The 116746-nt window shown below is 52.9% G+C and overlaps 13 protein-coding genes, 1 non-coding gene and 3 pseudogenes across 33 annotated transcripts in view; 9 read left to right on the top strand and 8 right to left on the bottom strand.

Annotated features, from left to right (window-relative positions):
* PKMYT1 (protein kinase, membrane associated tyrosine/threonine 1) overlaps nucleotides 1–3444 on the bottom strand; it is an 11287-nt gene extending 7843 nt beyond the window's left edge. For 2 of the 6 annotated variants that reach the window (XM_053554260.1, XM_053554261.1), the window contains exons 1-2: nucleotides 3184–3444; nucleotides 2523–2782 (exon numbers count right to left, since the gene is read on the bottom strand). In XM_053554260.1, coding sequence (XP_053410235.1) covers nucleotides 2523–2524 — 2 coding nt within the window. In that variant the 5' untranslated portion in view covers nucleotides 2525–2782; nucleotides 3184–3444. Of the gene's footprint in view, nucleotides 1–2522; nucleotides 2929–3183 lie in introns of those variants that run through there. The other 4 variants (XM_053554262.1, XM_053554263.1, XM_053554265.1 and 1 more) reach the window with 4 other exon arrangements.
* Nucleotides 3445–5884: 2440 nt separating this feature from the next.
* On the top strand, nucleotides 5885–17524 carry LOC128560808 (41 kDa spicule matrix protein-like). Its single transcript, XM_053554295.1, has 15 exons — nucleotides 5885–6138; nucleotides 11812–11841; nucleotides 11929–11958; nucleotides 12106–12138; nucleotides 12984–13043; nucleotides 14376–14408; nucleotides 14493–14552; nucleotides 14779–14814; nucleotides 15129–15158; nucleotides 15257–15289; nucleotides 15394–15447; nucleotides 16387–16416; nucleotides 16830–16859; nucleotides 16943–16975; nucleotides 17295–17524. Exons 6-15 carry the CDS (start codon nucleotides 14378–14380, stop codon nucleotides 17420–17422), a joined length of 465 nt encoding a protein of 154 aa, XP_053410270.1. The 5' UTR covers nucleotides 5885–6138; nucleotides 11812–11841; nucleotides 11929–11958; nucleotides 12106–12138; nucleotides 12984–13043; nucleotides 14376–14377; the 3' UTR covers nucleotides 17423–17524.
* Nucleotides 17525–17526: 2 nt separating this feature from the next.
* LOC128560799 (uncharacterized) lies at nucleotides 17527–22743 on the top strand. Of its 3 annotated transcripts, none has more exons than XM_053554276.1 (9): nucleotides 17527–17891; nucleotides 18036–19033; nucleotides 19323–19358; nucleotides 19639–19770; nucleotides 20052–20096; nucleotides 20417–20458; nucleotides 20608–20640; nucleotides 21758–21871; nucleotides 22567–22743. In XM_053554276.1, the coding sequence occupies exons 2-9, from the start codon at nucleotides 18652–18654 to the stop codon at nucleotides 22590–22592; spliced, it is 810 nt and encodes a 269-aa protein (XP_053410251.1). In that variant the 5' UTR covers nucleotides 17527–17891; nucleotides 18036–18651; the 3' UTR covers nucleotides 22593–22743. The 3 variants fall into 3 exon arrangements, with proteins under 3 accessions (XP_053410251.1, XP_053410252.1, XP_053410254.1); XM_053554277.1 differs by having other exon boundaries at nucleotides 18036–18068; XM_053554279.1 differs by having other exon boundaries at nucleotides 18036–18068; nucleotides 19679–19770.
* Nucleotides 22744–26214: 3471 nt separating this feature from the next.
* LOC128562057 (uncharacterized) lies at nucleotides 26215–33553 on the top strand. Its single transcript, XM_053556658.1, has 3 exons — nucleotides 26215–26223; nucleotides 28443–29250; nucleotides 32571–33553. Exons 1-2 carry the CDS (start codon nucleotides 26215–26217, stop codon nucleotides 29124–29126), a joined length of 693 nt encoding a protein of 230 aa, XP_053412633.1. The 3' UTR covers nucleotides 29127–29250; nucleotides 32571–33553.
* A 4231-nt stretch (nucleotides 33554–37784) lies between these two features.
* On the top strand, nucleotides 37785–38438 carry CLDN9 (claudin 9). Its single transcript, XM_053554280.1, has one exon. It carries the CDS (start codon nucleotides 37785–37787, stop codon nucleotides 38436–38438), a length of 654 nt encoding a protein of 217 aa, XP_053410255.1.
* A 1000-nt stretch (nucleotides 38439–39438) lies between these two features.
* CLDN6 (claudin 6) lies at nucleotides 39439–42785 on the bottom strand. Of its 2 annotated transcripts, none has more exons than XM_053554273.1 (2): nucleotides 42181–42785; nucleotides 39439–40690 (listed from the first exon to the last, which is right to left on the bottom strand). In XM_053554273.1, the coding sequence occupies exons 1-2, from the start codon at nucleotides 42231–42233 to the stop codon at nucleotides 40003–40005; spliced, it is 741 nt and encodes a 246-aa protein (XP_053410248.1). In that variant the 5' UTR covers nucleotides 42234–42785; the 3' UTR covers nucleotides 39439–40002. The 2 variants fall into 2 exon arrangements, with proteins under 2 accessions (XP_053410248.1, XP_053410249.1); XM_053554274.1 differs by having other exon boundaries at nucleotides 39439–40685; nucleotides 41631–42785.
* A 129-nt stretch (nucleotides 42786–42914) lies between these two features.
* TNFRSF12A (TNF receptor superfamily member 12A) lies at nucleotides 42915–44981 on the top strand. Its single transcript, XM_053554285.1, has 4 exons — nucleotides 42915–43073; nucleotides 43818–43922; nucleotides 44151–44285; nucleotides 44368–44981. The coding sequence occupies exons 1-4, from the start codon at nucleotides 42980–42982 to the stop codon at nucleotides 44421–44423; spliced, it is 390 nt and encodes a 129-aa protein (XP_053410260.1). The 5' UTR covers nucleotides 42915–42979; the 3' UTR covers nucleotides 44424–44981.
* A 236-nt stretch (nucleotides 44982–45217) lies between these two features.
* Nucleotides 45218–46949, bottom strand: HCFC1R1 (host cell factor C1 regulator 1). 6 transcript variants are annotated; one of them, XM_053554290.1, is made up of 4 exons: nucleotides 46747–46949; nucleotides 46409–46643; nucleotides 45823–45977; nucleotides 45218–45697 (listed from the first exon to the last, which is right to left on the bottom strand). In XM_053554290.1, exons 3-4 carry the CDS (start codon nucleotides 45912–45914, stop codon nucleotides 45454–45456), a joined length of 336 nt encoding a protein of 111 aa, XP_053410265.1. In that variant the 5' UTR covers nucleotides 45915–45977; nucleotides 46409–46643; nucleotides 46747–46949; the 3' UTR covers nucleotides 45218–45453. The 6 variants fall into 6 exon arrangements, with proteins under 6 accessions (XP_053410265.1, XP_053410263.1, XP_053410261.1 ...); XM_053554288.1 differs by lacking the exon at nucleotides 46747–46949 and adding an exon at nucleotides 46043–46099 and having other exon boundaries at nucleotides 45218–45589; nucleotides 45823–45951; nucleotides 46409–46637; XM_053554286.1 differs by lacking the exon at nucleotides 46747–46949 and adding an exon at nucleotides 46043–46099 and having other exon boundaries at nucleotides 45823–45951; nucleotides 46409–46637.
* On the top strand, nucleotides 46600–49522 carry THOC6 (THO complex subunit 6). Its single transcript, XM_053554272.1, has 14 exons — nucleotides 46600–46659; nucleotides 46903–46949; nucleotides 47498–47613; nucleotides 47723–47787; nucleotides 47876–47979; nucleotides 48059–48096; nucleotides 48180–48228; nucleotides 48322–48393; nucleotides 48479–48581; nucleotides 48667–48716; nucleotides 48798–48860; nucleotides 48960–49070; nucleotides 49152–49286; nucleotides 49368–49522. Exons 2-14 carry the CDS (start codon nucleotides 46911–46913, stop codon nucleotides 49446–49448), a joined length of 1026 nt encoding a protein of 341 aa, XP_053410247.1. The 5' UTR covers nucleotides 46600–46659; nucleotides 46903–46910; the 3' UTR covers nucleotides 49449–49522.
* Nucleotides 49523–49602: 80 nt separating this feature from the next.
* Nucleotides 49603–57847, bottom strand: BICDL2 (BICD family like cargo adaptor 2). 4 transcript variants are annotated; one of them, XM_053554240.1, is made up of 10 exons: nucleotides 57689–57801; nucleotides 55842–56137; nucleotides 53226–53438; nucleotides 52968–53084; nucleotides 52739–52885; nucleotides 51529–51720; nucleotides 50984–51130; nucleotides 50426–50556; nucleotides 50090–50210; nucleotides 49603–50007 (listed from the first exon to the last, which is right to left on the bottom strand). In XM_053554240.1, exons 2-10 carry the CDS (start codon nucleotides 56121–56123, stop codon nucleotides 49843–49845), a joined length of 1515 nt encoding a protein of 504 aa, XP_053410215.1. In that variant the 5' UTR covers nucleotides 56124–56137; nucleotides 57689–57801; the 3' UTR covers nucleotides 49603–49842. The 4 variants fall into 4 exon arrangements, with proteins under 4 accessions (XP_053410215.1, XP_053410217.1, XP_053410214.1 ...); XM_053554242.1 differs by having other exon boundaries at nucleotides 53226–53441; nucleotides 55842–56153; nucleotides 57689–57795; XM_053554239.1 differs by having other exon boundaries at nucleotides 49604–50007; nucleotides 53226–53441.
* A 6229-nt stretch (nucleotides 57848–64076) lies between these two features.
* MMP25 (matrix metallopeptidase 25) lies at nucleotides 64077–77838 on the top strand. Its single transcript, XM_053554259.1, is given in 13 exon segments — nucleotides 64077–64793; nucleotides 65183–65315; nucleotides 67583–67718; nucleotides 67827–68116; nucleotides 74875–75051; nucleotides 75151–75223; nucleotides 75382–75464; nucleotides 75730–75882; nucleotides 75960–75983; nucleotides 75986–76075; nucleotides 76078–76215; nucleotides 76372–76400; nucleotides 76402–77838. Coding segments are annotated over 13 exon segments (1683 nt in total). The 5' UTR covers nucleotides 64077–64679; the 3' UTR covers nucleotides 76645–77838.
* A 7923-nt stretch (nucleotides 77839–85761) lies between these two features.
* On the top strand, nucleotides 85762–87570 carry LOC128560812 (eukaryotic translation initiation factor 2 subunit 3, X-linked-like; annotated as a pseudogene). Its single transcript, XR_008373155.1, has 2 exons — nucleotides 85762–86962; nucleotides 87346–87570. The product of XR_008373155.1 is annotated as a eukaryotic translation initiation factor 2 subunit 3, X-linked-like (transcript).
* A 5081-nt stretch (nucleotides 87571–92651) lies between these two features.
* Nucleotides 92652–92756, bottom strand: LOC128563013 (uncharacterized; annotated as a pseudogene).
* Nucleotides 92757–92984: 228 nt separating this feature from the next.
* On the bottom strand, nucleotides 92985–93060 carry LOC128563012 (uncharacterized; annotated as a pseudogene).
* Nucleotides 93061–93562: 502 nt separating this feature from the next.
* On the top strand, nucleotides 93563–100881 carry IL32 (interleukin 32). 3 transcript variants are annotated; one of them, XM_053554281.1, is made up of 8 exons: nucleotides 93563–93610; nucleotides 93744–93787; nucleotides 98225–98263; nucleotides 98408–98470; nucleotides 99373–99399; nucleotides 99574–99600; nucleotides 99757–99816; nucleotides 100265–100880. In XM_053554281.1, the coding sequence occupies exons 2-8, from the start codon at nucleotides 93773–93775 to the stop codon at nucleotides 100622–100624; spliced, it is 591 nt and encodes a 196-aa protein (XP_053410256.1). In that variant the 5' UTR covers nucleotides 93563–93610; nucleotides 93744–93772; the 3' UTR covers nucleotides 100625–100880. The 3 variants fall into 3 exon arrangements, with proteins under 3 accessions (XP_053410256.1, XP_053410257.1, XP_053410258.1); XM_053554282.1 differs by having other exon boundaries at nucleotides 93569–93610; nucleotides 93747–93787; XM_053554283.1 differs by lacking the exons at nucleotides 93563–93610; nucleotides 93744–93787; nucleotides 98225–98263; nucleotides 98408–98470 and adding an exon at nucleotides 98490–98635 and having other exon boundaries at nucleotides 100265–100881.
* A 1284-nt stretch (nucleotides 100882–102165) lies between these two features.
* LOC128563022 (small nucleolar RNA SNORA12) lies at nucleotides 102166–102309 on the bottom strand. The gene has a single exon (XR_008373695.1). It is a non-coding gene; the product is annotated as a small nucleolar RNA SNORA12 (small nucleolar RNA).
* Nucleotides 102310–106489: 4180 nt separating this feature from the next.
* Nucleotides 106490–111318, bottom strand: ZSCAN10 (zinc finger and SCAN domain containing 10). The gene is made up of 5 exons (XM_053554298.1): nucleotides 110649–111318; nucleotides 110205–110472; nucleotides 109974–110038; nucleotides 109754–109808; nucleotides 106490–108292 (listed from the first exon to the last, which is right to left on the bottom strand). The coding sequence occupies exons 1-5, from the start codon at nucleotides 111042–111044 to the stop codon at nucleotides 106731–106733; spliced, it is 2346 nt and encodes a 781-aa protein (XP_053410273.1). The 5' UTR covers nucleotides 111045–111318; the 3' UTR covers nucleotides 106490–106730.
* Nucleotides 111319–116746: the final 5428 nt, after the last annotated feature.

Below are 116746 nucleotides of genomic sequence, written 5' to 3' on the forward strand. Positions count from 1 at the left end.
TAAAATAAGACTCTGTCTCTACCAAAAAAAAAGAAAGAAAAGAAAAATATTAGTCAGCAATAACTGAGCTGCACACCTATAATCGCATATAATCCCAGCTACTCAGGAGGCTGAGGCAGGAGGATTGCTTGAGCCCAGGAGTTTGAGGTTGCCATAAGCTAGATTAAAGCCACATCACAACTGGGCAAGAGAGCGAAATTCTGTCTAAAAAAGAAAACAAAACAAAACAAAAAATATAATAACTGAAATGAAAAAACTCACTATAGGGCTTCAACAGTAGATTTGAGCTGAAGAAATAGTAAGTGAACATTAGGACACATCAATAGAGGTTAATGCAGTCTTAAGAATAGAGCCTCAAGGCCAGGCTCAGTGGCTCAAGCCTGTAATCCTAGGACTCTGGGAGCCTGAGGCAGGTGGATTGCCCTGAGCTCAGAGTTTTACTTTGTCGCCCTTGGTAGAGTGCCATGGTCATAGCTCACATCAACCTCAAACTATTAGGCTCAAGCAATTCTCTTGCCTCAGCTTCCCAAGTAGCTGGGACTACAGGCACCCACCAGCATGCCCAGCTATTGTTAGAGATGAGGTCTTTCTCTGGCTCAGGGTGGTCTCAAACTTGTGAGCTCAGGCTATCTACCCACCTCATCTTCCCAGAGTGCTAGGATTATAGGCGTGAGCCACCATGCCCAGGAGAGAAAGGAAAAATATTTGAAGAAATAATGGCTGAAGGCCAGGAGAAGTAGCTCATGCTTGTACCCTAGCACTCTGGGAGGCCTAGGTAAGTGGATTGCCTGAGCTTACAGGTTCGAGACCAGACTGAGCCAGAGTGAGACCCTGTTTCTAAAAATAGCCAGCCATTGTGGCAGGTGCCTATAGTCCCAGCTACTTGGGAGGCTAAGGCAAGAGAATCACTTAAGCCCAAGAGTTTGGGGTTGCTGTGAGCTGTGACATCATAGCATTCTACTGAGGGCAACATAGTGACACTGACTCAAAAAAAAAAAAAACCTCCAGGGACAATAGTATATTTACATACAAAACTAATTTAGCAGTAAAATCTGACCTGAACTATTTTTCCCTCTTAATATAAATATTCATATATTTCTTGGTCGAGCGTGGTGGCTCGCATCTATAATTCTGGCACTCTGGGAGACCGAGGCAAGAGGAATGCATGAGCTCAGGAGTTCAGGATCAAGCTAAGCAAGAGCAAAACCCCATCTCTCTAAAAGTAGAAAAATTAGCCAGGCATTGTGGCATATGTCTGTAGTCCCAACTACTCAGGAGACTGAAGCAGAAGGATCACTTGAATCCAGGAAGTTGAGGCTGTAGTGAGCTATGATGACACCATGGCAGTCTAGCTAGGGCAACAGTGAGATGCTGTCTAAAAACAAAAAAAAAAAATTTAAGGCTTGGTGCCTGTAGCACAGCGGTTACCACGCCAGCCACATACACTGAGGCTGGCCGGTTTGAGCCCGGCCCGGGCCAGCTAAACACAATGGCAATTGCAACAAAAAATAGCCAGGCATTGTGGCAGGCACCTGTACTTCCAGATACTGGGGAGGCTGAGGCAAGAGAATTGCTTAAGCCCAAGAGTCAGAGGTTGCTGTGAGCTGTGACACCACAGCACTCTACTGAGGGCGACATAGTAAGACTATCTCAAATAAATAAATAAATAAATAAATATCCATCTATTTCTTGCCAGAAATGTAATGGTGTTTGATTACAGGATGATGTCCCAGACACACAAGTAGTGTTATAGGTTATATGCACCCTATTAGCTTTGTAAAATCTGAGACATTTTGAATTCTAAAACACATCTAGCACCAGGGTTTATGGACCTGGAATCTGATCTTGTCCAGAGTCTGGCATAAATGCAAACTGCCTATTATGATAAAGACTTCTCTGGGTAGAAGACTTTATAAATAATAAAAGTTAAATAGTCTTAACTTTATGATAAAGACTAAAGGAATACACAGTACTCCCCAGTGTCTGTAACTGGGTGTGGTAGGGCAGAGAGGGCGGCTGTATTGCTATAATTTTGTAATTGAAACAAAAACAAAGAAGCAAGTGAAGAGTCAGTTTCAAGAGGAAGTCACAATGTATCAAGAGATACCACAGCTAGAGGGGCATACATCAGAAAAAGCAGAGTAGTTATCTGAAGCATGGCTTCAGAGAGGGTGAGAAGGACCCTACCCAAGCCTGGCTGGAAGACCTCCTACATCCCAAGGGCCCTTTCCTCTGCCTCTATTTACCTCAAGAATCCCATTCCAGGGTTTCTCAAAGTGAGGAGCCAGGATGTCAGCATTCGCAGAGCACTGGTTAGAAGTATAGCCTCCCAGTTCAGCCCTGAACACTTGTCCCTGAATCATTTTTCTCTTGAGACAGGGTGTCGCTATGATGCCCAGGCTGATCTCGACCTTCTGGGCTCAAACAAGCCTCCCGCCTCAGCCTCCCCAGTAGCTGGGACTATAGGCACTCCTGCATCTTAAATCAGTTTCCAGCTGTCTCAATATCCCAATGTCACTTACATCCTAGCGCCTGGCCAACAACCTCAGGGATGGGTTGGGGTAGGTAGAAGGAACAGCGCCTGCCTCCCGGGTCAATCCAAGGTGGTCCAGAGCCGAGCCGAGGCCAGCCCGGGAGGCCTCCGCAGTTTCCAGGGGCTCAGCCTTCTCGCCTCACCCTTTCACTGGGCCGGACACAATCTGCTAACCTCGGTCTACCGCTAGATTCAGTTCCTCCTGGGCAGGGCCTTGGCCGAATTCACCTCCGCTGACGTGGGGAAATCCTGGCGAACAGAGTTGTGGAGACCGCTGTCACTGGGGGGCTGAGGTACGGAGGGCCTTGACGGAAAGCGGGCGGGGCTTTTCCAGAAAGGGGCAAGTAAAGCGGGGCAGCCCCTAGAGGAAAGGGGACTAGAAGATCGAGGACTGACACGTGGAAAGGGGACGCTGCGGGGGAGGGGCCTGAGAAGTGGGTGGGGCCGTCAGACAAGGCTGGAGGTGTCATCAAAGAGGCAAGGCCCGCGCTCGCCGGAGTGGGAGGGTCAGCCGCTGAGGGCTGGAGCGTGAGGGAAAGAGGGTGAGGTAGGGTCCGGAAAGGGCTGTCAGGAGCTGGGGGGCGGCTGGGTGGGGGAGGGGAAGGAAAGCTTGCCCCGCCCGAAAACCCTCTGGGCTGGGCTGGGCTCACCTGGGACTGGTAGGCGGGGCGCAGATCACCAAGGTCCCAAATCTCGGATCCGCGGAGGCCTTGGGAGCTGTCGAGGTGGCCAAGCAGGCTGGGCTCGGCCGTCGACCGCTCCGGACGCCCAGACTAAGGACCCTCGGGAGGGGGAACGGCCCGTGAACGCGCGCGGAGCCGGCTCGCGCCAAAAATTCCAAACCGGCCTCGAGGCCCCGCCCAGGAACACCTCCTATCCCTACCCCTCCTCAACTCAGCCTGTAAGAAGAGCTTAACCTTCCGGCTCCGCCCCTTACGTTCCTGCGTGCGCGCCACCGCTCCTCCCTCGCCTTGCAGTGGCCTTGCTCTCTCAATACGCACGCGTATAGCGCTATTGCCACTGCTCAGGTTAGGTCCAGCTACGCGCAGTGTCCTTGAGGCTAGGATGCTGCTCCAGGTCTGATGTTCACTTGGGTTGCTCCTGCCAGGTTTCTGGGATACCTACTGGCCTCTCGGCCCCAGTTCCAGCATCTACTATCCTTGCTGGGTTGGCTTAGTTTTCACATCCGTAAAAAGAACTGTTTTTTACTGTCCGGGGAGGCCTAGCCCCAGGGGGCGGTCACTGGAAGATAGGAAGACCCTGAGGCCTCCTGGGACCAGGCAGGCAGAGCGTTTTGGGCTGGCTGGCTTATTCTTATCACCAGCAGTGTACTACGCCAAGATTGCGGTGAAAGCCATGCGTCCAAGCTCTTGGCCCTCGAGTGAACAGCTTTGAGAGATAGAAAATGCTGCCTCCAGGAGGCCCTCCAGATAGGCAGGAGCCTATTTGTCCTGGCCTCTCCTGCTCGCTGCCTCCCTGCAAACAGGCTTCTAAGGCAGCTTTTCTACAGAGATTTGCCTTCAACTCAAATCCTCTTCATCTCCTTCCTAGCTGAACGACCTTGGGAATGCACAGGGCTTTTCTGACCTTCGGATTAGTCTCCTCTCCCATGGAAAAAGGAGCTGATGACGCTAGGATGAGTGCTTAGGAGGGGTACCCCACGCGCAGAGCAGAGAGAGCTGGGGATTGCATCTTCTTCGCGGTAAACCCAGTGAGAGGGGTCACACTTTCGGGCAGCCCACCCTGGAACGCTGACCATCTCGCCCGCACTTCCTCTGGCCTTATTTTTGCTGTTACACTGATCTCTCTCTCTCTCTCAAATTCTGTTAGTTTACTTGTTGGGCAGCTATCTCCTTGTAGCCCTAGAGTCAGTCCCCGAACATCCCACCACACACACACACACACACATGCCTCAGTCTTTGAAAGGTCATGGACTGCCAGGCTCCAGTGGTGGGCCTGCACCCTGCACGTAAACATTATCTCGTGAGCCCCAGAGACTTAGCAATGGCCAGGGCCCGGCATCCAGGTGCGGCCTGCAGCCAGCCTCCATGAATTATTCCTTGACATTAGCATACCTGGCAGCCATGCTGTGCTGTGGCAATGAACTAGACCTTGTTGACGACTCCAGACTCGTCCCCAGGAGGCCTAGGGCTCCAGCTGCCAGCCCATTTCCAGGACAGGCGCTCTTCCAACTGCCCATTTTTGAAAGTCTGATTCACAAAGATTAAAAATATATATTTAAAGTCCGAAACATACTCCCAGGACTGGGTGTGGTGTCTCATGCCTGTAATCCTAGCACTCTGGGAAGGTGGAGGCGGGTGGATTGCTTGAGCTCAGGAGTTCCAGACCAGCCTGAGCAACAGCAGGATGGTCTCTACTAAAAACAGAAAAACTAGTCTGCTTTGGATCTCTTGAGCCCAAGAGTTTGAGGTTCCTGTGAGTTATGACATCAGGGCCCTCTACCAGGGCAACAAAGTGAGATTCTCAAAAATAAATACACATGGCTTGGTGCTCATAGCACACTGGTTACAGCACCAGCCACATACACAGAAGTTGGTGGGTTTGAACCCGGCCTGGGGCCAGCTAACCAACAATGACAACTGCAACAAAAAATAGCCAGGGCATTGTGGCAGGCACCTGTAGTCCCAGTTACTTGCAAGGCTGAGGCAAGAGAATTGCTTAAGTTCAAGAATCTGAGGTTGTTGGGGCAGCGCCTGTGGCTCAGTCGGTAAGGCGCCAGCCCCATATACCGAGGGTGGCGGGTTCAAACCCGGCCCCGGCTGAACTGCAACCAAAAAATAGCTGGGCATTGTGGCGGGCGCCTGTAGTCCCAGCTACTCGGGAGGCTGAGGCAAGAGAATTGCTTAAGCCCAGGAGTTGGAGGTTGCTGTGAGCTGTGTGATGCCAGGGCACTCTACCGAGGGCCATAAAGTGAGACTCTGTCTCTACAAAAAAAAAAAAAAAAGAATCTGAGGTTGCTGTGAGCTGTGAGGCCACAGCACTGTACCAAGGGTGACATAGTGAGACTCTGTCTCAATAAATAAATAAATAAATACACAGACAAGTAAACATGCTTCCAGGCCACTCACACCTGTAATCCTAGCACTCTGGGAGGCTGAGACAGGAGGATTGCTTAAGGTAAGGAATTAGAGACCAATCTGAGCAAGAACAAGACCTTGTTTCTAATAAAAATAGAAAAATTAGGGGCAGCGCCTGTGGCTCAAGGAGTAGGGCACCGGTCCCATATGCCAGAGGTGGCGGGTTCAAACCTAGCCCTGGCCAAAATAAAAAATAAATAAATAAAAATAAAATAGAAAAATTAGCCAGGTGTGGTGGTCAGTGCCTGTAGTCCCAGCTACTTGGGAGGCTGAGATAGGAGAATGGCTTGAGCCCAGGAGTTTGAGGTGGCTAGGAGATAGGCTGATGTCACTGCTCTTAGCTGGGGCAACAGGGCGAGACTTTGTTGTGGAGGAAAGAAACAAAAAAGCTTCCAATGGAAATTTCACTGTATAAGGAAGGGCTGCAATATAAGTATGCAAGCAAGCGTCCAAGCTGTGCTGTTCGGGAATGAAGGCTGCGATCCTAACCTGCCACACAGTTTCCAGGTATGTAGACTGGGGATAATAATAGGTGCTTCTAGCTTGGCACCCATAGCGCAGTGCTTACGGTGCCAAACACATACACTGGAGCTGGCGGGTTTGAGCCCAGCCTGGGACTGCTAAACAACAATGACAACTACAATTAAAAAAAGAAAATAGCCAGGCATTTGTGGCGGGCACCTGTAGTCCCAGCTACTTGGGAGGCTGAGGCAAGAGAATCACTTAAGCTGAAGAGTTTGAGGTTGCTGTGAGCTGTGATGCCATAGGACTCTAGTGGGGGCCACAAAGTGAGACTCTGTCTCAAAAATAATAATAATAATAATAATAATAATAGGCTTGGCGCCTGTAGCACAGTAGTTGCATGGCATCAGCCACATACACTGCATACACTGAAGTTGGCAGGTTCAAACCCAGCCTGGGCCAGCTAACCAACAATGACAACTGCAACAAAAAATAGCCAGGCGTTGTGATGGGTACCTGTAGTCCCAGCTACTTGGGACGATGAGGCAAGAGAATCACTCGAGCCCAAGAATTTTTTATTTTTTTTTTTAGTTTGTTTTTTTTTTTTAGAGACAGAGTCTCACTTTGTCGCCTGGTGTCACAGCTCACAGCAACCTCAAACTCCTGGGCTTAGGCGATTCTCTTGCCTCAGCCATCTGAGTAGCTGGGACTATTTTTTGGTTGCAGTTATGCCAAGGCCGGGTTTGAACCCACCCTCGGTGTATGGGGCCGGAGCCCTGCCCACTGAGCCACAGGTGCCGCCCAAGCCCAAGAATTTGAGGTTGCTGTGGGCTGTGATGCCATGGCACTTTACCAAGGGCAACATAGTGAGACTCTGTCTCAAAAATAAATAAATGAATAATAGTAATAATAGGGGCTCCTGACTTGGAGGTATGAGTACTAAATGAGAAAATGCCCTTGAAGTGTTTAGTATATGGTAGAGCTCACAGTAGGGCCTTATCTGCTGTTTAGTAACAATAACTAGCCCCTCCTTGCCTATACATTGTTTTGCAGTTTTCAAACACCACAGCCTGGGCCAAAAAGAGGTCTCTGAAGGAGACTGGCCAGGACCACCTACCTACCCTGGCGTCACAGGGACAGAAGCCCCAGTCCACAGGGTTCAGCACCAAGGCACTTGGCGAAGGCTGTGTTTGGGCAGAATCCTCACTGCCCTAGTCCTAGCCCTGGACTCCTAGGGTCTCTCCTGCACGTCCAGGTGAGGACCATATGCGCCCCCATGTGTCCCATTGCAGCCACAACACCTTGGAGCACCCAAGGGCCCTGCCCTCTCTGGAGAAGTCACATTCACCCAGATGGGGTCACAAAAGGGATAAAGTGACTTAAAAGAAATGAGAAACGACCTCCAGAAGCTCAGATGTGGCCACTCTAATGAGACAGTGGGGATCGTGAAGGGTACTTGTGCGGAACTGGTTATTATTTTTTTTTGTAGAGGCAGGGTCTCGCCTTACTGCCCAAGCTGGTCTTGAACTCCTGGCCTCAAATGATGCTCCTGCCTTGGCCTCCCATAGGGTTGGAATGACAGGCATGAACCACCTGGCCCTGCGTTGGCATCATGTTCTGTTTCTTTTATTTATTTATTTATTTTTAATAATTTTTTTTTTTTTTTTTAGAGACAGAGTCTCACTTTATCACCCTCGGTAGAGTGCTGTGCCGTCACAGCTCACAGCAACCTCCAACTCCTGGGCCTAGGCAATTCTCTTGCCTCAGCCTCCCGAGTAGCTGGGACCACAGGTACCCACCACAATGCCCGGCTATCTTTTTGTTGCAGTTTGGCTGGGGCTGGGTTTGAACCCACCACCCTTGGTATATGGGGCCGGTGCCCTACTCACTGAACCACAGGCACTGCCCAATTTATTATTATTATTATTTTTTATTAAATCATAACTTTGTACATTGACGAATTTATGGGGTTCAGGATACTGCTTCGATATACAATGTGAAATACTCACATTGAACTAAGTAACACATCCATCATAATTATACTCATTCCTTAATAGTTTTGAAATGTACCATTGCATCATGCACATTAGGTGAGGTCCCCCCAAATACCCTCCCCTCTCTCTTCTCTTCCCTTCTACTTTCTGGACGATAGTTATGTTTTGCCATTCATATGAGGGTGTAGGTAATTATATACTGATTTCATAGTAGTATTGAGTACATTGGATACTTTTTTTCCCATTCTTGAGATACTTTACTAAGAAGAATATGTTCCAGTTCCATCCAGGTAAACATAAAAGATGTGAAATCTCCATATTTTTTTTCATGTTCTGTTTCTTGTCCTCGAGCCAGTCCCATGGTGTTTTCTTCATAGGTACAGTTGTCATATGGCACAGTCACATCTCATGTGAGCTTCTCTGTGTATGCTTATTTCATGATTGCATAGGTGTGGGTAAACTGATGAGAAGTTAATAGGGATCAACTTTGCCTCCGTGAAGTGTCTGGGGTGCCTGGAAGGTCCTGGAGGCCCCATGCTTGGATTTGGGCTGGAGAGCTACCCCAGAGGCCTTCAGCACAGCTATGAGTGTAGAAGATGCTGGCTCCACAGATGCCTGACTGCCCCTCCAGTTGTCCTGCCCAAATCCCCCCCTCACAGGTGGTACTGGTGTCAAGCAGCTGCCTGGGAGACCCAGGCCATGCCATTTTAAGCAACATATCCATCATCCCAGCTGCCACCCTCTTCTCAGCCCCCTGCCAAAGCCCCTCAAAGCTGCTCCTCTGTTCAGAGCTGGGCTGTGCCTCCTCAGGCCAGGGTGCCTATAGCCAAGGGTACGGCAGGTCAGGGCTCTGTCAGGGGGCCCTCCAGCCCTCAAGTGGTCCATGTGCTCCTGGGCAGGCCCTGCCTGAGTGGGGCTGGGGGTGAGCTGAGGGGACAGACTGTGCTGGGGGTGGGAGTGGTAGCATTGTAGCGGCTGGTCCTGAGCTGGCCCAGGGCCCTGGCCTGGCTGGCATTTTCTACAGGAAGTGGGCATAGCATCCCCTCTGACAGATGCCCATTCTGTGCCTCCCAGGTGGCCCCTCCTGGTCTCCCACCTGCCTCATTAGGGATAGCTTTCCAGGCACTCAGTGGGGTGAGCCATGTGTGTCTGTGTAGGGGACCTCAGCAGACATATTGGGCCCAGAGGGGTGTAACTAGGCCTGCTGCCATGGGTGGAGGGGTGGAGAGTACAGGATGGTGGTAGATCCCAGGCTTCTCAGAGTGCCTGGGCTCAGGTCTCAGCCCTACCACTCCAGAGTTACACAATCTGAGCCAAGTCCCTTGGCTCTCTCTGACTGTTTCCCTATCTGCAAATGAAGATAGATGTAGCTCCTTGGTCTGGGCCTTGTAATCCTAGCACTTTGGGAGGCCAAGGCGGGGGGTGGGGGGGTGGGGGGGTGGAGAGATTCTGAGGGTGGTCTATGAGCTGGGACAACCTGGCAATGGCGCTGTCGTCTGCTGGCCCCATAGGAGCTGTGGGCTTAACAGCCTCTCATCAAGGAGCTCCTGCTGCCCCTTTCTTACCACAGTCCTCTGCAGACCCCCAGCCTGCAGGGACTGCCTGGCTTGGCAAGCTGGACTCCTCATCCAGAGGCACCAGGAGGGGCTGGCTGGGCAGGGGACAAGCCAACAGACAGGCAGAGGGTGGGGCCTCCTAGACTAGGGGTCAGGGGCCAAGGCTAAGTCACTGCCATCCCTGCCAGCTCGGTAGGGTCAGGCTCTCAGGGGTGGTGGTTCCTGGTGTCCAGACCCCCACTTGTGGCATCTCCTAGGCCTCTCCTGTCCACTCCAAACTAACCTTGCTGCCAGGCCACCAGCACCTGGCCCTGGATCCAGGCTTTTCTGCCTACTTCCAGGCATGGAGAGCTGCTCCCAGCACCACTGAGTTCGCATCCTTAGCCAGCTCCTGCAGTCCACTCACCCATCCTGAGTGATGGCACCTCTAATCTGTCTACCAAAGTTAGAATTGGTGTTGTGATAGCTGAGGCCAAGCTGGGAGGGCCTCCTGTGAGGAGTGGGCCTAGGGCCTAGCCCTCAGGAAACAGCAAGGACTCTTGGAGAGGTTGAGCACGGGTGACCTGTCCCTGTGTGTCACCATCCCTCATGGAAAGAGGAGGGAAGAGGAGGAGGAAGGGATGACTCTGCACTTGGAGGCTCAGGCTCACTCTGGCAAGCCAATCCTTGGTTAGGGATGAAAGGCCTGTTTCAGCAAGGTCTGTGAGGTCTCAGGACATACCAGCGGGGAATAGCCTGGCTCTTCTTGTGGACACTACCAGCCTGTCAGACAGGATCTGATATACTGTCACCTCTGTCACCTACTGTCTGTAATATCCAGGGCCTCTGTACCCTTGAGCTGCCTGTTACATAGTAACTCATTCTAAACTCCCCTACCAGCCACACCCTCCTTTTGGCCCTAGCTCCCTGCTCTCCCCAGCTGTGTTTAGGTTGGGCCTAGAGTGCCCTCCTGCTCTTCACTGGGGGGATATCTGAGCCCTCTGGGCTTGATACCAGGGCTCCAGTCACTGACAAAGATGCAGAAGGCTAGGCAGGGGGTCTGTGCCAGCTGTCAGCACCCATGATGGATGAGGGGCCAGGCAGGGAGGGGCCAGACTCCTGCCAGAGGACACTGGGGGCCAACCGGCTATAGACACAGCCACTGCCAGTCACAGCTGGGGGCCTGGGTGAGCGCCCCCACCAAGCAAGCTGTTTAAAAGCCCAAAGAGTGTTGGTCTTCCCAGTCCACCTGGCACTATGGACACCTGGGCCTTCCCTGCAGCTCTTTTCTTCCTTTGCTTAACTCCTGAGAGCCTGCAAGGCGGTGAGGGACAGGGAGGGAGGGACTGCAGATCAGGTGGGACACTGGCCAGTTGCTGGGGTTCTGGGACAGGGAGGGCCAGGTGTGGGAAGCCTGAGCTGGACAGAGAATTTAGACTGGGAGGGTTTGGGGGAGCCAGGAGATAGATGCCGGGGGCCGCCACCACTCAGCCTCCTGGGCTCCCAACCCCAAGTCAATGCCCCTTGTGCCTCCATGTCCGCACCCCCACCTCTTGGCCTGGGGAATGGTACATGGCCCCTTTGGCACTGGGGCCAGGGAATGGGCTGGTCTCTCTACCCCAGGGGTCTGAGAGCCCTCTAATGGACAGCCCTGGATGTTCCCCAGCTCTGGATCTCCAAATGTGGGACCAGGGAAGCAGGAGCCCAGATACTTCACAGCCTTGGTAGTGTCGACACAGGCATGAGAACATCTGACCCACCTGGAGCTGGGTCCTGAAGGTGTGATAGGAGTGAGGCTATCTCTGGTAGCCAGAAGAGACAGGCCTAGGAGGGGGACAGGAGGGAAGAGACAAGATGAGGTGAGAGGGACTAGGGACCTCTAGGGTCTTGGGTGTGCCAGGAGGGGCTTCCTCCTGAGAATGATGCATCTGAGCTGCAGGAGAGATAGGTTGGAAGGAGGAAATTTCCAGAATGGGGAGGTGTGGGCTCTGTCTCCACTCCCCTGGGTATGGCCCAGACACCTTCCTCCAGACCCAGGGACCCTCCAGCCTCAGCTGTCCTTGGCATCGAACTGCTCACCTGCTCTGTCCTTGCCCCTGCTGTGACCAGTAGGGAAACAAAGACCCAGGGAAGAGGGGGAAGCTTTCTTTGCTCCCTCCTAAGTTTCCCTGCTTCTTCTGACCCCACAGGCTTGAGGAGCCCTGATGGCTACAGATCAGGTAAAGCTGGCTGAGGAGCAGGCAGGCTGGGGTACCCCAGTTCCCAGCCATCTGCCCCCCAGCTTCAACCTCTCACTTCCCCCACAGGCTATGGTCCCCCTGGTGGCCTGGGAGCAGGTAAGGGCTGGCACATCCGGGGACAGGCGATGAGATGAGTCCCATAGGCCTGCTGCTCAGAATGGCTGTGAGCCAGTTAGGGGGTTCTGGGGAGAGCCTGAGGGAGGGACTCCTGGGTCCACCACCTGCTCCCTGTGTCTCCTCCAGGCTTTGGAGGGGATGTGAAACCACAGAAGCCAGGTAAGTCCTGCCCTTATCCTAGTTTGCTCTGTCTCCCCATCTTTCCCTCACACCCCCACCTAGATCTTTCTCCACAGGATTCAGGAATGGGAATGGTCTGGGAACCCAGCCAGGTGAAGATGGTGGGGTCTGGGGGTGTCCTCTCCCTCCTCCCTCCCTGACCTCAGAGAGAAGAGACAGGATTGGTGAATGATTAGGGGGCATAGGATACTTTCAAGTTTGCTGGTATCTGGTTGGTGGGGGGTCCAGTCTCATACTCGTACCTCAGCTGGGACCCTAAACCTACCTAGCTCATCTGTCCCTCCCTCACAGGGCCCTCAGCTCAGAATGGCTACAGAGCAGAAAGGGGTGGGTAGGCAGGGGAGGGAGAGCTGGGAGCCAAGACTCCAGGGGTATCCATGGGACTGGAAACTCCCAAGATCCTCATCTGACCTCCTTCTCAGGCACGGGAGGGGGTGTGAGCCCCAGCAGCTAGATAACAGCCAGCTCATACCTGTCCCTGTCTCCCTTTGAAGGCTCAGTCCCCTCATTGCTCTCTCTGCCTCTGTTTTCCCTGAATGTGGAAGCAGGGGAACTAGGGCCTTCCCAGGGGTGGGAACCCAGCCAGGTGAGGACCAGGGAGGGCTAGAAAGGGGCACCATGCAGGAGTCAGGGAACTGGGGGAGGGCTTGGCTCGGGAGGTGGGGTCAGCCTGTCTCTCCCTAGGCCCTGGGTGTGGGCCTGAAACCTATGAAGCCAGGTAAGTGGAGGGCCCTGCCCTGCCTCTGCTTCATTCTATCCAGGCCCTTTCTCTGTTCCCCACCCCAACCCACCTCTTGGCTTATGGCCTTCACCTGTCTCCCCAGGATTTGAAAGTAGCAATGGCTTGGGAGCTGGAGTTCCTCCAGGGGCAGCAACCCTATCAGGTGAGAGGGGCTGCGGCAGGTGAGGAGAGCTGGGTTCTCGATTCTTATTTTATTTTATTTTTTTTTTTGAGACAGAGTCTCATTCAATCACCTGGGTAGAGTGCTGTGGCATCATAGCTCACAGCAACCTCAAACTCTTGGGCTCAAGGGATCCTCTCACCTCAGCCTCCTAAGAAGCTGGGACTTTACAGGCACCCTCCAAGACACCCAGCTAGTTTTTCTATTTTTAGTAGATACAGGGTCTTGCTCTTGCTCAGGCTGGTTTCAAACTCCTGAGCTCAGGTAACCCACCCACCTTGGCCTCCCAGAGTGCTAGGATTACAGGCAGGAGCCACCACACCTGACCAACCCTTATTCTCAGGGGAGGGGCTGGTTGGGGCCAATGTCACCCTTATTCTGTCTCTCCCCAGGCCTGGGAGGGGGAATGAAACCTCAGAAGCCAGGGAAAATGGGAGGACACTGCCCCTTGTCCTGCTCCTCTCCCCATGCTGTGTCCTGTTTCTGTCATACACAGCCCTCCCCCCTTGTAAGGGGGAGCCTTCAAAGGGAGACAGGGATAGGCATGAGCTGGCTCTCACCTGGCTGGCTCACACCCCCTCCCATGCCTGAGAAAGAGGTCAGATGCAGGTCTTGGGAGTCCCCAGTCCCATGGATACCCCTGGAGTCCAACGTGACCTAGGAAAAAATACGAACCAGATGAGAGGGGAACACACCACCTCAAAGGAGATGTGGAAAACTGCCAATCACCACATACCCCAAGTCATTAGAAATTTGCATTAGTCTCCTCTGGGTCAAAAAAAGCACTTTTCGGGTGGCACCTGTGGCTCAGTCGGTAGGGCGCCGGCCCCATATACCGAGGGTGGCGGGTTCAAACCCGGCCCCGGCTGAACTGCAACCAAAAAATAGCCGGGCGTTGTGGCGGGCGCCTGTAGTCCCAGCTACTCGGGAGGCTGAGGCAAGAGAATCACCTAAGCCCAGGAGTTGGAGGTTGCTGTGAGCTGTGTGAGGCCACGGCACTCTACCGAGGGCCATAAAGTGAGACTCTGTCTCTACAAAAAAAAAAAAAAAAGCACTTTTCTTAGAAAAATTTATCCCCTGCCTACCTATAGGATGTCCCTTCATTGGCCTCCTATGACTTGAGATGTGGTTTCAAGCCTAGGGAGAATCTTCTAGACTGGTCTCAGACCAGAGGTCCTGGGGTGGGGATACCATGGAAGGTGATTAGAGCTCTCTAGCCTCTGCCTTCCTCTAACCAGGAGCCAAGTCAGGGAGGGTGGGTTGGGAGCTGGGGCTCTAGGCTCCCATACTTGGTCTTGTCTCTCTCTGCCTTAGTCATGGGAAAGGCTGTGAAACCTCAAAAGCCAGGTAAGCCCTGCCCTGCCCCTCTGTCCTTGTCACTCCCATACATCTGGCCTGGCCTCCTCTTACTTCTTTCTGCTCAATCTCCAGGATTTGCCAATGGGAATGGCCTGGGAGCCTGGGCCTTCCTGGGAGTCAGAGCCCAGCCAGGTGAGGGCACTGGGCCAAGCTGGGGTTCCAGGAATGTAGGGGGAAGCTAAAGAGGTCAGGGATTTCTGATTTCTAGGACAATGGAGGATTGTTGTAGGGTTGGGGGGTGGACCTAGCTCAGCCTCTTTGGTTCTTCCCAGGTTTGGGAGAGGACAAGAAGCCTCTGTAGCCAGGTGAGACTAAGACCCTCCCACCCATCCCCTCATAAACTGCTTTTTCTCCTTAGGATATGGCAATGGAAATGGCCCAGGGACCCAGCCAGGTGAGGGTGGCAGCATCTGGGGCTGATGGGAGGAAGAAGTTAGGGTAATAGACCACAGCCTGTGTCCTAGCACGTAGCTCTTAGGGGTGCATTTATTCAACCACTCTCCCCTGAGCACCTGCTCCAAGCCAGGCCTCTGCTGGGCATTGAGGATCCCTGAACTGGACAAGGTAGCCATGCCTGACTCACAGGCTAAGAACCCAACATGCAGTTGCCAGCTATGGTCAGGACTGGGCAAGGATCCATGGGCAGGGGAGGGAGAAGGGGTTGGCCAGGCCCTAGCCTTATCCCAACTTCCAAATTTCCTCAAACAGGCCCCACAGGGCAAAAGGACTTTAGACCAGGTACAGAAGAGGTGGGGACAGAAGCGGGCATCCTAGGGCTGTATTTCTGGCAGGAGGCCCAGAGATGAGAGCCCCTCAACTGCTCATCTCTCCCCCAGGCTTTGGAGGGAGTGGAAAACCTCAGAAGCCAGGTAAGCCCTGCCCTTTCCCTGTTTTTCAGCCCACTACCTCTTTATCTGCCTGTGCTCCCCCAAGTTCCAGGTCTTTCCTCCTTCCTGGTATTATGTCTCCCCAGGATTTGGGAATGGGAATGGGCTAGGAACTGAGACCTTCCTGGGAACCCAGCCAGGTGAGCCCTGGAGTGGTGGGAGTGTGGGGGTCACTAGGGTTACTGATGTTGGGGCCCGGCCTGGTTGTGAGGGCAGAGAAGGGACCCAGGGGCTCATGGATAGTCTTTCCCTCCTCTTACCCAGACCTCAGAGGAGGACTAAAACCCCAGAATCCAGGTGAGCATCACCCTCTCACCCCCGACATGGTCTCACACAACGCTCATTCCACAAAGCAGTCGATGGGCCTGCAGTCCTGGTCTGGGCCAACCTGGTTCTGGAGGCAGGAGGGTTATAGAAGCTGCCCAGGCTGCCCCAAGAGCCTTGCCCTGTGCATTGTGGGAGTGAGCAGCCAGGCCTGCTGGGAGACTTGTAGGTGCTCAAACTAGGGCAAAGAGGGGACCAAAGAGGGCATAGACTCTAGAAATATCTGTTTGGACCCCAACATGGCAGGACCTAGTGCTTGGCAGCTCTGGTTGCTGAGGGAAAGGAACTTTTCCAGTGGGTTGACATGGTGGTGGTGGTGGCAACACCCAAGGACCCAGGCAGCTGAACATGGTGTCCAGGCCTCCAGGGGGTTGGACCCAAGAACAGAGGACTTGTTATAAAAGTCTGGGGACAGCCACTTGCCAGGGGTGAGCAGAAAGAAGAAACCCTGAAGAGGGCCTAAGAAGCCGTGCAGAGGAGAGGAAGGAGGCCCAGGGAGTGCAGGTCAGAGCAGGAGAGGTGCAGGGAGCAGTGTATCAAAGGCACATTACTGACCAAATGGCACCTCAGAGGCCAGCAGGGTACATGGGAAAGACATGTGGGACTACCTCCCTCAGGGCAGAAGTGAGGATGGGGATGTGAGGACAGGGTCAGCCCAAGCCTGCCTGCCCTATCCTCTCCTGGAGGGTGGCGGGAGGAGAGCTCAAGGGGCTAGACTGGGCGTTCTCCTTAGGCCCCTTTCTCTTCTTTCACAGGCACCACATCTCAAAATGGCTATGGACCAGGTAAGGGCAGGCCAGGGTTCTGAGGAGGCCAGAGGTGGGCCCTGGGCCTCTCACCTCCTCCTATCTATCCACCAGGCTATGGAGGACTCTTTCTGCCTTCCCCCAGCCCCTGAGCTTCCTTCCCCTCTCACCCCACCTCAATCTGTCCCCCAGGATTTGGGAACGAGAATGGGAATGGGAATGGGCTAGGAGCCCAGCCAGGTGAGACTGGTGGGATCTCAGGAGGTATGTTGTTCTGGGTGGGGAGATCCTCTCCTGGCCTCCCTCCCCAGGCCTTGGAGGAGCAGAGTTGACAGGGTGCTGGGAGGAAGCTTCCAGGATTCTGGGTTTCTGGCTTAGTCCAGTAGGGAGGACCTTCACCTTCACCTCATCTTGATCCCAAATCCCCCTACACCCTTTTCTTTTCCTCACAGTCTTGGCAGCCCTGAACAGATTTGTCCCAGGTAGGAGCAGGAATGGGAGGAGCTGGGGGAGACCTTAGGATGGGGCCCTGGAGTGGTTCACCTGCTTCCCATATCTTCTCCAGGCTTTGGAGGGGGCGTGAAACCCCATGAGCCAGGTGAGAGCTTCTCTGGTTCTGCCTCTCTGTCCATGGGCCCCTGAAGCCATAAGTATCTCCCTTGCCTCTCCCTTCCTCTGACCCTTTCTTTAGGATATGGGAAGGAGCTGGGAACTGGCGCCTTCCCTGTAGCAGGGTGGAGGGAATGGGGAGGGGACTGGGAGGACATAGTGAGGATCTGAGTTGTGAGGAGAATGTGGATCTGGGTGTGGCTTGCATCTGTGTCTCCCCTCAGGCCTGGGACAGGTAAAGCCTCCAAACCAGGTGGGGGACGCCCTCCCCACCCCTGACCCCCGGTGGCTTACACCTGTAATCCTAGCACTCTGGGAGGCCGAAGCGGGTGGATTGCTTGAGCTCCAAGTTCAAGAACAGCCTGAACAAAAGCAAGACCCCGTCTCTATTAAAAATAGAAAAACCCATGGGCGGCGCCTGTGGCTCAGTGAGTAGGGCGCCGGCCCCATATACCGAGGGTGGCGGGTTCAAACCCAGCCCCCACCAAACTGCAACAAAAAAATAGCCAGGCGTTGTGGCGGGCGGGCGCTTGTAGTCCCAGCTGCTCGGGAGGCTGAGGCAAGAGAATCACGTAAGCCCAAGAGCTGGAGGTTGCTGTGAGCTGTGTGACGCCACGGCACTCTACCGAGGGCAGTAAAGTGAGACTCTGTCTCTACAAAAAAAAAAAAAAGAAAAACCTGAGGCAAGAGGATTGCTTGAGCCTGAGTTGAAGGTTGCTGGGAGCTATGATGCTAGGGCCCTCTACCCAGGGTGACAGCTTGAGACTCTGTCTCAAAAAAAAGGAAGCCAGGTAGAGAAGAGAGACCCCAGCACCTCTGCTGCAGCCCCCACATACTACCCCTTACCCCCACCCCTATCTGCCCCCCAGGATATGGCAATGGAAATGGACTGGTAGCCCAGCCAGGTAAGGGCTGCTGGGCCTGGGTCCTGAGGTGTTGGGAGGTAGGGTGGGAGGAAGGTAACTGAGAAGACAGGGACCAGGAGGACAGAGGGCTGGGGGTAGGGGCAGGGCTGGAGTCAGTGTCAGCCTCTCTCTGTCTCTCTCCAGGCTTAGGATTGGGCACAAAGCCCCAGAAGCCAGGTGAGTCTGCCCTCTGCTCCCCCAAGCCTCTGAGCTCTCCTCCTTTCATTCATACCCCACCTGGACCTAGAAAGGGTGGCACCCAGGTGAGGTGGGTCTGGTCTGGCAGCTGCTCTTCCATCTGCTCACAGGCTTCCAGAATGGGCCCACATGAGCACAGGGGAGTGTCTGCAGGATACCTGGTTTCTAACTTGGTTCTAAAGGGGGACCACACTCTCTGCTTAGCCAGGGTCCCCAAGCCTCTGCTTACCCCTCCTTCCTTGACAGGCTCCCCTGGCTTCAGACCTATTGATATTGATTTGGGGGCAGGGAAGCTGGAGCTGTGGGAAGGAATGAAATGGGTCCTCCAGACCCCAATCAGATTCACTCACAGGCTCCTACAGCCTGGAAGAAGGTGGAATTGGCAACTGAATGGAGGTGGCAGGGGGCAGAGGGAGGTGCCTGGAGTTCAGGTCTCTTAGTCTTGAGGGCAGAGAAACAGCCCCAGTCCCCTTCTGCTCCTTAGCACCACCTGCCTCCACAGGCCCTCTGGTTCCCCTGGCCATGGGCCAGGTAAAGGAGGTTGGGGTGGGCATAGAGGCAGATGCCAGGGTTCTGGAGAAGAGGCCCTGCAGTGGGAGGCAGGATGGGTACCTCACCCCCACCCCTATCCCTCAGGCTTTGGAGAGGGCATGAAACCACACAAGCCAGGCGAGCCCTTTCTCTATATGCCCTCCCCAGTCTCTCTAGCCCTGTCTCCCCAGGGTACAGGAATGGGTTGGGAGCCAGAGCTTTCTCAGGTAAGGAAGCCCAGCCAGGTAGGGGAATCTGGGTAGGACCTGGGGGAGGGGAAGAGGCTAGGCACACCTTAGAATTGAGGGGGTCAGTGTTGGGTCCTGGGGAAGGGACAGGGTGGCATCTTCCTCTTAGTCATTCTCTGTACTCTTCTCCAGCCTTGGGAGGGGACCAGAAACCTCTAAAGCTGGGTGAGTTCACCCCTTCTCTCTTTCTGCATCACCCCAAGGTCTCCCTGCTTCAAGCTGGACACCCTCACACCCTGCTCTCCCCAAAGGGTATAGGCTGGGGCTCCCCACAGGTGATTGTGGAGGGCTCACTCCTCCTTGGGAGGGGCCAGTGGGGGTCTGAACTGACCTTTCTGCCCTCCCCAGGTCTGGAAGAGGGTATGAAGCCTTAGAAGCCAGGCCTCTGTGTTTCTGCACACTTCCTTCCAGACACCCTTGTCCCTACCCCTCACATTTCTGCTTTCCTCTCCAGGATATGGCAATGGAAACAGGCTGGGGGCCCAGCCAGGTAAGGGCACTGGGACAGAGGTAGGGGCCCAGGAGGAGGATGGGAAGGAGGTTGCTAGAAGGTGGAGGGGCTGGATGGACAAACATTGGGTACCCCATCACCTCTCTTATCCTGCAGCAGGCCAGAGCCCACAGAAGGTATGCTCTTTCTATCCTGGCAAATGTCCCCTTTGGATGCTAGGTTTGCCCTGGAATCCACCATAGGCCTCCTGGGCAGCATGTGTGAGGCTGGCCTGGAGCTCACTCTTCACTCCTCCCTTCCCTTCCTCCTCCTGGCTTAGGTCCCTGCAATGGGGGGGTCACTCCATTGCTCCTCCCCAGGCCTCTCACTCCAGGGGTCCCTTCAGATAAAGGAGGCAGCTGGGGCCTGAAATCCAAGCCCCCTCCCCCAATGCAGAATGGCCAGTTTCCAGGTGAGTGTAGAGTGGGGGTGTAGAGGTGTGGTGGGGGACAAACACCTGGTCCTAGGAGGGACTGAACCTGGCCCCCATGTGCCTGTCTGTCTTGTACTCTGACACTGAGGCCTAGAGAGAGGGTAGTGACTTGTCATACTGAGTCACCTGAGGGAAAGCCTGAATTCTGGCCCTGAGACCCCATGTGACCTCACTCTGCAGCTCCCTCTACCCATTGCCCCATGGCAGGCTACAGCCCTATCTGTGCTGGGCTCATGGCTGCCCCCTGACTTTCTTCCTAGCACTGATCCCAGCCATCCAGTGGGGAATGAAACCTCAGAAAGCAGGTATGAGTCTGTTTGCCCCCAGACCCTACATCCTAGAGGGCTGAATCTCAACTAGGTCTATCCTAGTGTCCCCATACCAGATCAGGGTCACTCTATCACCCTTGTTCCCTAGGCTGCCTCAACTGTTCAAGCACCCTAAGGCTAGGAAGTCTCTCCCTGAGTCTCAATCTGTATTGCTGTTTTATAAGCTTTCTTCTGGTTATGTTCCCTGTGATAGGAGAGTCCCTTCTTCCCTCTCAGAGTCCCTAAGGTCCATACTTGGTGCCCAAGGAGTCAGGGAAAGTTTGGGCCCTTCCCACTGACCTCCATACTTCTCACAGGGTACCAGCCTCCAAATGGCTACAGACAAGGAGCAGAGCTGGGTGAGGAGGCCCTTCCCTGGAGTTCTTCCCCCCTCCTTCCCTTCCTTCCTCTGCCCTTCTCTTCCCTTGGCCAGCCCAGGAAGAGGGGAGATAAAAGCTGCGGCTATCTCTGAATCCCCTTCTCTGACCCATAGTTTCCTCTCTTCCAGGTTTTGGTGGCAGCCTCAAGCCACAGAAAGTTGGTGAGTCCTCCTAGTCCCCTATCTTGGGCCTAAACTGGCATCTCCCTCCTGGTGAGCCCCTCTCTATTTCTGTTTCTGTTTCTTTCCTTATTCACCTAATGTATATTTGCATGACTCAGGTGAGGGTAGAGCAACTGACTGAAGCCAGGTAGAAAGGAAAGAGCAAGTGAGAAAGTTGCACAGAAGAGGAAGTCAGAGAAGGCTTCCTGGAGGTGGTGATAGGATGGTTGCCCAGTGGTTAGTTGATTAGGGGTAGTGGGGAGAGTGCTCTGGGCAGATGGAGAAGCCCAGGTAAGCCCAGGACTCCTTTCTAGGAGTCCACCTGAATCTCTGCATCTCTCCATGAGCTAGTCACCTGCCTCCCCAGGGTTGCCCCACCCAACTCCTTTCCAGTCTCACTCCTGCAGGTTCTGGTCATGGGAATGGTCTTCCTGCAGCCAGGGGTCTGGGGAGCTAGGCTCAGGGCTGTCCTGCCTCTGACTTCCTCTTTCCTCCTCCAGGGCTCCCTGGGGCTCACGGCTTTATGAATGCTGAGTCCGACCCAGGGGACAAAGTGCACTGAGGGGGGAATGGATGTCCTTAGGGTTTTGGCAGGAATACCTGTAATCTCTTGCAGGGCATGGGGAGGAAGGGCTTGTGTACCCTAAAGCAGCAGTTCTAGCTAAAGAAAACAGTAAGAAAGGACTGTTCGGGTGGCACCTGTGGCTCAGTCGGTAGGGTGCCAGCCCCATATACCGAGGGTGGCGGGTTCAAACCCGGCCCCAGCTGAACTGTAAAAACAAAACAAAACAAAACAAACAAACAAAAAAATAGCCGGGTATTGTGGCGGGCACTTGTAGTCCCAGCTACTTGGGAGGCTGAGGCAAGAGAATCGCTCAAGCCCAAGAGTTGGAGGTTGCTGTGAGCTATGTGATGCCATGGCACTCTACCTAGGGCCATAAAGTGAAACTCTGTCTCTACAAAAAAAAAAAAAAAAGAAAAGAAAGGACTGTTCAGGTAGATTATGAGGCCTGACTGTGCCAAGGGGACGAAGTGCAGTGGGTGGGGCTGAGGACTGGGGCCTCCAGACATTGGGCTTCAGGGTACAGGGGTGCCCACACCAGCTGTCTTCCCACAGGCCAGGCTGCTGTGCTTCAGGGCTCTTCCTGGCCAGGCCTCCAGGCTTGGGGGGCCAGCTTAAAGCTTGGATATGGGGCTAGAGGCAAATATGCAGAAGTTGGGAGCCAACCAGGTAATGGAGGGTGTGGATAAAAGTGGGGTGATGGTCAGGGAGGCTTCAGGGAGCCCTGGTCCCAGGCCCAACCCACAGCCTTTCAGAGGGGGGACAGCCCTCAAGACCAAGAGGGTGGGAGGGGGCCAGAGGGAATAGGCAGGAAACGATGTGGCTGGAGAAGTGGCTGGTAGAACTGGGCACCCTGAGTGCCAGCTGGACACTGAACTGAGATTGGAGGTGATGGAATTGGACCCAGTTGTCCCACCTTCCTTCCCTCTCCCTGGGACCCTATGAGCAGCTAAGGCCAGAACTGAGTCCTGGGCCCTTAGGAGAGTGCATGTCTCTCAGAGCCTGGTGCAAAGCTAAGTTGGGATGGTGACCCGGGTGCCTCTGGTCTGTCTGTGCCTTAGGGGGCCCTGAGCTGAAGATAGCTAGCAATAGTCAGCTGGGAAATGATTACAGAAGTAAGAGGGAGCCACAGTGACCCACATGCTCCGTGCCCAAAGGGCCACCATTGTCACCCCTCCAGTTGCACTGGGGGATGGCCCCCCTTGGGAGGGATAGCAGGCTCTCAGCCACCTGTAGGTGACTGCTAAGTGACTGACCTCAGAGATTAGAGGACCGGGGAAGGCTCAAATGCCCAGAAAGTGAGGAGGGGACAAGACCTCCCCCAGAGACCTGCCCTTCCTAGTCCCTGCTCTGTCTCTTCCCAGGCCACTGCCCTCTTGGAAAATGCTGAGCACTGTACTGGAGGCTGTCCCCTCCCTGTCCTAAGGGTTTCTGCATTGATGCCTGATCTGCTGGGCAGGAAAGGCCACATCCTTGGGATCCGACCCTGGTGCTGGCTGGCCCAGGGTCTCTTCCAGGCTAGAAGTATTAATAAAGGCTATGTGCTTCCTTGTTTCCCTCTGTGTGCCTTTTGGGAGGGTTGCATACAGGGGAGCGGAGTGGCATGAGCCTACAGTCACCATCCAGCACCTCATGCATTTATTGGACAAATGTCAATGTCCCTTATGTGTCAAGGACCACGTTCCAAATTGGAGAGACCATGAGAACAAAACAGAGTCAAGGCCTGCCCTTAGGGACAGGGCATTAGTTGGTCACTGCCTAGTGGAGGAGACCCACATCCAAGTTAGGAGACTTGTGCATGAAAGAAACCAGCTTATTATTGGTGCTTTAATTCAGACCCAGTTAATTAAAGTTATTCAAAAGCAATTTAAGGGCGGCGCCTGTGGCTCAGTCGGTAAGGCGCCGCCCCATATACCGAGGGTGGCGGGTTCAGACCCGGCCCCGGCCAAACTGCAACCAAAAAATAGCTGGGGCGTTGTGGCAGGCGCCTGTAGTCCCAGCTACTCGGGAGGCTGAGGCAAGAGAATTGCTTAAGCCCAGGAGTTGGAGGTTGCTGTGAGCTGTGTGATGCCATGGCACTCTACCGAGGGCGATAAAGTGAGACTCTGTCTCTACAAAAATAAATAAATAAATAAATAAGCAATTTATGTAACCGAAACATTTGTACCCTTGTAATAATCTAAAAAAAAAATTTTTTTAGGGTGGCGCCTGTGGCTCAAGGAGTAGGGCGCCAGTCCCATATGCCGGAGGTGGCGGGTTCAAACCCAGCCCCGGCCAAAAAACAAAAACCTTCTGACTTTAGGGCGGCGCTTGTGGTTCAGTGAGTAGGACGCCGGTCCCATATGCCAGTAGTGGTGGGTTCAAACCCAGCCCCGGCCAAAAACCACAAAAAAAAAAAAAAAAAAAATTTTTTTTTGAGACGGAATCTCACTATGTCACCCTAGTTAGAGTGCCGTGGCGTCACAGCTCACAGCAACCTCAAACTCTTGGGCTTAAGTGATTCTCTTGCCTCAGTCTCCCAAGTAGCTGGGACTATAGGCGCCCACCACAGCGCCCAGCTAATTTTGTTGTTGTTGTTGTTGTTTAGTTGTCATTGTTGTTTTAGCTGGCCTGCCTGGCTGCCTCAGTGTCTGTGACCAGGGTCCTACCCACTGAGCTATATACCCCGACTATTTTTTTGTTGCAGTTGTCATTGCTGTTTAGCTGGCCCAGGCCAGGTTCAAACCCACCAGCCTGGGTGTATGCAGAGGGTGCCCTACCCACTGAGCTATGGGCGCCACCCACCATTTAACTCTTTCAAACATCTTTATTTTTAATTAGAGTGTTCAGGCTCGGAGCCTGTGGCTCAAGTGGCTAAGGCGCCCGCCCCATATACAAAGGGTGGTGGGTTCAAACCCGGCCCTGGCCAAACTGCAAAAAAAAAAAAGAAAATATAGCCAGGGCTCAGCGCCTGTGGCTCAAGCGGCTAAGGCACCAGCCACATACACCTGAGCTGGCGGGTTAGAATCTGGCCCGGCCCGCCAAACAACAATGACGGCTGCAACCAAAAAATGGCCGGGTGTTGTGGCAGGTGCCGGTAGTCCCAGCTACTTGGGAGGCTGAGGCAGGAGAATCACGTGAACCCAGGAGTTGGAGATTGCTGTGAGCTGTAATGCCATAGCGCTCTACCCAGGGCTACAGTTGAGGCTCTGTCTCAAAAAAAAAAAAAAAAAAAAAAAAAAAAATATATATATATATATATATATATATATATATACAGTTGGGCGTTGTGGCGGGCGCCTGTGGTCCCAGCTACTCAGGAGACTGAGGCAAGAGAATCGCCTAAGCCCAGGAGTTAAAGGTTGCTGTGAGCTGTGACTCCACGGCACTCTGCCAAGGGTGATAAAGTGAGACTTTATTGTAAGACAAAAAAAGTCTACAGTTAAGACAAGGTTTAACAGTAGAGGGGTGGCAGAAACAGCTCGCCCTCTTTCAAACATCATAAAAAGCCAGTGACTAACCCTGTATCAATGTCAGTGCTACAACTGCTTCAATTGTTCATACCATGATCACAAATTTATTCGTGCATGGTGGCTCATGCCTGTAATTCTAGAACTCTGGGTTGGGCGGCACCTGTGGCTCAGTGAGTAGGGCTCCATTCCCATATACTGAAGGTGGCAGATTCGAACTCGGCTCCAGCCAAACTGAAGCAAAAAAATAGCCAGGCATTGTGGTGGGTGCCTGTAGGCCCAGCTACTCAGGAGGCTGAGGCAAGAGAATTGCCTAAGCCGAAGAGCAGAGGTTGCTGTGAGCTGTGACGCCATAGCACTCTACCGAGGGTGACAAAGTGAGACTCTGTCTCAAAAAAAAAAAAAAAAATTATCTGAGCATTGTGGTGGCCACCTGTAGTCCCAGCCACTGGGCAGGCTAAGGAAGGAGGATCATTTGAACCCAGGAGTCTGAGGTTGCTGCGAGCTAGGTTGATACCGTGGCACTCTAACCTGGGCAACAGAGTAAGACTCAGTCTGAAAAAATAAAAAAATTTACTCGGGCGGCGCCTGTGGCTCAGTGAGTAGGGCGCCAGCCCCATATGCCGAGGGTGGCGGGTTCAAACCCAGCCCCGGCCAAACTGCAACCAAAAAATAGCCGGGCGTTGTGGCGGGCGCCTGTAGTCCCAGCTGCTCGGGAGGCTGAGGCAAGAGAATCGTGTAAGCCCAAGAGTTAGAGGTTGCTGTGAGCCGTGTGACGCCACAGCACTCTACCCGAGGGCGGTACAGTGAGACTCTGTCTCTACAAAAAAAAAAAAAAAATTTACTCATAGGGTGGCGCCTGTGGCTCAAGGAGTAGGGCGCCGGTCCCATATGCACTCTACCCGAGGGCGGTACAGTGAGACTCTGTCTCTACAAAAAAAAAAAAAAAAATTTACTCATAGGGTGGCGCCTGTGGCTCAAGGAGTAGGGCGCCGGTCCCATATGCCGGAGGTGGTGGGTTCAAACCCAGCCCCGGCCAAAAAAAAAAAAAAAAATTTACTCATGCAGTAAGTGTGGAAGGTAATTAGTTTCCCAAGTTGGGTCCAGAACAAAAGTTGTGCAATTGGGAATTGCCCCATATTCTGAACTTTGACTTAGAGCCTGACCAGCCCCAGGACTTGCCTGAAATTTCTACCTTTTGAGCTAAGCTCTTCCAAACCCAGACTTCTTCTTGCAATTGGGTGAAGTTTTAACTGAAGAAGTTGAATAAACCTGATGGGATTTGACACCCTATGAAGTACTTAGTTAATTTTTTTTGTTTTTTTTTTGAGACAGAGGCTCAAGCTATTGCCCTGGGTAGAGTGCTGTAGCATCACAGCTCACAGCAACTTCCAACTTCTGGGTTTAAGCGATTCTCTTGCCTCAGCCTCCCAGGTAGCTGGGACTATAGGCACCAGCCACAATGCCTGGCTATTTTTTTGTTGCAGTTGTTTAGCTGGGCTGGGCCAGGTTTGAACCTGCCACCCTTGGTGTATATGGCTGGCGCTGTAACCACTGTGCTACATGTGCCAAGTCGGGGCCTGTGAAATTTCTTCACACCTAGTAATGTTCTAGTCCTAATAAGGAACTTTAATACAAATGACACATATGCTGTCACCAAACTTTTTTTTTTTTTTTGGCCAGGGCTAGGTTTGAACCCACCACCTCTGGCATATGGGGCCCGTGCCCTACTCCTTTGAGCCACAGGTGCCGCACCATTCTTTTTTTTGAGATAGAGTCTCACTTTTTCACTGGGTAGAGTGCCATGGCAGGAAATAAAGGCACCCAACATAGTGTGGCACCTGTGGCTCAGTGGGTTGGGTGCTGCCTCCATATACCGAGGTTGGAATCCGGCCCCTGCCAAATTGCAACAAAAAATAGCCGGGCGTTGTGGCAGGCACCTGTAGTCCCAGCTACTTAGGAGGCTGAGGCAAGAAAATTGCCTAAGCCCATGAGTTGGAGGTTGCTGTGAGCTGTGACACCACAGCACTCTACCAAGGACAATAAAGTGAGATTCTGTCTCTTAAAAAAAAGCGCCCTCCACAAGTCCAGCTTTTTTTTTTTTTTTTTTTTTTTTTTAAGAGACAGGGTCTCTAGCCAGTGCAGTGGCTCACGCTGGTAATCCTAGCACTCTGGGAGGCCGAGGCGGGTGGATTGCTTGAGCTCACAGGTTCAAGACCAGCCTGATCAGGAGCGAGACCCTGTCTCTACTAAAAATAGAAAAACTGGGGTGGCGCCTGTGGCTCAGTTAGTAGGGTGCCGGTCCCATATTCTGAGAGTTCGAACCTGGCCCCTGCCAAACTGCAACAACAACAACAAAAAATAGTCAGGCGTTGTACTGGATGCCTGTAGTCTCAGCTACTCGGGAGCCTGAGGGAAGAGAATCACTTAAGGCCAAGAGCTGGAGGTTGCTGTGAGTTGTGATGCCAGGGTACTCTACTAAGGGCAACAAAGTGAGACTGTCTCTAAAAATAAAAAAAAGAAAAACTGAGGCAAGATCTTTTGAGGCCTAATTGGAGGTTGCTGTGAGTTATGACACCACGCACTCTCCGTTAAAAAAAAAAAAAAAAAACAAGCTTGAGGCCTGTGGCTCAAGCTGCTAAGGCGCCAGCCACATACACCTGAGCTGGCGGGTTCGAATCCAGCCCGGGCCGCCAAACAACAATGACAGCCGCAACCAAAAAATAGCTGAGCGTTGTGGCAGGCGCCTGTAATCCCAGCTACTTGGGAGGCGGAGGCAGGAGATTACTTGAGCCCAGGAGTTGGAGATTGCTGTGAGCTGTGATGCTATAGCACTCTACCCAGGGCGACAGCTTGAGGCTCTGTCTCAAAAAAAAAAAAAGAGAGAGAGAGAGACAGGGTTCCCTCTAGCTCAGGCTGGTCTGGAACTCTTAACTTTTTTTTTTTTGTAGAGACAGAGTCTCACTTTATGGCCCTCGGTAGAGTGCCGTGGCCTCACACAGCTTACAGCAACCTCCAACTCCTGGGCTTAAGCGATGCTCTTGTCTCAGCCTCCCCAGTAGCTGGGACTACAGGCGCCCGCCACAACGCCCGGCTATTTTTTTTTTTTTTTTGATTGCAGTTCAGCCGGGGCCGGGTTTGAACCCGCCACCCTCGGTATATGGGGCCGGCGCCTTACCGACTGAGCCACAGGCGCCGCCCTGGTCTGGAACTCTTGAGCTCAGGTGATCGGCCTGCTTCGGCCTCCCAAGGGATTACAGGCACGAGCCACGGGGCCCGGCTCAAACTGCTTTTGAATTGTGATATCGTTTTATATTTCCTACAAGGTAACTAAATGGAAATCTTCGTTCACCTTGACTCGCTCACCCAGGATCATCATCATACCTGAATCACTGTGGGTAAACATCAAAAAGAGAGAGCGCCACAAGCTCTCTCCAAATTGGTGGGGTGAAACGCGGCAAGGAGGCCTCGAGGGTTGCAATCAATCAACTAACCTTCAAGCCAGGTGGGGGCGCCCACTGCGCGTAGACTGCTCCTGGGCTGAAGCCTAGCCAGGAGAGCTGCAACAGCTGCATTCCGGGACACTGTGATAGACTGGAATCAGGAGAGGGCGGGAGGAAGACCTTGGCGGGGCGAGCTGGTGTCTCTGATTGGCAGCCAAGGGTACTCTGATCTTGCTAGTCCGCGGACAGACGAGCCGAGAGGCGCACTGTTCCCTGATTGGCTGAAGTTCGTCACCAGATGGCTACGATTGGCTGAGCCGGCTGGAGCTCTGAGTGTGGCCACCCTAGAAGGAACCAGGCCGCGGCCGGTGTCACACGGCGGGCCTCCGGGTAGCGGCCGCAGCCAAGCTGGCGGCTTTGCTGCCCCGCTCCCGCTCGCACCCGCGGCTCGCCCGCGGCCACTCGCGGCTGGGCCGGGGCCACTACTCGCTGCCCCTGACCCCGCTGCCCGCACCGTCCTTGCCACACCCGCCTCTGCCCGGCCTGCCACCTGGCCTGAGCCCTAGGCCACCGCCGCCCTCCGCGCTGGCCTTGGCGGAGCTGCCGCCTCTACCTGCGCTCCCTCTGAGGCCGGAGCCGCTAGCGCCCTGGGGACCTGCCGCCCATCTGGCACTGCCTGAGCTGCCGCCCGAGGCCTGCGCGCCCGCGCCTCCTGCTACCGCGCTCTCCCTGCAGGATCTGCCGCGCCTGCCTGCGAGGGTACAGCCGCCTGCTCACCTGCCGCTGCCGCCGCTGCCAGAGTCTGCAGTCGCTGCCATCCCTGGGCCGGTGGGCGCGCGCGGCCGTCCACCTTTAATGGCAGAACCACCCCCTCAGCCGCTGCCGCCGCTACCTGCGCGGCCCTCGTCCTTCAACCTACTGGCACCGCCCGTGCCCCGCGACTCCTGGCTGCTGCCTGCTTTCCCGCCGCCTGCACCCCACCACGCCTGGCCACGGCCTGCCTTCCTGCCGCCGCCGCACTTCTTCTTGTAGCTGGCCTGCTTGACCACCCGCCCACCTGGAGGGCAGCGGGTTGGAGAGCTGGCAGCCCCGTCCGGACACAGGGCTTGTGCCCTGAGCGCACCATATTCCCCACCAGCAGGTTGAGAAGGCGTGGGTGAGCGCCGGTTTGGGGAAGGAAGAAGGGATATCTGAGGGGAGCAGGCCAGGTCTGAGGGGAAAAGGAGGGAGACTGAAAAATAAACTCGTTTTTTTTGTAGAGGCAGGGTCTCACTTTACGGCCCTCGGTAGAGTGCCGTGGCATCACACAGCTCACAGCAACCTCCAACTCCTGGGCTTAAGCGATTCTCTTGCCTCAGCCTCCCGAGTAGCTGGGACTACAGGCGCCCGCCACAACACCCAGCTATTTTTTGGTTGCAGTTCAGCCGGGGCCGGGTTTGAACCCGCCACCCTCGGTATATGGGGCCGGCGCCTTACCGACTGAGCCACAGGCGCCGCCCGAAAAATAAGCTCGTTTTAAGATTAGGGTCTTTATTCTGTTTTCCCCTACTTCCTTATAGAAAATGTCTTGGTAGGTCATTTGAGAATGTAACTTATCTCCGCTGATAAACTGGCTGGAGAGCTGGGCCTCAGGCAGGGGCTCACAGCACAGGCACAGGGAAGTGGGATTGAGGTGATGAAGTCAGAAATGTAAAAAAAATATTTTTTGAGGCCGGGCGCGCTGTGGGAGGCCTAGGCAGGTGGATAGCTTGAGCTCACGAGTTGGAGACCAGCCTGAGCAAAAGTGAGAGACCCCGTCTCTACTAATAGTAGAAAAACTGAGGCAAGAGGATCGCTTGAGCCCAAGAGTTGAAGGTAGCTGTGAGCTGTGATTTCACAGCACTCTACCCAAGGCGACAGCTTGAGACTGTTTAAAATAGAGACAGTCTCACTTTGTCGACCTCGGTGGAAAGCCCTGGTGTCACAGGTCACAGCAACCTCAGACTCTTGGATTTAAGTAATTTTTTTTTTCTTTTTTTGATGAGACAGAGTCTCACTTTGTCGCCCTTGGTAGGGTGCTATGGCGTCATAGCTCAGGAGAACCTCAAACTCTTGAGCTCAAGCAATTCTCTTGTCTCAGCCTCCCAAGTAGCTGGGACTACAGACTTAAGTGATTCTTGCCTCAGCCACCCAGTTAGCTGGGACTACAGGCGCCTGCAACAATACTGCGCTATTTTTTTAGAGACATGGTCTCGCTCTGGCTCAGGCTGGGCTTGAACTCCTGAGCTCAGGTAATCCACCCGCCTTGGCTTCCCACAGTGCTAGGATTACAAGCGTAAGCCACCACGCCCGGGGCCCAGAAATATAGAATGTTTTAACTAGAGGGCGGGGCGTGGTGGCTCACAACTGTAATGCTAGCACTCTGGGAGTCCACCTAGGGTGATCTCTTGAGCTCAGGAGCTCAAGACAAACCTGAGGGAGAGCGACCCCTCTTTGCTAAAAATAAAAAAATTAGTGGGTGTTGTGGTGCACCTCTGCTGGCAACTACTCTGGAGGCTGAGGCAAGAGGATCACTTGAGCACAGGAGTTTGAGGTTGCTGTGAGCCATGATGACTCCAGGTCAACAGGGTGAGACTCTATCTAAAAAAATAAAAAATGTTGGCCCTTGCCTGTGGCTCAAGCGGCTAAGGCGCCAGCCACATACACCTGAGCTGGCAGGTTCGAATCCAGTGCAGGCCGCCAAACAACAATGCTGGCTGCAACCAAAAAATAGCCAGGCATTGTGGGGGCGCCTGTAGTCCCAGCTACTTGGGAGGCGGAGGCAGGAGTATTGCTTGAGCCCAGGAGTTGGAGGTTGCTGTGAGCTGTGATGCCGTGGCACTCTACCCAGGGTGACAGCTTGAGGCTCTGTCTCAAAAAAAAAAAAAAAGAAAAATGTTTTATTATTATTTTTTTTTGAGACAGAGTCTCACTATGTCACCCTCAGTAGAATGCCATAGCGTCACAGCTCACAGCAACCTCTAACTCTTGACCTTAAGTGATTCCCTTGCCTCAGCCTCCCAAGTAAGTGGGACTACAGGGGCCTGCCACAGCGCCTGGCTATTGTTGTTCTTGGAGTTGTCATTGTTGTTTAGCAGGCCCGTGCCAGGTTTGAGCCCGTGTATGTGGCTGGTGCTCTAACTGCTGAGTGGGCAGGGAGCCAAGAAAAAATGTTTTAACTAGAGTAACCAAAATGTTTCATTTTCCCTTGTAATTTTTATTTTATTTTATTTATTTATTTATTTACTTATTTATTGCAGTTTTTGGCCGTGGCCGGGTTTGAATCCAACACCTCCAGTATATGAAGCTGGCACCCTACCCCTTGAGCCACAGGTGCCGTCCTCCACCCCTTTTTTTTTGACAGAATCTCACTCTGTCACCCTCCGTGAAGTTAGGTGGAGTCACAGCTCACAGCAACCTCAAACTCTTGGGCATAAGCAATTCTCCTGTTTCAGGCTCCCAAATAGCTGGGACTACAGGCGCCTGCCACGATACCCTCCTATTTTTTTAGAGACAGGGTCTCACTCTGGCTAAGGCAATCCACCCACCTCCACCTCCCAAGTGCTGGGATTACACGCGTGAGCCCACCTCACCCAGCCCTGTCCCTTATAAATTAAAGGATCTGGGACGGTGCTTGTGGCTCAGTGTGTAGGGCGCCAGAGTGGCGGGTTCAAACCTGGCCCCAGCCAAGCTGAAACAAAAAATAGCCGGGTGTTGTGGCGGGCACCTGTAATCCCAGCTACTCAGGAGGCTGAGGCAAGAGAATTGCCTAAGCCCAGGAGTTGGAGGTTGCTGTGCACAGCACTCTACCGAGGGCGATAAAGTGAGATTCTGTCTCTAAAAATAAATAAATTAATTAATTAAAGGATCTGGATGCCATTGCTAGGGCCCTCCTCAGTTTACATTTGTAGGGCTCTTGGAAACTCTGATCCTGCGCGTCCCAAGTCTTAGGAAGTGAAACTTTTTTTTTTTTTGAGTTGCACTTTCTCACCCTGGGTAGAGTGCTATGGTGTCCCAGCTCACAGCAACTTCAAACTCTTGGGCTTAAGGGATTCTCTTGCCTCAGTCTCCCAAGTAGTTGGGACTACAGGCACCCACCACAATGTCCCACTATTTTTAAAGAGGGGGTTCTCACTCTGGCTCAGGCTGATCTCAAATTGGTAAGCTCAGGCAATCCACCTGCTTTGGCCTCCCAGAGTGCAAGGATTATGGCCTGAGCCACTGCACCTCGCCCAAGAAGTGAAACTTTGAAATAGATTCAGGGGTCCTGCTGCTTGGGCATACCAGGAAGGCAGTGGTGCTGATGGACAGTTGATACTGCAAGGGTTGTGCTATGAAGTCATCCCTACGGGATGGAGATTTTGAGAAGAAACTCTTCTTTCCAGCTTTGCCTGCCCTCAGCTCCACCTGCCAGTTTCTGTACAGCCTGTACAACTCAAAGTTCTCTTTGTTCCTTAGGTGGCCTGTGCCCAGGTAACTAGGCGGACATCTGTCTCAATGCATGGTATCGGAAAGCCAACCTTGACCTTGGGGGACCTCTGAGAGCCTGGGACCCAGCAGCAAGAAGGCAGTGTATTAGTTTCCTGTGACTGCAGTAACAATTGCCACAAACTTAGTGGCTTAAAACAACAGAAGTTTACTCTCCACAATTCTGGAGGCCAGAAGTCCAAAATCCAGGTGTGGACAAGGCAGTGCTCCTTCTGTAGGCTCCAGGCCCATCCTTAACCTAAGATAATCTCAAGTTGAGATCCTTAATTTATTTAATTGCATTTGCTAAGATCATTTTTTTTTTTTTTTTGAGACAGTCTCACTTTGTCACCCTTGGTAGAGTGCTGTGGCGTCATAGCTCACATGGGTTCAAGTGATTCTCTTGCTTCAGCCTCCCTAGTAGCTGGGACTACAGGTGCCCACCACAACACCTGGCTATATTTTTTGTTTAGCAGGCCTGGGCCAGGTTTGACCCCATCAGCCCTGGAGCATGTGGCTGGTGCCCTAACCACTGAGCTATGGGTGCCTAGCCAGAACATTTTAATAAATAAGTCACATTCACAGATTCTGCATGCCAACATGCAGTCCATGTAGGCACCATTCTCTCCCCTGCAGGGCTGGGTTATCTCCCTAGTTGGTTTCCCAGAACTTACTGTATTTTAGGCCCTGTCCCTTGCTGACCTGGAGCCCTTGGGTAGGAGCTGATAGCACTAATACCTTGATAAAGCTCTTATTGGGCATGAAAGAAAGAGTGACTGCCTTTCCCCTTCTCTGAATTATGGCTCAGTTCTCTTCATCCCCCTTCACCTTGTATAGCCCTATAGCCCTCCTCTCTCCACTAGGACTCCCAATAAACAGGAAGGACAAGAATGAATGTACTCTCAAAGCTGGGAGTGATAACTGTTCCCTGTTGAAGGATGACAATTCCGACTGATAATAAAAGTTAATTGTTACCCAGTCAACAGAGTCTGTCCAGGTTTACAAGTTAAATCACATTTACATACCCTGAAGGCCTTGTCTGCTTTGTGTCAGTATGTACAATGGTCCCCAAGGTGTATGGGACACTGGCCTGGGGACATAACAAGCCTAGAGGGAGCATGCCACTCCCCTCTGCATCCAGGCAGTCAGGGTTAGGCAGTGGGATTTGCCCTGAGGGTGGAGGGGTGGTCACCAGATCTGCTGGGCTTCAGCTGCCTCCATACTGCATGTAAGGAATGAAGGGCACGTTCACTAGGACACAGACATTGAGTGGTCTCTGGAGGGGAGAACTGGGGCTTGGGTGAGGGAGAGGCCCTATCCCACCACCTGCTGGGAAAGAGACCTGGGAGACCCAGCTTCACAAGCCCTGAGAGAGGATATTGAAGACCTTGTCTGGTTTGTGTCAGGTTCGGCTGTTTCCCACCTTGCACACTTGGCCCCACTCCCTTAGCCCTGAGAAGGCTGTGAAACCAAGGCGGGTGATCTGATGAGAAGTATTGTGTTTACAGGATTCACCTGCATCTTTTGGTTTGGGAGCCAGGGGATCATCTTCTCTACATGTAAAATGAGGGTCTCTGACCCCCACAAAAGCAGTGGAGGATGCTGCCCTTACGATGCCTGGCACCATGCCAACTTGTTAGTTCCCTTCTTTTGCTGTCAGGCCACATTTTTTTTTTCCAGATAGTCTCACTATGTTGCCTTCAGTAGAGTGTTTGTTTGTTTGTTTTTGTTTAGCAGGCCTTGGCCGGTTTGAACCCATCAACCCCAGAGTACGTGACTGGTGCCCTAACGACTGAGTACGGGCACCCTCCCAGGCCACATTTTTATCCCTTTCTAAGTACAGGCACCCTCCCAGGCCACATTTTTATCCCTTTCTATCCTATCTAAGCTGAGCTCAAGTTTCTTTTACCCACTAAACCTCCCTGCCCCTCAGTTCTCCCAGAGGGAACAAAGATGAGGTCCATTTTTCTCCACGAAGGTGCTGGTGGAGAGCTAGCCTTGGTTTCCTCTCAGGGTAGTCCAGATGGGAAGGTTCCCTTCCCCCACCTCTTTCCCCCAATAGAGGTGATGGGTGAGGGGATTCCAGTGGATAAGTTAAAGTGCCATTGAGAGGGTAACAACTGAGGGATCCTCACCTCTCCATATCAATGGCATTCCAACCCCTGGTGCAGTCCCTTTAGGCGCTAACTTTAACCCTTTGGTTGCCAGGATCCAACTGAATCCACATGGACCAAGGGACCTAGGAAAGGGCCTGGGACTACCCAGACTAGGCCTAAGGGATCTGAGGATAGCAAGCATGCTCCTGGCAATGTGCCCTGGGAATCCTCCCTGCCCCTCTCCTAAGGGCTACTGGACCACCCTATTCCACCCTTTCGTCATGCTCTGAGACATTTTTCCACTTTCACTCTCCCCTTAGACCATGGGGAGAAAAGAGAGGAAGACTTAGGGTGGGAGGAAGTTAAATCCACCACGAAGGCAAGTCCAGTGAACACTGATCATTGGTGTTAGGGGTATCTATATCCCCTGAGCAGCCATGTCCATGTGGCTGGCCACTCCTTGGCAGTATGGGCTTCCCTTTTTGCTTGAGTAGGAAGATGCTAACCCAAGAGCTATTGGGGTCTAAAAAAATTGTGATCCTGTTAGTGCCATCTCCAGGACAACACTTACTAGGTTGTACAGTGCCCCACTGGGTTAGACCCCTGGAGTTTAAAACTGTGAAAAGAGCAGGCCGCTGAGGCAAGGCCTGACTGCAGGCTGACCACTGTCATAGGACACAATATTCAAACTGGGAGTATCCTGGACAAACAGGGCGAGTTGGTCAACTGAGACCTAAGGCAAGAGGACTTGTCCTGGGCCTGGGGAACAGAAAAGCAAGCCCTTGGCTTGGGGCTGTGGAAGGTGGGGGGAGGGGTAGTGGGACCTTCCAGACACCTGTTCAAACCTGTGTGGCTGGATTCCTAGGCCCCTGGGAAGCTGCAGAGGGAGTCTACTGACAGGCCCTTCCTCTCAGCCACCCCACCCCCATCTTGTGAAATCCTAGCCCCAGGGCCTGCATGAGCTAGACAAACAGCCCCCGAGCTCACCCTAAGGCCATTCTCCAGCCTGCTATCATCACACCCCACCCTCCATCCACTGTGGGGCCACCAGCTCAGACCCCCATCCTAGAGGAGCCCCTCCCCATGCGGAGGAAGCCCTAGCTGCCCCTTCCATACTGGCAGATAGGCACTGGTCTTGGTCTTTCTATTTGGATGGGGGAAAGAGTCTTAAGCTTTTTTGGGTCACAGACCCCTTTGTAATTCTGGTGAAAGTATAAACCTCTCTTGCAAAAAAATGCAAAACCCATTCCCAGAAGCTGTGCTCCCACCCCTGGTTGGAACCCTGTGCAATCCTTGAGGTTTTAACCCTTTGTAAATAAAGTTCCACTGATAGGTGAGGCTGCCTCTAGCCTCAGGCCTGGTCTAGGCCTGGGCCAGCCAGCCTAGGCTGGGAAGTGGTGCCCCCAGCATAGACACCAGGCCTCCCTGGGAGTAGAGATTAGAGGCTCTCCCAGGCCAGGGCCTGCTCTGCTTTAGAACCCTCTGCATGCCCCCCACTTCAGATAGTTCTGAGCACCCAGGCAAAGGCTTGAAGTTCATGAATCTCCTAAAATGAGGGGGACATATTTGTGGAGTATATTATATAGGTCTCACGAGTTTCTTAAATGGGTCTCTGACTCAAAGAAGTTAAGGAGCTTGATTTTCCCTGACCTGTCTGGGGTTGGGGTTAGTATTGGAACTTCAGTCAGCATGATTCCCAGGCTGCCCCCATGAGGGGTTTTCAGGAGAGAAGGCACACTGGGGTCCCCTGGGCCTCATCGTCTTGCCCCACACCTATGGTATCTTGGCCTGTTAGGCCACTCACCCAGGAAAGACAACCAGGTCCTGAGCTAGATCCCCACCCTAAGTACCCCTTATTAACCTCCTACTTTCCTGCTCTCCCCCACCTCCACAACAGGCCCTTTATCCTCTGGTCTCTGGGGACTTGGGCAGCTCAGCTCAGCCCCCTAGTTTCAGCAGTGGGGGCAGGGAGGGCACACACCTGAGCTGAGGCAGAGGTGGGGGGGGTAGTTTTCTAGGCCGTTGCCAGGGCAATGCCACCTGAGCTGGGCGCCAGGCACCTGTTGCCCAGGGAACAGTACGGGCGGGGTGCCTCCCCCGGGAGCCACCAGGGCCACTGGGCTGAGACTGGGGACAGATCAGTTTCCAGAGAGTCCCTGGTGGCGGGTAGCAGAGGACAGAAGAGGGGGTGTACGATACCAGAGGAGCTGGGGGCATTTGCACCGAAACTGGGCAGGGGTAAAGTGAAGATGGTAGGGGACCAGGGGCAGAGGGAGGGTTAGGAAGATAGGCTGATCTGTCTCCCCTAAAATAAAAAAATAAATAAAAAATAAAAAAAAAAAGGAAGATAGGCCGAGGCTCCCCCATACTCCCCCTCTTGCTGCCAATTCTTTGTCCTTAGCCAGTTACTTTTTTGCCTGTCCCCACCCTCATTCCTTACTCCTTAGCTTGTCCTCAGACTTTCTGTTCATTCCTCACTAGGATCCTACATGCAGGGACACTTTTCCTCCCTGATCCCTCCAGGTCACAGCATTCCCTCCATTGACACTGAATTCTCCATTCCACCTCCTACCCACACCACCTCTAACACTCCCCTCTTCCCCCCCTTCATTCAAGTTTCCCCAATCAAGCTCCCTGCATTTCACTCTGCTCCTCCCCTGCTGGGGCTTAAAACCCCGCCTGCCACAGGAGCTGCAGAGTCCCCAGGTGGCACCTGCAGAGGATACAGCTCAGCGTGAGCCTGCTGAGCCTGCGCCAGTTGAGAAGGGACGTGGCTGTCCTCAGCCTAACGGTGGGTCTGGAGGGCCCATGCCAGCTTGGCTGGGACCTGACTGCAGGAAATCCAGGAATCCAATGGACATCAACTCCTCCAGGGGAGGACACAAGCCACTCAGCTGAGAAGGACCTGAGTCTGCTTTGTGTTGTCCTGTGAGAGGCTCAGAGAGGAGACACCTTTCAAGAGGTTCAGATGTGAGGACTGCCCTGGCCTGAGGACACTGACGCACTTTCTCCTCCTGCTAGGAGCCAAGATTCCACCTCAACATCTTTGACGAACACTCTTGAGTCAACCAGGGCACCGAGGGCAAAGAAGACCCAAACAAGGGGACAAATGGCTTCGACTGGCCTGGAACTCCTGGGCATGACCCTGGCCGTGCTGGGTTGGCTGGGGACCCTGGTATCCTGCGCCCTGCCTCTGTGGAAGGTGACCGCCTTCATCGGCAACAGCATTGTGGTGGCCCAGGTGGTGTGGGAGGGGCTGTGGATGTCCTGTGTGGTGCAGAGCACTGGCCAGATGCAGTGCAAGGTGTATGACTCACTGCTGGCGCTGCCCCAGGACCTGCAGGCTGCCCGGGCCCTTTGTGTCGTTGCCCTCCTGCTGGCCCTGCTCGGCCTGCTGGTGGCCATCACAGGCGCCCAGTGTACTACGTGTGTGGAGGACGAGGGTGCCAAGGCCCGAATTGTGCTCACTGCAGGCATCATCCTCCTCCTGTCTGGCATCCTGGTGCTCATCCCTGTCTGTTGGACAGCCCATGCCATTATCCAGGACTTCTACAATCCCCTTGTGGCCGAGGCCCTTAAGCGAGAACTGGGGGCTTCTCTCTACCTGGGCTGGGCAGCCGCTGCATTGCTCATGCTGGGCGGGGGGCTCCTCTGCTGCACGTGCCCCCCACCCCAGGCTGAGAGGCCCCGTGGGCCCAGGCTGGGCTACTCAATCCCCTCACGCTCAGGGGCCTCTGGACTGGACAAGAGGGACTACGTGTGAGGAACAGGCTTGGCCTGGCAACTGATGGACTGATGCCTCCCTCACTCCTCACCCTCTACCACCATTAACCTCCTCTCCCAGGGAAATCCACTTTCCAAAGCCTCAAGCCAGATCTGGCTTCAGGGCTCAGTGGTGTTCCCAGCTCATTTTCTCTCCCCCAACCAGACAGGGCTAGAACTCTTGGGCACCCTGGCCTGGCCCTGTCTGCCCCATAATTGCTTCCTTCTGCTGTCCAAGAAATAGGCTGGTCCTCCTCTTTTTTTTTTTTTATTTTGGCCGGGGCTAGGTTTGAACCCACCACCTCCGGCCTATGGGACTGGCGCCCTACTCCTTGAGCCACAGGCGCTGCCCTCTCCTCTTTTTTTTTGAGACAAAGTCTCACTTTGTTGCCCTCGGTAGAGTGCTGTGGCATCGCAGCTCACAGCAACCTCCAGCTCTTGGGCTTAGGCTATTCTCTTGCCTCAGCCTCCTGAGTACCTGGGATTACAGGTACAGGCGCCCACCAAAACACCTGGCTATTTTTGTTGTTGTTGCAGGTTGGCTGGGGCTGGGTTTGAATCTGCCACCCTCGGTGTATGGGGCCGGTGCCCTACTCAACGAGCCACAAGCGCCACCCTAGTTCTCTTTTGAGTCCCCTTTCCCAGGAACCTGGGCTTCACTCACAGGGCAGTAGCTAGTTGACTCCTTAATAAGCAGGTCCAGCCCTGGAGTTAGCCCACTAGCAGGGAGGTTCCACCCATCACCTCAACCCCAACCCCCACCCCTGACCTAGGAATAAAAAGAACATTTGTAACTGGGCTCCCTTTGTTCTGTGTGCTGTCGGTGCTGGGCAGGGCAGCCAGGCGGCCCAGCCAGGGAAAGCATGGGGGTCAAAGGATCATGAATGACTTATGCCCACCCACTCTGTAGCCAAGTTGGGTACTCAACAGCCCCCTAGCAACACCAAAGGCAAACATGACAAGACATGCTTTATTTAGCAAAACCTTGTGAGTGTGGGCAAGCAGGGCAGAAGTGGGGAAGGGGGTGACTACAGAACAGTTGGGATGTGACCTAGGGAATGGCCGTGGTGAAAGGATGGAGCAGCCAGTGGTCAGAAGATCTGGAGGTGGGCTGTTCTTTGGTAACATGTGACCTTCTCTTCCATAGCTGAGAAGAGGGGCTTAAGTCTAGGAAAGCCCAGCAGTAGCAGGAACTCTTAGGGACAGTCTTGTTACAAAGGCCAGTACAGCAAACAGCCTTCACACTTGTTCCACAGCTCCAGGTTGGCTTCCAAGATAAGATGTCTAAGGTGGAGAAAGATCCAGAAACTCAAAGCATCACCTCTTTGGCTCCATCATCCAAAGGTGAGAAATGCCAACAGCAGAATCCAGGTGTGTGTCTAAGTCTGAGTCATCTTCTTGTTTCAGTTAACAAGTGGATTTAAAAAATACCCCCAAAAGTAAAAACAGTAAAAAGCAAAAACAAAAGGTAAGATGCTACCCCAAAGCTGTCAAGCATCACCATCTTTTGATGGCCCCAGCTGAGGAAGGAAGGCTCCAATGGAGCTTGCATTCTCCTACCCACATCAGACATAATTCTTGGTGGGGTACTCAGAGGGCCCCCGAGAGGCGGCAGGGGCAGATGCTGAGTATCGGGCCATGTAATGGCTGGGGCCCTGGGATCCACCTGAGGGGCAAGTGCAGCACAGCAGCCCCCCACCCAGCAACAAAAGGCCCGAGGCTGCCCAGCCCAGGTAGAGGGAGGCCCCCAATTCCCTCTTCTGCGCCTCAGCCACCAGGGGATTATAGAAATCCTGGATGATGGCATGGGCTGTCCAGCAGATGGGGATCAGGGTCAGAACCCCTGAGATGACAAAGATGATCCCGGAGGTGAGTACCAGGCGGGCCTTGGAATCCTTGTCCTCCACACAGGTGGTACATTTGGCCCCAGCAAGGTAGACCAGCAGACCTAGCAGGGCCACAAGGAGGGTGATGACGCAGAGGGCACGGGCAGCCTGCAGGTCCTGGGGCAGCGCCAGGAGTGAGTCGTACACCTTGCATTGCATCTGGCCGGTACTCTGCACCACACAGGACATCCACAGCCCCTCCCACACCACCTGGGCAACCACGATGTTGCTGCCAATGAAGGCTGTCACCTTCCACATGGGCAGGGCACAGGATACCAGGGCATTCACCCAGCCCAGCAGAGTCAGGACAACACCCAGGATCTGTAGCCCAGCAGAGGCCATGATGAAGGTGAGGGGGTGCACTGTACTGGGAGACAAAAGCAGAACAACAGTTAGCCTGACAGGCCCAGATCCTATGCCATAGCCACCATACAGGATGCCAGGAGCATGCACTCTGGGAGTTAGCTGGTCACCACATTTTGCACTGTGGGCAAGACATGCTCCCTGAGGCTCATTACTCATTGGCAAAAGGGGCACTTAATGCTTTAGTATTGCTTTTTTTCCCTATTATTCTCATCCTGGTTGTTTGGAGTACAAATGAGAGATAACGGTATAAAGCCCATGAAAATGCCAGTCCAGGGCCTTGGCCACTTCAGTTTCTGTGGGTCACACAGATGATGATTTGGCTCTAGCTCTGAGTTTCAAGCTCAAAACTTGTCAATTTCAACACTAAGATTGGAGATTACAAACTTCCTCCCACCACCCAGTGTCCAAACCCCTCTCCCCAGATTGGTTCCATGCCCCTACGCTAGTGGATAGCAGTCTGATCTTGAGGTTGATCTTGTGTCAAGAGCCTAGCCCACTCACTAACAAGGAGCCACCCCCTTCCTGAGCCTGGAAATTATCCAAGCTCCTGCATCAGGTGGCCTGTCAGGCCCAGCCCAAGCCAAGCCCTAAAGGGGCAAAAGAGTTGGAAGAACATTAATCCTCCCACCCAAAAGCAGTTCCTTCTCCAAGCTGACTCCATGGGTCTCACCTCTCCACCTTCCCCTAGGGACCAAAGAACATACTCTCAAGGTTGAGGACATTTTCCTGTGTATAGTACACCAAAATGTCACTGTAGGGTCCTCTCAAACTTCCTCAAATGAAATAAAACCCTTAGAGAGTGCAGTGATCCAGTTCCTCCACCGCCACTCTAGTCTACACCTGTGTCCCCTCACGTCCCATGTGATGTCGGAGGTTGCCGCGGGAATCAGCTCTGCTTCGGTTCCCCTTGGCCCAAAGTTCTTCCAGGGCGCGGCTTATACCTAAACTCAGCGCAGGCCTCAGCAGCGCGGCCCAAAGGCAGGCTCTCCATTCACTTCTCTTAGCAGCCAGTTCAGGTGGGGGCCGAACTCATGACCTCGGGGAGACCGGCCAAGGCGGGCCCCAGGACCCAGGTCCGTCCACCAGGCCTCCGGCTGAGTTAGGGCCTGGGCCACGCCAACTCAGGCGCCCCAGACCTCACCCCTGAGTGCACCTCTGCCCTTGCCCCCTTCCTTTTCTACGCTCTGAAGGTTCGACTCTGTTCCAGGGCGCCCCCGGCCCCTTGACCATCCCAGCCGCGCACCCAGGAGGGATTTAATGGCGGCGCGGGCCGCAGGGTCCGCTTCAGCAGGTGAGGAGGAGCGGATACCAGCCCCTGAGAGGCAAGGCAGGTGGGGGAGGGGCGCCCGAGGTTTCGGTGCCTTTGTCCCGGGGGAGAGGGGAGGGGCATTTAACCTTTCCCCGGCCGCCGAAGGAATCGATTAATAGGTAGTTTCTGAGCAGCCCAGGGCTCAGGGACTCGACGACCTGCGTGCATGCACCCCCACTCACGTCTCCACGACCTGCACCCGGCTCCGCCGGGCGTCTCTCTCCAACACGCACATTTCCCCAAGACTCACCTGCAGAAGAGACTAGGGAAATTCCTAGGACAAAAATGGGGATAAGGGCGGAGGCCGGGGTCTTAAAGGGGCGGTGACGTCACTGGACCACCGCCCCCGGGGAGGGGCAGAGACCCTGTCCCGGACCGCAGCAAGCATGCAAATCCCGGCCTGGTCAGAGGGGGGTGCTCAAGTCTAGGGCCAGTGCGCCTGCATTGGGTAGGATAAGGGGATTCGGGTTGGCTGACCTGCCGACCCACTGAGGGTGAACACGCGGGGCGTGAAGCCGAACCGAGCTGGAGTCTCAGCTCCATCTACTAATGGTGTAACATTGGGAACTCACCTAACCTCGAACCTCAGTTTCCTACTCTGAAAAATGGAGACAAGCCGGTAACTACGACCTGGGGTATAAATTAATGGTCACATTATTTTTTGTTGTTTTATCTGTGGGGCTCTTATCAAAGCTGCAGTTATCCCTGCATGAATTATTCCAGTCTGATTCCTCTTGAAGGCGGCAAGGCCGGGCCTTCGCCCCTGCAAATCCTGGTGGCTGGAGGGACTGCGCCCTGTTGGTTGAACGAATGACTGAACGTAGCCGTCCAGGCGGGGCGGGACGTCCTAGAACTGCTGGCGGGAGGGGCAGAGCAGAGAGCTCCGCCCCGGAAGGCGGGGGCGGGGGCAGGGGCACTGCTTTGAGTTCTCGCCGGCCGGCGGCAGCAGCAGCAGACGGCTGCGGCCGCGGGACGCTTACCATGGCTTGCGGCTCTATGCGACCGAAGTTGCGGATCCTTGTGCTGGGGCTAGGGCTGGCACTGCTGTGCGCAGCGGCCGGGGAGCAAGCGCCAGGTAAGGGGGACGCGGGGGCCGAGGAACCATGGTTGGGCATCGGGAGCCGAGATTAGGTGCCTGGAGAACAGGGCGGAACTTGGGGTACATAGGGATCAGGGGTCAAGTGTCTCAGGCACCGCGCTCCGCACTGGGGAACATCCCATCCGGCTTCAAGCTTTTTCCGCAATTCGAGCCTCAGTTTCTCTGTCCAATTGGAGTGGGGTGGGGTCTTTGGCTCCAAAAGTCCGAACTATAAGTGGAGAGAGAAAGTAAGTTTGACGGCGGGATGTTTAGTTTGATAAGAGGGCACGCCCCCAGCCTGGTCAATATGGGGTCTAACCAGCCCCAGTGATGGAACAGTTCTGGGGGGGCCGTGGGTGTCGAGAGGCACAGGAGTCTGTGCCCTCTATACCATGTGGGGTGCCCCCTTCCATCCGGTGACTTCAGTGCCCAGCTATGCGGGGGGAGGGACCGGGGTCGGGCCCTGTGCCCAGGAGTGACTCACCCGCCGGCGGCAGGGGGATTGTGAAGACCTAACCCCCTAACCCTCCACCCCCACTGTCTCCCACTGTCTCGCGGTATACCTCCCGCCCCGCACTGCCGTGTCCCGGTCGGGCCGTGCGGTCACCTGTGAGGAATGCGGGGGGGGGGGCGGGCAGGAGGATGTCGGTGACTCACGTTATTCGAGCTGGCGGACCCTGACCTCAGACCCCAGAATAGCATGGCCCGCCCCCAGCTTCTGACCAGTGGCCCCCTCCCCAGACACCACCCCCTGCTCTAGCGGCAGCTCCTGGAGCGCGGACCTCGACAAGTGCATGGATTGTGCGTCGTGCCCGGCGCGACCACACAGCGATTTCTGCCTGGGCTGTGAGTTGGGGCAGGGTCAGTGGCGAGTGGTCCTTAGCCCGAGGGAGAGGGTTTGTTGGTGCGGAGAGGGACCCAGGCCTTCGGATCCGAGAAGTTAATGCGGAGGGAGGATGGAGTGGAGAAGAGGCTCTAATTAGGGTGGGGGCCTCGGCGGAGGAGAAGTGCAGTTCTAGGGGGCGGAGCTGGTCTAAGAAAGGGGCGAGGTCTGACTTGGAGTCCCATTTTCAGGCGCTGCCGCACCTCCTGCCCCCTTCCGGCTACTTTGGCCCATCATAGGGGGTGCCCTGAGCCTGGCCCTGGTGCTGGGGCTGCTTTCTGGCTTCCTGGTCTGGAGACGGTGCCGCAGGAGAGAGAAGTTCACCAGTAAGTGCGCTCTGGCCTGCCTGCCCCCATCACTCCTCCACATGTCCCCTGTTCCTGAACGACCCTACCTCTTATCTTGCAGCCCCCATAGAGGAGACCGGCGGAGAGGGCTGTCCAGCCGTGGCCTTGATCCAGTGACAGTGAGCGCCCCCTGACAATTGGGGCGTCACCCATTCATTCATTGTAGAGTCAGCCCATGCCTCCCAGACACAGAGCCAAGCTCCTCCAACCACAGGGTGGAGGGGGGCTGGGGTTGGGGTGAGTGAATCACCTCTGAAGCCTGGGCCCAGGGTTCAGGGGAGCCTTCCAAGATGTCTGATTGCCCTGTCTCTGGCTCCAGGACAGAAAAGAAGCCTCATGCTGGCTTACACTGAACAGGCTGACACTGTTTAAGGAGCTGCACCATTTGCACAAGGGGATATCTCCTTCCCTGATGGCCTGGGGGCCAGGCTGACTTGAGGGACAAACACAACCCTAGGCCCCACTCAGATGTACTGAAATTCCACCAGGGGTTTCTCAGCTCTGGGAGGGGGTCAGGTTAGGGACCTGTTTTAACACTAGGGGGCTGGCCCTCTAGGAGGGCTGGCCCTAAGATTCAGACCCCTCTAATCCAGAAGGGGGAAGAAGTAATTTATTTGGGGGAGAAATTTTGGAAGGGAGGGAGAATTTATTAATAAAGAAATCTTTAACTTTAAATGGTTTGGAGAGTGGCATGATCCCAGCTTGACTCCTCAGCTAGAGGGAGGGAGTGAGTCAGCCACGGGGGCGGGGGTGAGGCTCTGACTCATACATTCTCAATGCCTGGAGCCCAGCCTGCCAGGACCTGGCTGGCCTTAACCGTTTTCCAGGGAAGATCTTGAGGAGAAACCCCAGAATCCAGTGCCTCTGCCCTCCCCACCCACCCCAAAGGCCCCAGGTTCCAGACTGAAGCCTTCTTTTGCTCATCAATCTTTATTCAGTTCACTTGGGGGCAGGGTGCCTCCTTTCCCATATTCTTGCTCTTCCTGTTCCCAGGCTCCGCTGGGCTCAGTGTCCTCTGTTGGGGGAAGGTCCTGATACCAGGACCTTCTGGAGAATAGGCAAGCAACTTCTCCCTTCGTTGTGGGGGTCAGTGGTCTCTTCTCTTGTGGGGAAGATGAAAAGTGGGAAAGGCACTGCCCACCAGCACTCAGAGCTCCACTGTATCCCCAGCTGGGGCTGCAGAGTAGTGGGGCATGGTGGTGTCCCCCAGCCTGAGCAGCCGGAGGGCCTCAGGGATGAGGCTCCCAGGGTATCGCCAGACAAGCAGCTCAGAGCAAGGACTCCTGGAAGAAGATGTGACAGGGCATAGGGCTGAGGCTGGCCTGGCTGAGTGACCTCCCACCAGGTCTAGGTTCTCAGAAGCTCTTGGGTTCCCAGCTCTTTCCAAGGAGCTAAGATGGAAAACAACACAGAGGTCAGCTAGAAGCTAAAAATAGCACAATAAGGTTGGGCCTGGAGGACAGCTCTGAGAATTGGGTGTGACCCTTTAGAAGGCCCAACAACTTGGGTTGCCTACCTGAGTGGGGGCAGGGCTGGGGGGAAGGCCAAGGAGGGTGTGCAGTAGGGGTGGTCATTATGCAGGCTGAGTCGAGAGAAGTGGGTGGCCATATTCTCCTCTGAAATGAACTGCTTGTGCAGGGTCTCCCTGGGGAGAACAGGGAGAGAGGCAGCCTGTAGGAGACCAGAGACTATAGATAGAGATCTTGTTGGAAGTTCCTTCCTGCCCCCAAAATCACTGCTCCTCCTCCAGGCGGTGCTTGGCGCTCATAAGCACAGCTCCTTGGAGAGGGGAGCTGGGAAAAAGAGAGCTAGGTGCATTTCACCCTCTTGGCTCTCTTGGCTGCTTCTTGCCCGCCGGAGCCTGCAGCGTCAGCCAGGAGTCCCTAGCCTATCCTTGTCTCAGCTTAGGCCTAAGTCACCTCCCTCCCTCTCTCAGCCTACAACGGAAGTCTTGACCGTGAGCCCCATCTCTAACCCCATCTCAGCTCAAACCTACCACCCGCGGATTCGCCCCAGCCCGTGTCATCCTGCATGTTAGCCTGAGCCCCCAGTCGATGCTCCTGCGTCCCAGGATCAGGTCCACCCAGGTCCCCCGCACATACCTGGCATCTAGGCCCCGAGTCACCCCCAAGGTGGCCTGCGAGGGGCACTGGGCCCGACCCTGGGGGTCTCGTTCTGAGGGCTGCAGTAGGATCATTGAGGTTCAGGGTCCTGCGGGGAGGCTCGGGGCGACAGGGGCGGAGTTTCCGGGGGCGTGGCCAAACGAGAGGGGGTGTGGTTCCAGGCGCGCGCAGTGGCTGGGTTCCCGCGCAGGCGCAGAAGTCGGGCGGCGCGCGGCTGGAAGGCGGACAAGGTGGGGTGGTGTGGGGGTAGGGGATCCGGGTTAGCTGGGCTGAGGTGGGTGCCGCTTCTTAGTGTCAGAGGGCTTTGCGACGCTCACCTCGGCTCCTGGGACTCGGGGAGGTACGTGGCGGCCGCCTTCTCGTTGGGCCAGTCCGCAGTGCCCAGGCGGTAGAGCGCCGTGGAAGGGAGCCGTTTGCGGGCACGTCTGGACTCGTGAGGTCCCGTCGCGCGCTGAGCACGCTGGAACTTGTAGTTCACAGGATGGAGCGAGCGGTGCCACTCACCGTGCCGCTGGGCCAGGTAAGCCGACTGTGGTGCAAGGTGCCTTCTGGAGTTTGTAGTCCATGTCCGGCTCGTGCCTTGAACCGTGTTTTGCGTAGGCTATTTATGGGACTGGAACTCACGTGGGTGTAGGAGAGTAATCCAGAAGAGTCTCAGGAGCCTAACATCATAGAGGGTAGAGATTGGAATTGAAAGTATGTTTTTCTGTGTCGGGGTAATAGTGCCACTTTTAAAATACTTTCTCTGTGGCTGCCCTAAGCAACGCTCTTTTATACATTGGTTCATTAATCGTGACAAAATCTCGTTTGAGTTCTGGTTTACAGTTAAAGAAGCTGGTAGGAGAGGTTAGGTGCCTGCTCAGAGATCACTAGGTGTCACTCCACTCTTCCTTCTCACCCTCTTCTTGGAGCCACTCATGGAACTGCATGGGCAGGTGCCTGCTTGATGGATCTACTTGAAAGATGACTGAGATGTCTGGACAGTGGGAGGTCAGGCTTGCAGTGGGGGAAATAGGAAGCAGAGGTTTCAGATGTCCTGGGCAGGCTTCGCCCCTTCTCTCCCTGCAGACAGAGGTGTTTCAGGCCCTGCAGCGGCTGCATATGACCATCTTCTCCCAGAGCATTTCACCATGTGGGAAGTTCCTGGCAGCTGGCAATAATTATGGGCAGATTGCCATCTTCAGGTACCCTTAGCTTCTGCTCCCCACTACCCTTTAGCTGTGGTTCTTGACCCCCCTGGAAGTGATGTCTCCTGCTTCTGACTGTTGGGGCCCTCTCCCTTCTCCTCTTCAGCTTGTCTGCTGCTTTGAGTTCAGAAGCCAAAGAGGAAAGTAAAAAGCCCGTGGTGACTTTCCAAGGTAGGTGTAACCATTGAGTCAGACTTAGGTACTTTGGGGTAGAGGAGGAGGAAGGATAAGCTCACTCAAGTTCTGCATTTCCCTTTAGCCCATGATGGTCCCATCTACAGCATGGTCTCCACTGAACGACATCTGCTCAGTGCTGGGGATGGGGAGGTGAAGGCCTGGCTTTGGGTGGAGGTCCTCAAGAAGGTGAGGAGAGGAGCAGGGAAAGGCTGGGGTACACTGCCCCAGAGAGCCTTTTAGCTCACCAGGTGTTTCCTCTATGAAGGGCTGTAAGGAACTATGGCATCACCAGCCCCCATACCGGTGAGCCAGTGCCACGTGAGTAGAGGGCATGGGATTTGAAGATACTCCCTTAACTGATTCTAAGCCTGCCTTTCCTCCTCCAGGACCAGCCTGGAAGTGCCTGAGATCAATGCTTTGCTGCTGGTTCCCAAGGTCTATGCCCCTTGTATCTATTCATGGCCCAAACTTTGCTTCTCCTCCCTTTGTCCTGATTTGACACTGACTTCCAGTCTTATCCTGCCTCAGGAGAATTCCCTCATCCTGGCTGGAGGAGATTGTCAGTTGCACACTATGGACCTTGAAACTGGGACTTTCACAGTGAGCAGGGCCTTGGAGCTGGTGGTAGGTCCAGGGCAGGGGAAGCACTCTTTCTAGGTCTTCTGATATTGTCCTCTCCCTGCAGCGGGCCCTCCGGGGCCACACAGACTATATCCATTGCCTAGCACTGAGGGAACGGAGCCCCGAGGTGCTGTCAGGTGGAGAGGATGGGACTGTGCGACTCTGGGGTAAGGGATTAGCTGGTTGGAGGGCAATATGGTAGAGAGGGAGGCTAGGGCATATGGGGTACCCCTTATGGTTCTTCCCCTACAGATCTCCGCATGGCCAAGGAGGTCCAGACAATTGAGGTCTACAAGCATGAGGTGAGAGCATGACCCACACCTGTTCTCCTCTCCTCAGTGTCCCCTAGGTCTTCACCTCTTCCTCTCCTTCTCCCCTACCAGGAGTGCTCACGACCCCAAAATGGGCGCTGGATCGGCTGCTTAGCAACTGACTCAGACTGGATGGTGAGCTGGGCAGAACGTGTGATGAGGTGGTAGCTTTGGGGCCTATTAGCTGTGGGCCTGTGGCTTACGGTGGCTGGGGACCCCTGCCTTCCTGCCCAGGTGTGTGGAGGCGGCCCAGCGCTCACTCTCTGGCACCTTCGATCCTCCACACCCACTACTGTCTTCCCCATGAGGGCACCACAGAAGCACGTCACATTCTACCAGGACCTGGTGAGGCCCTCCGTCTCGGTTGTGTTACCCTCACCAGCTTCACTGTGTAGCTCTGAACCAACCCACCCTTGTCCTCCACAGATTCTGTCAGCAGGCCAGGGTTGCTGTGTCAACCAGTGGCAGCTGAGTGGGGAGCTCAAGGCCCAGGTGCCTGGCTCCTCCCCAGGGCTGCTCAGCCTCTGCCTCAACCAGCAGCCGGCAGCGCCTGAGTGCAAGGTGGGCCTACCAGTGACTGGGGTGGGGGCCCTGGGAGGCCTGGGAGGTGGGGCAAGTCAGTCATGCCTCTCTTGCCTCCAGGTCTTGACAGCTGCAGGCAATAGCTGCCGGGTGGATGTCTTCACCAACCTGGGCTACCGAGCCTTCTCCCTGTCCTTCTGACCTCCGTTGACACCCCCACATCCCAGGGTTTTAGAGTGTTCTTTTCATTTTTTATAATAAAGTTTCAGGCTTTTCTTTCATGTACTTCCTTCCCAAGAATGAGGCTAAAGTTGTTGTAGTGATTTATATATTACTCTGATTTTGATACATAAATACCCCTTCCCCTAGTACTTAGATTCCAAAAATAAACTGCTCTGCCCCACTTGCCCCCGCTACCTACTGGGGCCTCTAGCCCCTAAAGCTGGCCCCTGCTCGCGCTGAACTCCTGCCCAGCCTCCTGAAGCAGGGACTGCAGCAGCCCCGATGGGAAGACAGTCTGGGCCCTGTTGCTCCATTGCCCAGAGGAGGAAAGTGTGCCACAGAATGGCCAAAGGCAGACCCGTAGGCCCGGCCCTCAGGTCCTTCGGAAGAGGTTGCCGAGGAAGGTGCCAGCGGGCCCAGGACCCAGGCGTAGCGAGAATCGGGGCGCAGTGTGGCGGGGGATCGACGATGCGGCCGCGCTGAGCTCTTTCTGGCGTTGCGAGCGCAGCTGCTGGCCAATCACTACCTGCATGTCGTCCTGTGGGAAGTCGGCGGAGGGGCAAGTCAGCACGAAGCCCCCGCCTTGGCCCCGCCTCGGCCCCGCCTCGGCCCCGCCTGACCTGCCAGGCCTCCAGCTCCTGCGTAAGCGCCACCTTCTGGCGGATGGCTCGCATCAGCTCCCGGGACAGGGAGTCTCGCTCTAGCGAGACGCGGCTGAGCTCCAGGGACAGTGCCAGGGACCTATGGGCGGGAATTGCGGAGAACTGGTCCAAGGGGCGCTGGGACCTTATGGACCCAGGCGAGAGGGCGGGTCCCTGGGTTGGAGTGGGGATAGTCATATCCCATATCACGGGTGGGGGAAAATTAGCAGCCCAGAAGTGCCAGAATGTTCTGGGGGGCCCGTAGCCTGGCTAGGACGGTTCTGGGTGGTGGGTGGTGGGTGATGGAAGGCTCACTTGTTCACGGCCTCGTCCCGATCTGAGAGGGCGCCGTTCAGAGCCTCTTCCGGGTCGTCCTGCGCTCGCAGCTCCTTCTGCCTCCGCAGCTCCTCCTGTAGGGACTGCAATTCTGCTCGCTGCAGCGCGATCTGTGTACAGAGGAGGGAACAGCAAGGCAGATAGGCCTCCTGGCCTTCCAGCCCCTTCCAGCAGCCTGGGCTCTGGCTGTCCCCCAGCCCTCCCCTGCCTGCTCAACAAACGCCCAAGAAACAGTGGCCCTGTGATCCTGAGTCCACCAAGCTAGTGCAGGGTGGGTAAGGGAGAAGGCTAGTTGGGATGGTATAAGCCTGCAGGAGGAATGCAAGAAGCATCCACAGAGGGACTAAGGGGAGGGAGTGTGGTCCAGGAAATCTTCCTGGAGGAGGTGGCATATAGACTGTCTTTGAAACATGATGGCAAGATTGATGAGATAAAGGGCAAACCAGGTTTAGGGGGCTTAGTGGGCAAAGGCTAGAAGGTATATATGGGAAAGAGAAACTGACAGCTAGAAGGGTCCTGCTGTGCTCCTTCTCAAACCTCATCCTGCAGCCTGGCCACTTCTGCCTCCTTCTCCATTATCTCTTCTGGGCTCAGAGATGCTTGCTTCTTGGGGGACTCTAAGCTGTCCTCCTGGGGTGAGGGCTGGTGGCTGGACTTCTCTTGGATCTCTGGGGACAGGGTGGTCTGTGGATCAAAGGAATCAGTCAGTGCAATCTTTTTTTTTTTTTGAGAGAGAGAGACAGTCTCATTAGGCACTCAGTAGAGTGCCGTGGCATCATAGCTCACAGCAACCTCAAACTCCTGGGCTTAAGCGATTCTCTTGCCTCAGCCTCCCAAGTAGCTGGGACTATAGGTACCCGCCACAACGCCTGGCTATTTTTTGTTGCAATTACCATTGCTGTTCTAGCTGGCCCGAGCTGGGTTTGAACCCACCAGCCTCTGTATGTGACTGTCTTTGTAACCACTGTGCTATGGGTGCCGAGCCAGTCAGTGTAATCTCGTGGGGAAAGGAGGGAAGGTGGGAGGCAGAGCCTGCATCCTTCCTGATGACATGGGTAGAGGTAAATAGTCCATGGGCTCACCGAGGCATCTCCATGAGCATCCACATCCTGGCTCTGATCTCTGTCCAGGCTGTGGGCCAGCTCTGACTGTAGCGAGGCACCTGACATATCAGCGTCCTGGAGGCGTGACTCCTCCTCCAGCTCTGAGACATGCCTCTGCAATCTTCGCAGTGCGCTCAGTGCCTCCCTGGCTTCAGACTGTGCTCGTTCCAGCTGTGGATGGTTGCAGGTATTGAGTGGGCTCACTTAGGCACCCAGTGTCTGCATTCCACAGTAGGTCCATGGTTGGGGGGGCAGTGCTGGAGCACCATGGAAGGCCAGGCAACCCAATACATCCCCACATTCCAGTAGCCCAGGCCTGCTCCTACTCCTGGATCACTGGGCAGCCTTGGGCCCAGCACTTGCCCTCAGCAGATACCAATTTCCTTGCCCATGAAGCAGGGTGCGGCCTGGTCCAACCTCACCGAGCCCCATCTCCGCCCCTACTTTTTCTACCTTCTGACTCACAAACTGCCTTGGTCCAGCATTTATTGACCCTCCTTTTAAGCCTCGTACCTCACCACAGTCTTATACCTCGCTACAGCCCCAGAAGTAGATAGCATTACCATCCTATGTCGCAGATGGGGAAACTGAGGCTGGTTGTCCCACATGCTAAGAAGGAACACTAGACAGATAAGAAGCCAGCAATCTGACCCCACATTACAGACCTTGAAATCTCAATCAGACTATGCTCCTTCTTTTCATCCCCTTTTTTTTTTTTTTTTTTTTTTTTTGTAGAGACAGAGTCTCACTTTATGGCCCTCGGTAGAGTGCCGTGGCCTCACACAGCTCACAGCAACCTCCAACTCCTGGGCTTAAGCCATTCTCTTGCCTCAGCCTCCCGAGTAGCTGGGACTACAGGCGGCCGCCACAACGCCCGGCTATTTTTTGGTTGCAGTTTGGCCGGGGCCGGGTTTGAACCCGCCACCCTCGGTATATGGGGCCGGCGCCCTACCGACTGAGCCACAGGCGCCGCCCTCTTTTCATCCCCTTTATCTGTAATGTATTCTAAGAGTATCTTTCCCTGCTCAACAGCCTTCCATTGCTCCAATTTGCCCTTAAGCTAATGCCCATGCTCTTGTGACTCTGCTGGAGCTCCCAGTGATCCAGCTCTGGCCTATCTCCCAGAAAGCCCTGAAGCTGTTCCCAAGGGTCCAGCTGGTTGCAACCCCCAGCCCTGCAGGTCACCCACCTCCAGGCTGTGCTCCCGCTTCTCCCGCCGTAGCAGCAGCAACTCCTCATGAGTGGCCTGGAGTCTTCCCTGGCCCTTCTCCACCTCCTCATGCAGGCCATGAATCTGGGCCTCCAGGTCCTGTCGACGGCTCTGCAGCATCTGGTTCTGGGGAAAAGCATCAGAGCTGGGACAAGGGATGCTAGTCCAGCCTTTATGGCTTAGGCCCCTGACCCTAGCTGGCACTTACCTCTCCCTGCAAACTCTCCAGCTGTGTCCTTAGCTCTGCCCCAACCAGGGCATGAGCCTGGCACTGCCCCCGAATGGTTTCCAGTTCCCTCTGAAGCTTCTGCTCAGTCTGGGAGGCCTAGGGAGAGGGGAAGGGGCAGAGAAGCCTCAGTTGGGCCAAGCCTCACCACCAAGCACAACACACCCAACCATTACCCAGTGAGAACCCAGGCACCTGCCCCAACTTGCCCATAGCCCTGGGGTCAAGGCTGTGTCCCACCTGAGCCAGCTGCTGGCTGAGCCGGAGGTTCTGCTCACTGAGTTCACTGAGGGCCCGTGCCCGCTCACGCCCACTGTCCTGCTGCTCGGAGCGCTGCTCCCCCAGCTGGGCCTGCAGAGCCTCCAAATCCCCTTCCAGCTCCACAGCCCTGGCCTCCCACTCAGCCCCCCGGGCTTCCAGGCCCCGGCGGAGCTCATGGTTCTCCTGCTGGAGCTGCTGTGGGAACCAGAGGAGAGGGATGGAGACAGATGGGCAGAAATGAGACTGCCCCCCAAAAAGAAAGTCCAAGGGTGTCTGTCTAAGACAGATCTGAAAGCAAGAGAGTCAGGACAAAGGGGTCAGAGAGTGTGAAAGCCAGACACTCAAAGAAGGTGATGGGGGAAGCAGTAGAGAGAAGGTTCCAGGGCAGACAGGAGGGGCAACCCTGGGCAGGGGCAGGGGTGTGGGTCTTCCTGATGCCCACTCACCTCTGGCTGCTGCCTGGACTTCTGGACCCGAGGTCGAAAGCGCCGTTTTTGGCGCCTGAGTCTGGCAGAATTGAAGCCCCGGCCCATGGCTGCACACACCTGCTGTGTGCCAGGGGCTCTGGAGGCCTGGCCTCTGCCCAGCTCCCTCTAATTAACCTTGGTCTAATTAACCTACCCTGGCCCCAAAACCTGTCTGACTAGTAGGGGGACGCCCTGGCATAGCTTTTGAAGATCACTGGGCTCTAGGAGGAAAGAGAGTGGAAGCAGGGGATCGGCAGGAAGAAGGTGGCTGCAGTGTCTGGGGCAGAGGTGATGGAGGCTGTGATCAGTACAGAGGCTGCACAGATGAGGGCAGAGAAGGCAGACAGGTTAGGGGTTAACCTCTGACCTTCTCCAGGCCCTCAGAAGGGAGGGGGCTAGCCCAGGTGCTGATTACCACAGCTGTGCAGTCACCAGGGTCCTGCAGCTAAAGCATCATCTGCATTATTTCACATCATCCACTAGAGGGAGACTCATTGACATCCTCAGTTTATAGATAAGGAAGCTAAGGTTAAATGTCTTGCCCAAGGACACACAGTAAGTTAGTAGGACAGAGAAACCACTCAAGGCGGCAAGGTCTTAATCAACCACTGTGGGGGCAACAGCCCCAGGAATAAGCTTGCACATTCAGGGTTCAATTGTCCGTGCTGAAGCTCAGCTCTGCTGTGGCTTTGTGGTCTGGGCAAGTCCTTTAATATCTCTAAGTCTATCCTTCCAGCCACTATTTCCTAAGCTCCTCCTAGCTATCAATAATAAGCAAGATCACCAAGTACACTGCCTCAAGCACCTTAGAGTCCCAAGGTCCAATGAACACAAGTTTTAACTTCAGAGGGACAGTGAGGGCTGCAGAGAAACCCGGGAAGCGAGGAAGAGTAGAAGTGGCCCCTTCAAGGGGGATGAGATGTTTGAGTTGACTCTCCTAGGACAGGAGGGAATCAACTAACTATTAGGAAACAGCAAACGCAAAGCCCTGGGGGCACAGGTTTAGTTACTGGAGGAACTAAAAGAAGCCCCAATGGAGGAGGGCTGGGCAGGGCTGTGTCAGCTGAGATGAGGCTGGAGATGAGGCTATCCGGGACTTTTAGGCCATGGTGAGGAGTTTCAGTTTCATTCTAACTGTGATGGGGAGCCATTGGGAGAATCTGGGTGAGGAGAGAAATGATCTAATGTTACACTCTTTGAAGATCACTGGGCTCTAGGAGGAAAGAGAGTGGAAGCAGGGGATCAGCAGGAAGAAGGTGGCTGCAGTGTCTGGGGCAGAGGTGATGGAGGCTGTGACCAGTACAGAGGCTGCAGAGATGAGAAGCTGGTTTGAAATCTAGTTTAGAAAAATCAACAGGGCTTGCAGATGTGGGCCGGGAGAGTGTGCACTCAAGAGGTCTAGGAGAGATACAGGTTTTGGTGCACAGGTGGGAAGACAAGGATGGGGACAGCAGCTGAAGGGGTCATAGGATCAGGTGCCACTTATGTTGAAATGCCCACTAAGAGGGCCCTATGGACAGGGTAGGTGGTTAACTACCCAGGTAGCCTCAGGGCAGAAATAGGAAGTTGTTTAGAGGTCCAGATGTGAGCCCTGGGTGAGAATGTGGCCAAAAAAGAACCTGGGCAGAGGAAAGAACTGTTCCAACCTCAACTGTCTGGGCAACAAACAAGTGAGATGAAAAGCACTTAGCCTGAAAAGCATTTAGCCTGAAACAAGTGAGATGATGCCTGAAAAGCACTTAGGCTGATGCTGGGCAGGGAGTGGGCACCCAGTAACTGTGGGCTGAGGTTATACTACACTGCTGAGGATCTGGACCTGAGGCCCAGAGAGCACCAACAGCTGACCTAGGGTCACATAGCCAGGTGTCTATCCAAGTCTTGACTTGACGTCAGAGTTCATGTTCAACACTGCCAGGGGGACTGGGCCCAGCCCTGAAATGTACCAGAGTCATCTTGATAGCCATCTGCCTGCCCCATGTTCCTTCCTCCACGCCACCTGGCTTCCTTCCCTTATCCCCCCACCCAGGTCCCTGTCCTTCCTCTGCCTACCTGTCCTCCCCCTGCTTACCTGCACACCTGCCTGGACTCTGGGACCTGCCCTCCCTCCAGGCTCCCTCTACCTACTCACTTCCTCACGCTCTGAGTGCTGGGCATTCAGCATCTCCAGCTGCCACCGAAGCTCCTCATTGCGCTCCAGAAGCATCTTGCCAAGTTCTGCTGCCAACAGCAAGTCTTTCTCCTTCTGCTGCAGCTGCAGGGCCAGGTCCTCAGGCTCCTCAGGCCCTGGGCCCCCTCCAAGGAATGAGTCCCTCCGCTCCAGCACAAAGGGGAAGAAGCCCTCATCGCCACTGGGGGAGGTGCCCCCAGAGAGTAGCCCTGATGGGAAGCTTGGCCCATCTGGAGAGCTCATGGCACCTGCAGCATCTGTGGGGACACATAGCTGCAGGACACTCCATTCTGCAGCTTGACGGGGCTGCCCCCCACTGGACAGAGTCTCACTTTATTGCCCTCAGTAGAGTGCCATAGCATCACAGCTCACAGCAACTTCCAACTCCTGGGCTTAGGCGATTCTCTTACCTCAGCCTCCTGAGTGGCTGGGACTGCAGGTGCCCGCCACAATGCCTGACTATTTTTTTGTTGTTGCAGTTTGGCCGGAGCTGGGTTCGAACCCACCACCCTCAGTATATGGGGCTGGTGCCCTACCCACTGAGCCACAGGCACCACCCCCATGTAGGGTTAATTATCTGTGTTTTGGTCACCTAGCTCTGTTAATGTCCCCAGGAACTGAGGCACGAAGCAGAAGGAAATGAGCTACCTTCCCTTGGCCTCTGCCAGACATTCTCTCTCCCCAGAAAACCTTGTCCCAGTGCCCAGTACTCTAGCACTACAGGCCACCCCTGTTCCTTGCACTCTGTTCCCAGAACTCAGCTGTGCAACTCTCAGCCCCTCACCATCTGGGAAGCAAGTTCCAGAACCCAGATAGAGACCCAGTGCTCAGGGATGAGTGCAGCCTTTGTCTTCCCAAGAATGCAGTACCCTAGCCCTTGGGAACTGAGGTGTCCTGAAGCTTCTGCTGCAGGAATCCAGCACCCTCCTTTCCCAGAAGCCCAGGAGCCCAGCTCCTCAGGACTCAGCTGTCCTGTCCTGTCATTCTTTTATTTCCTCAGAGCCTTGGTGGTTTGGCCTCCACCCTCTAGACTGAGGTTCCCACCCCCAATGTCCACTCTTCCTGGATTTTCACCCAGTCATCTATTTTCTGCAGGGCCCAGTTCTTCCCTATGCTCCCTGCCCTTCTAGATCCAGGAACCCCAACCCCCAGACCCTTAGTTTCCCAGGGCCCTGGCATCAGGCCCCTGACAGGGCGAGGTAACAGGTTGTGCAGGCCAGCCCCACTGCAGCCAACACTCAGGGTTTCTGTTTACTTCCCGCCCCGCCCTAGGGATTGGAGGCCTGCTCTCCCCTAGGGCTGCCCAGGGCCAGGGGATCCAGGGGCTCCGGAGGGAGGGCCAGGCACAGCCGCTGACCTGCTCCAGCCGTCCCGAGGCTCTCCAACCCCTGCACACACCTGTCCCACCTAGTCCCCTCTCCAGGTGTCCTAGCGCAGCCCTGCTCCAAGGTCTCAGATGTCGGCGCTCCCAATCCAGCAGCCCCCAGGATCTCCCAGGGTCTGCCCATCATAGGCCCGCGCCCGCCCCCGCCCTGGAAACTCCGGCGTCCCTGCCCCTCTCCCTTCCTCCCCGAGCAGGCGCTGAGCACCTCAACCCCGGGTCCGGGCCTTCGACCCATGACCCCTAGCCCCAGGCGTCAGCCGCCACCTTCCTTTCTGCCGGTTCCCTCAGCTTCCCGACAGTCCCAGGCAAGGTCCCCGTCCTGGCTTCTCCTTCAACCCCTCTCAATCCTCCCCCGCCGACCTGGCCCGCCCACTCCTGCCCGAAGCTCGAAGAGCCTCGCCCCCGAAGCCCCCTAGGTGCTCACCGGCCTCGGTCAGGTTCCCTCTGAGGTCCCAGTGGTCCCAGTCCCCTCTTCCGGAGGCGGCGCCAGGTGCGCGGCTGGCACAGGTGAAGGGGCGGTGCCGCGGGAGGGCCTGGAGCGCTCCCTGGTGGCCGGAATGGCCAGGTAGGTGCCAGGAAAGTCGCCTCCGTCTTGGTCCGAGGCCCATCTTACCAGGCAGTCTTAACTGAGCGACTAATGTATGCAGACCCTGCTTGGGGTCCCCTGGGCAGAACTCCAAAGTGAACAGCAGCAGTGAGGAATTAGGTTCATGTTCTTCACTGATTGCTATGCTGCAGATGAGGGCACTGTAGCTCAGACAGCTAAAGTGACTAATCCTAGCACTTCGGGAGGCCGAGGACAGTGGATTGCTTGAGCTCATGAGTTCGAGACCAGCCTGAGCAAGATCGAGACACCATCTCTAAAAATAGCCTGTGGCAGGCGCCTGTAGTCCCAGCTACTTGAGAGGCTGAGGCCGTGGCACTTTACCGAGGGTGACAAAATAACACTCTATCTCAAAAATAAATAAATAAATAAATAAAAATAAAGTGGCACAGCCATGCTTGAGTCTGTGTAGCTCCAAACTTGGGTCTTTCAGTTTTTTTTTTTTTGTTTGTTTGTTTTTTGTGCCAGGGCTGGATTTGAACCCACTACCTCCGGCATATGGGACCGGTGCCCTACCCGCTGAGCCACAGGCACCACCCCAAAGGGTCTTTCAGTTTTTGAGTTGTGCAGAGCTGGGCCCCACGCTCCTGTCTGGGACAGAGGTCTTTTATGGAGATGAGAAGATGCAGGGCTGGTTTCCAGGGCCCAGCCCAGAGCACCTTGAGTGTGGAGTGATGCCCCAGCCATGGCCTAATAGCTCCTCATGGTTTTCTAAAGAACTCCAGGGCTCCCAGGGCCTTATGACAGGGGGCCCTGGCCTGGAGAGCAGGACAAGCAGAGGAATGGGAGAGTGGTGTACTGGTAAATCTGTAGCAATAGGCTCTCCAGCTAAAACAAAAGCTCTGATCTGTGTTTGCCAGTTTCCACAGTGTAAGTGGGTCCTCCTTCGCTGATTTCCAGCTTTGACAGAATACCATTGAATGAAGTTGGAGAGGATCATGCATCAACAGCTTTTGCCTGTGAGTATCAGCTGGGTCCACACATGCCTCTGGCTGGAGGTCAGGACTCCTGACTCTTGAGATGGCTGTAGGCCTATTAACCTGGGTTCTAGAAAAATAGGAGGGTAGGAGCTGATTCTCCTGGTTTATGGGAGAAGGGGTACAAAGACTGCTTGGAAAGGTGGGTTTGAGGCTGGGATTCTTAGGTCTTGGGAGTGGGACAAACTTTCCTGCCAGGAGAGTGTAGAGGTTGCCAATTCCTTTACAAAGGGAGCCAGATAGTCACCTTAGAGCAGCAGTTCTCAACCTGTAGGTCAAGATCCCTTTGTAACAATGAAAATACATTGTGGCATTAGGAAGGTTGAGAACCACTGCCTTAGAGCCACCTTCCCTGGCACCTGTGGGAGTGGCCTGGTAGTCTTTGTAGGGCTGATGATGTCCCAGCCCGGGGGAGGGGTTGCTGCCACCTGACCCCTTGGAACAGGAACATATAAGCTCAGTGTCCCTTCCAAATGCCAGTCACCATAGGCCCCACTCACACCACACCCATGAGGGCTGGAGATGAAATGACCAAGGCCCTGCTCCCAGAAGGTTCACAGTCCACCCAGGACATGGGAGGCAATGTAGACCTGTAAACCAGAAATGAACTAATAAAACAATACAGCAAAGGAGCTTGGTTTGTGGGTACTGGCATGACAAAGCCATGGCTTCAGTTCAAATTCCAGTTTGGCTACTCACCAGATATGTATGCCTGTGCCATTCAGTTGAATAATTTCTGCAGCCCTCAGCTTCTCTATCTGTAAAGTGGGGGTGATAGTGCACTATTTTGTAGGGGCATGAGGGTGAAGTGCCAGCAATTAGTCATTGCTGGTAATTCTCCCCATGGCCACCAGAGGCAATTTATCTGCATGTCACATTGTAGTTCATCCTCACACCATCTCAGAGGTAAAGCTCAGAGGTAAAAGTCATTTGTCTGTGAGTACATTGCAGACTCTTCATCCCGGCTTGTCTATCTGTTAGTTGTTACTCTTTGGACATTTGAATCTCATCTCCAACCTTCTATGGACCCAAGAGTCCTGGCCTCCAGTCTCTCTGCTGGACCTAAGAGTCCTGGCCACTCAGGTAGGGCTTGAAGCCCCCTAGATCTCCCCTACATAGCCTCCTGCTGACCCCAGGAGGAGGACAGATAGAAGGACACAGTGACCCAGGAAAGTCCTGGGGAGGCTGGGGCATGTATGGCTAAGTAGGGAGGGTTGACCACCCAGCCCTCATCTGCTCTCTGGCCTGGCACCCAAAGAAGCCCAGGCCCATGCTCCACCTACAATGTTTTTCCCCACCTACCCACCCATTTGCTGAGCACATCTCACCTGGGTGTTAGAGCAGCGTCTCCTCAGCCTGTATCTCACAGTGCCTGGGCAGTCTATGTTGACATCCAGAGGCCAATAGGACACCAGCAGATGCCACCACCCTCCCTGCTGATCCACAGAAGCACCCCATGCCTCCAGGATTTTACAAGATATATGACATCTATGAACAATAGGTAGTATTGGCCAGTCACTACAGTGGCTCACACCTGTATTCCTAACACTTCAGGAAGTTGAGATGGGTAAATTGCTTCAGGAGTTCATGACCAGTCTAAGCAAAAGCAAGACCCCCATCTCTACTAAATATAGGGAAAACAAAACTAGACGACTGTTGTAGTAGGCACCTGTAATCCCAGCTATTTGGGAGGCTGAGGCAAGGGGATCGCCTGAGCCCAGGAGTTTGAGGTTGCTCTGAGCTATATTGAAATATGGCACTCTAGGGCAGCTCCTGTGGCTCAGTGGGTAGGGCGCTGGCCCCCTATACCGAGAGTGGTGGGTTCGAACTCGACCCTGGCCAAACTGCAACAAAAAATAGCCAGGCGTTGTGGCGGGCATTTGTAGTCACAAACGCTACTTGGGAGGCTGAGGCAAGAGAATTGCCTGAGCCGAAGAGCTGGAGGTTGCTGTGAGCTGTGATGCCACAGCACTCTACCGAGGGTGATAAAGTGAGTTTTTTTTTTTTTTTAAACAAAAGAGAAGAAAAAAGAAATTTGGCACTCTACTCAGGGCATCAGACTGAAACTTTGTCTCAAAACAAACAAACAAACAAATAAACAAAATAAGATACCACTTATTAAGCCCTTAATCCTACTTTGGGATGCTAAGGCAGGAGGACCTCTTGAACCCAGGAATTTGAGGTTATAGTGAGCTATAACCAGGCCACTACACTCGAGCTTGGGCAACAGAACTGAGACCCTGTCTCAAAAAGAAAAATTTATGCCAGATGCAGTGGCTCACACCTGTAATCCCAGCACTTGGGAGGCCAAGGTGGGTGGATTGCCTGAACTCACAGGTTAGAGACCAGCCTGAGCCACAGCAAGACCCCCACAGCACCTGTTGCTGTGAACTATGATGCCACGGCACTCTACTAAGGGTGACAAAGTGAGACTCTGTCTCAAGAAAAAAAAAACACACACAATTATATACAGTATATGTGTGCAGGTGTGTGTGTGGGAGGGTGGTGGCATAACTACCATCACAATCATGACGAATCACCCCAAAGTTTACCACGCCCCTTTGCAGTCAATCTCTCTCCCTACCCCTACCCCCTGGCAACCACTGATCTGCTTTCTTTCACTGTAATAATGTCTTTTCCAAAACACTCTATACATGGAACCATATGTAGTCTTTTGTGGCTTTTATTTATGACAGAATCTCACTCTGTCACCGTGGGTAGAGTGCTGTGGTGTCATCATAGCTCACAGCAACCTCAAACTCTTGAGCTCCAGTAATCCTCTTGCTTCAGCCTCCTGAGTAGTTGGGACTACAGGCGACCGCCACAATGTCCAGCTAGTTTTTCTATGTTTATTTTTTATTTAAATATCACACTACACTTTTTCTTTCTTTCTTTCTTTTTTTTTTTTCCTAGAGACAGAGTCTCACTTTGTCGCCCTTGGTAGACTGCCCTGGCCTCACAGCTCACAGAAACCTCCAGCTCTTGGGCTTAGGTGATTCTCTTGCCTCAGCCTCCCGAGTAGTGGGGACTACAGGCACCCGCCACAATACCTGGCTATTTTTGTTGTTGTTGTTGCAGTTTGGCCAGGGTCGGTTTTGAACCCGCCACCCTAGATATATGGGGCCCGCGCCCTACTCACTGAGCCACATGCACCACCCCACACTCCATTTTTTCATTCTACTCCAAGTCACTTGACAAATCTCAATTCTTTTTTCTTTTTTTTTTTGTGGTTTTTGGCCGGGGCTGGGTTTGAACCCGCCACCTCCGGCATATGGGACCGGCGCCCTACTCCTTGAGCCACAGGCGCCACCCTTTTTTTTTTTTTTTTTTTTGAGACGGAGCCTCAAGCTGTCACCCTGGGTAGAATGCCTGGGTGACAGAGCAAGAACTTGTCTCTGTAAAAATTTAGGTGAAAGGGTCCACACCAAACAAAATCTCAAACTCAACAATTGGGAGGAAGATGGGGGTTCAGTAGCTTCCCACCCATAATGCGTGGATACATAGCATGGATACCTGCCTGGGTGCAAGACACAACTACAACTCTGACTTTTATCTGTCATGTGTAAAATTATATAACCTAATGGTATGTACCCTCATATTAATACAAAACTAAGAAAAAGAATGAAAAAAATGAGGAAGGGTGTCCTCATAAGAAAGGAAGAGGCTTGGCTTGGTGCCTATAGCTCAGCAGCTAGGGCACTAGCCACATACACCGGAGCTGGGGTGGGGGGGTTTGAACTCAGCAGGGGGCCTGCCAGACAACAATAACAGCTACTACCAAAAAATAGCTGGGTGTTGTGGTGGGCATCTGTTGTCCCAACTACTTGGGAGGCTGAGGCAAGAAAATCACTTAAGCCCAAGTTTGAGGTTGCTGTGGGCTGTGATGCCACAATACTCTACAGAGGGCAACATAGTGAGACTCTGTCTCAAAAAAAAAAAAAAAAGAAAGAAAGAAAGAAAGAAAGAAAAAAAGAGAAAGAAAAGGAAGAGGCTGGGTGCAGTGGCTCATACCTATAATTCTTGCATGGCTGGAGGATCCCTTGAGCTCAGGAGTTTGAGACCAGCCTGAGCAAGAGAGACCCTGAAAAATAGAAAAACTAGCCCCGGACTTGTGGCAGGTACCTATAGTCCCAGCTACTGGGGAAGCTGAGGCAAGAGGATCACGTGAGCCCAAGAGATTGAGGTTGCTGTGAGCTATGATGAGCCACAGCACTCTACTCAGGGTGACAGTAGACAGAGAAAGAGAGAGAGACACCACGTGTGTTTGCAGGCATGTGAGGGGGGCCATGTGAGGGGACAGAAAGAGGGTGGCCATCAGCAAGCCCAAGGAAAGATGTCTCAGGAAAAACCAACCCTGCCTGTACCTTGACCTTGGACTTCGAGCCTCCAGAACTGTGAGAAAATACATTTCAGTTTAAGCCACCCGGTCTGTGGTGTTTGGTCATGGTAGCTCTAGCAGACTGATACAGGATCTCAGTATTTTAGTTTGCATCTCCAGCTCGCTCATCCTGCTAACTGTTTATTTTGTCTCAAATATAAATGAGTTGCTCTCACTACTCCGCCTCCTAGCAGCTGCCAAGATCGTGTGAGGTTTAACTCCCGATTCCGCCCCTCATCGGGAAGGCCCCCTCCAGGATTCCTCCGGATCCTTCTCAGCCTGCCGGGCTTCCTAGCCAGATGCTCTCGGAGAGGGAGCGGCGGCTCTGCTGGTCCCCAAGTTTCTACTTCCCGATCTCTTCTCTGTCCCCAGCTCCTGGTACCAGATAAGGAGGCGCTTCAGCTTCTGTGTGGGGAACCGGATTTAAATGTCTCTAGTACCCGGGGAGAGCGGGAGCGTCATGGAGCAGCCCCCTGCGTCTGGGATCTCGAGGTGCCACCGTCGCGGTGCACAGAGACAGAGACCCGCGCGCAGCCCACGAGGGTTGGGACAATGAACATCCGCACCTCGGGCAGCGGCAGCGGGCCTGCATGGGCAGGGGGCGGGCCGGGACCCTGCAGAGAAGAGAGGCTTCCTTCCCAGCCTCCTGCTGCCCGGAAATCCCTCTGCACTCCGCAGGCCCTCAGCAGGGGTCCCCAGGAAGGCAGTGGGGGTGGGGGAGGGATTTAGAGAGTGGGGGAGGGAAGCCCCGGGCAGTCCCTCTCCAGGGCTGCGCGGCTCTGAGAAAGCAGAAGCGAGTCCTGCTCGGCGGAGCCCCACCAGAGCCGGAATCTGGGAAGAGAAACTTGCCCACCGCGTGGTGGGAGAAGCTGGGGTGGCAGCTGGGGCTGCTCACCGCCGCTCCCCATCTGGGCGTCCTGCCGGGCCTTGGTGCTTTGAAGCACTGGGAGGAGGGTCCCTAGGTACTGGCAGTGGGGCAAGGGCCACCGCAGGACCGGCCCCTTCTCGCTGGACGTCGGAAGATTTGGCCACTTCCCCAGACACGCCCTTACCGCTTACTGAGGTGCGCCCCAGCCGCCCCGCCCTTACCGGCCGCCGCTCGAGCCGGGGAAGTGGGGAAGCCGGCGCAGCGTCCGGCGGGGACAGGACTAGACCCGAGACCCTGAAAGGCCGCCGCAGCAGGGCCAGAAGCCGACCTCGGTCCTCTCTTTCTCAGCCCTCCTGGGACCCCCAGTCCTGCCAGACCCAGCGAGTGACCCCAGGACCCTGGGCCCTCAGCTGACTGCCGCGCGCCCCCGACACTAGCTTGCCTTCCGGGACCCCGGACCTCCGACACACTCCATTCTTCCTGCCCGCCCCTCCTACCCTGTGCCAGGTCCCCCAGACCCTCTCTAGCCATAACCTCCTCCCCCAGGTACCCGGGGCGACTTGAGTCAGACCCCTTTTGAGCCGCGCCATGCGGCTGCAGGTGCTTCGGCCCTGGCTCCGGCTCCTGGCGCTGTTGCTGCCTCTGCTGCCGCCGCCCGTACTGGCCTCGAAGCCCGCCGCGCAAGACGTGAGCCTGGGCGTGGTGAGTGCGGGGTCCGCGGGGTCCGCGGGGTCTGGAATCCGCGGGGAGGTTGGGCAAGGGAAGCTGGGGGTCCGGTGAAGGCAGGAGGTCAGATTCGAACTTTCAAAGTGACAAAGGATGGGATCTGGGGACCCCGAATCTTAAATCTGTTGGGATGTTTGGGGATTTGGATTTGGAGGTCTGGAAAGGAGCTGGGGACCCCGACCACTGTGTCCACGCAAAGTCTGGCAAATCCAGAGCTGGAGTTCACCTCGGGAAGGGGCTGACCTGCATCCAGGCTGGGGGCCCTGGGCTCCTACGCCTGGGAGAGGCAGGGCTTCCAGGGTGGTGGGCTGGGAGAGCCTATCTCTTTTACCCTTCTGCTTCACCTGTCCGCTTCCATGGCCTAGGACTGGCTGACCCGTTATGGCTACCTGCCACCACCCCACCCCGCCCAGGCTCAGCTGCAGAGCCCTGCGAAGCTGCGGGATGCCATCAAGGTCATGCAGAGGTTTGCGGGGCTGCCTGAGACCGGCATCATGGGTAGGTGGCCCCACCACCATTCCCCTGCCCTGCCTCCGAGGTGCCCCACCTTGACCTGCAGTGTAAACTTCAGGTTGCTCCTGAAACATGGAAGTCATGAGGGTGTTGATGTCAGATCCCTGCACTGGACGTTCTCAGGCATTCATCTTTCCATAAGCAGCTATTGAGAGTCTCTTACATGCCAGGCCATTTCAGGCTACTTTGGTGCAATGGTGAATAAAGTAGGTAAGGTCCCAGCTCTCATGGAACCTACATGCTAGAGGGAGAGAGACACAGATCAAGAACATATGTATGCAAAAAAAGAACATATGTATGCAAAATTATTTCAGATAGTGAGTGAGTGTTTGAAGAAAATAAAATGCTAATGGTATTGAGGGGTTGGTCTGCTCAGGATGGGCCCCTCTGAAAGATGTTAAACCTCAGCTGAGACCACAAAGAGGAGCCAGCCATGGGAAAATGTGGGAAATGAGTGTTCCAGGCAGATAAAAAGGATGTGTGGCATGCCTGAGATTGTGAGCCTGGAGTGAAAGGATGGCTGAAGAACCTTGGCAAGAGTCTTGTCTAGGGGCCTTGAAGCTGTTTGGGTTTGATTTCAAGGGTGATCTGAAACAATTTGATCTGATGTGCAGTTTTAGATTTCTGGTTGCTGATGGTGGATGAAGGGTAGGGGCTCTGAGACCAAGAAGGAGGTGGTTGTACCATCCAGGCAAATGATGTAGGTGGCCTGAAGTGGGGGTGAGACCTGTGGCCAGAAGCAGTTGAATTTGTTGTGTATACTTTGGAAATAGTTGAAGGATCCTGGCCAGCTACAAAAGAAGGCAGGACCTTTATTATGTTTGGCCACTCTCATGAACAGCCTAGAACAGTACCTGGCATCTGTAGGTCTCAATTACTATCTGTCACCTCAACAAATGAGATACAGTTTGACCTTAATTTAAAGATGAAGAGGCAGGACGGTGCCTGTGGCTCAGTGGGTAGGGCGCTGGCCCCATAATGGAGGATGGCAGGTTCAAGCCCTGCACCAGCCAAACTGCAACGAAAAATAGCCAGGTGGTGTGGTGGGCACCTGTAGTCCCAGCTACTCAGGAGGCTGAGGCAAGAGAATCACCTAAGCCCAGGATTTGGAAGTTGCTGTGAGCTGTGACATCACGGCACTCTACCAAGAGTGATAAAGTGAGACTCTGTCTCTTAAAAAAAAAAAGGTGAAGACACTGCTGGGAATGGAGCTGACCAAGGGAAGGGGATTCCAGCTGGACCTAACCTGAGAGGGGGTGGGTTGCCACAGGAGACCAAATATCCAGCTGGCCTAGAGACTTTGGACTCTGGATGTGATGAGGACTTGGAAACAATGGTGTGAGGTGCAAGCAACTTGCAGAGGTTCCAGCTTCAAAAGAAGGGGTCCTTGCTGCACTCCCAGGACTCCTTTTTCCAGGGGCTGCCCTCTGGACTCTGAGGGTGCAGGGAAATAGGACAGAAGATCAGCCTGAGCCTTGGAGCACCAGCTGAAGGCAGCCAGTCCACCGAGGACAAGGTAGAGAGGGCAAGGCAACTCGGCGCCTGTAGCTCAAGCAGCTTAGGCGCCAGCTGCATACATTGGAGCTGGCGGGTTCGAATCCAGCCTGAGCCCACCAAACAACAATGACAACTACAACCAAAAAATAGCCGGGCGTTGTGGCAGGTGCCTGTAATCCCAGCTACTTGGGAGGCTGAGGCAAGAGAATAGCTTAAGCCCAAGAGTTAGAGGTTGTTGTGAGCTGTGACCCCCATGGCACTCTACCCAGGGCAACAACTTGAGACTGTGTCTCAAAAAAAAAAAAAAATAAATAGAGGGCGGCGCCTGTGGCTCAGCGGGTAGGGCGCCGGTCCCATATGCCGGAGGTGGCGGGTTCAAACCCAGCCCCGGCCAAAAAAATAAAAAATAAAAATAAATAAATAAATAGAGAGGGCAAGGCCACTTAGAAAGGAAGTAGTAATAGCTTGGTGTGAGCTGGCTTCCAGAGGCAGTCTGTCTGAGTTCACATCCAGGTGGTGGGGCCTCTTGGGCAAATTGCTTAACTTTTCTTTTTTTTTTTTTTTTTTTGGCCGGGGCTGGGTTTGAACCCGCCACCTCCGGCATATGGGACCGGCGCCCTACCCGCTGAGCCACAGGCGCCGCCCTGCTTAACTTTTCCAAGCCTTAGTTTTCTCACCTAGAAAGTTAGCTGATGCCATGATTAAGTCAGGCTGTCCTACTGCTGACATTCTCTCCCACCAACTGTTTCCTGCAGATCCAGCAACAATAGCCACCATGCATAAGCCTCGCTGCTCCCTGCCAGATGTGCTGGGAGTGGCAGGGCTGGTCAGGCGGCGGCGACGGTATGCTCTGAGTGGCAGTATGTGGAAGAAGCGAACTCTGACGTGGAAGTACGTCTCGGAGCCCACCCACATCCTATGCCTGTCTGGGAGGCCCCAGCTTGAATGGCTGCCTTTTCCCTCCATGGCCACCCTTACTCATCTCTCCTGTCTCTCCAGGGTTCAATCCTTTCCCCAAAGCTCCCAGCTAAGCCAGGAGACTGTGCGAGCCCTCATGAGCTATGCCCTGACTGCATGGGGCGTTGAGACAGACCTCAAGTTCCATGAGGTGGATTCTCGTGGCCAGGAACCTGACATCCTCATTGACTTTGCCCGGGCCTACCATCAGGATAGTTACCCCTTTGACGGGCTGGGGGGCACCCTAGCCCATGCCTTCTTCCCTGGGGAACACTCCATTTCTGGTGATACTCACTTTGATGATGAAGAGACCTGGACTTATGGATCAAAAGGTAAAATCTCCCCTCCTCAAAGAAGTCTTTTCCTCAGGTCTGTCCTTAAGAATTAGTTTTGTGCAGGGCGGCGCCTGTGGCTCAGTGAGTAGGGTGCCGGCCCTATATGCTGAGGGTGGCGGGTTCAAACCCAGCCCCGGCCAAACTGCAACCAAAAAATAGCCGGGCGTCGTGGCGGGCGCCTGTAGTTCCAGCTGCTCGGGAGGCTGAGGCAAGAGAATCGCGTAAGCCCAAGAGTTAGAGGTTGCTGTGAGCCGTGTGACGCCACGGCCCTCTACCGAGGGCGGTACAGTGAGACTCTGTCTCTACAAAAAAAAAAAAAAAGAATTAGTTTTGTGGCAGCGCCTGTGGCTCAAAGGAGTAGGGTTCCGGCCCTATATACCATAGGTGGTGGGTTCAAACCCAGGCCCGGCCAAAAACCGCAAAAAAAAAAAAAAAAAGAATTAGTTTTGGGCAGCGCCTGTGTCTCAGTGGGTAGGACGCTGGCCCCATATACCAAGGATGACGGGTTTGAACCTGGCCCCAGCCAAACTGCAACAAAAAATAGCTGGGCATTGTGGTGGGCGTCTGTAGTCTCAGCTACTTGGGAGGCTGAGGCAAGAGAATCGTCTAAGCCCAGGAGTTGGAGGTTGCTGTGAGCAGTGACGCCAAGGCACTCTACCGAGGGTGATAAAGTGACACCCTGTCTTTAAAAAAAAAAAGAATTAGGTTTAAGGCTTCCAGCCCATAGCTCATTGGTTGGTTAGGGTGCCCCTACATACACGGGGGCTGGTGGGTTCAAACCAACCCCCAGCCTGATAAACAACAATGATAACGACAACAAAAAATAGCCGGGCGTTGTGGCAGACACCTGTAGTCCCAGCTACTCAGGAGGCTGAGGCAGAGAATCACTTAAGCCCAGGAGTTGGAGGTTGCTGTGAGCTGTGACACCACAGCACTCTACCAAGGGCGATAAAGTGAAATTCTGTCTCTGAAAAAAAAAATTACATCCAAGGATGAGGCTGTCAGTTAGGGGGTCTCCAGAGAAACAGCACCAATAGGATTTGTGTGTGTCTAAAAAGATTTATTTTAGGGAATTGGCTCACAGGGATCATGGGGGCTGACAAATCCAAAATTTGTAGGATAGGCTAAAAACTCAGGCCAGATTTCTGTAACAGTCCTTTTTTTTTTTTGGAAACAAGAGTCTCACTCTGTTCCCCTGGATAGAGTGCTGTTGTGTCATAGCTCACAGCAACCTCTGATTCCTGGGCTCCAGTAATCCTCTTGCCTTATCCTCCCTAGTAGATGGACTATAGGCACCCACCACAATGATTTCTTTCTTTTTGTTCTTTTGGTTTTTGACAGACAGTCTCACTTTGTCCCCTAGGCTAGAGTGCTGTGGCATCATAACTCACAGCAACCTCAAACTCCTGGGCTCAAGTGATCCTTCCAAGTAGCTGGGACTACAGGTGCCCACCATAACACCTGGCTATTTGTTAGAGACAGGGTCTCACTCTTGCTCAGGCTGGTCTCAAACTTGTGAGCTCAAGCAACCCACCCGCCTTGGCCTCCCAGAGTGCTAGGATTACAGGCATGAGTCACCTCACCCAGCCTCACAGTGATTTCTGTTACAATCTTGAAACCAAATTCCTTCCTTTCTGGGAAACCTCAGGTTTTGCTCCTACAGCCTTGAACTGGCTGCATGTGGGCCCCTACGTCATGAAGGCTGATCTGCTTTACTTAGGTCAACTGTTCCTAGATGTTGATCACATACACAATACCTTCACAGCACATCTAGACTGGTGTTTGACCAAACAACTGGGGAGCATAGCCAGGCCAAATTGACACATAAAATTAGCTATCACAGGGTGGCGCCTATGGCTCAAAGGAGTAGGGCGCTGGACCCATTTGCCGGAGGTGGCAGGTTCAAACCCAGCCCCAGCCAAAAACTGAAAAAAAAAAAAAAAAAAAAATTAGCTATCACAGAGGCCTGTCAGATTCCCAGTTCTGAGCTGAGGCTGAGGACTTACAGAGAAAAAAACAAGTCTTTTCAGCAGCTGAGTCAGAAGAATGATCGGCAGTTACTACACACATAGTGACACAACCACATAGAATCTCAACAGAGGAAGTTCTCTAGCCTATGGGTGCTCAGAGGAGAAGTTGACCCAAAGCTCTTGGGCTAGGGGATGCTTCTTGGAAGGGTAATTCATTCACTCAATATGTATATGTGTCTATACACATACATACTGGCTGCACAAGTCCGAACAGACAAGATCCTGCTTTCCTGGGATATATAGGGAGGAGGATCTATGGTAAGAAAGTATAACCAGTGAACTGCCTGAGCCTGAGCTAGTCAGGGGTAAGAGGACCCAATGGGGGAGAAATAGCCAGGGGCATCCGAGGCTGAAAGGAAAAAATATGGTATCAGTCATGCACAGTGGCTCATGCCTGTAATTCCATCTCTTTGGGAGGCCAAGGTGAAAGGATTGCTGGAAGCCAGGAGTTCAAGGCCAGCAACAGTGAGACCTCATCTGTACAAACAATAGAAAAATTAGCCAGGCATTGTAGCGGCACCTGCAGTATGAGCTACTTGGGAGCTGAGGCAAGAGGATCATTTGAGCCCAGGAGTTTCAGGTTGCAGTAAGCTATGATGCCATGTCACTCTGCCTAGGGCTACAGAGTGAGACTCCATAACAAACTAACTAGCAGGGCAAGGTGGCTCATGCCTATAATCCCAGCACTTGGGACACTGAGGCAGATGGATTTCCTGAGCTCACAGGTTCGAGACCAGCCTGAGCCAGAGGGAAACCTCGTCTCTAAAAAAAAACAACAAATAGCTGGGCATTGTGACAGGTGCCTATAGTCCCAGCTACTTGGCAGGCTGAGGGAAGAGAATCACTTGAGTCCAAGAGTTGGAGGTTGCTGTGAGCTATATGTCACGGCACTCTACCAAGGGTGACAAAGTAAGATTCTGTCTCCTAAAAGAAAAAAGAAAAAAAAAAAGCCAGGTTGGTGTGTGCTTGTCTGCCCAGCTACTCAGGAGAATGAGGCAGGAGGATCGCGTGAGCCTGGAAGTCTGAGGTGGCAGTGAGCTGTGATGATGCCACTGCACTCTAGCCTGGGTGACAGAGGGAGACCAGCTTGCCTGGATGTCAGTAGGGAGATTGCAGAATGTCCCATTATCACAAAGAATCTAGCAACATTTGTGGAAGAGTTGGGACCATAGGATTCTGAAGGCAGTAGGGAGTCATTGAAGAGTTTTATATTCTGGAAATATCACTGGCAGTAGTGGGCGGGGGCACAGGATAGAGGTGGGGAGGTGAGAGATTCTTGCAGGGTGCAGTTAGGAGATGGTAGTGGTTGTTCCTGGAGAGGGGGCAGTGGACAGATAGGAGGGAAGGGCAGTGATTTGGATCTGGCTGGATCCTGGGAACAAGGGAGACAAAGAGGCAGGGTGACATCCGAGGTGAAGCTCAGGCTCTGGAGGATGCAGGTAGGAAGCGTGTGGAAGGAATAGGCTGGCAGCAGGCAGAGGTGACTGAAGGTTTGGATGGTTTTGGCACGAAGGTGGGGTGTTGGCAGTTGAGGCTGCTGCTCTGGAACTTGAACTCCGCAGTCCTAGGTCAGGTTCCCCAGATGTGGAGTTCCAGACGGAAATTCTTATGCAAGTGATTTCTTGGAGCATATGCTTGGGGGGGGAAAGGGAAGCAGGAAGAGACTAGAAGCTGAGCAAGGATGTGGTCTCAGCGGGAAAGGAGTCTGATCCCACAGGAGCTCTATAGCAGGAACTGTGCCTCTGTTGGTCTCACCGGGACAGGCCCAGCTCTTTTTAGCCCCATAGTGACTGCCTTAGTTGTGGCTGCTGGGGGGTTCTGAGTGAAGGGAGGAGGGGGCAGCTGGGAGGGTGCCCAGACTCTGCCGAGGGGTTGGGGAAGCACAGGATGGAGAGGCTGAGTGCTGTAGCATTAGGAACTTGGGCTTTGAAGCTGAACTTAACTCAAGGTGCGTCCACTTGCAATGTACAAGTTACTTAACTTCATTGCAGTCAATTTTCCTCATCTGAGAAGTGGGGAGAAATAGTACCTGCTGGTAGTGTGGGTTTGTGGATTAAATGAGTGATGCACCTAACAGCTCTCAGCACAAAGCCTGGCTCAGAGCTGTGCTCTGTGTGTTGCCAGCTGCTGTCAGAGCTGAGCCATGTGGCAAATTTGAGAGTCATCAGGCCATGGGAACTGAGAAGGTTCCTGGGAGGAAAGTGTAGACTGTGAAGATCAGGTTCAGAGCCATGGAGATGGAAGGACAAGGAAGCCATGGCTAAGGGGTAGGCAGCAGGAGAGAAGAAGGAATCAGTGGGAGGTGGAGAAAGAACAAGAAAGGTGATAAGAATAAGAGAGAAGAAAGAGGTATTCAGCAGTGACCCAGGGAGCTACATGGCCTGTGTTTGCTCGTTCAAGGACAATGTGACTTCTTTTTTTTTTTTTGTAGAGACAGAGTCTCACTGTACCGCCCCCGGGTAGAGTGCCGTGGCGTCACACGGCTCACAGCAACCTCTAACTCTTGGGCTTACACGATTCTCTTGCCTCAGCCTCCCGAGCAGCTGGGACTACAGGCGCGCGCCACAACGACCGGCTACTTTTCTGTTGCAGTTTGGCCGGGGCTGGGTTTGAACCTGCCACCCTTGGCATATGGGGCCGGCGCCCTACTCACTGAGCCACAGGTGCCGCCCGACAATATGACTTCTTAGTGCTTACAGGCTCATTGGGTAGGGGAAAAATCCAGACTGCAGTGAGGTTAGATGTGAGAGGAGTGGAGGAAGTAGAGACTGAGTTTATGCCACTGACCTAACGGACTAACCTGGCTAGGCACGGACACTCCAGAGCAGTATGGTGTGGGAGGAGTCTGAACATGTGTGAGCCAATAGCAAGAAAGGAGTGGGGCATGGATGGATTGAGCGGTGGGTATACAGCAGCATGCAGGAATGCTTGGATGGATGGGTGGGACAGTGTCCTTGTCTTGGAAGAGGCGATTGAGACTAGGTCCTCACCCAAGGCAGGGTGGGAGACAGGAGGTGAGCACAGGGAAGATAAAGCTATCTGCCCGGAAGTTACACATTACATCAATGGCCTGCTCTGGTGAAATAGGAAACACATTTGTCAGCATTTGTGACTTGAGAGCTGGGGGCTGGGGCTGGATGGAAGCTTGAGGGGCTGTAGCCTGGAATGGACCCTAAGGGGAGAGAGCACAAGGGCTGCCTGCCCAGCCAGGGCAAGTGTAGGAAGACAAGCTGGGGGCCCTGCAGACTGCCTTCCTGGAATCTCCTGGGGCTGAGCCTGCATGGTGATTGTGGTTGTGTAATTTCCTCCAGTTGCATGGCGTGAGAAGGGTGCAGGAAGGGGTGCATGGCCCGGAAGCCCAGTGCAACCAAGGAGAGGCAAGGCAGGGAAGGGAGGTGAGAGATGAAAGAGATTGCCTTGATTTAAACAACAAACTTCCTCCAATTTCTCAGAAAAAAAGGACTCAGCAACAAGAAAACCTACAGTTGACATGGAAATTCATCAGTGTATTTGCAATTTAACCAAAACTATCTGGGGCGGCGCTTGTGGCTCAAAGGGTAGGGTGCCAGCCACATATGCTGGAGGTGGCAGGTTCAAACCCAGCCCAGGCCAAAAACTCCAAAAAAAAAACTATCTGCGGTCATTTCTGGAAAAGGCAGGATGACATAGCCAGGGTACTTTGTTGGCTGACTACTTTGACCTGTCTGTGCCTCAGTTTCCTTCTCTGTAAAATGGGTATAGAAAATAGAGGTTTGGTGAGAAGTAAATTAAGCCAACTGTTTGCTACTCTTTTTAGGACTTGCCTGAAAGTTTCATTCTTAGGCTCTCAATCTAGTGGCCTTTAGGGGCTCAGTAAAATGTGCTTTTCAATTCTCCAGGTCAGTTCCTGCTCCCACCACTGCTAACTCCAGCTAGAGATTTCCATGAGGCCCATAGCTCATCGGGAGGGTGCAGACACATACACCAAAGGTGGCAGGTTCGAATGCAGCCTGGGCCAGCTAGAACAACAATGACAACTGCAACAACCAAAAAAATAGCCAAGCGTTGTGGCAGGTGCCTGTAGTCCCAGCTACTCAGGAGGCTGAGGCAAGAGAATCGCTTAAGCCCAAGAGTTTGAGGTTGCTGTGAGCTGTGACGCCACAGCACTCTACCCAGGGTGACAGCTTGAGATTCTGTCTCAAAAAAAAAAGAGAGAGATTTCCATGAGGCAGATTGACATCTAGGGGGAAATCTGTGCCTCCCCATGGGGTTGCCAGACCGTGTCTTAGTCTCTTCCTGCCTTTCACAGGCTGGAGCAGGGGCAGCAGGCTGCTCATGGATCAATGAGGAGCTGGGGTTTGGCCAGGGCTGGAGTGTGAAGAGGCTCAGTCCTGGTGCTTGGGCTGGATCCCGAGGGAAGAGACCACTGTGGAGGGAAGAGGCTGGCGCCAGCCAGCTGCCTGTGGTCTGAGAATGTCTTACAGGAGGGAGCGCCATGATCCCAGGGAGAGGAGGAAGGCAGCAGTAGAGAAGGGTGGGGATCCGGGGAGGAGCGATGGGGGAGGGGTGGAGGAGGAAGGGAAAGAGGAGATGGGCGGTAGGAATGGGGGATAGGGAGGTCTTGGGAGCCAGGACCAAGGAGACTGTTCCTGCTGACCAGCAGGCCTCACTCCAAGGGACTTCCTAGGCTGCCCCTTTCCGGGTGTGGGGGTAGCCTCAGTTCCAGCCACTCTCCCCCCTCCCCAGATGGTGAGGGTACCGACCTGTTTGCTGTGGCTGTCCATGAGTTTGGCCATGCCCTGGGCCTAGGCCATTCCTCCGCACCCAACTCCATTATGAGGCCCTTCTACCAGGGCCCAGTGGGTGACCCTGCCAAGTACCGCCTGTCCCAGGATGACCGAGATGGCTTGCAGCAGCTCTATGGTATGGGGAGTGGTAGGCCTCCCAAATCAGCCTCGTGACCTGCCCTGGGGCTTCTACAGCAGCCAGGTTCCCCACACCCGTCTGCCTCTTTCCCCACAGGGAAGGCATCCCAAACCCCATATGACAAGCCCACGAGGAAACCCCTGGCTCCTCCTCCCCAGCCCCCAGAAAGGTGAGTCATCACCTGCCATGAGAGCTTGGGTGGCCACCTGCGTATTCCTAGAATCCTCTGGGGATAGGATGGTAGGAGTCCTCTGCCTCATAGGACTGTCAAGGTAAGCTAAGACATAAGGAGCCCCCATCCCTTTGCTCACCTGTCCTTCCTCCCAGCCCTTCAGACCCAGTCCCTAATCGATGTGAGGGCAATTTTGATGCCATTGCTAACATCCGCGGGGAAACTTTCTTCTTCAAAGGTGAGCCACTTCACATGGCCCCTGACCCCACACAGTTGGCTTCCTACTTACTTAGGGCAACCCCACTGGGGCTGTAGTCATTCTTGGGAAGTGCAAATTTTTGTGCTAAAAGTGGGCAGCTCTGGACAAGCCACACTGAGTTTGTCACCCTAGATCCACGGTACCCTAATTTCCAGAAGGCTTCCCCACCCCCTAGCCACACTGGGGTTGGGGGAGAAGACTGACCATCTCATGCCTCCATGCCAGCTGCTTCTGTTCTCCACAGGCCCCTGGTTCTGGCGTCTCCAGCCCTCAGGACAGCTGGTGTCCCCGAGGCCTGCGCGGCTGCACAGCTTCTGGGAGGGTCTGCCCACCCAGGTGAAGACTGTCCAGGCTGCCTACTCCCGGCACCGAGATGGCCGAATCCTGCTCTTTAGCGGTGAGTGGGGAAGGAGAGCTGGGCGGGCTGGCAGGGCTTGGGGACCCCACCCTGATCACAGAGCCTTCTCCTTCCAGGCCCCCGGTTCTGGGTGTTCCAGGACGGCAGCTGGAGGGCGGTGAGCGGCCGCTCACGGAGCTGGGGCTGCCCCCGGGAGAGGAGGTGGATGCCGTGTTCTCCTGGCCCCTGAACGGAAAACCTACCTGATCCGGGGACAGCAGTACTGGCGTTATGATGAGGCTGCTGCGCGCCCCGACCCAGGCTACCCACGCGACCTGAGCCTCTGGGAAGGGGCGCCTTCCGCCCCTGACGACGTCACTGTCAGCAGCACAGGTAGGTAGAGCCCAGAGGCCCCTGGGACCTGCAAGTTGCTAGCCCTGGGGGATGGAGCGATAGAGGCCATCCTGGGGTGGGGGTTAGAGGGCCGGCAGAAAAGGGCGGGATTGAGCAGGCCAGGACCAATACTCTGAAGTGTCTCCTGCTCCACAGGTGACACCTACTTCTTCAAGGGTGTCCACTAACTGGCGCTTTCCCAAAGACAGCATCAAGACTGAATCGGACTCCCCCCAGCCCATGGGGCCTAAGTGGCTGGACTGTCCCGCCCCCAGCTCTAGCCCTCGCTTCCCCCGACCCCCTAAAGCGACCCCGGAGTCAGGACCCTGCAATTGTCAGTGTGAGCTCAATCAGGCTTCTGGGCAGTGGCCCACGCCTCTCCTGCTGCTGCTCTTGCCCCTGCTGTCGGTGGGCGTCGCCTCCCCATAAAAGGGACGAAGTGAGCTTCCTTCTCGGAAGGGCCGGAGCCCCACCTCTGGAGCCCCCTTGCCTGTTCCCAGGGCCCGGGGCTCTTGCGCGACCGGCACAGGACGGACTACCCCACCCCAGGCCGCCGTCTCGGGCGCCTCGCTCCCGACCCGGGGGCCGCCAGGGGGCGCTGCGGACTCTCTCTACGGAGCCTTGTGGGAACAGGGCGGGGCGCAGGTGCGGGATTGTGGACCCTGGATTAGGGGCCGGATTTACACGGGGGTTGAAGGACAGAGGGTTGGACCTTGGCCTAGACACACTGATTGGAAAAAACCCGGCCGCCGGCCTCGCGCTTCCCCCCGCAGGCCGTTCCTTTTCCCGGAAGGGCCAGCCTTTCTCGCACTCTATCCTGCCCCCACCCCTGCTGGCGACAGCGTTTGAGATCCTTGTGGATCCTTACAAGACAGGGCTTGTGGGGAAACTAAACCCAGCCATCTCCCACACGCTGCTCCGAGTTTCCCTGCGGCTCCTCATCCTGTCCCTGCTGCCACGACATTCCACTAGTCACTGCACATTCGTGGGGACCCAGGACCCAGCCCCAACCTAGAGACCACCCCTGAGGACCCATGCCTCACGTACAGCGCGCTCCGGAGCACTCTGGGAGATGTTGGTCTCATTTCCAGTCACCCCCATCTAGGCCACGCACCTTGGATGCCACTCTCTTGCCTTAAAAAATTTCTTCCATGGCTCAGTGCCCGTAGCACAGTGGTTATGGCGCCAGCCTCATACACCAAGGGGCGCGGGTTCGAACCCGGCCCAGGCCAGCTAAACAACTGCAACGAAAAAATAGGCGGGCGTAGTCCCAGCTATTTGGGAGTCTGAGGCAAGAGAATCGCTTAAGCCCAGGAGTTTGAGGTTGCTGTGAGCTGTGATGACAAAGTGAGACTTTGTCTCAAAAAAAAAAAAAAAAAAAAACTCTTCAAGCCTTCAACCCTGAGTTTCTACAGTTTCCCCTAGAATAGCTTGGCTGCCATCAGCTAAATGCCAGTGGGGAGATGGTGGACTAAATCCTCTCTCAGGCCCACCACTGCTCCCCACTCCCTGAGGGTCCTAGTTCTTGGGTAAGGGATTGGTGGAACCTGGGCTTCTCAGTCACCCCCTACTCCCCACAGATTCAGAACCTAAATCATTGCTTCTGGAACCATGCTTCTAGACTATGCCACATTAGAACCCTTGGGAAAGCTGAAAAAATGTAGATCCCATGGCCTCACCCTGATTCCTCATTCTAGGGATGGGGCCCGGAATCTGTGTCTTAGCGAGGGGGGGGGGCGTTCCGCAGTGGTGGCCAAGGGTGCTATGGATCAGCTGCTGGCCGTCTCCTGGCATTTTTCTGTCTCTGTGGTTTTCTTCATTCCTGGGACCCATCTCTACAGAGCTACATTGACAGCCTTAGTTGACAGGTGGCCACCCTGCCATGGATGGAGTCACATAGTGAATAGGCTACTTCATAGGTTGCCATCCAGCCTCCGTGACCAGGGAAGTTTGCCCCCAGTTGTTAATGGGAACCAGACCAGCATGTGGACAAAAGCCAGGCATCTTCCGCCAGTCCATGAGTGAGAATTCCACACTACCAGGAAACCATCTGGGCTTCTGTCAGTTTCTTTTCCAATTAGGAGGAAGGGGAAACTTGTATTTTTTGTGTGTGTGTGATTTTTTTTTGGCCGGGGCTGGGTTTGAACCTGCCACCTCTGGCATATGGGACCGGCGCCCTACTCCTTGAGCCACAGGCGCCACCTGGAAATTTGTAGTTTTATAAGTTATCAGCCCTACCTAGAAGGATGATCATAATGATTAGAGAGAGCTACTTAATTCTTCTGAGCATTGGTGGATCTGGGGTGAAGTTTGGTGGCGGGAACTGTACAGATGGGAGTTGCCCTGCTTTGCAGAAGCTGGAATCCAAGCTTGATTGGGAGTGGGGAGAAGATCTAAGTAGCAAGAATGAGGGGAGAAGGCAAAAGGAAGAACCCAAAAGTTCCTTGGGGTGAGCCCAGAAGAGAATGTGTGATATTGAGACACTTTCATGGCTACAGGTAAACTTCTACAACCTTGGCTGGCTGCAGTGACTCATACTAGTCATCCCAGTACTTGGGGAGGCCAAAGGGGAGGGGATCGCTTGAGGTAAGTAGTTTGAGACTAGCCTGAGCAAAGTGAGACCTTGTCCTTTTGTGGTGGGTGCCTGTAGCCCCAACTTGGGAGGCTGAGGAAGGAGGATCCCTTGAGCTCAGGAGATTGAGGTTGCTGTGAGCTATGATGCCACAGTACTCTGGCCTGGGCAACAGAGTGAGACTCTGGAAAAAAAAAAAAAGAAGGAATGGCTCAGTGCCTGTGGCTCAAGCTGCTAAGGCACCAGCCACATACACCTGAGCTGGCCGGTTCTAATCCAGCCCAGGCCCGCCAAACAACAATGATGGCTGCAACCAAAAAATAGCCAGGCATTGTGGTGGGTCCCTGTAGTCCCAGCTTCTTGGGAGGCAGAGGCAGGAGATTTGCTTGAGCCCAGGAGTTGGAGGTCGCTGTGAGCTGTAATGCCACGACACTCTACCCAAGGTGACAGCTTGAGGCTCTGTCTAAAAAAAAAAAAAGAAGAAGAAGGAAAAACTTCTCATTTGTGGTTGTGGTGGTACCAAGTCCAAGTCCACAACAGGTCAAACATAGTCATGTGTAGCAATTCACACGAGCAGCCTCAAAGTAAAAAGACCTCCTAGAGAGGGAGGGGTTTGCCTCTCCAGTGGAGCAGACCCTGGTTCAACAGGATTTTCCCTTTTTATGTTGGTTCCTTAATTCTGTATTATGTGGGGGTGGAATATTCATGCTTTTTTTTCTTAGAAAGGGGTGGAGAATTCTTAGAATAGGGACCTTCCAACTTCTAATTTTTTTTTTTTTTTTTTTTGAGACAGAGCCTCAAGCTGTCGCCCTGGGTAGAGCGCTCTGGCATCACAGCTCACAGCAACCTCCAAGTCCTGGGCTCAAGTGGTTCTCTTGCCTCAGCCTCCCAAGTAGCTGAGACTACAGGCGCCTGCCACAATGTCTGGCTATTTTTTGGTTGTAGTTGTCATTGTTTGGCAGGCCCAGGCCAGATTCAAATCTGCCAGCTCTGGTGTATGTGGCTGGTGCCTTAGCCGCTTGAGCTACAGGCACCACCACCACCTCCTTTTTACTTTTTTTTTTTTTTGAGACAGAGTCTCACTTTATCACCCTTGGTAGAGTGCTGTGGCATCACAGCTCACAGAAACCTCCAGCTCTTGGGCTTAGGCGATTCTCTTGCCTCAGCCTCCAGAGTAGCTGGGACTGTAGGTACCTACCCTATGCCCAACTGTTTTTGTTGCAGTTTGGCAGGGCTGGGTTCAAACCCACCACCCTCGGTATATGGGGTTGGTGCCCTAACCACCGAGCCACAGGCGCTGCCCCATGCTTTTTTTTCTTAGAAAGGGGTGGAGAATTCTTAGAATAGATACCGTCCCACTTTTAATTTTTTGGGGTTTTTTTTTTTGAAGGTAAATATCTTTGTATTGAACAAGAATGAATCATTTGGTTTTATTTTAATGCTTTTTCTTTAGTTGGTTATACTTTTATTTTTTTTTTATTTTTTATTTTATTTTATTTATTTATTTTTTTTTTGTAGAGACAGAGTTTCACTTTATTGCCCTCGGTAGAGTGCCGTGGCATCACACAGCTCACGGTAACCTCCAACTACTGGGCTTAGGCGATTCTCCTGCCTCAGCCTCCCAAGTAGCTGGGACTACAGGCGCCCGCCACAACGCCCGGCTATTTTTTTGTTGCAGTTTGGCCAGGGCTGGGTTTGAACCCGCCACCCTCGGCATATGGGGCTGGCGCCCTGCTCACTGAGCCACAGGCGCCGCCCTTATTTTTTATTTTTTATTTATTTATTTTTTTTATTGTTGGGGATTCATTGAGGGTACAATAAGCCAGGTTTTGGGGTGTTTTTTTGAGACAGGGTCTCTGTCACCCTGCACAGAGGGCCATGGCATCATCATAGCTCACAGCAACCTCAAATTCTTGGGCTCAAGCAATCCTCTTGCCTCAGCCTCCTCAGTAGCTGGGACTACAGGCACATGTAGTCCTGGCTCCACATTTTATTCTTTTAGGGGTGGCTCAGAATCTGTCTAGGAGCTAGGTGTAACTTCTATCATACTAATGTATGTTAATGAGGGAAAAGTAACCTTTGGTCACAAGCTCCTAGTTTCTGTGCAGGCTCCTAGTCATAAAAAGTCCCTAACCTCAAGATCCTGCTATTGTGGGTTTTTTCTTTGTCAGACCCTCTACCCCTGACCCACACTTTCTTATCTCCTGCTGTGCTGTCCCTTATGTCTGCTACACAAAATGTGTCATATTAAAGTGATTATTTTACTTTTTAAAACAGTATAGTTAAAAATATTGGCAAGGCTCATATTCAAAATTAAAAACTAGGCAATGTCCATAGTTCAGTGGGTAGGGCGCTGGCCACATACACTAAGGCTGGCAGGTTTGAACCTGGCCCAGGCCAGCTAAAACAACGACGACTGCCAACAGCAACAACAACAATAAAAAGCCCAGCTGGACGTTGTGGCAGGTGGGCGCCTGTAGTCCCAGCTACTTGGGAGGCTGAGGCAAGAGAATTGCCTAAACCCAGGAGTTGGAGGTTGCTGTGAGCTGTGATGCCACAGCACTCTACCAAGGGTGATAAAGTGAGACTCTGTCTCAAAAAAAAAAAAACTAGCCAGGCGTTGTGGCAGGTGCCTATAGTTCCAGCTACTAGGGAGGCTGAGGCAAGAGAATTGCTTAAGCCCAAGAGTTGGGGGTTGCTGTGAGCTATGACATCATAGCACTCTACTGAGGGTGACAAAGTGAGACTCTGCCTCTAAAAAATAAATAAATAAAATAAAATCTATAATGTTTGAAAAAAATAGCTGGGCATTGTTGTGGGTGCCTGCAGTCCCAGTTACTCAGGAAGCTGAGGTAAGAGGATTGCTTGAGCCCAAGAACTTGAGGTTGCTGGGAGCTATGACACCATGGCACCATGGCACTCTATCGAGGGTATCAAAGTAAGACTCTGCCTCAAACAAAATTAAAAAGAAAGAAAGAGGGCAGCGCCTGTGGCTCAAAGGAATAGGGTGCCAGCCCCATACACCAGAGGTGGTGGGTTCAAACCCAGCCCCAGCCAAAAAAGAAAGAAAGAAAGAAAAAAGAATCGGAGGGTGGTGGGTTCAAACCTGGCCCCAGCCTAACTGCAACAACAAAATAGCCGAGCGTTGTGGCGGGCGCCTGTAGTTTGCAGCTACTCGGGAGGCTGAGGCAAGAGAATTGCCTAAGCCCAGGTGTTGGAGGTTGCTGTGAACTGTGTGATGCCATGGCACTCTACTGAGGGCGATAAAGTAAGACTCTGTCTCTAAAAAATAATCTGGGCTAGCCACCTGTGGCTCAAGCGGCTAAGGCACCAGCCACATACAACTGACTTGGCAGGTTCGAATCCAGCCCGGGCCCGCCAAACAACAATGACAGCTGCAACCAAAAAATAGCCGGGCGTTGTGGCAGGCGCCTGTAGTCCTAGCTACTTGGGAGGCAGAGGCAGGAGAATTGCTTGAGCCCAGGAGTTGGAGGTTGCTGTGAGCTGTGCTACTACAGGACTCTACCCAGGGCAATAGCCTGAGGCTCTGTCTCAAAAAACAAAAGAAAAGAATTAGAGAGACAGGAATTATAGTAAAAGTCATATATCAATATGTGGAAAACATACACTGGTTTGGCTGAAAAAGGTGGAACATATCAAAGCCGGGGGCAGCGGTTCTCAAACTGTGGGTCTTGATCCACAGGAACTGTATGAAAGGGCTGAGGCATTAGGAAGGTTGAGAACCACTGGCTTAGAGGTTATAGGTAGGTTTAGAGATTCTTTAGCTGACAATTGGCTGAAAGAGTTAAGCTTTATCTAATAGACTAAGAGTCAGCGAAAAGAATGATGAGTTAAGATAAGGGTCTGTGAATCAGAGACCAACTGCAGGACATATGCCCAGGCTCAAGTGGTTTGTTGTGTATATCAAGGACCTTCAGGTAAGTCTTACATAGCCTTAGGTCTATGAATGACTCACCAAGAACGTCTCTAAGGGGAGGGGGACATGATGAAACATGGCTGATCTCCTTTCTCATGGCTGGCAACTGAGTTTTAGGGATCTCCTGGGTCAAGAGAGGGTTTAGTCAGTCAGTTGCTGGGGGTAGCCCTAAGATTTTCTTTTCTTTTCCTTTCTTTTTTTTTTTTTTTTTTTTGCAGTTTTTGGCTGGGGCTAGGTTTGAACCTGCCACCTCCAGTATATGGGGCTGATGCCCTACTCCTTTGAGCCACAGGCGCCGCCCAAGATTTTCTTTTAGTTCACAAAAGGATACCATCAATATGTGTTTGGGGGAGAAAAAAGAGATACTGGGAAAAACTCTGCCCCCAAATTGCAAAGGGCTCCAGGTAACAAGAAACCTTCAGGAAAGCAAATGATTTCCTCAGGTCCAGAACTCAGAGAATGAGTGGATGGGGCTCTGGGTCCCCACATCCTCACTAATAACTCCAACCCAAATATCCTTACACTGGGGACATGATTATCAGATTTTCTTTTTTTTTTTTGCAGTTTTTGGCTGGGGCTGGGTTTGAACCTGCCACCTCTGGCACATGGGGCTGGCGCCCTACTCCTTTGAGCCACAGGTGCCACCCCCCAATTATCAGATTTTTTTTTCAATTATCAGATTTTTATAAATGGGGAACCCCAAGGCTCTATGCCTCCCCACTGAAGCCTCAGATGCAATTTCTTTTCCTTTCATTTTTGTTCTTGTTATTGTTCAGACAGAGTCTCACTATATTAACCTCTGTAGAGTGATATGACGTCACAGCTCACAGCAACCTCAAACTCTTGGGCTTAAGCAATTCTCCTGCCTCAGCCTCCCGAGTAGCTGGGACTACAGGTGCCCGCCACAATACCCGGCTATTTTTTTGGTTTCAGTTGTCATTGTTGTTTAGCAGGCCCAGGCCGGGTTTGAACCCGCCAGCTCCAGTGCATGTGGCTGGCACCATAACGTGCTATAAGCGCCAAGCCTTCTCTTCTTTCCTTTCTTTTTTTTTTTTTTGAGACAGAGTCTCAAGCTGTTGCCCTGGGTAGAGTGCTGTGATGTCACAGCTCACAGCCACCTCAAACTCTTGGGCTTAGCTGATCCTCTTGCCTCAGCCTCCCAAGTAGCTGGGACTACAGACATCCACCACACACGGAGCTATTTTTTTGTTGTTGTTGCTGTTGTCATTGTTGTCAGGGGTCCTCGAACTGTGGCCCACGGGGCACATGAGGTAGTGTGATTGTATTTGTTCCCGTTTTGTTTTTTTACCTCAAAATAAGATAGTGCAGTGTGCATAGGAATTTGTTCATAGTTTTTATTTTTTAAACTATAGTCCGGCCCTCCAGCGGTCTAAGGAACAGTGAACTGGCCCCCTGTTTAAAAAGTTTGAGGACCCCTGTATGGTCCGGTCTGGGTTTGAACCCGTCAGCCTCAGTGTATGTGGCCAGTGCTCTGCCCACTGTGTTATGGTGTTATGGATGCTGCCCTTCTTTTTTTTTTTTTTTTTTTCGAGACAGGGTCTTGCTTTTGGCACCCTAGGTAGAGTGTCCTGGTGTCATAGGTCATAGCACTTGAAACTCTTGGGCTCAAGCAATTCTCTTGCCTCAGCCTCCTGAGTAGCTGGGACCATAGGCCCGGCCACGATGTCCAGCTCTTTTTAGAGCCAGAGTCTCACTCTTGCTCAGGATGGTCTCCAACCCATGAACTCAGGCAATCCACCCGCCTCCACCTCCCAGAGTGCTAAGAGTACAGGTGTGAGCCACTATGCTGGTCTCCAGATGCAAATTGACAGTGGAGATTCAATTGGTGCCAAGATCCCATTGCAATGCCTTAACTCCATTTTGTTTATAGAGCCAGACTTACTCCATTTTGCTAAGGACTTTGCTAAGAGCTTTCAACAACAGGAAGCTCAGCTGAAGGCTGCAGAGTTTAGCAAAAACTGTAAAAACCTGTGAAACCACAGCTCCTTCTTGTAAGCCCTCCCCTTACCCTATAGATATAATTTTGCAAGTATTGGCTCTTGTGAAACTTGGCTTGCTTTAAGGACTCCCCCTCCCTTACAGAAAGCACCTTATAAAAGGTTTCCACCACTTTTTCTGGGGGTTGAGAGACTTTGAGGCATAAGCCCTTTCTCAGCTGGCCAGTCAATTAAAGGACCTTTGCTTAGTTTGGACTCAGTGTGCTGGCGTTTCTCTATTCCACTCGCTATCTATTTACTATCTATTTATTTATTTTGAGAAAGTCTCACTTGGTCACTCTTGGTAGAGTGCGGTGGTGTCACAGCTGACAGCAACCTCAAACTCTTGGGCTTAAGTGATCCTCTTGCCTCAGTCTACCAAGTAGCTGGGACTACAGGTGCCCACCACAACACCAGGCTAGTTTTTTTTTTTTTTTTTTGTAGAGACAGAGTCTCACGGTACCGCCCTCCGGTAGAGTGCCGTGGCGTCGCACGGCTCACAGCAACCTCTAACTCTTGGGCTTACGCGATTCTCCTGCCTCAGCCTCCCGAGCAGCTGGGACTACAGGTGCCCGCCACAACACCCGGCTATTTTTCTGTTGCAGTTTGGCCAGGGCTGGGTTTGAACCCACCACCCTTGGCATATGGGGCCGGCGCCCTACTCACTGAGCCACAGGCGCCGCCCCCACCAGGCTAGTTTTTATTCTCTTTATTTATTTATTTTTTTTTTTTCAGACAGAGTCTCACTTAGTTGCCCTTGCTAGAGTGCTGTGAAATCACAGCTCACAGCAACCTTGAACTCTTGGGTTCAAGCAATCCTCTTGCCTCAGCCTCCTGAGTAGCTGGGACTACAGTTGCCTGCCACCACGCCTGGCTATTGCTTTTTTAGAGGTAGGGTTTTGCTGTTGCTCAGACTGGTCTTGAATTCCTAAGCTCAGGCAATTCAACCACCTTGGCCTCCCAGAGTGCAAAGATTACAGGCATGAGCCACCATGCCTGGCCTACCCAAGATCCCCTTTAAAACTGAAGACTGGCTCTCTCTGGGCAAGATGGCGGGGGGTGAGGTTGGAGTGACTCTTGGTCAGCCGCAACTTTCGCGCCAGGATCTTGCTACCTTGGATGTTACCAAGTTGACACCACTTTCACATGAAGTTATCAGCAGACAAGCCACAATTAACATAGGTACAATTGGTCATGTGGCTCACGGGAAATCCACAGTTGTCAAAGCTATTTCTGGAGTTCATACTGTCAGATTCAAAAATGAATTAGAAAGAAATATTACAATCAAGCTTGGGTATGCCAATGCTAAGATTTATAAACTTGATGACCCAACTTGTCCTCGACCAGAATGTTATAGATCTTGTGGGAGCAGTACACCTGATGAGTTTCCTACAGATATTCCAGGGACCAAAGGGAACTTCAGATTAGTCAGGCATGTTTCCTTTGTTGACTGTCCTGGCCATGATATTTTGATGGCTACTATGTTGAACGGAGCAGCAGTAATGGACGCAGCTCTTTTGTTGATAGCTGGTAATGAATCTTGCCCTCAGCCTCAGACTTCTGAACACCTGGCTGCTATAGAGATCATGAAATCGAAGCATATTTTGATTCTGCAAAATAAAATTGATTTGGTAAAAGAAAGTCAGGCTAAAGAGCAATATGAGAAGATCCTTGCATTTGTACAAGGTACAGTAGCAGAAGGAGCTCCCATTATTCCAATTTCTGCTCAGCTAAAATACAATATTGAAGTTGTCTGTGAGTACATAGTAAAGAAAATTCCAGTACCCCCAAGAGACTTTACTTCAGAACCCCCCCCCCACTTATTGTTATTCGATCTTTTGATGTCAACAAACCTGGCTGTGAAGTTGATGACCTTAAGGGGGGGTGTAGCTGGTGGCAGTATTCTAAAAGGAGTATTAAAGGTAGGCCAGGAGATAGAAGTCAGACCTGGTATTGTTTCCAAGGATAATGAAGGAAAACTAATGAGTAAACCAATCTTTTCCAAAATTGTATCACTTTTTGCGGAACATAATGATCTTCAGTATGCCGCTCCAGGGGGTCTTATTGGAGTTGGAACAAAAATTGACCTCACTTTATGCCGAGCTGACAGAATGGTGGGTCAGGTACTCGGTGCAGTTGGAGCTTTACCTGAAATCTTCACAGAATTGGAAATTTCCTATTTCCTACTCAGAAGGCCTCTAGGCGTACGCACTGAAGGAGACAAGAAAGCAGCAAAGGTGCAAAAGCTGCCTAAGAATGGGGCGGCGCGGGCGGCGCCTGTGGCTCAAGGAGTAGGGCGCCGGTCCCATATGCCGGAGGTGGCGGGTTCTAAACCCAGCCCCAACCAAAAATCACAAAAAAAAAAAAAAGATAAAGAATGGGGCGGCGCATGTAGCTCAGTGAGTAGGGTGCCGCCCCCATATACCGAAGGTGGTGGGTTCAAACCCAGCCCTGGCCAAACTGCAACAAAAAAATAGCCGGGTGTTGTGGCGGGCGCCTGTAGTCTCAGGTGCTTGGGAGGCTGAGGCAGGAGAATCACATAAGCCCAAGAGCTGGAAGTTGCTGTGAGCCATGGCACTCTACCCAGGGCAGTAAAGTGAGACTCTGTTTCTACAAAAAAAAAAAAAAGCTGTCTAAGAATGAAGTGCTCATGGTGAACATAGGATCTCTGTCGATAGGAGGGAGAGTTAGTACGGTCAAGGCAGATTAGGGCAAAATTGTTTTGACTAATCCTGTGTGCACAAAAGTAGGAGAAAAAAATTGCACTTAGCCGAAGAGTTGAAAAACACTGGCTTTTAATTGGTTGGGGTCAGATAAAAAGAGGAGTGACAATCAAGCCAACTGTCTGACGACTAAAGAATCCCAGTTAAATAATACATTTGGATGGAGTAGGATTTCTCTTAACCTAGGGGTATGTTTTCAAAGTAATATTAGGAAATTTATTTCACAGCTCATTACCTTAGTAGGTAGCTAGCTGTAAGATTATCCTCATTTTTAAAGGCGGTGCCTGTGGCTCAAAGAGTAGGGTGCCAGTCCCATATGCCGGAGGTGGCGGGTTCAACCCCGGCCAAAAACCACACACACAAAAAAAAAGATTATCCTCATTTTTTGATGAAAATTTAACCTCTGATATTAAAATAGTATCTATAATAAATACGAAAATTGGCATAACGTTGCATTCAATCTACATTTTAGCAGAAGTTAAGCATTCCCAAATGTCTGATTTATAATGTCAACACAGGTTCAAAAGGAAATCATTTGTTGACGGCTGCAACCAAAAAGGAAATCAGCCAATCTTTGCTATGGCATACACACATGCTGCTGAACCTGTTTGAAATAAAGTTTGTTGCTTTTTCAAAAAAAAACAAAACTGAAGACTGGGCTTGGCGCCTGTGGCTCAAGCGGCTAAGGCGCCAGCCACATACACCTGAGTGGGCTTGCCAAACAACACTGACGGCTGCAACCAAAAAAAATAGCCAGGTGTTGTGGCAGGTGCCTGTAGTCCCAGCTACTTGGGAGGTGGAGGCAAGAGAATCGCCTGAGCCCAGGAGTTGGAGGTTGCTGTGAGCTGTGATGCCAGGGCACTCTACCCAGGGCGACAGCTTGAGGCTCTGTCTCAAAAAAAACCCTAAAGATTGGGCTCGGCACCTGTGGCTCAAGTGGCTAAGGCTCCAGCCACATACACCTGAGCTGGCGGGTTTGAATCCAGCCAGCCCAGGCCCACCAAACAACAATGACGGCTGCAACCAAAAAATAGCCGGGCATTGTGGAGGATGCCTGTAGTCCCAGCTACCTGGGAGGTGGAGGCAGGAGAATCGCTTGAGCCCAAGGAGTTTGAGGTTGCTGTGAGCTGTGACAGCACGCACTTTAATGAGGGCGACATAATGAATCTCTGTCTCATGAAAAAAATAAATAAATAAAAAGAAGAACCACCTACATGAATGCACTCACTAGGGGTACGATGTCTTAATGGATTTGGACAAACCTCATTTGGGAGCACCCCATTTGCAATGGACTATTTGTGTGTTTGCCTTAATGAAATTGGTGGAACCTCATTTGCGGGGACTGTTTGCAACAAACCATGTGCTTAAAACAATCTAAAGACGGAGAGGTGACCCAACATGAGGGGCCTAATCTTTTTGATAATTGGAAGTTTCACTCAGTATTAGTGGATATCTTGTTAGGCTGGGTAGGGGGGGCTTGTCCTACCCAAATGGAGAGCATGTGTCAAGTTCCAAGATAGACTCCTGCCAGGACTGCAGGCCAGGCCAGGTGCTTTGCTGGGTTCCTGTGCTTGTATGCCAACACAGAGCAGGAATAAACCTTGGATGATGGGCATCAGCAGTCTAGGAAAAGCAGACAAGCACAGAGAATGACATGCTGGTGATGACACTATAGGCAGGCAGCTGCAGAGGTGGCTCAGCAGCTCCTCCTCAATCAATCACCATGTTTAGCTACCCCATGGCTGTGTCCATTGGGGAAACCTTGCTTCCAGCCATCTGCACTTGGTATACTACAGTGTCCTGTGGTCATCCATGAGCAAACCCCCGGTAGGAACCAATGGGGAATACGTTTCAGAGGGATTGGACTGAAAAAAAAAATGGAAAAAATATTTTCTGTCTCTCTAACATTTTGGGAACTAAAACCCGAATCCTTGCCTCAGATTAGTGGTTGGGAGGAGCAGAGAATGTCTCTTATGCTTTGTGCCACAGAAATAGATCCAGGGAATCGTCTGGGAGGCGATTACAAGATCTTCTTAGCTGAAGATGGCATTAATCTGGGTGGAGGTCTTGAGACTGTTTTAGCTGAAGATGGGCTTGGTCCAAAATGGGATTATGAGGTCAGAACCTTTGAAAGTTTTGTACTTCTGCACAGAAGCAAGAATTTGGATTTTGAGACCAATGTCTGCCATTTACCTCCTTTGCCAGCAAAGTAATAAACTTTTCTTTCCTTCTCAGAAAAAAAAAAATTAAAAACTTTTGTGCAAAGGACACCATGGAGAAAGTGGAAAGACAACCCACAGAATGGGAGAACATATTTGTAATTCACTTATCTATAAAACACACTTTTTTTCTCTTTTTTTTTTTTGTAGAGACAGAGTTTCACTTTATTGCCCTCGGTACAGTGCCGTGGCATCACACAGCTCACAGCAACCTCCAACTCCTGGCTTAGGCGATTCTCCTGCCTCAGCCTCCTGAGTAGCTGGGACTACAGGCGCCCACCACAACGCCCGGCTATTTTTTGGTTGCAGTTTGGCCAGGGCTGGGTTTGAACCCGCCACCCTCGCATATGGGGCCGGCGCCCTACTCACTGAGCCACAGGCGCCGCCCATATAAAACACTCTTACAACTTAATTATAAAAGGACAAATAGTCTAATTAAAAATGGGCAAAGGGGTGGCTCCCATAGCTCAGTGGGTAGGGCACCGGCCACATACACTGAGGCTGGTGAGTTCGAACCCAGCCTGGGCCAGCTAAAGTCAACAATGACAACCGCAACAACAAAAACAGCAATAAAAATAGCCAGGTGCTGTGGCAGGCGCCTGTAGTCCCAGCTACGGGGAGGCGCCTGTAGTCCAAGCTACAGGGAGGCAAGAGAATTACTTAAGCCCAGGAGTTGGAGGTTGCTGTGAGCTGTGATGCTATGACACTCTACCCAGGGTGACAGATTGAGGCTCTGTCTCAAAAATAAATAAATAAATAAATAAAAATAAATAAATAAATAAATAAAATAAGACAGAGATAGGCTGGGCACGGTGGCTCATGCCTCCCTAGCACTTTGGGAGGCCAAGGTGGGTGGATTGCCTGAGCTCACAGGTTCAAGACCAGCCTGAGCAAGACCAAGACCCCCATCTCTAAAAATAGCCGGGTGGGGCCCGCACCTGTGGGTTCGAACCCGCCCCAGCCAAACTGCAACAAAAAATAGCCAGGCATGGGCAGCGCCTGTGGCTCAAAGGAGTAGGGCACCAGCCCTATATGCTGGAGGTGGCAGGTTCAAACCCAGCCCCGGCCAAATACTGCAAAAAAAAGAAAAGAAAAAGGGCAGCGCCTGTGGCTCAAAGGAGTAGGGCGCCAGCCCCATATACCAGAGGTAGTGGGTTCAAATCTAGCCCCAGCCAAAAACTGCAAAGGAAAAAAAAAAAAGAAAGAAAATTAAAAAAATTAAAAAAGTAGATAAGAGGTTGTTCAGGGCTGTCGGGGGATGGAAGTTTGGGGTTGGGAGCTGATATCTCAGAGGAGAGGAATTTATCTCTGAGTTGATGAAAATGTTCTGTGATGGGTGGCAGTGTTCTAAAATGGGTGGCTTGCACAGTTCTATGCATTGAATGTGAATTATATCACCAAAAAGCTATAGAAACATGGTACAATTAGGAATGGAAGATAACATGCCTCCAGAGGGTAGCCTCTGTGAGTGGCCGGCTGTTGGGTGGGGTCCGAGGATGGCTTTCAGCTGGTGCTCTGTAATTCAGATGCAGAGATGGCATCTGGACTTCCTGCCTTTGGAAAGGAGCTTTCAGCCAAATGAACAAACTCCTAACCACCAGGAAGGTGACAGCTGGTGTCTAGTTAACCATGTGAAATTTTCACCAAGATAGTGTGATTTATGGGTTATGTCTCCCTATGTCATCTTCAGGTGTTTTATTGGTTGCACTGTGTCCTCTTCAGGTTCCTATGTTGAATCCTAACTCCCAGTAAGATTCAAAATGTGCCTTATTTGGAAATGGGGTCTTACAGAGGTCATCAATTTACAATGACATCATCAGGGTAAAGCCTAATGCAATATGGTGGGAGTCCTTATAGAAAGGGGAAATTTGGGCAGACACACAGGGAGAAGGCCATGTGAACATGACTATGGCCATCTGCAATCACAGGAGGCCTGGAATGGACCCTCAGAAGTACCCCCCCCCCCTTGTCAACATCTTGCTCCTGGGCTTCCAGATTCCAGAACTGGGATACAGATTTCTTTCTGTTTTTTTTAACTTTGTTTTTTAGAGACAGTCTCACTTTGTCGCCCTCAGTAGAGTGCTGTGGTGTCACAGCTCACAGCAACCTCCAGCTCTTGGGCTTAGGCAATTCTTTTACCTCAGCCTCTGGAGTAGCTGGGACAATAGGCGCCTGCTACAATGCCTGGCTATTTTTTTACAGTTTGGCCAGGGCCGGGTTCGAACCTGCCACCCTCAGTATATGGGGCCAGTGCCCTACTCACTGAGCCACAGGTGCCTCCTGGGAACAGACTTCTTTTGTCATCTCCTTATGTCATGGTACTTTGTTTTATTCTTTTTTTTTTTTTTTTTTATAGAGACAGAGTCTCACTTTACCGCCTTCAGTAGAGTGCCATGATGTCACAGGACTCACAGCAACCTCTAGCTCTTGGGCTTCTGTGATTCTCCTGCCTCAGCCTCCCGAGCAGCTGGGATTACAGGCGCCCGCCACAACGCCCAGCTATTTTTTGGTTGCAGTTCAGCCGGGGCTGGGTTTGAACCCGCCACCCTCGGTATATGGGGCCAGCGCCCTACTCACTGAGCACAGGCGCCACCCTGTCATGGTACTTTGTTAGGGAGCAAGGGCACCAAGTGCTAAGCTGGAAGGGACTTTGCCCCCAAAGGCAGGGTGTGAGGAGGAGGTAGATCAGACTTATAGATTCTGGGTGATGCTCCTCAGCCTCCTTGGCCCTGGAGAGGTCAGGAGCACCTGGTCTGTCCAGGCCATCATCAACAGGCTGTCCTATCCTGTCCTATCCTGTCCCATAGACAGACCTGCACGGCTGCCAGCCACCTTTGCAATCTGCACAGCTCCTGGCCTCCAGGACCACCTCCCCCTGAACCAAGAGCTGAGAGGAAATCTTCTCCAGACTCTGGAGCTGGGCGCCCCACCATGCAAGGACCTGGTCAGCATGACCCCTGTTCTTTCTTTTTTCCTCTTTTTCCTTCTCCATGTTCCCCCATCACAATACAGACCAGGCATGGGGCACGGGCTGGGGTGTACATAGGGAAGGTTTACTTTGCCTTTTTCTTTCTTTTTTCTTTGAGACAGTCTCACTCTGTCATTCTCTGTAGAGTGATGTGGTGTCACAGCTCACAGCAACCTCAAACTCTTGGGCTTATGCGATTCTCTTGCCTCAGCCTCCTGAGTAGCTGGGACTACAGGCACCCACCAAGATGCCCGGCTACTTTTTTGTTGCAGTTGTCATTGTTGTTTAGCTGGTCTGGGCCGGGTTCAAACCCACCACCCTTGGTGTATTTAGCTGGTGCCATAACCACTGTGCTATGGGTGCCAAGCCTACCTCCTCTTTCTATACAGTCAGTGTAAGAACACAGCCTGTGGTAAGCACCAGGAGGTCATGACCCCTGCTCTTAGACCCACCCAGCTGACTTTAGTCTCTCCTGAGCTCCAGAAGTTTCCCTGACCTACTTTCCCAAGTCTGCACTGTTCCTCTGCCCTGTTCCCTGGTTGGTAAGGCTGGGGAAGTAGCCCACTCCTGGGCTCAGAGATTCCTGCCCCAGCTCAGACCATGCCAGGACAGGCCCTCACCACTTCTCCCAGGCAGCTCAGACCTGTCTCTCTGTCTCTTTCTTTCTCTCTTGCTGGCTCAGCTCTTTTGTTATCTCCTCATGTCTTGGTACTTTGTTAGGGAGCAAGGCCACTGTGTGCTAAGCTGGAAGGGACTTTGCCCCCAAGGCAGGGTGTGAAGAGGTGGTAGGTCAGACTTATAGATGCTATTACCACCCCAGCTCAGACAGTGCCAGGACAGGCCTTGCCCCCAGAAGGCCCTCCCCCTCCACCAGAAGTCCCACCCCTAGCCCCTCCCTTCTCTGCACTAAAACCATCTGGGGCCCCCTCCCAGAGCAGAAGCTAGCTGCCTTTTGTGCTAGCACGACAGGGAGGACAAGGTGACTATATCAGTGTGGTCAGGCTGGGATGTTGGGCCTTCCAGGGGGTAGCTGGGGTCCCTGAGGCTAATGACACCAGGGGAGTGAGTGATGCTTCTCTGAGACAATTTTCCTCATTCCTGTTCCTCCCCAGCAGACCCTGGCCCCTGGAACTCTGCTGCCATGTGCTTCCATAGGGTGAGTAGGTAATGGGGACAGCCCTGGGACCCCATGATTCACCAGGTTGCTGGGGAGATGGGGGGATAGAGTGGGCTTCACAGGCAGGCGACCAGCCAGTTTCTGATGGCCCTGGTGTGGTGGGGTGCATGCTCTGCTGTCACTCTCTTGAGGTCCTGGGTCATCACTAGCTGGCAGCCCCACAGGCTCATTGTGCTGTGGGTCTTTAGAGTCCTGCAGAGACCCTGTTACAGGGCAGGAAGGCTAGTCTGGGAGGTGACTTAAGAGCCACACTGTGGGGCGGCGCCTGTGGCTCAGTGAATAGGGCGCCCGCCCCATATACTGAGGGTGGCAGGTTCAAACCCAGCCCTGGCCGAAATGCAACAAAAAAATAGCTGGGCGTTGTTGCGGGTGCCTGTAGTCCCAGCTACTCGGGAGGCTGAGGTAAGAGAATTGCCTAAGCCCAGGAGTTGGAGGTTGCTGTGAGCTGTGATGCCACAGCACTCTACTGAGGGCAACAAAGCGAGTCTCTGTCTCTATAAAAAAAAAAAAAAAAAAGAGCCACACTGTGTGCACTTAGAGGAGTCTGGAGATAGGTCTGTGCTCTAAGCACTTCCTCTGAGTGTGCGTGTGTGTGTGTGTGTGTGTGTGTGTGTGTGTGTGTGTGTGAAGGCTCAGTCAGGAACGCTGAATGACAATATACAGGGTGTCCCAAAGGTTGCCATAGATACTACATAGGGAAAATGGGAAATTGTAGCTAAATTCACTTTTGTTTACAAAATATTCATTACAAAATTTTATGAAATATTTACAAAATGTTTCTATACATGTTTTGTTTTTTTTGAGACAGAGCCTGAAGCTGTCGCCCTGGGTAGAGTGCGATGGCATCACAGCTCACAGCAACCTCCAACTCCTGGGCTCAAGCGATTCTCCTCCCTCCACCTCCCAAGTAGCTCAGATTACAGGTGCCTGCCACAACGCCCGGCTATTTTTTTGGTTGTAGCTGTCATTGTTGTTTGGTGGCCCGGGCTGGATTGAAACCCGCCAGCTCAGGTGTATATGGCTGGCACCTTAGCAGGTTGAGCCACAGGCGCTGAGTCTCTCTACATGTTGATATATAAATATTCAAACATAAAAGTGGGGTGGTGCCAGCGGCTCAGCGGATAGAGCGCCAGCGCCATATACCGAGGGCAGCTGGTTCAAACCCAGTTCCGGCCAGCTAAAACAGCAGTGGCAATTGCAACAAAAAATAGCTGGGCGTTGTGGCGGGCGCCTATAGTCCCAGCTACTCAGAAGGCTGAGGCAAGAGAATTGCTTAAGCTCAAAAGAGTTGGAGGTTGCTGTGAGCTGTGATGCCACAGCACTCTACCAAGGGCCACAGAGACTCTGTCTCAAAAAAAAAGAAAAATAGGGCGGCGCCTGTGGCTCAAGGAGTAGGGCGCCAGTCCCATATGCTGGAGGTGGCGGGTTCAAACCCAGCCCCGGCCAAAAACCACAAAAAAAAAAAAAAAAAAAGAAAAATACATAAAAGTATAGGCTTATAGGCTTGGTGCCTGTAGCTCAGCGGCTAGGGTGCCAGCCACATACACTGGAGCTGGTGGGTTCAAATCCAGCCAGCGCCTGCCAAACAACAATGACAACTACAACTACAACAACAAATAGCTAGTCATTGTGGCGGGCGCCTGTAGTTCCAGCTACTTGGGAGGCTGAGGCAAGAGAATCGCTTAAGCCCAGGAGTTGGAGGCTGCTGTGAGTTGCTGTGACGTCACCCAATATACCAATGGTGACACAGTGAGACTCTCTCAAAAAACAAAAACAACATAAAAGTATAAAATATAATATGTGTTTGTCTATTTATGATGACCTTTGGGACACTCTGTAGTTATAAGACAAGGTGTTGGGCAGCACCTGTGACTCAATGGGTAGGGCACCAGCCCCATATACTGAGGGTGGCAGGTTCAAACCCAGTCCCGGCTAAACTGCGACAACAACAACAAAAATAGCCGGGCGTTGTGGCAGGCGCCTGTAGTCCCAGCTACTCTGGAGGCTGAGGCAAGAGAATTACCTAAGCACAGGATTTGGAGGTTGCTGTGAGCTGCCGTGTGTTATCACAGCACTCTACCGAGGGTGATAAAATGAGACTCTGTCTCAAAAAAAAAAGGGTGGCACCTGTGGCTCAAAGTAGTAGGGCACCAGCCCCAGTACTTGTTTGCCCATTTGTGGGGAGAGCTAGTGATGGCAGGTCTGAGGATGAGAGGAAACACCAGTCCCCAGAGAGCCTGGGGAGAAGGGCAGTGCTTTGCTGGAAACTTCCCCTTAGAAAGTTTCTCGATTGAGCTCCATAGAGACAGCGCCGGGGCAAGTGAGAGCCGGACGGGCACTGGGTGACTCTGTGCCTCGCTAAGGAAAAATAACTAAACATGGGCAAAGGAGATCCTAAGAAGCTGAGAAGCAAAATGTCATCATATGCATTCTTTGTGCAAACTTGTTGGGAGGAGCACGAGAAGCACCCAGATGCTTCAGTCAGCTTCTCAGAGTTTTCTAAGAAGTGCTCAGAGAGGTGGAAGACCATGTCTGCTAAAGAGAAAGGAAAACTTGAAGATACGGCAAAGGTGGACAAGGCCCGTTATGAAAGAGAAATGAAAACCTACATCCCTCCTAAAGGGGAAACGAAAAAGAAGTTCAAGGATCCCAATGCACCCAAGAGGCCTCCTTCGGCCTTTCTCTTGTTCTGTTCTGAGTATCGCCCAAAAATCAAAGGAGAACATCCCAGCCTATCCATCGGTGATGTTGCAAAGAAGCTGGGGGAGATGTGGAATAACACTGCTGAGGATGACAAGCAGCCTGATGAAAAGGAGGCTGCAAAGCTGAAGGAAAAATACGAAAAGGATATTGCTGCAGACGGAGCTAAAGGAAAGCCTGATGCAGTGAAAAAGGGAGTCGTCAAGGCTGAAAAAAGCAAGAAAAAGAAGGAAGAGGAGGAAGATGAGGAAGACGAGGAAGATGAAGAGGATGAAGAGGAGGAGGAAGATGAAGAAGATGAAGATGAAGATGATGATGATGATGAATAAGTTGGTGCTAGCGCAGTTTTTTTTTCTTGTCTATAAAGCATTTAACCCCCTGTACACAACTCACTCCTTTTAAAGAAAAAAATTGAAATGTAAGGCTGTGTAAGATTTGTTTTTAAACTGTACAGTGTCTTTTTTTGTATAGTTAACACACTACCGAATGTGTCTTTAGATAGCCCTGCCCTGTCCTTTTCAATAGCCACTAACCTTGCCTGGTACAGTCTGGGGGTTGTAAATTGGCATGGAAATTTAAAGCAGGTTCTTGTTGGTGCACAGCACAGATTAGTTATATATGGGGATGGTAGTTTTTTCATCTTCAGTTGTCTCTGATGCAGCTTATACGAAATAATTGTTGTTCTGTTAACTGAATACCACTCTGTAATTGCAAAAAAAAGTTGCAGCTGTTTTGTTGACATTCTGAATGCTTCTAAGTAAATACAATTTTTTTTATTAAAAAAAAAAAAGAAAGTTTCTCCCAGGAGCTAGCCTGTCTGGGTCAGCTTAGGAGCAGGACCTGCCCCAGCCTGGATGTCTCTTCTTGCCATGCCCCCACACTAAAGGTGAGGTTGCCCAGGTCCTAGGGCCTAGAGGCCAAGCCCAGGTTCAGGGGTAATATGGCAGATGGCTTATTCCCACTGATTGGCACAGTATTTCTTGTGCCCTATTTCCTGTGAAATTGAGCTGCCAGGATGGTACCATTGCTGACTCGAAGCATGCAGACAGGTGCCCTGCAAATATTAACTGGCATGGAAATTTAAAGCAGGAAATTTTAAGCAGAATCCTACAGATTCTGTGAGTGGCATTGACCACTCAGCAGTCTGGGAAGCAAAGTGTGTCCAGACACCAGACTGGGGCCTTAAGACGTGGACCTGTGGGGAAGTCTGTGGGGTACCTCTAGACTCTGTGGGTCCAGCTAAATGTCTGTAGGTGAGAGTGGCCAGGGTGCTACAGGCTTGCAGTTGGAAGGAGTGGCTGGTTGCTCCTTGGTAACCAGCCAGGGTGGCCCCGCCTGGAATCTCTGAGTCTCAATCAGCACCTCACAGGGCGGGGCCTGTGGCTCAAAGGAGTAGGGTGCCGGCCCCATATACCAGAAGTGGCGGGTTCAAACCTGGCCCCAGCTAAAAACTGCAAAAACAAACAAACAACAACAAAAAGAAATCAGCACCTCACAGAGGAATGGCTGCTGTTTAGCATCCCCATCCCTAATAGGCCCCTCCCCTGGCCAGCTGTCATCCAGGACTGTAGAGGGTATAGAAACCAAGTTGACCCAGCACACTCCAATGCGACCTTCATTCTCATGCAACTGTGTGTGTGTGGGGGTGGGGTGGGGTGTGGATTGTCTGTTGGCAGGAGGTCACGTAAGGCCTGAGCATCACTGTCTTTCCCCCAGATCAACCCTGATGACCTTAAGGCTTGGAAGAACAAAATGGTAAGGCTCTTCCCCACATGTGCTTGGGCTATGAGGTGGGGGCCTGGGTTCTCAGCCTGGGTGGCCAAAGATGTTCTGGCCCACCTGGGACCCAGGAGGGAGGAGGATCTGGCCTGTTGGCCCCAACTCTGCCTCTCTTCCCAGCACCAGGACTTAGAAAGAACCATGGATAAGCTCCTAGGTGAAAATTCAGCACAGGCTGAACAGGTGGGTCCATGTCCCAGCAGCTGCTGGTCAGATGTCTGCAGCCCCAGGCTCTCTACAATGTTTCCTGATATGGATGATGAAGACTGCCACCTCAACACGCTCACCCCTACACTGGACAGACCCTGGCAACCCACTTCTCACTTCACACCTGTGGGGCAGAAGAATGTATGGGGGTGCTTGTAGCTCAGTGGGTAGGGCACTGGTCACCTACACAGAGGCAGCTAGGCAGGCCAGCTAAAACAACAATGACAAGTACAACAACAACAACAACAACAAAATAGCTGTTGTTGTGGTGGGTGCCTAGAGTCCCAGCTACTTAGGAGGCTGAGGCAAGAGAATTGCTTAAGCCCAAGAGTTTGAGGTTGCTGTGAGCTGTGATGCCACATCACTCTACCCAGGGCAACAGCTTGAGACTGTCTCAAAAAAAAAAAAGAAAGAAAAGAATGTATGGGGAAAGGGGGATTCCGAGGCCCAGGGAGGTATCTGAGTCCCACAGAACATTAGCAACACAATGGGCGGCACCTGTGGCTCAGTGGGTAGGGCACCGGCACCATATAATGGAGGGTGGCGTGTTCAAACCTGGCCCTGGCCAACTGCAACAAAAAAAAATAGCCAGGTGTTGTGCAGGTGCCTGTAGTCCCAGCTACTTGGGAGGTGGAGGCAGGAGAATCGCTTGAGCCCAGGAGTTGGAGGTTGCTGTTAGCTGTGTGAGGCCAGGGCACTCTACCAAGGGCGATAAAGTGAGACTCTGTCTCTACAACAACAACAAAAAAAGAACATTAGCAACACAACAGGAATGTCAGACCCCAGACATCTGGCTAGATCCAGTTTGGGGAGTGGGGCTTGGGGTGGGGCTGAGGACAGGCAGGGCCTGGAACTAAAAAGTGATTTGTTCCTAACAGACCGAGTCAAGCCTGGAAGACCTGGAGGTGAGTTATGGCCCCACCCTCCATGACTTAGTGCTCCCCAGATATTTGGTCTGGGTTCCCAGTCCCCTTGTGACTCACCTGGATCCTTGGGAGGTGACAGTAGGGACTGCAGCAGGCAGAAGCAGGCCTGCAGCCCCAGCACCCTCCTGGAACTGAGTGATTTGTTCCTAACAGATAGAATCAAGCCTGGATGAGCTGGAGGTGAGTTGTGGCCCCACCCTTCATGACTTAGTGCTTTCCAGGTATTGGGTCTGGGCTCCTGGGCTTCTGGGACGCATCAGGACCCATGGGAGGTGACAGTGGGGACTGCTGCAAGCAGAAGCAGGCCTGCAGCCCCCAGCACCCTCCTCTCCCCAGGATGACTTCACTGACAGCTTCATTGGACTCATGGATGCTCACATCCAGAGAAACAACCTGGTGAGTTTGAGTTGCCCATCTTAGCCTCCTGGCCTCTCCCTCACATCCTGCTCACCCTTACGTAGGTGGGAGCAAGTGTGTGCCCAGCCCCTTAAGCTGAGATGGAGGGTTGCCACCCTGGCTTCCTCCAGCACAAAGTGGCCAAATCCCTGCCCTCAAGTCAATGTGCAAGGGAGCCCTGGTAGGCTGGGAGATTAGCAGAAGCCATCAGTGAACAGGCAGATCCAAGCACCACGTCTGTGGCATGGAGGGGGATTTAGGAGTGAGGCCTCTAGAAAAGTCTCTTGTGTCTGTGTCCATGGACCTGGTGGCAGGAAACCACCATCTGTGGCTTCTGTCTCTCAGATTCACACAAAGGCCAAGAGGCTTCAGTGGGGTCAGGGCCTGGGCTGCACCCCCTCCCCCGCCTTCCAGACCTTGAGCAACACCCCTCCCCCCCATTCCTCAGGAATCCATTCCTCTACTTCAAGAAGTAAGAAATGAATTTCGCAATAGAGTCCAGAGGCCCAGAGACCAGAGGTACTCTGTCCCAGACGATCCAGAGGCCCCGGACTCTGAGGAGACCTTTTTTGAGCGAGTGCAAAGATTGTTCCAAAAGATGTTGGAGGCAGTGCAAAAGATGTGGCAGAAGGCCCTGTCCTGGCTGTGGAAGATGCTGTCTTGGCTGCAGAAGGCGCTGTCCTGGCTGCAGGAGACTGTGAAAGCCTTAATCCAGGAGTTTGTATGCTTTGTGAAATATTTGTGGAACCAACTTAAGAGTCTTTTCAGTGCTCTGGCATCCTTCTTCCGCCCGGCCCTCTTGGTCTAAGGAGCCCTGACAGGTGGATCAAGGAGCACTCTGACACACCTAAGAGCCCCCTGAGTCCCCACTTCTCAGAATGATCTTCTAACATGGTCTTTGCCCTCCTGCTCACCCCTGACTCCCTCCTTCAGCCTCTCCCTGTCCCCCCACTCCATCCCATCCACCAAATCTTCCCTGCCTGGCCTTCCTGCTGCAGTTTTGACCTGTCCTCTTGCTCTGATGTCTTCATTAAAAAGCTGCCTAAATGGAATCCAGTGTCTGCTCAAGCCTACTCTGAGGCAGGCCTAGGTGGGGGTCTGGGGCAGGCAGGAGACAGGGGACCTGATGGTTGTAGGCAGAAGATGTGGGTCAGATGGACCCAGGCAGGGCTTCCAGCTTTGGATAAACAAAGATGAACTACCTGACATCTATCTGCAAGGGGACACTGGTCACCACACAGTTGCAGGCCATGAGATTTCAGCCCCATAACTGGCCCCATCAGCAGGCACTCTTTGGACATCTGCTCCTGGGACAGTAGGGAGCTGTCCATGCTCCCCCTATGAAGTGGCTTTGGCCTCATGGTTTTCTTCTTATGCCCCTCTTTCTGCCCTCAGCACTCCAGCTGGGCTGAGGGAGAACAGAGAGGACTCAGAAGCAGCCCCACCTGCCAGGGTTGAAAGCAAAGGAGGGAGGAGGGAAAGGGGAGGCCAGGGTCATATCTCTGGGCCTGAGGCCTCACCCCTGCCTGCAACTGCAGAGATTGGGGGCACTCAGGAGCAAAGCTTAGGGGAGAGGGAGCACTTTTTACCATTTCTGAGCCCAAGTTCACCTCCCTGAAGGGGCTGCACCCTCTTCCCACTTCCACCCTCAGGCTTATTGCACACAGACCAGAGGAGGAAGCACCTGCAAGGCCAGGCTCCCTGGACCTGCTGTTTGGAACTGAATCCATTGTCTGAGGAGGGGAGCTGGGATGTGTTGAAGGATATGGGGAGGGGTTGGGGGGCCAGGAGGCCTCACAGACCAAGGACATTCCTGTGGGTCAGTATACCAGTCCTTTCTCTGATCCTTTTGGACCATTGGAATGAACTCTTGAGGTTTAGAACAACCATCCCCATAGGACCAACTGGGAGTCCAACAGGGGAAGCATCTGGATAGTGACGCTGACATTAGACTTTGGTGTCCCTCACAATCTTGAGGGGCCTTGCTTGCTTCCAGCCCCTGCTCCAGTAGCCCTAACAGGGCTTTAGGGAAGTGATGGGGGAAGGGTCTTGCTCTGCTGTTGTGGCCCTTCCCCCTCCTTCCTGAGGAAGAAGGGGGCCCGATCTGGAACCTCCGTTCTACAAAACCTCAAATAGTCCTCACTTTCTTCCTTCATATCCTGGAGACCCCTCTCATGTTCCTTTAAGAGTGGAAGACACATCTTTGGCCTGAGCCCAGCTGAGGAACTGCCCATTGCCAGGTTCTGATTCAGCCTTTCCTTGCCCTTGGTTATGTCCCTGGATCTCCTCTTCATCATTTGCGTTCTTTCTACCTTTCCTCTGTACTTCTCTCTCTCTCTTGTTTTTTCCACATGTGGGACCTAATCTCTGATGCAAGAAAGGCAGGAAATCTCTTTGTCATCAAGCCTTTGCCAGCTCAAATATAATACATGTGGCAGAGTTAGGCCCATTTGAAAACTTAATGAATGTGCCAGAAAGAAAACCACCATAATTCCCCTGTGCATCTCATTCGACTGACCGCCCCTCCACATCAAGTCTCCACTCACCCCTTCCTTATACCCCCACACTTGGCTGCTGCTTACCTAAAAATCCTCCCACTGTGCCAAGGTCACCAGGAGCTCTTGTGGCCTCACTGCCCTGTTGAGGTCACTATCACTGTGAGCCCCGACAACTGTAAAGCCTTCCTAGCTAGTATTACTGGCCTTACCTCTTCGAGCCATTTCCATCCAGTAGCCAAAATCCAAATGATTTTATTGCTTTTTGTTAGTTTTGTTTTTCTGGTTTTTTTGAAACAGGGTCTCACTATGTCACCCTCAGTAGAGTACCAGGGCATCACAGCTCTTGGGTTTAAAAGTTTCCTGCCTCAGCCTCCTAGTAGCTGGGACTATAGGTGCCTGCCACACCTGACTATTATTTTGTTGTAGTCGTCATTGTTGTTTAGCAGACCCAGGCCGGGTTCAAACCCTCCAGCTCCTGTGTATGTGGCTGGCACCCTAACTAAATGATTTTATTGTTTGTTTTTTTTTTAGAGACAGAGTCTCACTTTGTCACCCTCCATGGAGTGCTATGTTATCACAGCTCACAGCAACCTTCAGCTCTTGGGCTTAGGCGATTCCCTTGCCTCAGGCTCCTGAGTAGCTGAGACTACAGGCGCCTGCCACAACACCCAGCTATTTTTTTTATTGCTGTTTGGCCAGGACCGCGTTTGAACCTGCCGCTCTTGGTATATGGGACTGGCACCCTACCCACCGAGCCACAGGTGCCTCCCATGATTTTACTGTTAAAAATAAAATGTCTCAGCTTCGCACCCGTTGCTCAAGCACCTAAGGTGCCAGCCACATACACCAGAGCTGGAGGGTTCAAATCTGGCCCGGACCTGCCAAACAATGACAACTACAACCAAAAAATAGCCAGCATTGTGATGGACGCCTGTAGTCCCAGCTACTCGGGAGGCTGAGGTAAGAGAATTGCTTAAGCCTAGGAGTTGGAGGTTGCTGTGAGCTGTGATGCTACTGCACTCTACCCAGGGTGACAGCTTGAGGCTCTGTCTTAAAAAAAAAAAATGTCTCGGGTGGTGCCTGTGGCTCAATGAGTAGGGCACCAGCCCCATATACCGAGGGTGGTAGATTCGAACCCAGCCCCAGCCAAACTGCAACAAAAAAATAGCCGGGCGTTGTGGTGGGCGTCTGTAGTTCCAGCTACTTGGGGTGCTGAGGCAAGAGAATCGCCTAAGCCCAAGAGCTGGAGGTTGCTGTGAGCTGTGACACCACAGCACTCTACCGAGGGCGACAAAGTGAGACTCTGTCTCAAAAAAAAAAAAGAAAATAAAAAGTCTCAGGCCGAGTTCAGTAGCTCACACCTGTCATCCTACCACTCCCCACTCCAGGTGGCTGAGGCCGGTGGATTGCCTGAGCTCAGGAGTTCAAGGCTAGCCCGAGCAAGAGTAAGACTACAGCTCTAAAAAATAGCCAGATGTTATGGAGAGCACTTGTAGTCCCAGCTACTCAGGAGGCTGAAACAAGAGGATTGCTTGAGCCCAAGAGTTTGAGGTTGCTGGCTCCATGCCTGTGGCTCAAGCGGCTAAGGCACCAGCCACGTACACCTCAGCTGGCGGGTTCGAATCCAGCCCGGGCTCGCCAAACAATGACGGCTGCAACCAAACAAAAAAAGCCAGGCGTTGGGCAGCGCCTGTGGCTCAAGGAGTAGGGCGCCAGTTCCATATGCCAGAGATGGTGGGTTCAAACCCAGCCCCGGCCAAAACCACACACACACACACAAAAAAAAGCCAGGCATTGTGGTGGGCGCCTGTGGTCCCAGCTACTTGGGAGGCTGAGGCAAGAGAATCACTTAAGCCCAGGAGTTGGAAGTTGCTGTGAGCTGTGATGCCACAGCACTCTACCTAGGGCAACAGCTTGAGGCTCTGTCTCAAAAAAAATAAATAAATACATAAATAAAATAAAATAAAAATAAATTAAATTTCAAAAAAAAAAAGTTTGAGCTTGCTGTAAGCTATAACGCTATGGCACTCTACCCAGGGTGACAAAGGTCTCAAAAAAAATAAAGATAGGGTGGCACGTGTGGCTCAAAGGGGTGGGGTGCCAGCCCCATATGCCAGAGGTGGTGGGTTCAAACCCAGCCCCGGCCAAAAAACTGCAAAAAATAAATAAATAAATAAAATTAAATAAATAAAGAAAATAAAACAAATAAAATGGTTCCCTTCCTGAAAGCTTGCCAGTTCCTCCCATTGTAAGTGAACCCTTGCCCTGGTCTGTGAGGCCCAGAGCTTAGGTCCCTGCTTATCTGCCCCCCCAGGGCCTTTGCACAAGTTGCCTCCTCTGCCTGGGCCACTCTTCCTGTCCTTCCTCAACTGCCTCCCCCTTGTATTTCAGGCCTTGTTTTCCTCACTAACCCAGCACAGTCCCTGGCATGTAGTAGATGCTTAGTACATAATGAAGGCTTTAAATGCTGTGGAATCTCCTAACTCATCTTTAAGCTCTTTAACACATTGTTGACTGGTCACCAGTTACCCAGCAACATGGATAGTTTCTGTGTAAAATTGCTGGTCAACAATGTGTTAACATAGTAGCTGTTCCCTGATTTATTTCTCCCAGTCTCAATTCCCACTTTTCCCAAATTCAACCTGTTTTATTCTCTCTCCCTGCCTCATCTCTCAGCTGCTTATAATATAGATTCAGTTAGTGCCTCTAACATCTTAACATATTACCAGGTTAACTCGTGAACCGTCAGCAAGGGGGTAATAGTTGACTAGTCCTCCCTCCTGGTAATTTTCTTGTCTTGGGTCTTTCATGAATTTGTTCTATGACATCTGGTGGCTTTCTGTACCCCAGTCTTCCTCCCAACCTACTAAGGGCTGGACCTTCTTCAGGCTCAGAGCTTTTTGTCCAGTAGTGCTCAAGAACCATGTCTTCTTTCTGCCAGAGTCTGGGACAGACCTATCTCAGCTCTGATTGATGAATTTAATCCCTTTCAACATTTGTCAAGCAGCAGTTAGGGTTCAGGCTGGGGGTGTGGGTGTGTATGCCTGTGTGGAAATATTTGAGATACAATGTTTTCATCCTGGCATAACCACAGCCTGCAGCAGGATGTGTGGGCTGGGTGCACTGTTTTTCTTTACTAGAAGTCACTTGATTTAAAACCTGAACACTGGGGGAGGCAGGGCAAGGCTGCCTGGTGGGCAGGAACAGGAAGGGAGGGTCCCCCCAAGAACCAGTGCAGGGCTGTGGGGAGTGTGTGGTGCCAGGGTTCCCAGAAGATGGTTTGACTGGCCTGCGGGCAGGCCTGGTTTATACCAGCATTTTCTGTTTGAAGTAGTTACCAACATTCTAGGAAAAAAACAGACTTTTCCCCTAGTACTCCAGGATCTGGAATTTCCCTAGTAGTCCAGTATCTAGAATTTTAAACTATATTCGGTTTTATTTATTTATTTATTTATTTTTTGAGACAGAGTCTCACTCTGTTGCATCAGCTAGCATGCAGTGGCTTTCATCATGGCTCCCACCAACCTTAAACTCCTGGGTTTAAGCTATCCTCCTGCCTCAGCCTCCTATAGGCATCAGCCACTATTTTTTTTTTTTTTTCTATTTTTAGTGGAGACAGGTTCTTGTTCTTGCTCAGGCTGGTCTCTAAACTTGGGCAGTACCTGTGGCTCAAGGAGTAGAGTGCTGGCCCCATATACAGGGGGTGGCAGGTTCAAGCGTAGCTCCGGCCAAAACTGCAAAAAAAAAAAAAAAGTCCTGGGCAGTGCCTGTGGCTCAAAGGGGTGGGGCGCTGACCCCACATGCTGGAGGTGGCCGGTTCAAACCCAGCCTGGGCCAAAAACTGCAAAAAAAAAAAAAGAAAGAAAAGTCCTAAACTTAAGGGACCCTCCCACCTCAATCTCCCAGAGTGCTAGGATTACAGGCATAAGCCACCACGCCAGGCCTCCATTTTAATTAATGTAAACTTAAAAAGGCACATAGGACTTGAGAATACTCTATTGTATGGCACGGACAGGGGTAGACTCTGGAGGAGAAAAGATTCCAGGGCCAGATTTCTTGATCCACTGGCACCCTCCCCCTACCAACCCACTCTGGTTGGCAAAACCATCCCCCTAACCCCCTGCTCCCACGTAGCCTGCAGGTGTAGGGCTGGAGAGGTAGAAGATGTCACCATGCCACAGAGGGAAAGATGACATTTGGCATTTTGATGGGCTTAAAGAAATAAAAAGGGACCGCTTTCAAGTAGGCTGCTTTACTTCGGGCATTTGAAATACATTGCTGAGGCCAGAAAGCAATGCTGTGGGTAGGGAAGGACAAAGGTGGACGTGGAGGCAGAGAGGTGGGGTGTGGTGGGAAGGGATATCCCTGCGGGCCTCAGGGGCCAACAGCGTGGGGAGTGGCAGAACACCGGCTGAGCTAGTACAATGTCTCCCGGGCGTGGGTTCGCAGGTGGCGCAGCAGGTGGGAGTTGCGGCTGAAGCTGCGGCCACACTGTGCGCAGGAGTAGGGCCGGGCGCCCGTATGCACCAGCAGGTGGCGCAGCAGGTTGCAGCTGCGGCTGAAGCTCTTGCCACATTCCAGGCACTCCTGGGCGGGCTCCGCCTGCTCCTGACCCGGCTGACCGTGGGTCGCCAGGTGCCTTTGCAGGTGGGCATTGCGCCGAAAGCTGCGACCGCACGTTGGGCAGCTGTAGGGCCGCTCACCAGTGTGGCTGCGGCGGTGACGGGCCAGGTTGGAGCTGTTGCGGAAGCGATGACCGCAGGTGTCGCAGGCATGGGGCTTCTCCCCGGTGTGGATGCGCTGGTGGCGCGCCAGGTGGGCGCTCTGGCTGAAGCCCTCGCCACACTCGTTGCAGCGGCAGGGCTTTTCCCCGGTGTGGCTGCGCTGGTGACGAGCCAGGTCCTGCGTCTGGCTGAAGCTTTTGCCGCACTGGCTGCAGTGGTGGGGCCGTGGGCCGCCGTGGGTCAACAGGTGGCGGGCAAGGCCTGCCCGCCGCATGAAGCACTTCCCACACTGCGGGCAGGCGTAGGGCTTCTCACCCGTGTGCACTCGCTGGTGGCTGACTAGCTGAGAGCTCTGGGTGAAGCTGCGGCCACAAGCCTGGCATGAGAAGGGCCGCTCGCCCGTGTGCACGCGCCGGTGTGCCACCAGGTGCTCGCTGCGCCGGAAGGCCTTGCCACAATCGTCGCACCTGAAGGGCCGGCTGTCGGGGTCTGGACAGAGGCTGCTTGAGTTATTGGAGCCCTGGCAGTCCTTGTCCTTGGCGTGGATCCTCAGGTGGCGCTTGAGGCTGGAGCGGCGCTGGAAGGTCTGGCCGCAGTGGGCGCACAGGACTACGGCTGGCTGCTGCGGCACCTCTGTCTTGTTCTCCAGGGTGCAGGCGGGCTTCTGGTCCTGGGTGTGAGCCAGCAGGTGCTGCACGAGGCTGGCACGGCGCTGGAAGCCACGGCCACACTCAGCGCACAGGAAGGCGGGCTCGGAGGAGTGCGTCAGCAGGTGCTTGCTCAGGTGGGAGCTCTGGCGGAAGCGGCGGCTGCAGAGGTGGCAGGTGTGAGGCCGCTCATCTGTGTGCGTGCGCATGTGCAGCTTGAGGATGGAACTGCGACCGAAGCTCTTCCCGCAGCTCAAGCACAGGAAGCAGCGCGTGCCTGGGTGGGAGTGCAGCTGGTGTGCCTTGAGGCGGGCCAGCTGCGGGAAGCTGACTCCGCACTCAGTGCATATGAACTGAGTCTCTGGCTCTGACTCGGCGGTGCCCCCAGCCACTCTGACCTCCAGAACCTCGCTGCTGCCATGAGGGTACCCTTCTCCACCAGTGTTGCTCGCCTCAGGGCCCTGACCATGAGTCTGAGCAAGAGGCTCTTCCAGCACCCGAGGAATATGTGCCTGCGACTCTGCTAAGATGGCAGTGGGCCAGGCAGCAGCCCCTTTGGGCCCTTCTTGTTTAAACTCCTCCTTGTCTGGGATTCTGCTTCCAAGTCCTGGAAAAGAAGTAGAAACAGGGATGGTCAGACCTATTCCAAGGGGCTTCTAGGAATTGCTGGAACCTAACTGGCCTGGAAGTGGAAAGAAATCCAGAAACCGGGCGGCTCCTGAGGCTCAAAGGAGTAGGGCGCCAGCCTCATATGCCAGAGGTGGTGGGTTCAAACCCAACCCCAGCAAAATAAAATAAAATAAAATAAAAAGCAAAGAAATCCAGAAACCTGTGCAGCTGGGAGGTGGGCAGAGTGAGGGTGGGGGCTAGAACAAGTGAGGATGACCTTTTATTGACCACTTTTTTTTTTTTTTTTTTTTAGTAAAGTGGATATAACATAAAATTTACCACAATAACCATTTTTTTTTTTTTTTTTGGTAGAGACAGGGTCTCACTTTATGGCCCTCGGTAGAGTGCCGTGGCCTCAAACAGCTCACAGCAACCTCCAACTCCTGGGCTGAAGCGATTCTCTTGCCTCAGCCTCCCGAGTAGCTGGGACTACAGGCACCCGCCACAACGCCCGGCTATTTTTTGGTTGCAGTTTGGCAGGCGCCGGGTTTGAACCCATCACCCTCGGTATATGGGGCTGGTGCCTTCCCAACTGAGCCACAGGCGCCGCCCCATAATAACCATTTTAAAGTGTGTAATTTGGATCTGGTAAGTACATTCACAGTGTTTTTACAACCATTGTCCCTATCTAGTTCTGGAATTTTTTTTTTTTTTTGGTAGAGACAGAGTCTCACTTTATGGCCCTCTGTAGAGTGCGATGGCATCACAGCTCACAGCAAGCTCCAACTCCCGGGCTTAAGCGATTCTCTTGCCTCAGCCTCCCAAGCAGCTGGGACTATAGGCGCCTGCCACAACGCCTGGCTATCTGGAATTTTTTTGTTCTCGCAAATGGAAACTCCATACCCATTACCAATGATTAACTTGACAACTTATTTTATTTTATGACAGGGTATTACTTTGTTTCCCTTGGTAGTGTGCTGTAACGTTGTAGCTCACTGCAACCTTAAATTCTGGGCTTAAGTGATCCTCTTGCCTCAGCCTCCCAAGTAGCTGGGACTATAGGAGTCCACCATAATGCCTGGCTATTTTTTTTTTTTTTGCAAAGTCTCACTTGGTCACCCTCAGTAGAATGCTGTGACTTCTTAACTCACAGCAACTTCAAACTCTTGGGTTCAAATGAACCTCTTGCCTCAGCCTCCCAAGTAGCTGAGATTAAAGGTGCCCACCATAATGCCCAGCTGTTTTTTAGAAATGGGGTCTCACTCTTGCTCAGACTGGTCTCGAATTGGTGAGCTCAGGCAATTCACCCACCCCAGCCTCCCAGAATGCTAGGATTACAGGCATGAGCCACTGCTCCTGGCCCACAATGAGCCTTAAAAAGCAATCACCACCATCTTCACAGCTCTGGAGCTTGAGGCAAAGAAATTTCAGTGTGATAACCCAAGGAAGAGCTGCTTACCTTGAGGGTGCATTGGCCATTCGTTTCCTGGAACATCCTCAAAGGTCAAGGACTCCTACAATAAGAGTAGAGACCCTCGGTGAGTGAGAACAGGGCTGTAGGGACCCATGGAGGAAGGAAGTGATTTTCAGGATTAAGATGTAGATTTGTTGAAACTGCAGTATTAGGGAAGTTCCTGGGCTTTAGAACATCCTGGGGTGAGGGAACCAGCCCAGCTCACCAGGACGGCTGCCAGCTCCTGATCACGGGAATTCTCTTCTGGCCACAGCGAAGGGCCTTGGGGAGCTGACAGCACTGGGAGAAAGAAGCACTGTTAGAGGGCAACCCTGCCCACAATGTGGCTGTGAGGAGATGCACCCCATCATGGAGGACCTACTTCCTGCCCCACCGCACCTATCCAGCTTCCACCCACACATCCAGCCCTTTGCCTCCCAGGGTTTGAGCTCCTCACTACTTTCTTGCAGGGCCTGGAATGTCCCCTGGGGACCCGAGCTTGGCAGATGCTTTGAACTTGGGGGTAGTCTCCACTGTCCCAGCTCAGGAGGCTTGGTGGACCCTGGCTGTGGTGCAGGCAGTTCATTTGATGGACCCAGGGCTGGAGGCTCTTCTGAGGGCACTTCCTTTTTGGGGCTGTGGCTGGGGACCTGAGAAGGTCCCCCCTGTTCCTCCAAGGTGATGTCGGCACGGGGATAATTCTTGCCAGCATTAAAACTAAAATCCTGTTCAAAATACATCCGTGTTAGGTAACATACAGGGCAGCAACCTGTGTCCTCCTGACTCCAAGGGGAAATAAAACAGAGAAGTGGGAATCAGATAGGGAAGGAGTTAGGAGGGAACTGTCAGATGGAGGAAAGTGAACTGGGGGGGGGGGATGAAGCCCCCACATCCCTCTCACCAGTGGCCCCACATGGCTGGACTCCTTGTGGACTCCCTCCAGCAGCAGCACCACCTCCTCCCCATCCCTGAGCTGCTGCCCCTGCAGGCGGCTCAGGAGGTGAGGGGGCAGCACACTCAGGAACTGCTCTAGCACCAGCAGCTCCAGGATCTGATTCTTGGTATGAAGAGCCGGCCGCAGCCAGTGGTTGCAGAGTTCACGGAGCCGGCTCAGGGACGCCCGTGGCCCCATGTCCTCCTGATACTGAAAGCATCGGAAGAGCTGGTGAGCCACTTCCGGTCGTAACCTGGCCTCTGGCCGCCTGAGATACTCCTGGCCAGCAGCCTCCTCCTCCTCCAGTTTGACTTCTCCGTGCTGCTCCTGCTCCTGGGTAGCCACGACTGGTTCTTCAAACATCCTTCACCTTGAGAGAGGCCTCCCTACAACGTGCCCACTCTCAGGTCTCTCTCCTCTCCCTCACACCTGTGGAGCTAAAGACCTTGGGTTAGCATATGCTGCAAGGAAGCCAGGCCCTACCAGATTACTGATATTAAAAGATGCTTAGGAAGTAGACTCAGACAAATTGTTTCTACTGCTGGTCATGGATTATGGCTCACAGGAGCAGGGCAGACCACTGTCTCAGGTTTACCAACAAACCAAAAGCAGAGAAATCTGAGAGTTCTGTATTATAGTCCCTACGCCTCCACAAATAAAGGAGTATCCCTTACAGAGAAACAATCTGCTCTGCCTTTTTTTTTTTGTAGAGACAGAGTCTCACTTTATGGCCCACGGTAGAGTGCTGTGGCCTCACACAGCTCACAGCAACCTCCAACTCCTGGGCTTAAGCGATTCTCTTGCCTCAGCCTCCCGAGTAGCTGGGACTACAGGCACCCGCCACAACGCCCAGCTATTTTTTGGTTGCAGTTTGGCCGGGGCCAGGCCTGAACCCGCCACCCTCGGCATATGGGACCGGTGCCCTACCGACTGAGCCACAGGCGCCACCCTGCTCTGCCTTTCTTCCTAACACAGCCACAGGGAGCACACAGCACCTTGAAGATGAATTTTTATTTTTTGCAGTTTTTGGCCGGGGCCGGGTTTGAACCCACCACCTCCGGTATATGGGGCCGGTGCCCTACTCCTCTGAGCCACAGGTGCCATCCTTGAAGATGGATCTTTTTCTTTTTTTTTTTTTGTACAGACAGTCTCACTTTATGGCCCTCGGTAGAGTGCCGTGGCCTCACACAGCTCACAGCAACCTCCAACTCCTGGGCTTAAGTGATTCTCTTGCCTCAGCCTCCCGAGTAGCTGGGACTACAGGCGCCCCCCACAACGCCCGGCTATTTTTGGCTGCAGTTTGGCCGGGGCCGGGTTTGAACCCGCCACCCTCGGTATATGGGGCCGGCGCCTTACCGACTGAGCCACAGGCGCCGCCCGAAGATGGATCTTAATCAAAATGTTTAATCCGCAATCCAGTCTGGTCTTTAGACCCAACTTCCAGCTTATGGGCCTTGCAAGGAATGTGGAACAAGTAAAACTATCTCTTAAGAAACAACTAAACAGGCTAGGCGCCTGTGGCTCAAGTGGCTAAGGCACCAGCCACCTGAGCTGGTGGGTTCGAACCCAGCCCAGGCCTGCCAAACAACAATGATGGCTGCAACTAAAAAGTAGCCGGGCATTGTGGCAGGCGCCTGTAGTCCCAGCTACTTGGGAGGTGGAGGCAGGAGAATCGCTTGAGCCTAGGAGTTTGGGGTTGCTGTGAGCTGTGATGTCACAACACTCTACCCAGGGCAACAGCCTGAGACTCTGTCTCAAAAATAAATAAATAAATAGAAAAGAAAAGAAACAACTTAACAGCCAGGCATTGTGGCAGGCACCTGTAGTCCCAGCTACTTCAGAGGCTGAGACAAGAGAATCGCTTAAGCCCAAAGCTGTGATGCGACGGCACTCTACCAAGGGCAACAAAGTGAGATTTTGTCTCTTAAAAAAAAAGAAAGAAACAACTAAACAAATCTCTAAGACAGGACATTTAGGGAAACCACAGGCCCACTAGCCTGGGTTCCTCAGAGTCTGTCATAAAAGCAAGTGCCTGGGTGCTGTTGTAGAGGTTCAAAAGAGCTGCCTCATCCATGTAGGTAAACTTTGGATCCTTTTCTTAAAGGCTCTAAAAGACATTCTGGGGTGGGTCAAAAAATTCTGAGTATGGTTGGGATACTTGATAACAGAGCTGACAACTGACTTCTGAGATGGCTTCTAGTCTTGTGATTTGTAAGAAATGTCTGTGTTTTTAGAAGGGGCACAAAGATCTGGAAGCAAAGGGGTCTGAGGGATCAGTCGCATTTATGGACTGACCGGGAGAAATGTATATGGAGATTGATTGCATTGCACTTTCAAGTTCTCTGAATGTTTGAGAATTTTCAAAATAAAAAAAAGTTGGTGAGGGGAAAGTTCATGTCCATGCATGCCATCTTCTTGACCAGGCACCCTGACTGGCTCACTTCATGGCTCTGGAGGTGGCTCTCAGAGACCAAGGCCAAGTGCTAATAAGTTGATCAGAACGGGACATAATCCCACCTGGTGCTCCAGTCGCCCACCTTCCACAGTTCCAGACTGGAGGCTGAGAATGGGATGAGTCCAAGAAACCGAGATAGGGCAGCCCAACCCCAGCGTGGAGCACAAACTGACACTCAGGAGCCCAAGGCAAGGCCAGTTGTAAACTGGGTGTTCACGGAAAGAGAACAGAAGTTTCTGGAGGCCTGAAGCGGGTGGATCTGGGCTGGGTGGTTGGGTCCCCAGAAGGGAGACTATGACTGCAGCTTGCAGAGTTTTGTGACAGGTGAGTCTATAAAGCAGGCAGATGGCCTCACTCAGTCCAACAGCCTCCAATGAACACATCCTTAGGAGCCTACGGTTGGGGGCAGAGTAGTCACTTCCTTTTCCTTCCTCATTTTCTTTTTTCTTTTTTTTTTTTTAAGACAGAGTCTCACTTTGTTGCTTTCAGTAGAGTGCTGTGACGTCATAGCTCACAGTAACCTCAAACTCTTGGGCTCAAGTGATTCTCTAGTCTCAGTCTCCTGAGTAGCTGGGACTACAGGTGCCTACAACGCCTGGCTATTTTTAGAGATGGGGTCTCACTCTGGCTCAGGCTGGTCTCGAACCTCTGAGCTCTGGCAATTCACCTGCCTTGACCTCCCAAGTGCTAGGATTATAGGCATGAGCCATCTCACCTGGCCTCCTTCCTCATTTTGTTTCTTTTTTTGAGACAGAATCTCACTTTGCATTTTGTTGCCCTCAATAGAGTTCCGTCATGTCATAGCTCACAGCAACTTCAAACTCTTGGGCTCAAGTGATCCTCCTGCCTCAGTCTCCCAAGTAGCTGGGACTACAGGTGCCAGTACAACATCCCACTAATTGATCTATTTTTAATAGAGATGGGGTCTCAATCTTGCTCAGATTGGTCTCAAACTCCTGAGCTCAAGCAATCCACCTACCTCAGCCTCCCAAAGTGCTAGGATTATAGGTGTGAGCCACCACGCCTGGCCCCTAAAATAATTAAAAAAAAAAAAAATTCTGTATTCTTCTTTCCTTTATTCCAACACCCCTTTAGGGAGTACCCAGCCTAACCATGAGTCTGAGTGGCAGTAAAAAGCTATTGTTTATATATGTCCACCGGGGTGGGGTGGGGACTGGTTCCTTAAGACTAGCAACTTCCTCCCTACTGCTCCCAAGTCCACCCCAATAGGGTTACTCTTTCCTTGTGTGGGTAGCCTAGTGATACCAGAGACCTCCCAAAATTTAGCCTAACTGGCTTGGGACTCAGACAGACTGGCTCAATTAATCATGCCCAATTATGCTTTGCTACAGGCTCATTGCAGGCAAGGGTCATTTTATAGACATGGGGACCCTAGTTCCACCTCCCCACCCCTATTTGCCATCCTCAAGGCTGTAAATGAGCCTCCCCAAACCCACCCACACTCCATGCCCAATGGACCTCCCAGGCAGCAGAAGGGAAGGGAGTCTGAGCACCACTTCCCACTAACCTAAATGACACAGAGTAGATCCTAACAGATGGCAGCAGACACACAGGAGGCGTGCACTAGTGCTATTATTGTTTCCATTGTTACTGATTACAACACCAGTGACCACAGCTAATAGTGACTGACAGTAGTATTGGCCCTATCATTTTACAGCTGAGGACATCAAGTATCAGAGGTACAGACACTTGCCCAAGAAGGTAACTGTGCCTGAGGCAACTTCTTCCTGGTGAAGGGGCCCTGAAGTCAGCCTGGTGGAGAACTTTGGACAGTTCTTTGAGCCCCCTTAATATGAGTCTCTGAACCTCTTTCTCAGGTGGGGTGAGTGGAGGGTGGTGGTGCTAGGTAAAGAACACAGGATTTTAAGCCTGGCTCAGAGAAGGAGAGGGATGTGATGCTAAAACATGACCGGCTCACACCTGTAATCCCTGCGCTCTGGGAGGCCAAGGCAGGCAGATTGCTTCAGCTTAGGAGTTCAAGACCAGCCACAGGCTTGGCGCCTATGTCTCAAGTAGCTAAGGTGCCAGTCACATACACCTGAGCTGGCTGGTTCGAATCCAGCCTGGGCCCCGACAAACAACAATGATGGCTGCAACAAAAAATAGCTGGGCATTGTGGCAGGCGCCTGTAGTCCCAGCTACTTGGGAGGCGGAGGCAAGAGAATCACTTGGAAGTTGCTGTGAGCTATGATCCCACAGTACTCAACCCCAGGGTGACTGAGTGACACTTTGTCTCCCAAAAAAAAAAAAAGACTGGATATAGCTCCTGACCCATTGTCCAGCCTCCCCCATCTCCCCAAACTTCCCTTCTACACTTCCTCAATGTCCCCTCAGACTTTTTTTTGGAGACCCAGTTTCAAGTTGTCACCCTCAGTAGAGTACCATGATGTCACAGCTCACAGCAACCTCAAACTCTTGGGCTCAAGCGATTCTCTTGCCTCAGCCTCCAAGTGGCTAGGACTACAGGCCCCACCAAATGCCCGACTATTTTTTTTTGCAGTTGTCGTTGTTTTAGCATGCCTAGGTCAGGTTTGAACCTGCCAGCTCAGGTGTATGCGGCTGGCACTCTACCCACTGAGCAATGGGCTCTGCCCCTCTTCTTTTTTTTTGTAGTTTTGGCCAGCGTCAGGCTTGAACCCGCCACCCCTGGTATATGGGGCTGATGCCCTACTCCTTGAGCCACAGGCACAACCCTTCTTCTTTTTTTTGAGACAAAGTCTCACTCTGTGGCCCTAGGTAGAGTGCTGTGGTGTCATACCTCACAGCAACTGCAAACTCCTGGGTTCAAGCAATTCTCCTGCCTCAGTCTCTCAAGTAGCTGGGACTACAGGTGCCCACCACAACACCTGGCTAGTTTTTTCCACTTTTAGTAGAGATGGGGTCAATCTCTTGCCCAGGCTGATCTCAAACTTGAGAGCTCAAGTGATCCACCCGCCTCAGCCTACCAGAGAGTGCTAGGATTACAGTCATGAGCCACTGTGGCCCGCTGCCTGGTCCCCAGGCCACTGCCACCCCCCACTCCCCATCTCCACCCCCTCAACATGGGGTTTTTCCTTTTGCCCAGTCTCCTTCCACCATTAGTGCCTCCCTTCTGGGACCCCATAACACACCACTTCCTTGTCTCTTCCGTGCGTGGGTGAAGCTGGGCTCCAATCAGAGCTGGCCTGGGAGTAGGAGCTGTGTCTAGGTGGATGAGGGTTCACCCAGCAAATGTCAATGTTTGCTAGCAGACATAACAAAAAGGCAATAATCATGGCCTCCTCAAATTGTAAAAATTAAGGAATACATGGAACAATGTCTACAGCAGGAAAGGTCTTTGATAAATGTTCAAGAAAATGGAGTTTTTTCACTAATTTTTAATAACTTGTAAAATAACCAGTTGCTCTATGGTAGCAGCAGGCAGGTCCTCGGCTCATATCTGCCTCTGTGCTGTGCTCAGGTTTGCTTGCATCACCTTGCTCCTGCCCACACCAGCGAGTGAGCATTTCTCCATTTGAAAAGGGCAAAGACCGGGCGGCGCCTGTGGCTCAGTGAGCAGGGCGCTGGCCTCATATACCGATGGTGGTGGGTTCAAACCCAGCCCTGGCCA

Source organism: Nycticebus coucang, chromosome 12 (genome assembly GCF_027406575.1).
Source record: "Nycticebus coucang isolate mNycCou1 chromosome 12, mNycCou1.pri, whole genome shotgun sequence".
NCBI lineage: Eukaryota > Metazoa > Chordata > Mammalia > Primates > Lorisidae > Nycticebus > Nycticebus coucang.

Excerpts from the sequence above, each read along its gene's own strand:
- LOC128560808 (XM_053554295.1), top strand. The coding sequence starts at position 14,378 with ATGGGAAAGGCTGTGAAACCTCAAAAGCCAG. Across the intron at positions 14,815-15,128 it reads TGGCCCAGGGACCCAGCCAG|GCCCCACAGGGCAAAAGGAC; the intron begins GTGAGGGTGGCA and ends TTCCTCAAACAG. Across the intron at positions 15,159-15,256 it reads GCAAAAGGACTTTAGACCAG|GCTTTGGAGGGAGTGGAAAA; the intron begins GTACAGAAGAGG and ends TCTCTCCCCCAG.
- LOC128560799 (XM_053554276.1), top strand. The coding sequence starts at position 18,652 with ATGCCAGGGTTCTGGAGAAGAGGCCCTGCAGTGGGAGGCAGGATGGGT. Across the intron at positions 19,359-19,638 it reads CAGGCTGGGGGCCCAGCCAG|GTCCCTGCAATGGGGGGGTC; the intron begins GTAAGGGCACTG and ends CTCCTGGCTTAG. Across the intron at positions 19,771-20,051 it reads GCAGAATGGCCAGTTTCCAG|CACTGATCCCAGCCATCCAG; the intron begins GTGAGTGTAGAG and ends CTTTCTTCCTAG.
- CLDN9 (XM_053554280.1), top strand. The coding sequence starts at position 37,785 with ATGGCTTCGACTGGCCTGGAACTCCTGGGCATGACCCTGGCCGTGCTG.
- CLDN6 (XM_053554273.1), bottom strand. The coding sequence starts at position 42,233 with ATGTGCGTGTTGGAGAGAGACGCCCGGCGGAGCCGGGTGCAGGTCGTG. Across the intron at positions 40,691-42,180 it reads CGGGTGCAGGTCGTGGAGAC|TACAGTGCACCCCCTCACCT; the intron begins GTGAGTGGGGGT and ends TTTGTCTCCCAG.
- TNFRSF12A (XM_053554285.1), top strand. The coding sequence starts at position 42,980 with ATGGCTTGCGGCTCTATGCGACCGAAGTTGCGGATCCTTGTGCTGGGG. Across the intron at positions 43,074-43,817 it reads GGCCGGGGAGCAAGCGCCAG|ACACCACCCCCTGCTCTAGC; the intron begins GTAAGGGGGACG and ends CCCCCTCCCCAG. Across the intron at positions 44,286-44,367 it reads CAGGAGAGAGAAGTTCACCA|CCCCCATAGAGGAGACCGGC; the intron begins GTAAGTGCGCTC and ends CTTATCTTGCAG.
- HCFC1R1 (XM_053554286.1), bottom strand. The coding sequence starts at position 46,503 with ATGATCCTACTGCAGCCCTCAGAACGAGACCCCCAGGGTCGGGCCCAG. Across the intron at positions 45,952-46,042 it reads CACCGCCTGGAGGAGGAGCA|GGAGACCCTGCACAAGCAGT; the intron begins GTGATTTTGGGG and ends TGTTCTCCCCAG. Across the intron at positions 45,698-45,822 it reads CCAGCCCTGCCCCCACTCAG|CTCCTTGGAAAGAGCTGGGA; the intron begins GTAGGCAACCCA and ends TTTCCATCTTAG.
- THOC6 (XM_053554272.1), top strand. The coding sequence starts at position 46,911 with ATGGAGCGAGCGGTGCCACTCACCGTGCCGCTGGGCCAG. Across the intron at positions 48,717-48,797 it reads TTGAGGTCTACAAGCATGAG|GAGTGCTCACGACCCCAAAA; the intron begins GTGAGAGCATGA and ends CTCCCCTACCAG. Across the intron at positions 49,287-49,367 it reads CGGCAGCGCCTGAGTGCAAG|GTCTTGACAGCTGCAGGCAA; the intron begins GTGGGCCTACCA and ends TCTTGCCTCCAG.
- BICDL2 (XM_053554242.1), bottom strand. The coding sequence starts at position 56,123 with ATGAGCTCTCCAGATGGGCCAAGCTTCCCATCAGGGCTACTCTCTGGG. Across the intron at positions 52,886-52,967 it reads TGGAGAGTTTGCAGGGAGAG|AACCAGATGCTGCAGAGCCG; the intron begins GTAAGTGCCAGC and ends GCTTTTCCCCAG. Across the intron at positions 50,008-50,089 it reads AGGAGCTGGAGGCCTGGCAG|GACGACATGCAGGTAGTGAT; the intron begins GTCAGGCGGGGC and ends GACTTCCCACAG.
- IL32 (XM_053554281.1), top strand. Across the intron at positions 99,400-99,573 it reads CAAGCCTGGAAGACCTGGAG|ATAGAATCAAGCCTGGATGA; the intron begins GTGAGTTATGGC and ends TGTTCCTAACAG. Across the intron at positions 99,601-99,756 it reads CAAGCCTGGATGAGCTGGAG|GATGACTTCACTGACAGCTT; the intron begins GTGAGTTGTGGC and ends TCCTCTCCCCAG.
- ZSCAN10 (XM_053554298.1), bottom strand. The coding sequence starts at position 111,044 with ATGTTTGAAGAACCAGTCGTGGCTACCCAGGAGCAGGAGCAGCACGGA. Across the intron at positions 110,039-110,204 it reads CCAGGCCCTGCAAGAAAGTA|CTCCCCAAGGCCCTTCGCTG; the intron begins GTGAGGAGCTCA and ends CAGTGCTGTCAG. Across the intron at positions 108,293-109,753 it reads ATGGCCAATGCACCCTCAAG|GACTTGGAAGCAGAATCCCA; the intron begins GTAAGCAGCTCT and ends CTTCTTTTCCAG.